The 144,179-nt window shown below is 42.0% G+C and overlaps 1 protein-coding gene across 2 annotated transcripts; it reads left to right on the top strand.

The window, feature by feature from the left end:
* Nucleotides 1-9,655: 9,655 nt before the first annotated feature.
* On the top strand, nt 9,656-108,831 carry LOC126281779 (uncharacterized). 2 transcript variants are annotated; one of them, XM_049980983.1, is made up of 5 exons: nt 9,656-9,827; nt 27,136-27,290; nt 62,141-62,325; nt 96,885-96,992; nt 108,518-108,831. In XM_049980983.1, the coding sequence occupies exons 2-5, from the start codon at nt 27,168-27,170 to the stop codon at nt 108,687-108,689; spliced, it is 588 nt and encodes a 195-aa protein (XP_049836940.1). In that variant the 5' UTR covers nt 9,656-9,827; nt 27,136-27,167; the 3' UTR covers nt 108,690-108,831. The 2 variants fall into 2 exon arrangements, with proteins under 2 accessions (XP_049836940.1, XP_049836942.1); XM_049980985.1 differs by lacking the exon at nt 96,885-96,992.
* Nucleotides 108,832-144,179: the final 35,348 nt, after the last annotated feature.

Below are 144,179 nucleotides of genomic sequence, written 5' to 3' on the forward strand. Positions count from 1 at the left end.
GGCGCTCCTGTCTGTGACGCAGCGTCAAGGGTAACCGCAGCTACGGTCTCCGAGCTGATCGTCAGTCCATGCTAGTGCAAACGTCGTCGAACTGTTCGTGCAGATGGTTGTTGTCTTGCAAACGTCCCCATCTGTTGACTCAGGGATCGAGACGTGGCTGCACGATGCGTTACAGCCATGCGGATAAGATGCCTGTCATCTCGACTGTTAGTGATACGAGGCCGATGGAATCCAGCACGACGTTCCGTATTACCCTCTCGAAACCCACGGATTCCCTATTCTGCTAACAGTCATTGGATGTCAACCAACGCGAGCAGCAATGTCGCGATACGATAAACCGCAATCGCGATAGGCTACAATCCGACATTTAACACACGATGCATCACAACAACGTTTCACCAGGCAACGCCGGTCAACTGCTCTTTGTGAATGAGAAATCGGTTGGAAACTTTCCTCATGTCAGCGCGTTGTAGGTGTCGCCACCGGCGCCAACCTTGTGTGAATGTTCTCAAAAGCTGATCACATGCATACTACAGCATCGTCTTCCTGTCGGTTTAATTTGGCGTCTGTAGAACGTCATCTTCGTGGTGTAGTAATTTTAATGGCCAGTAGTGTATTTATCGACGGAAAGGTAAACACTTATCTCGCCCTCCTCCTCGGACATGTAAGGTTTTTTGAAATTATAATTTGTTCTGGCGGTGTATTCGGGCATTCTTCAGACTGAGAAGTACTATGATATGACATTCAATTGAATATGCGTCCCTGCACATATTTTGTTTTTTCCACCCTTTGCATTTTGGTAGTTTAAATCTTGAGATGGGTGTGTCTGGCATGAAACTGAAATGTGTAAAAAAGAAATTATTTTTGTATAAAGAGTTTTAATTGGACCGTAATTGGTTATAAGCAGAAAACTGAAGTAAATATAGGTTACATATCGTTGCAGTACGTTCCCACATTGGGAAAAAGTTGACTCGAATAAACAAAAATTCATAATAAAATCATTGAATTCAAGTTTTCAACACTATAGGCCTAACTCAAAATATTAGTTTAGTTTTTGGTGATACAAGTTTCACACATGTAATACAGACTGTTCAGCTCTGTGTGAACACAGCTCTCATGGCGCTAACCCTCGCAAATGCGGTACTGAATCCAATGTTCTTCGAAGATTCAATTTTCGTACAATATTGCTTCCCGTTCATCACTGAACGATCGCTGAAAAAACTTATTTCCTAATGCAGGTTTCATGGCCTCTTCACTGGTTGTCCGTAAAGATTTAAGTCCGTCCGTAACGTACTTACTGAAATTGAATATTTCCCATTCGTTTCTCCGATTGTCATTTCAAGAACACTGACATTTTCTACGTCTTCAATCATGTTATTTCATCCCATTTATGTTGTGACTTCTCCATCTTTGGATGTTAAAGAAAAAACACGCATTTCGGATAACAGCTACGGAAAATAAGGTTCGTCACGAAATATACAGAAGGGTCCAAAAAAATGTATGCGCTGTTTAAGAGTCCACAAATGGTAAACTAATTGACGGATTTGTCTCATCTTTGGTAGTGCAACAGTTTGTAGTTCCGGCAATCGCCACACAAGAGTTGTATTGCGTTGTTTTGTTTTGTCAGTTGACAGTCGCCAGATAGTCAATGTTTTGTTCTTAGTTGCACCTTGTTACTCGAGTAAACATGGGTGACGATAGGCTTACATTCGATGAAAGGAAGTCAGTTTTAATGTCGTATTTTAAGTACGAAAACATTAATGAGGTTCATCGGCAATGGCGAAATGAGTATCAAACAGAGCCACCGACACGTTTAACGATTCGTCTCATTCGAGACAAATTTGAAGCCGAAGCTTCCGTTAAAGATGTACACAAACAACGATCTGGACGACCTGTAACAGCAACAAGTTCAGCTAAGTCCCGTCGTGTGTTACAACAATTCACTCGCTCATCACAGAAGTCTGTGAGACAGTGTGCACGTGAAACTAGAGTGAGTCGCTCAAGTGTTCGGCGAATTTTGAAGACAACAAAGTGGAAGTGCTACATCCCACTATTGCTACACGCAGTGAACGAGGACGACCCAGATCGTAGAATAGAGTAATGCGAGTGGTTAACTAACATGAAGCGCAAGGATGAAGAGTTTGCAGAGATGATTGTGTGGTCTGATGAGGCACATTTCAAACTCAGTGGTACAGTAAATCGCCACAATTGCATCTGCTGGGCCGCCGAAAATCCGAACGTCCATTTAGACAAAGCCGTGAATTTGCCAGGAGTAAATGTGTGGTGTGGGTTGTCTTACCGGGGCTTGATGGGGCCAGTCTTCTTTGACCGCACAGTTACCAGTGAGGTGTGCCTTCAGAAGCTTCAGACATCCATTTTACCTGCCATCCGAGACCTGTATGGAAACGGAACAGTTTACTTGCAACAAGATGGTGCCCCAGCCCACTACCAAAATCGTGGGGGGGCGTATCTCGACGAAAATTTATCAGGAAGATAGATAGGCCGTAGAGGTGCTGTGGAGTCTCCATCACGTTCCCCAGATCTAACTCCTCTGGACTTTTACCAGTGGGGAACACTAAAGGACTTCGTTTATCGACAAAAGCCACGCACATTGGATGTACTTCGAGAACCCATCGTACATTCATGTGCAAGTATCCAACTGAACACGTTGCAATAAGTAGTTCGTGCTGCAGTTCGGCGGCATCGTTTGTGTGTGGATGTTAATGGTGACCATTTCGAACACCTTCAGTGATATCTTCAAGTTGGACTTTAAGCTACACTTTCACCAAAAATGAGACAACTCCGTCAATTAGTGTGCTAGTTATGGACTTTTAAACAGTGGATACTTTTTTTTGGACCCCTCTGTATATTCTTTCAGGGAGTAATGCTTCTATTTTGTACTTCCCGAAGGTGCAAATGTGATAAGTAGTTGTAAACGATGGTTGAGAATCGACTCTGTGAATTGGGTACAAATGTGGCGTCGAAATTGCGCAAGTATCTACTCCAGGTCTGCCCTAGATACCGGGGCAGTGCCTGCACTTGTAGGGTACCAGTTTGAGCCGGGAAACGACTGTGTGACTGGCGCCAATTTGCATACGGTGGAACACGAGCTCCGTTAAGTGGGTGTAAATTTTCTCGGTATACGAGCACCGCCACGCGCGGGTATATTCGGAAGCTGCTGCGAGGGCAGGCATTCGCCAGAAAGGACACCTCGGTCTGCGTGCCTTTATCTTCCAGTACGGAGCTAACGCCGCGGACAAACAGAGCAACCGTTACACATCCGTCTGAAACGCGCGAGCGCAGGACATCGCGTGCATCACAGTATAACTTACAATCCTTCAATGTGCTACATATACGAGACTGCACTGTAAGGCAAGCAGTCCCTAAATCACATAATCCTCCTCATCATCATCATCGTTATTATTACTACCAATTATAGATTCACAGTATTCGATTTCAGGTCAAGAGAATTTAATTACCATTAAAATATTAAATCATTCAGATGAAAAGGTAAATGAAAAACACAGAGAAACTATGCTTGCCAGAGGTTCTAACACTATTTTTACCTTTCCGTTTTGTTAATGGTTCAAATGGCTCTGAGCACTATGGGACTTAACATCTGAGGTCATCAGTCCCCTAGAACTTAGAACTACTTCAACCTAACTAACCTAAGGACATCGCACACATCCATGCCCTAGGCAGGATTCGAACCTGCGACCGTAGCGGTAGGGTGGTTCCAGACTGAAGCGCCTAGAACTTCCCGGCCACATCGGCCGGCTCCGTTTTGTAAATAAAAATTTTGTTTAAAATATAGAACTGAAATGAAATCAGAGCGAATACGATCAATGTTGGTGCTCTGCCGCAAGTTGCAGACCATTCAACAGGAGCTGGGACGTACAGAGTTCCGGGCTGCAATGTTTTTCTTTGTCTGGAAGGATTTTAGTGCTAATTCAAGTGTTTCAGATGATGAATTTGAGAGCTATATACCTTCTATTCATTATTTATCCATTATGATCACTTCGCTTATGTCCGCATTTTTCTCCCACCTAAGCTATATACCTTCAATTCACTATTTATCCACAATGACCAGTTCGCATGTATCTGCATTTTTCTCCAACACCAATTGTGAAACCTTATAGCACAGTACAAGCAAGAAATATGGTATCTGATGTACTGTATTCGGTTGTCCTCCATGTGAAGAATGTCCAAATATTATTGTTGTTGCTGCTACTGTTTTTGTACTTCTCGACCCGAAGACTGCTTTGGAGCAGTTCTCCGCGCTGGTCAACCCTGTACAAGTCTTTTCATCTCTGAGTAATTGTTGGAACGAAGATCAATTTGAATCAGCTTACTGTAGAACAGCCGTGGTCTTGCTTTATAATTATTTACCCACACTCACCCTCCTCCAGCACTTCCTACTTTTCTCAGATCGTATCCGCTCTAATTTCATTTCAGTTGTATATTTTAAACAAAAGTTAGTCCACGAACCCACGCGAATTGTAAATGGTTGCGAAAACACACTTGACCTCTTGGCCACAAACAATCCAGAGCTGATAGAGAGCATCATGACTGATACAGGGATTAGTGATCACAAGGTCATTGTAGCTAGGCTCAATACCATTTCTTCCAAACCCATCAGAAACAAACGCAAAATAATTTTATTTAAAAAAGCGGATAAAGTGCCACTAGAAGCCTTCCTAAAAGACAATTTCCATTCCTTCCGAACTGACTATACGAATGTAGACGAGATGTGGCTCAAATTCAAAGATATAGTAGCAACAGCAATTGAGAGATTCATACCTCATAAATTGGTAAGAGATGGAACGGATCCCCCGTGGTACACAAAAAAAGGTCCGAACGCTGTTGCAGAGGCAACGGAAAAAGCATGCGAAGTTCAGAAGAACGCGAAATCCCGAAGATGGGCTAAAATTTACAGACGCGCGAAATTTGGCACGTACTTCGATGCGAGATGCCTTTAATAGGTTCCACAACGAAACATTGTCTCGAAATTTGGTAGAAAATCCGAAGAAATTCTGGTCGTATGTAAATTACACAAGCGGCAAGACGCAGTCAATACCTTCGCTGCGCAGTGCCGATGGTACTGTTATCGACGACTGTGCCGCTAAAGCGGAATTATTGAACGCAGTTTTCCGAAATTCCTTCACCAGGGAAGACGAATGGAATATTCCAGAATTTGAAACACGAACATCTGGTAGCATGAGTTTCTTAGAAGTGGATACCTTAGGGGTTGCAAAGCAACTCAAATCGCTTGATACGGGCAAGTCTTCAGGTCCAGATTGTATACCGATTAGGTTCCTTTCAGATTACGCTGATACTATAGCTCCCTACTTAACACTCATATACAACCGCTCGCTCACCGATAGATCTGTACCTACAGATTGGAAAATTGCGCAGGTCGCACCAGTGTTCAAGAAGGGTAGTAGGAGTAATCCATTTAACTACAGGCCTATATCATTGACGTCGGTTTGCAGTAGGGTTTTGGAGCATATACTGTATTCAAACATTATGAACCACCTCGAAGGGAACGATCTATTGACACGTAATCAGCATGGCTTCAGAAAACATCGCTCTTGTGCAACGCAGCTAGCTCTTTATTCGCACGAAGTAATGGCCGCTATCGACAGGGGAACTCAAGTTGATTCCGTATTTCTAGATTTCCGGAAAGCTTTTGACACCGTTCCTCACAAGCGACTTCTAATCAAGCTGCGGAGCTATCGGGTATCGTCTCAGTTGTGCGACTGGATTCGTGATTTCCTGTCAGGAAGGTCGCAGTTCGTAGTAATAGACGGCAAATCATCGAGTAAAACTGAAGTGATATCAGGTGTTCCCCAGGGAAGCGTCCTGGGACCTCTACTGTTCCTGATCTATATAAATGACCTGGGTGACAATCTGAGCAGTTCTCTTAGACTGTTAGCAGATGATGCTGTAATTTACCGTCTAGTAAGGTCATACGAAGACCAGTATCAGCTGCAAAGCGATTTAGAAAAGATTGCTGTATGGTGTGTCAGGTGGCAGTTGACGCTAAATAACGAAAAGTGTGAGATGATCCACATGAGTTCCAAAAGAAATCCGTTGGAATTCGATTACTCGATAAATAGTACAATTCTCAAGGCTGTCAATTCAACTAAGTACCTGGGTGTTAAAATTACGAACAACTTCAGTTGGAAGGACCACATAGATAATATTGTCGGGAAGGCGAGCCAAAGGTTGCGTTTCATTGGCAGGACACTTAGCAGATGCAACAAGTCCACTAAAGAGACAGCTTACACTACACTCGTTCGTCCTCTGTTAGAATATTGCTGCGCGGTGTGGGATCCTTACCAGGTGGGATTGACGGAGGACATCGAAAGGGTGCAAAAAAGGGCAGCTCGTTTTGTATTATCGCGTTATAGGGGAGAGAGTGTGGCAGATATGATACACGAGTTGGGATGGAAGTCGTTACAGCATAGACGTTTTTCGTCGCGGCGAGACCTTTTTACGAAATTTCAGTCACCAACTTTCTCTTCCGAATGCGAAAATATTTTGTTGAGCCCAATCTACATAGGTAGGAATGATCATCAAAATAAAATAAGAGAAATCAGAGCTCGAACAGAAAGGTTTAAGTGTTCGTTTTTCCCGCTCGCTCTTCTGGAGTGGAATAGTAGAGAGATAGTATGATTGTGGTTCGATGAACCCTCTGCCAAGCACTTAAATGTGAATTGCAGAGTAGTCATGTAGATGTAGATGTAGAAGATTCCCTGTCAACCGATCCCTTCTCTTAGGCCAGGTGTGCCTTTTTTTTTTCCTCCTCGGTTCAATTCTGGGCCTTATCTAAGTGATACAATCAATCCATCTAGTCTTCAGCAATCTTCTGTAAACATTTCTAGTCTCTTCTCGTGTGAACTGTTTGTCGTCCACGTTTCACTTCCGTACAGGCACCTGGATTTAAATCAGACGATGCTGAGGGAATCACGCTGGGAAATTAGACACCTAAAGCCGTTGAACAGCTTTGCTATTTATACAGTAAGTCATCTGACAACTACGTAGGTAGAGAGGATAGAAAATGCAAACTGACTATAGCAAGGAAAGCGGTTCTGAAGAACAGGAACATATTAGCGTTTAATATAAACTGAAGTGTTATAAAAAAAATTGCTGGAAGTATTTGACTGAAGTGTAGCGTCGTACGGAACTTAAACGTTAACGATAAACATTTCGGACAAGAAAGCAATAAAAGGTTTTGAAATATGGTCCTACATAAGAATGCTGAAGATTAAATGGGTAGATCAGAAAACTAATGAAGAGGTACTGAATCAAATTTAAGAGAAAGAACTTGACAATATGAATAGCCGATTGAAAAGAAGAAAACTTCAGTCATCACGGAGTAGGCAATTTAATTATGGAATTAAAAGTGCGGATGTGTGTGACGGGGGGAGGGAGACCAAAATTTGACTACAGTAGGAGGTTCAAAGTGATGTAGGTTGCAGAACTGAAGGGGCTTGGATAGGACGGGCTAGAATGGACAGCGTATCAGACTAGTCTTCGAAGAAAAATCTGGAAAAGAACCAAAAGAAAGTCTTCTACACAGTCCAGTGATGTGCAAAATAATCGCTTCTAAAGGAAACTACAGCGAGTGGCAACTATATAAAGAGAAAATGACCCTCCAACTAAACCTCTGGTTATTAAAATGTCAATGGCAGGAAATATAGCAAATAATTAAATTTTACCTTTTGTGCTTACAACATAGTAGGAAGAACTTATGCTTAAATTTATAGGTTATTTGGGGTACCTAGGACGTGAACTTCCCACGCAGAGCTGTACGTCGTTCAGCAACACCGTCTAATCTTCCCCTCCCACACATCACAAGTTTTAAAAGCTCCGTGAGACGTAAGATACACAAAAGAAAAACTATTTACTTCATTTTCGCTTGTTTTTGGCTGCAGTTATTGCGCCTAGGGGTACATTCTTGCTGAAGAAATTTTGATTCAACGTTGTTGGTACCTGATGACTAAATAACTAATGAAGATTCGCCTGTATATTTCTTGAATTTTATTCTTTGTCACATTTTTCAATATCACATCGTTTTTACAATTTCCACTTAATATTCCAAATTACATCATTAGTGACGACTATAAAAATAGTACGTCTGTCTCCATCAGAGGCATACCCACTACTACTTACATTCTGCAGTACTTACACTGTTGCAAAGAGTTTAAAAAGCCAAAGAGTTTGCAAACTTTCTTGACAAAAGAAGAATCATCACATCACCAAGATATAACATTATTTTATAAATAAATCCAGAAATAAATTTAATAATTGGCGCTAGATTGTGCAATTAATAATATGAATTTTAAGTTAGTCAGATATTTCGTAATTTCCAATATTTCTACAAGAAGAATTATTTTAGCTGTTCCGATTGTAACACCTTAATTTCTTTTTATACATTTTAGCCTGAAATATAATACATCGTATACAAAATCAAATGAAATTCTTTCAGTAAAACAGCCGGGACTGTACACTTACACCAGATTTGTGATTAATCCTGGTATCGGCTAAGTCTAAAAAGAAGGTAATGTTAGAAAAGGGTGTTCCATTACAACCGACTATACTCTAGCTGGGCACCTAGTAGAGCTGAAATTTAATTACAGATAGTCTACCAGTATATCATTTCAGGCTAGTTTAACTGTATTGGAGTTCGCCAGTTGTAGTAGCTGGTTAGTGCTGGCATGCCAGTCTCACGGCAATCCATGTCCAGATGTTTTCGGTGGGTAAGAAGTCTTGAGAACGTGCTGAACAGGGCAATAGTCGAAAGCTTTCTACACTGAGGTAGCTCAGGACTGCACGAAAATATAAGGTCTTGCGTTATCTTGTTGAAAGATAACGACATGGAGATCTCGAAGATGGGACACAGCCACCGGCCTTATGACGTCAGAAATGTAACGACTGCCGCCATGGATGAACCAGCGTCGCCACAGGTCTCTCTCCCCCTCCCCCCCCCCTCTCTCTCTCTCTCTCTCTGCTGCCGCGTCGAAGACAGCGCCAACAATGATCGTGAAGTTGATGGTCACTGGTTTTACTGTCCATGCTGGTACCTGTCTTCCGTGAACAAGCCAGTTCCCTGACTCTGCGTATGTGATGTGACTGTACGATGCTACAAGGACGAGCGGACAAGGTGGCTGTCCTCTGTGGAAATACAGTCGCATGTGGCTGTTGAGGTCCCGCCTGGCACTCAGTATGGCCCTCCCGAATCCCATCCACTGTGTATTAGCTTCACAGTTGTGGAATAACTACCAACGCGAACTGCAGTACAGCGGAATGATAAATTACACTTTCGATAGGTCACGATCCTGCCACTGTCGAATTACGACACCTGCTAATAGACGTTCGTCATTCTTACACGAGGCATAACACGATCGTCTGATAAAACAACCAACATTCAAATACTGTTTCTGAATCAGTTCCCGAAACATCTCCGTAACACCTGCGTGTTGTGCGAACCTGCAGGTAACAAACTCAATTTTAACACCCTGCAGCGCCTCACACGTGGCGAATGGTGACACTAGTGGACGCACGCTTCGGGACCGCCGCGCGCCAGCGCCTCCGGCCCGCAGGTAACGGTCTGAGGCGGACCAAACCAGTATACTGAGCGCTCCTCAGTCGTTCCGTGGTGCGCGGACAGCAATGCAGCTCTAGGTGACACTTCGCTGCAGTGCGTTTGCTACAGATTTCAGTGGAGTTTGTGCGATCGGCTGAGTAGAGTGATGCCTCACCGTTAACGCGACCGGCCTGAACTCTTGGAGCACAAAGAAGACATTGTCGCGGTATAACAGGTGCCACATCTCACTGTAGTTTCCTGATAATGTCATAATCTGATTTTAGTTTGTCCTCCCTTAACAATCGTAAAAACGTTAAATAAACTTGAAATGAACAATTGATTTTAGTCGATTCCCAAATGGGGATCATGGGTGCCAATCTCTGTTTACATTTTCTTATATTTTTGTGCCAAACAACGTATTCTATATGGAGTCCCACGTTGCACATAGAGTACTACTTTCTTGTATTTTTCTTGCAAATTCCACTTTTTTTTATGCCCAAAGTGTCATGCGTTCAATCACGTGTCCAGTAATGTTGTCGTTGTAGTTCTTGTTGTTGTGGTCTTCAGTCCTGAGACTCGTTTGATGCGGCCCTCCATGCTGCTCTATCCTGTGCAAGCTGCTTCATCTCCCAGTACTTACTGCAACCTACATCCTTCTGAATCTGCTTAGTGTATTCATCTCTTGGTCTCCCTCTACGCTTTATACCTTCCACACTACACTACAATGCTAAATTTGTGATCCCTTGATGCCTCAGAACATTTCCTACTTACCTGTCCCTTCTTTTTGTCAAGTTGTGCCACAAACTCCTCCCCAATTCTGTTCAGTACTTCATCATTAGTTATTTGATCTACCCATCTAATCTTCAGCATTTGTCTGTAGCACCACATTTCGAAAGCTTCTGTTCTCTTCTTGTCCAAACTATTTATCATCCATCTTCCATTTCCATACATGGCTACACTCCATACAAATACTTTCAGAAACGACTTCCTGACACTTAAATCTATACTCGATGTTAACAAATTTCTCTTCTTCAGAAACGCTTTCCTAGCCATTGCCACTCTACATTTTATATCTTCTCTACTTCGACCATCATCAGTTATTTTGCTCCCCAAATAGCAAAACTCCTTTACTACTTTTCGTGTCTCATTTCCTAATCTAATTCCCTCAGCATCACCCGACTTAATTCGACTACATTCCATTATCCTCGTTTTGCTTTTGTTGATGTTCATCTTATACCCTCCTTTCAAGACACTGTCCATTCCGTTCAACTGCTCTTCCAAGTCCTTTGCTGTCTCTGACAGAATTACAATGTAATCGGCGAACCTCAAAGTTTTTATTTCTTCTCCATGGATTTTAATACCTACTCCGAAATTTTCTTTTGTTTCCTTTACTGCTTGCTCAATATACAGATTGAATAACGTCGGGGAGAGGCTACAACCTTGTCTCAGTCCCTTCCCAACCACTGCTTCCCTTTCATGTCCCTCGACATAACTGCCATCTGGTTTCTGTACAAATTGTAAATAGCCTTTCGCTCCTGTATTTTACCCCTGCCACATTTAGAATTTGAAAGGGAGTATTCCAGTCAACATTGTCAAAAGCTTTCTCCAAGTCTACAAATGCTAGAAACGGCGGTTTGCCTTTCCTTAATCTTTCTTCTAAGATAAGTCGTAAGGTCAGTTCTAGAAATTCTTTATTCGGATGCTGCACGTGAAATGGATGCTTTCGAATATGATGCATGTCCTGCCCTTTTTGGATCAGAAGCAGCGGATGATTGAGCAAGATACACCATTGCCACCATATTTCTAAATAGGAGCAGTGGTATATTTTCATTTGTGAAGCAATAGATATGAGAACAACAGATGGCCCATTGAATTCAAATCTCACTGCTTTCCCGCGAAAGAATTCTTCCTGTTCAAGAGTGGCGCCATAGGCCAGGCACTACGTGATACTTTCGACTGTAATTCACTAGTTGCCTTTACAATTCAGCAGTCGTCGACAGAATGAGGGTGTCATCTGAATCCAGAAGTATTTGGTTTTCAAAACATAACCAGATCTAAATGCCTTACACAAGCTATGTGAACCTAACATCTCAAATGATTTGTCAAGGTTTACTCCTACATGATCAGCACATGTCATCTTTGTCAAGCTGCCGTGCTGTCTAAACACTTGTGAATTTGCAGCTTTAGTGCGTCCATCTACTGCTGCATATCTGTAGAAATTATCCAAAACCAGCAAGTTTGCAAAACATAATTTTGTTGCAGTTGTGTCGTGGTCTTCAAATTAAGACTGGTTTGATGCTAATCCGGCCTATGCCAGCATCTCTGCATAACCACCTCAACCCCATCCACTTGAACCTACTTATTATAATCAATTCTTGGTCTCCTTCGGGAATTTTTACCTACCAAATAAAAATTCCTTAATGGCTCAAGAACTGTCCCGTCAAATTATCGCTTATTTTAATCATTCTAATAAAGACATGCCAGAAATCTTTAATTCAACAACCCTTTATTATCACATCCGTCCATCTAACCATGAGCATCTTTTCGTAGCACCACATTTTAAAAGCTTCTATTCTCTTCTTTATATGAACTGCTTATTGTCATCTTTTCAGAGTCGTACAAGGCTAATCTCTACACAAACGCTTTCACCGAAGGTTTTCTAATACTTAAATTTAAATTTGTTGTTAACAAATTTCTCTTCTTCAGAAAAGCTATCCCATACATTGCCACTCGGCATTTTATCTCCTCTGTACTTCACTCACCGTCAATTATCTTACTGCCTGAATAGTAAAACTCGTCTATTAGTTTTGCCATCTCATTTCCTAGTCTACTTCCTTCAATATCGCCTAATCTAATTCAATTAGATTCAATTACTCTAGCTTTTCTTTTGTTAATATCCATCTTACAACCTCTTTCCAAAGCACTATCAGTCTCAATTTCTGTGTAATCGGCAAACCTTAAACATTTAATTCCTTCTCCATGAGCTTTAATATCTCCTCCAAATTTCACCTAGTTTATTTTACTGCATGATCAATGTACAGATTGAATAAGGTAGGGGATAGACAATAGCCCCGTCTTACATTCTTCTCAACTAATGCTTCCCTTTCGTATCCGCCAACTCTTGCAACTGCAATCTGTATCTCCAAATCTACATATGCTAATAAATATAGGTTTGTCTATCTTGTAAATAGTGAAATTAATACAGTCGTGCTTGACTTGACAAAGATCTGTTGCCTTTCCCTCAGAAAGCGTCAAACAGCACTGCGACTGAATAGATCCTGAAATTAGTGTTGACGGCAATATGAAGAAGTGGTAGAAAACTGCGGCAGCAACTATACTGCTGTCGGCTGCGTGTTCCTCCTAGTGATATAAAGCAAACAGGACGCGAAATTTTGAGCTCTGTTTGATTCTGCAGTGCTCAGTTTCCCAATCGTTTGATGTTATTTTACACGCACTATCCTCAGTAGTATGTGTTACATGCCATAATCCTTGTAATTTCCACAACGTTTGTAAGTCGGCTGTTTAGGTTTTTATGTTGGTAACGCCACGTAGCGCTCTATATGAAAATCACTGACTGTGCTGTGTGAAGTCTGTGGCTGGTTTGCATTGTTGGAATATTTGCTATTGTATGAGTTGGATGTGAACAGCGCGTACCGTTGAACAGTTGGAGGTGAACCGCCAGCAGTGGTGGATGTGGCGAGAGAAATGGCAGAATTCTGAGAGCGGACGATCTGTACGTGAGTCCATCAGAAAGAGTAAATTTGTAATATTGGATATCATGAAATTATATATATATATATATATATATATATATATATATATATATATATATATATATATAATGTCTTTTGAACACTGTTAAGGTACATTGTTTGTTCTCTATCAAAATCTTTCATTTGCTAACTATGGCTACCAGTAGTCAGTGCCTTCAGTAGTTAGAATCCTTTATTCAGCTGGCAATATTGGCGTTCGCTGTATTGGAGTAGTTTGAGTAACGAAGATTTTTGTGAGGTAAGTGATTCATGAAAGGTATAGGTTATTGTTAGTCAGGACCATTCTCTTGTAGGGATTATTGAAAGTCAGACTGCGTTGAAGTGTGTCAATTTAGTGATGATCAGAATAAGTAAAGAGAGAAATGTCTGAGTACGTTCAGTTTTGCTCAGCTGTTTGAAAATCAAATAAAGTAGAGGTTTTCCAGCACTCTCATTTTTAAAATTTTCTAAGGGGATGTTTCACGTTTCATCTCTGCTTCTCCCTTCACAACCGTATTACTTAGCTCCCGAACTCATATCAGTCATATAAATATGTTTTGTGCCGTGAGAAAACGTAAAGTGTCTTCTTTTCAAGCACACTTGTTTCAGTGAGGTTTCACCATCGTCAGTAAAGAGTGAGACAGTTTGTGCTCCTCAACCCAATTTCACAGGGTCATGGCAACATGGAAACAACAAAAACTGCTGATGTCAAAATGAATAAAAATATCAGTTATACAGCATAAAATAGATCGTTACATGGACATTAGTATTTTTTTTTTTGAATCAACAGTCTTTCGACTGGTTTGATGTTGCCTACCACGAATTCCACTCTGTCATCCATATCCCAAAGTACCCTTGCATCCTACACCCTCAATTATTTCCTGGATGCATTCCAAATTCTGTCTTCCCCTAGAGATCTCTTAAATATCATAGATGCTATTTGCAGATGTCTTAACACATGCCTATCATCTGGTCTCTTCTTCTTATCACTGTTCTTCGTACGTCCTTTCCTTACCGATTCTGCGGAGAACTTTTTCATTTTATATCGTCCCATTCCACCTTATTGTCAAAATCTTTTTCTAGCACACCATCTCAGAAACTGTGCAGTTTTCCCATAGTCCATGATTCACTGCCATACAATGCTGTGATCCAAACGTACATTCTCGGAAATTTCTTCCTCGAATTAATTGTTATTAGTAGACTTCGCTTGGCCAGTAATGTTCCCTTTGCCCCTCTAGTCTGTTTTTAGTGACCTCCTTCCGTCGTCCGTTATATGGTTCCAAGGTAGCGGAACTCCTTAACTTTGACTACTTCGTGATCACCAACTTTGAAAAGTTTATCACTAATCTCATTTCTGCAACTCCTCACAGCTTTCGCTTCCCTCACGTTAGTCTCAATCCATATTCCGTACTCATAAGACTGTTCATTTCATTCAGCAGATCCCGCAATTCTCTACACTTTCATTGAAAGACAGAAATGTCATCAGTGAATTTTATCACTGATACTAACTCACCTTGAACTTTAATCCCACTCTCAAAACTTTCCTTTATGTCGTTCACTGCTTCTTCGATGTACAGACTAAGTAGTAGAGGCGAAAGACTACAATACTGCCTCAACATATTTATGGAATCCGAGCATTTCCTTCCATGGTTGTTTTGCTGTCTGGCGTATTGTATATATCGTCTATTACTCGTCTTTCCTTATGTCTTGTACTTATTTTCCTGAGCATTTCGAACATGTTGCAACTTTTTACGTTGTCCAGCGCTGTTCCTAGATCGACAAACCCTTTAAAGGTGTCTTGATTTATCTTAAATCTTGCTTCCCCTCTGCTGCCTTTACTTCTTTGAAAGCCAAACTGATTTTTCATACAAAATAACCTCAATTTTCTTTTCCATTATTCTGTATTTCTTGTCCTCTCCTTGGATGCATGACTTGTTTGGCTGATTGTGCGTTTAGTTGCCCTTGATATCTTTGAGATGTGTAGGTGATATTTTTGCAAATATTTCATGGTATGTCACCGGTCTTACAGATTCTACACACCAACTTGAATACCCATTTGGCTCTCAATACCCCAATGTTTTTAGAAATTCCGAAGTAATATTATAGATTCCTTCTGCCTTATGTGATCATAAGTCTTCCAAATCACGGTTGAATACTGCCTCTAATATTGGATCTCCTGTGACTTCCGTTTCTTTTCCTACCACTTCATCAGAATAAAACCCCGCCTCATGAAAGGCCTCCCATGTGCTCTCTCCACATATTCGCTCATAATCTGCATTGAACAGTGGAATTTGGATTGCACTCTTAATGTTGGCATTCCTGCTTTTAACTTCATCGAATGTTGTTTTTACTTTTCTGTAAGCTGAAGCCTTTCTTCCAGTGACCATTTGCTTTTCTATATCTGCACATTTTCCTTGTAGGTATTTAGGCTTAAATTCTTTGCGCTTCCTGAAAATGGTTCAAATGGCTCTGAGCACTATGGGACTTAATATCGGAGGTCATCAGTCCCCTAGACTTAAAACTACTTAAACCAAACTAACCTAAGGACATCACACATACCCATGCCCGAGGCAGGATTCGAACCTGCGACCGTTGCAGCAGTGCGGTTCCAGACCGGAGCGCGTAGAGCCGCTCGGTCACAGCGGCCGACTTGCTGTTACCTGTGGTTTGTCCTCAGTTACCTTCCTTGTATCTATATTTCTTTCACTTCCGTGATTGCGCCTTTAGTGATGTTCACTCCTGTTCAACTGATCTGCCTACTTTATCGCAGAATCTACAACCTTGAAGAAATTCAATCTCATCTCAGAATCTAAAACCTTAAAGAAATTCAAACTCATCACTCCTCGCCGCTACAGTTTCCGATTTGTTTCAATACGATTCTGTTTAAATTTCAATCTAGTCTTCATCATTACTGAATTGTGGCCCGAATCTGTAGATGCTCCCGGGTACTCCTCACAATAAAATATCTGATTTCATAGTCTCTGTCTGACCATGCTGTAATCTTCCCGTGTCTCCTGGCCTTTTAAATTTATACCTCCTCATCTAGCAATTCTTTAAGATTTTGGAATTTCTTGGATCTCAATCAGTCGCTCTCCTCGCTCATCGCTACTATCGGCCTATAGTCCCCATTAGCTTTGCTTTTATTCGTATCAGCTTCGTTCGCTGTTGATTCCAGTTTGTCTTAAAAACGCGTCATGTGAAAATGCGTCAGATCCGCAACGTTGATACCCACTGATGTAGTCTCAGAATATTAAGAAAATAAAACGAAGTCGTTGACGATGATGGAACTTCACCAAAACAGGTATGCATGCAAGGGCAGTAAACTGTATTTATTGGAGGCAAATTCCGTTTGTAAAACGTATCTACTTGAAAGAAAGCAAGTACAAAAAGTGAACTTTAACCTCAAGACTTAATAGATAAAGCACCGATGTCTGTATTTTGCAAGAAAATGACTGATTTACATCTCCCGGACCTATTTTGCACAGTGATTAATGACAACAGGCGAAACTCTATTTGGAAGAGGTGTCGTCGAGACTTAGAATATCCGTAGTTTCCCGTAATAATTTAAGCGACTGCTGAGAATAGTCATACTGAAAAGCTTGCAGCTCATTTTCTACTCCATCTTCGCCAGCTCCTTGATTCTAATTCGTCTCTGATGACTCCTTCCTTTGTTTGTATCTTTGTTCTGCTTATAGTCTATCATTGCTACTTTTCGGAATTTATTCATCCACTTCAGTTGTAACATCCTTTTATAGTACTACGATTCAACATCAGTATTTAATATAGTTAATGTCTTAATTTTTTAATTTTACCTGCTTTAAATTATGTTTGTTTCCCGTAACTGATTGCAAAAGTGCATTACGTAAAAATAACAAGGATGTGCAACGTGGATATGTATTATTCTTCACTGAGAATAATTAGGCGACAATTTGCGCAGATGATAATATTAATAAACAATGGAGTCGTTAAAATATTTTAACGATCCGTAGGTCAGATACATTTTCGCATATTGTCCGGCAGTATGTGAATAAGGATATCTACCTATTGCAAATTCTCCTGTAGTCTGCTAAGTCTTAAGAGTGACGGTATGAATTGATAGGAAGAAGGTTCAGAAGTGCGATCACAGTTGAGAGTGACATGTTGTCAATGATAAGATCCGCTGATGACGTTGCTATCCACTGTGGTAGTAAGGAAGAATTACGTGACCTGTTGATACGATTGTGCATTCTAATTAGCTCGGTATATGGCCTGACGAGAAACCAAAGAATTTGGAAAGTAAAGAGGTGTAGCAGGAATGAGATTTGTCGCAATCTTAGTAACAATATTTAGGACGACGTAGCACACGAAGTGTAACTTGAAAGTAATACAACGCATGAAGGAAGAAGAAAGGAGGAAATGAAAACCAGGCTAGCATACTAAAGACGCATTTTTCGCTGAGAAAAGTCTATTAGTATTGAGCATAGATTTTAATTCGACAAATAAATTCAAAAAGAGAGTGAGGCAGCATGGGCTTTCGCGAGGAGGGGGGGGGGGGGGGGGGGCGAGAAGTACGGAGGGCATGATAAGACATGTGCTATGACGTCAGGGAATAACTTCCATGGTGTTGGAGTGAGCTGTGGATGGGAAAACGGAACGAGAGAGATTGGTATACATAGAACAAATAGCCTAGGACATTGGCTGTAAGTGCTACTCTGAGATTAAGATACTGGCACGGGACAACAAGTTATGGCCGGTAACACTAAACAAATCAGAAAATTGACGTCTCCGAAAAAAAAAGGATCGTTGTGCCGAAAGCTCAAGCCGATTGTGGGCGTTCGTAAATCCTTTGGTGCTGAAAACAAGTTTACATGATTCGTAACAGATTCGTGTCCAGCATATAAGGAATACATACATATTCAAATACATAGTACATATGAAAATACAACTTCCAGTTTTAGCGGGTGATAAGCAACTAACCTTTATCTGAGCATTTTGCAGTTTTCGCATTGTGTCCATGCAGTAAATTTTCTCGGGTTATTAACTTCGTCTATTCGTAGAGTGCTCGCTTTGCCAAAAGATGGGAGGAGACACCGTACAAATCGTTAGTTAGTTGCTTATTCAGTCACACAACTTTTTACAGAGATTTTAGACGTCAAGTTCATACAACAATAATGCGAAATCAAAAGTTATCGCACAAGTAGGCATAAAATTACCACGGTTCTAGTGAATTACATTCTAATACAAAGAAACTGACACACCACGAAGGATTTATCCGAATGGGACAGAAACTGGTAGATGCGATGTACATGTGCAGACAAACAAACGCTTGATTTATTCAAGACCAAGAGATTCACGAACTGGTCCACCTCTGGCTCTTTGGTATTGATTGACAAGTTGTTCGTCGTTCTGCTAAGGGATATCGTGCCAAATCCTATCCAATTGGCGCGTTACATCTTTAAAATCCAGAGCTGGTTTCAGGGCCCTGCTGATAATGCTCCAAAATTTGTTAATTGAGGAGACATCGTGTTCCGGAGCAACGAAAAACGCCGGTACGAAGAGTGAGATCGTAACAGCAGAGAAGGCTGTGAGGAGACGTCAGCCAATAGTACGACGACTAGGATGCACCACAACAGGAGCGGCCTCTAGAAGAAGAGAATATAAGCGCCGCTCCTGCTACCCTCGGCCGGATACCAACCCCCACATCCGGTTCTCCCGTGGTCAGACACAGCAAAATACCTTGGCATCAAGCTAGATAAGAGGATGACATTTCGAGACCACGTCACAGACAACTGCAACAAGGCTACAGGAACGATTACCCTAAATTTTTCTTAATCCAACATCGAGGTCGCAAACTGCTTTGTCGATATGAGCTCTCAAAAACAATTAGGCAGACTCTACCCCATTATTAAATGCAATAGAATAAACATGCAAGCCAAAAAGAAGATCTTTAAAACCACCATCGATCCAGCCATCACCTAAAGTTCTGAAATCTGGTCAATGGCCGCAGACACCAATATAGCAAAACCACAGAAAGTCAAAAACAAATACTTCAGAATTACTGCATATGCTTGCCAACACCAGTCAAACAGAGACATCTATATAAATCATGCCATACCAAAAATTTCGAAAATCATCCAAAAGAAATCCATAAAATTTTTTCACCAAACTTCCGACTCCAACCACCAGCTCATCAGGAATGTGGGTCAAAATCCACCCAACCCCAGAACTATATTCCGCATCGTGACCAATACCTGGAACTTTAACATACCATTATAAATATCGCACCTTAAATGCAAACACCATAACAGTCACACTCCAACACTAAATATACATGCGCAATCACGACATTCTCATCCCAATATTTCGATACCATGATCATCAGACAGAAGGCAGGGATCCAATCAGATCAGATCCTTTGATCACAGGGGTTCAATACCCATCAGACCATCTCCCACCCTCGCCGGACAGTAAAAGACGCGCTCTAGCAGAGACACCAATAGACCTGGACTAGAAGTGAGCACAAGATGAGCCGTCATCGTAACTGTTATACTGAGACTTTTACCTTGTACGTACATTGTATACAGCAAAGAACATTGCTTATTTGCGTGTCGCCATTTGACTGCGACCCAAAGTTTTGTCAGTCTACATTATTGTAATAAAAACCACTAATGTGGTTTGCTTGTGTGTTGTTTAGCTATCCGAGAACAGCTTTCTAGGCACCCTACAAAAGACGGGTGGGCAGGACCCCACATATCGGCCGACCTTGCCGGTCAAGATAGGGTTTACAAGCAGGAAGACAAGCAGCAGAAAAACTCACCATAAACGGGATCCTGCTATGAAATAAAATGGGAACCCAGACCATCATTGATGGTTGTTTGGCAGTCAGGTTGGTATCCCACCATCGCCGGTGGCGACTCCAGACATGACATAGGGATTCAGTTCGAAATGGGTCTCACTGCTGAAGAAGAATGTTCCCGCTATCATGGCAAACGGGCTTCTTAATGTACGGAGGTCAATGATAGTCGGCGCAAGGTCGTGCCATGAGCTCAGCCCCATTTCAGTGAGCCGCCTGGTAATGGTCCTTATAGTCACTGAAGTACCAGTTGCACGTCGGATCGATGACAGTGATGGATCCGGGGCTGTGAGCCCCTCTCTGACTACTGCTCGGTCCTCGCGTTCAGTAGCCTCTCTAGGTCGAACACTTCCTTCTTGACGATGTGTGCGACCATGTTTCTCCGGGTGCTGCCAACATCGTCGAATAGTGGTATCACTCCTATACAAATGTCGAGAGATTTGCCGATTATTCCACACAACATCACCGAGCATTACCACACGTTCTGTTTAAAATAGCCGGCCGATGTGGCCGAGTGGTTCTAGGCGCTTCAGCCTGGAACCGCGCGACCGCTACGGTCGCAGGTTCGAATCCTGCCTCGGCCAAGGATGTGTGTGTTGTCCTTAAGTTCTACATCTACTTCTACATCTACATGACTACTCTGCAATTCACATTTAAGTGCTTGGCAGAGGGTTCATCGAACCACAATCATACTATCTCTCTACTATTCCACTCCCGAACAGCGCGCGGGAAAAACGAACACCTAAACCTTTCTGTTCGAGCTCTGATTTCTCTTATTTTATTTTGATGATCATTCCTACCTATTTAGGTTGGGCTCAACAAAATATTTTCGCATTCGGAAGAGAAAGTTGGTGACTGAAATTTCGTAAAAAGGTCTCGCCGCGACGAAAAAAGTCTTTGCTGTAATGACTTCCATCCCAGCTCGCCTATCATATCTGCCACACTCTCTCCCCTATTACGTGATAGTACAGAACGAGCTGCCCTTTTTGGCACCCTTTCGATGTCCTCCGTCAATCCCACCTGGTAAGGATCCCACGCCGCGCAGCAATATTCTAACAGAGGACGAACGAGTGTAGTGTAAGCTGTCTCTTTAGTGGACTTGTTGCATCTTCTAAGTGTCCTGCCAATGAAACGCAACCTTTGGCTCGCCTTCCCGACAATATTATCTATGTGGTCCTTCCAACTGAAGTTGTTCGTAATTTTAACACCCAGGTACTTAGTTGAATTGACAGCCTTGAGAATTGTACTATTTATCGAGTAATCGAATTCCAACGGATTTCTTTTGGAACTCATGTGGATCACCTCACACTTATCGTTATTTAGCGTCAACCGCCACCTGCCACGTCATACAGCAATCTTTTCTAAATCGCTTTGCAACTGATAGTGGTCTTCTTATGATCTTACTAGACGGTAAATTACAGCATCATCTTCGAACAACCTAAGAGAACTGCTCAGATTGTCACCCAGGTCATTTATATACATCAGGAACAGCAGAGGTCCCAGGGCGCTTCCCTGGGGAACACCTGATATCACTTCAGTTTTACTCGATGATTTGCCGTCTATTACTACGAACTGCGACCTTCCTGACAGGAAATCACGAATCCAGTCGCACAACTGAGACGATACCCCATAGGTCCGCAGCTTGATTAGAAGCCGCTTGTGAGGAACGGTGTCAAAAGCTTTCCGGAAATCTAGAAATAAGGAATCAACTTGAGATCCCCTGTCGATAGCGGCCATTACTTCGTGCGAATAAAGAGCTAGTTAGGTTTAAGTAGTTCTAAGTTCTAGGGGACTGATGACCTCAGATGTTAAGTCCCATAGTGCTCAGAGCCATTTGAACCATTTGTCTAAAATGCTGACGTCTGCTTATATTGTTTACGCACCAGTCTGCGAGGCGTAGTTATTCACCGACTGAGAACACCGAATGAAATTCGTAAAGGCTTTTTATCCTAGTATCGAATGTCCCCTGTGCCAGCTGCGTGGTGAAACTGCTCTGCAACTTCACGCATTTATCCATCGGCCGCCGAAGTTTACAGTCCTGTATTCTCCGTCGACAACTGTATGAACAAAAATTTCTGACCAATTTGCATAACTCCTTCGTGGTGTCATTTTTTTTCTTAGTGTGTACAAAAGAAGCGCTACACTATTTACACACATCCCATCATGAGACACTACATATATTGCACTCAGTGCACAAGCTAAAGGTTGCAGACACATTGACGCGGTTGGTAACTCGATGTTTTAATGCCTGTACTTCCTTAGACAACTTAATATGTTCATAGATGAAACAATAACTCGCAATTTATACGAAACATTCACAATTTCTAGCCACAACATAGGCAAATTGTGTGTCAGTCTGTGCCTTCACAACCAACCCAGCAGCTTTTAAGAATTATCCGTATGTTTTTCAACTTCACAACACCTTGTGTATATACTAACGTTAATTTGAAGTGTGTTTTCATAATTTCATAATACATTATTTTTTCTTTAGATACTGGCTAAATACTGTCCGATAGCAATCGGAAAAGCTGGTGTGCCGTAAGCTTAGCGTCAGTGTTCGGATTCTTCACTGCCCATCTTCTTTTAAACATATTCAAGTTAGTATGGCTGGGGCCGACGGTTACCAGAACACCTTAAGAAATAAAAATTATCTGTAAGCAGCTTTCGAAGTTACTTTTGAATCCCTAACGCCGTTTGTTAATGAACTGGATGAAAGGTTCAATACACAACAATTTATTCCGTCACAGAGCCTACTTCAGGCTGAGTCGTGCGTTTGTGGTGGTTGTTGGGATGTTTAAGGGGGACTAAACAGCTAAGGTCATCAGTCCCCCATGTGCGTTTGTGTAAGGACTTGAACAATTTTCTTGCATTCCATTTATTTAAATGGCCTATATTTTCCCATATAAATAAATAGATGCTTCCTAAATCATTTCTATATTTAGTTGTCAAAAAAATTTATTTGCATTTTCGCATAATTATTTTTCTTTTGGTGCAAAATAATGCCGAGCAAAGAAAAAAAATAGTTTTTACAGTGCTTTAGTGTAAATTACGCATTCTGGTCCTTTAAGTACCAACAGAAACAAGGGAAAATACTGAGAAAAGACAAATCAGGTACATGTAGTTTTACTTCATTACTTGATGTGATAGTAAGGATAACGATCTTTTTTATTAAGCAGAGAATCACATTGCAAAATGAAGACTTAGAATGAGATTTTGAATGTATTTTTCATTTTGAACCCATTTCATACCGCCCGGTCTTTTACAGGCAAAAGATTTTGCTTCCTTCCTTTAGACACAGAAAAGCCATTCTTCCTTCTCGCCTTTAGTTTCTCCGGCGTGGTGCTGACCGCTGGACGTGGTCGTTACAGAGCTAGAGCTCTATAGAACACTGAAGTATGAGACTTGCACGCCAAAGATGAAACGCTCACAGCACAAACATGGGGCTTTCTTCCTTCAGCCACAGTCTAACATAACGGTCGAGATACTTCGTCTCGCTTTTGTTCCCTCCAGCGACAGTAGCGTCCCAATCGGCCAGCAAACGAAACTTGTCAATACGATATCGGATGAGTGCAAGTACTAACATTTATATTGATCTATATCATAATTCTTCTAGTATGGAGTGTAATTAGTGTCAAACAATCGATAATAACAAAGAAATTACACCACATTTGTCATTATTTAGTGTTCTCAGGACCGTGGGAGATACGAAACCGTGCGTTACAGGACAGTTTATTTACGTTTCTCTTGTAACGTACAACCATTTACTGAGTACTGTCGTTCTGCTTTAATAACAAAAAAAATTGTTAACAAACACCAGAAGACCTGACATTTTACGGCAAGACGTCGTATCTCTACCCCACAGAGCAGAATTTTGTTCTTTATAGTCAAATCAGTAAATACGGAATGTAGGAAACTTATATGCAACGTTATACCAAAATGATTTAACGTATCAAATAAGCCACAACAATTGTAGCTTAAACGAAAACCACGCAGACGTGATAGTTCATCGTCAAAAGTAATAAAATTGTTTCACAGACGAAACCAGTTTCACAATAGGTGCTAAATACTGGCCAAAAATGACAATAATCTGTAACACAAGAAAAATCAAAAATAATTACATTTACAAAATATACGTGCACTAGAGAGTCGAGTGAAGTGTAAGTAAGGGCGAATGATTGGACTACATTCAAAAATTTTTAAGTATCAAGGGAAGTGCTTATGTTAGTAACAACAGAAATATATGCTTCTCATGCACGAAATTTGTTTATATTATCCCGGCTTTTTACGGAATAAGCTGCAAACATGTACACATTCGAAAGTATTTCTTCATGAATGAGTTGTAGTTTATGTTATTGATTTAGTGTCATTTGGCTGGTTTTACAAGTATTTCGCGATAATTCAAGTCTCTCGGTAACCCGCTAACGCATGGAACACAAAAATATAACATCTATTCTGTTAATTAAGTAGAAAATAATTAAAAACAAACATCATCTTCGCAAGTGACCTTCTGCTTTCTCGCCGCTTGAAGCGCTAGTGTCGCTCCAGCTGTCAAGCGGTAGCAAATTTCGCACCAGAGAGTGTCGTGACTATTTTCATTTGACAGTAGTTCTACCGCCATTTCTTATCTTCTGTTGGAACTACAATCTTCGCTTATTTGTGAGCACCGTCAGGATAAGTGGTGTCACTCAGTATATTAAAATTTATGGCGGCGGTACTTAAAAGTACCGTCAGTATCAAAATATTAAAGCTCTCTCTTAGTGGCCTATGACTGTTACCTTAGGAGTACATGAAGTGTATCCAGTCGATCCAAAATCCATTTGGTAAATTAAACACATTTTAATCCCCAAATTAATTGCAAGGGAAGTAAATGTAACGTCGTCGATTTTCTTATTATCTTACTGTACGCAATGATCCTGTAATGAATTCTGGGCATTCCGCGATGTTTCTTAGGAAATGGGAGGCACACGAGGTGTCTATTTGTGATCCAGTGTTCAGCTGAGGCACTTAGGTACCGTGACCTGTTGCTGAATTTCAGCAGAAATAAGTAGTATGTTGGCACCCGATTGACAACTCTTCTATCGTTTCTTTCATGCCAGTACTGGGACAGTATTATTGTGAATAAAAACTTCTTATAGCTGTACAGGGGAACCGTTAGGTATTTCACTCTTTAGCACAAGTCTGAAAAGAAGTAACAGTCCCACTGAAACATTACCAAGACATCAATGTAGGATTACCGAGGGGTTTTCCATTTCTTATCTTCATTGTGACCATCAGCCATGTGTCACACACCACTTGATAAAGATCTCCTCTGTATTCTTCAAGCCGGCCGCGGTGGTCTCGCGGTTCTAGGCGCGCAGTCCGGAACCGTGCGACTGCTACGGTCGCAGGTTCGAATCCTGCCTCGGGTATGGATGTGTGTGATGTCCTTAGGTTAGTTAGGTTTAAGTAGTTCTAAGTTCTCGGGGACTGATGACCACAGCAGTTGAGTCCCATAGTGCTCAGTGCCATTTGAACCATTTTTTTTTTGTATTCTTCAAAGCAATACTATCTCCATTGATAATCATACACATTTCTTCTGCACGTTCTCTTTTCATTCCGACGTCGTCTCGTTCCTTTCATATCTCTGTTACTAAAGAGCTAAGACGATCATCCGATTCCAGATGCAGTCTGATCCCATCAACAACAAAAATTTGATTTTCAGTATTTCATATAATTATCCACAGAATTCATAAATTTTTAAATACTACCATTGCATTGTAACGTATTGTATATTAACCGGGGACCTAGAAACGACAGAGAGGCTCTGTCCCCGCCGCAGCCGCAGTGGTCCACAACCCCACGACGACTACCGAGGTTCTAGGCGCTACAGTCTGGAACCGCGTGACCGCTACGGTCGCAGGTTCGATACCTGCCTCGGGCATGGATGTGGGATGTGTGTGATGCCCTTAGGTTAGTTAGGTTTCAGTAGTTCTTAGTTCTAGGGGACTGATGACCTTAGAAGTTAAGTCCCATAGTGCCATTTGAACGACTACCGAAGTCCACCCCTCCGCCGCATCACACCGAACCCAGGGTTACTGTGCAGTTCGAACCCCGGTGGACCCCCCCCCCCCCCCCCCCAGGAAACGTCTCACACCAGACGAGTGTAGCCCCTATGCTTTTGTGGGAGAGTAATGGTGGTGTACGCGTACGTGGAGAACTTGTTTGCGCAGCAATCGCCGACATAGTGTAACTGAGGAGGAATAAGGGGAGCCAGCCCGCATTCGCCGAGGCAGACGGAAAACCGCCTAAAAACCATCCACAGACTGGCCGGTTCACCGGAGCTCGACACAAATCCGCCGGGCAGATTCGTGCCGGGCACCAGGCGCCCCTTCACGCTTGCATCACCCCAGTTCCCAGAACTTCTGAAGATAGACGTTGTCTGTGGATATTGTATCAGAGACACAGTCCTTTTGACTGTTCAGAGATGTCACTAAACGCGCCCAATGATGTAAACAACCATGCATGAGCAGCGCTTATTAGACGGAGGGTGCCCGACAGACGATCTGTTCGTCATTCCACCAGGAAGGAGGTACACGGCTCGAGTTGTCTGTAGTTCAACCGTGCTAGACGGTCAATACCGCGGTACGATCGCGTTCGCATTGTTACTTTATTCCGTCTTCATCTGTCCTCGCAATAGTAATAGACGCATTAACCCCACCACCCTCTGTTCTTTAACTTTGCCAGTTCCATTTCTTTTACTTTTTCTACTACCCAATTGTGCTACCTAACACAATGATAAACGTTTCTAACGTTGTTTCTTTATTTTTGTTGAAGGCAGCATAGAAACGTAGTACACCATTTTTTTCCTGATTACGAGTCAACTTGTTGGAATGTTTTCAAATTTGGAGTGCCTCACCATTTGTGCAGAAGAAAAGAAGTGGCAAATAGCACAGATTTGCCAAAATTTTGCTTGTTTACAGGAGGAGTAAGGACGACACGACTGCAGGGCGGGATGAGGCGGGGCTGCTGCGTCGCCCTGCTGCTGGTTCTGCTGGCGTTCCAGCCGCAGAGCTGGGCGCGCCGGGGGCGGCTGCGCAGACACCTCGTGTGGCCAGACGCTGGACCAGTGCTGGAGGTGAGCCGCTGGTGCCGCACTGCAGCGGCGTGCAGGTGTGTGTGTGTGTGTGTGTGTGTGTGTGTGTGTGTGTGTGTGTGTGGCGACTCTGATGAAGTGCACTCAGTAGCACTATCCACATTTTCTTCCCAGCTCACAGCATGACAGCAGTAACATTCATTCTCTGATATAAGACCTTTCCCTGCGTAACACGTAACTAGCGAATAGGTGACACAGTCTTCTGGGGTACCTACACGGTCCAACATAGAATGAAACGTCCCCTTAGAAAAATTATACAAGACTGTGCTTAAATTGTCACACAATAGTTTTTAGCGCAACGCAATCTGACTTCCAAAAATCCCTACGAAAGAATGGCCCTGACCAACATTAACCTATACGTTTCACAAATCACGTACCTCACAAAAATCTTCGTTACTCAAGCTACTGCAATACAGCGAGCGCCACTACTGCCAGCTAAATAAAAGATTGAGTATTACAACAATGCCAACCAGCCACTGACTACCAGTGATTTTTCATACAGAGCGCTGTGTGGCGTTACCAATAAAAAAAACCTGAGCAGCCTACTTACAAGAGTATGCGAAACAACTTGTTCCTCAGAGGTCGCTGGTTCGTCGCTGGAGGAACAAACTGTTCGAAGCAATAACAAACCGCGCAAGTCGTTCCTGTTATTCAAGAAAGGCCGCTGAACATACACTACTGGCCATTAAAATTGTTACACCAACAAGAAATGCAGATGATAAACAGGTATTCATTGGACAAATATATTATACTAGAACTGACATGTGATTTCATTTTCACGCAATTTTGGGTGCACAGATCCTGAAAAACCAGTGCCCAGAACAACCATCTCTGGCCGTAATAACGGCCTTGATACGCCAGGGCACTGAGTCGCACACAGCTTGGCTGGCGTGTACAGGTACACCTGGCCATGCAGCTTCAACACGATAACACAGTTCATCAAGAGTAGTGACTGGCGTATTGTGCCGAGCCAGTTGCTCGGCCATCATCGACTAGATGTTTTCACTTGGTGAAAGATCTGGAGAATGTCCTGGCCAGGGCAGCAGTCGAACATTTTCTGTATCCAGAAAAGCCTGTACAGGACCTACAACATGCGGCCGGGCATCGTCCTGCTGAAATGTAGGGTTTCGCAGGGATCGAATGAAGGGTAGAGCTGCCGGTCGTAACACATCTGAAATGTAACGTCCACAGTTCAAAGTGCCGCCAATACGAACAAGAGGTGATAGAGACGTGTAACCAATGGCACCCCATACCATCAAGCCGGGTGATACGCCAGTATGGGGATGGCGAATACACGCTTCCAATGTGCGTTCACCGCGGTGTCACCAAACACGGTTGCGACCATCCTGATGATGTAAACAGAACCTGGATTCATCCGAAAAAATGACGTTTTGCCATCCGTGCACCCAGGTTCGTCGTTGAGTACACCATCGCAGGCGCTTCTGTCTGTGATGCAGCCTCCAGGGTATCCGCAGCCATGGCTCCGACCTGATAGTCCATGCTGCTGCAAACGTCGAGGAACTGTTCGTGCAGATGGTTCTTGTCTTGCAAACGTCTCCATCTGTGGACACAGGGATCAAGACGTGGCTGCACGGTCCGTTACAGCCATGCCGATAAGATGCCTGTCATTTCGACTGCTGGTGATACGAGGTCGGTGGGATCCAGCACGGCGTTCTGTATTACCCTCCTGAACCCACCGACTCGATATTCTGCTAACAGTCATTCTATCTCGACCAACGCGAGCAGCAATGTCGCGATACGATAAACCGAAATCACGATAGGCTACAATCCGTCCTTTATCAAAGTCGGAAATGTGATGGTATCCATTTCTCTTTCTTACACGAGACATCACAACAACGTTTCACCAGGCAACGCCGGTCAACTGCTGTTTATGTATGAGAAACCGGTTGGAAACTTTCCTCATGTCAGCACGTTGTACGTGTCGCCACCGGCGCCAGCCTTGTGTGAATGCTCTGAAAAGCTAATGATTTCCATATCACAGAATCTTCTTCCTGTCGGTCAAATTTCGCGTCTGTAGCACGTCATCTTCGTGATGTACCAATTTTAATGGCTAGTAGTGTATGTATACAGCTTTACATCTGTACTGCTGATGTGAAGCTGTTGTAGAGCTTTGGAACACTTGCTACACTCGCAGAGAACTTTGTAGAGACTAAAATATCTCCTCTGTAGCAATCGACATGGATTACGCAACAATCATTGGAATCCTAACTCTGTTCTTGAGTGTCACCCAAAGGCAGGAAGATACATACGGATGCCCAGGTTATTGCCTTTTCCTTTACTTTCGGAAAGTGTGCGCAACAGCTCCGCACTGACGGCAGACGAACAAAATACGAACGTACAGAAAATCAACTAACGTTTTGATTGGATAGACATTCCAAGCCAATAAAACAGTCATTCGTAATGAAAAGCCTCCCGCGTAATCGTTCTCTCGCACGTACCCTCTCAAAATAAATAAATAAATAAATACTTACGAGAAAAACTCACAACAAAAAATAATTAATGATGAGTAATGAAATTTCGGGAATACATCTATCTAGGTAAAATACTTAAATGATTAACACTGCAAGATCACAAGTCAACGTAACTGGGAAATAAGCCGTTGCCATGGTACATTAACAACCGGTGTAACTTCAAGGATGTTGAATGCAAGCATACAAACGTGAATGCATTGTGTTGTACAGGTGCCGGATGTCAGTTTGTGTGATGGAATTCCACGCCTGTTGCATTTGGTCGGCCAATATACGACGTTAATGCTGTTTGTGGATGATGCTGGAGTTGTCATCCGGTGATGTCCAATATGTGCTCGACTGCAGACACATTTGGTGATAGAGTAGGCCAAAGAACTCTTGTGGAGCATAATGGATTATAATAGCGGTATGCGGGCGAGTCTTGTCGGGAGACACACCGTGGAAAGCTGTTCACGAATGGCACGATAACTGGTCGAATCACGACACTGACTTTCAATTTTGCAATCATGGTTAGTGGAATCACCACAAGAGAGCTCCTGCTGCCACATGAAACCGCTCCGCCGACCATGACTCCAGGTGTAGGTCCAGTGTGTCTAGCGTGCAGACAGGTTTCCTGCAGGCCCTCAACAGATCTCATTCTAACCAACACGTGGCCATCATTGGCACCGAGGCAGAACCAACTTTTATCAGAAATCACAGCAAACCTCCACCCTGCCCTCCAATAAGCTGTTGTCTGATACCGAATGGCGGTGGTATGGAGTCAGTGCAATGTACGCTACAGGGCGTCTGGCTCGGAGCTATCCTTGAAGTAGCAGATTTGTAACACTTCGATGTGCCACTGTGGTGCCAACTGCTGCTCAAATTGCTGCTGCAGATGCTGTACGACGCGACGGAACCATACGCTAAATACGATGGTCTTCCCACTAGGAATTGCCTCGGGGACGTCCAGAGTGGTTCAAGTGGCTCTGAGCACTATGGGACTCAACTTCAGTGGTCATCAGTCCCCTAGAACTTAGAACTAACCTAAGGACATCGCACACATCCATGCCCGATGCAGGATTCGAACCTGCGACCGTAGCAGTCCCAAGGGGGCCGTCCAGAGCCCAGTCTTCTTACGACAGTACGTTCTCGTGACCACCGCTGCCACCAATCATGTACAGTGGCTACATTGCTGCCAAGTATTTCTGGAGTATCGCAGAAGGAACTTCCAGCTTCTCGTAGTCCTATTACACGACGTCGTTAAAACTCAGCGAGGCGTTGATAATGGCGTCTTTGTCACCTTAAAGTACACTCCTGGAAATGCAAAAAAGAACACATTGACACCGGTGTATCAGACCCACCTTACTTGCTCCGGACACTGCGAGAGGGCTGTACAAGCAATGATCACACGCACGGCACAGCGGACACACCAGGAACCGCGGTGTTGGCCGTCGAATGGCGCTAGCTGCGCAGCATTTGTGCACCGCCGCCGTCAGTGTCAGCCAGTTTGCCGTGGCATACGGAGCTCCATCGCAGTCTTTAACACTGGTAGCATGCCGCGACAGCGTGGACGTGAACCGTATGTGCAGTTGACGGACTTTGAGCGAGGGCGTATAGTGGGCATGCGGGAGGCCGGGTGGACGTACCGCCGAATTGCTCAACACGTGGGCGTGAGGTCTCCACAGTACATCTATGTTGTCGCCAGTGGTCGGCGGAAGGTGCACGTGCTCGTCGACCTGGGACCGGACCGCAGCGACGCACGGATGCACGCCAAGACCGTAGGATCCTACGCAGTGCCGTAGGGGACCGCACCGCCACTTCCCAGCAAATTAGGGACACTGTTGCTCCTGGGGTATCGGCGAGGACCATTCGCAACCGTCTCCATGAAGCTGGGCTACGGTCCCGCACACCGTTAGGCCGTCTTCCGCTCACACCCCAACATCGTGCAGCCCGCCTCCAGTGGCGTCGCGACAGGCGTGAATGGAGGGACGAATGGAGACGTGTCGTCTTCAGAGATGAGAGTCGCTTCTGCATTGGTGCCAATGATGGTCGTATGCGTGTTTGGCGCCGTGCAGGTGAGCGCCACAATCAGGACTGCATACGACAGAGGCACACAGGGCCAACACCCGGCATCATGGTGTGGGGAGCGATCTCCTACACTGGCCGTACACCTCTGGTGATCGTCGAGGGGACACTGAATAGTGCACGGTACATCCAAACCGTCATCGAACCCATCGTTCTACCATTCCTATACCGGCAAGGGAACTTGCTGTTCCAACAGGACAATGCACGTCCGCATGTATTCCGTGCCACCCAACGTGCTCTAGAAGGTGTAAGTCAACTACCCTGGCCAGCAAGATCTCCGGATGTGTCCCCCATTGAGCATGTTTGGGACTGGATGAAGCGTCGTCTCACGCGGTCTGCACGTCCAGCACGAACGCTGGTCCAACTGAGGCGCCAGGTGGAAATGGCATGGCAAGCCGTTCCACAGGACTACATCCAGCATCTCTACGATCGTCACCATGGGAGAATAGCAGCCTGCATTGCTGCGAAAGGTGGATATACACTGTACTAGTGCCGACATTGTGCATACTCTGTTGCCTGTGTCTATGTGCCTGTGGTTCTGTCAGTGTGATCATGTGATGTATCTGACCCCAGGAATGTGTCAATAAAGTTTCCCCTTCCTGGGACAATGAATTCACTGTGTTCTTATTTCAATTTCCAGGAGTGTATGTTTTTACTAACAGTGAGCCGTGCGTGGCTCGCGGCCATGCCGTTTATTGCTTGTCATCTTGTTTTTATGGTTCTGTCACCTCTTTCTTATTCAATTTTTCTGGCGTCACTAAGTTGCTACTTTGCTTGCCCGTGAGTGACAGCAACAGCGCTTATCGATAAGTGCACTGTCTTACTATCTCTGGAGCGACCGTTAGTATTTCTGGGTCGTCGTCTGTCGGGAGTCAGTCGGCGCTCGTCGCCAGTAAGGCGCGGACAGCAAGTACTTGCCGACCGCTTTCCACACACATGAACTGTCCGAAGGAAGGAGATTGGAGCGGGAACGACCGTCGGTCGGTCGTTCGCTTGGTCGTCTCATTGGGCGGCGTCTATTTGGTCTTTTGACAGTTTCTGGGCCTCGTCAGTTGGTCAGCTTGGCAGATGTGGGTCAGTTCCTTTCTCGCGCAGAGATGTCGTCACCAATGGGCAAGAGTTACCTCTGCATGGGTGGGTCTGAGCCAGTGTGCCCGGGTCGCCGTGTCTCCGAGCTCTGAACAGACATCGAGTTGAGTGAGGATGGAGCTCCAGTGAGGTCTGCACAGCCAGGACTCACCCGACCGCTGGCGACACGCGTGCACTGTCCAATGGAAGGCGACTTCAGCAGGGACCACCGTTGGCTGGTCGTTTGGTCGGTCGTCTCATCGGGCGTCGTGTATTTGGTCTTCTGGTCCCTTCAATCGGTCATCTTACAGGACTTTGGTAGGTTCCTTCCTTGTGCAGAAATGCTGGGTGACCGAGAGGCCGTTGTTCCTTCTGCATGGTTGGGTCCAAGCCAGTGTCACTGGGATGTCATCCACCTGAAGCGAATGAGGACAGAGCAGCAGTGAGGTCTGGACAGCCATGACTCACCCGACTGTTGCCGAGACACATGACTTCAGTGGCGACGACCTTGGTTAGTCGTTCGGTCGGTCGTCTCATCGGCCGACGTGTATATGGTCACTACCTCTTATGGAAACACTCTGTGTGTATGAGGCAGTTGGTTGTGATGGAGCAGCGAGGAAGTCTCCACAGCGAGAGGTCAGGCTGGGGCCGCTGGTGGTGTGCACGCGCGGTCGGAGTTGTGTAGTACTAGCTGCGAGAACTGCAAAGTTCGTCGCCCACTGAACCTGCACCCAGGAGTTGAGTAATCAGTGAACCTGTTATGAAACTTCAATTGCTGTGACATCTCTCCGTTCACTGCTAGTTGTCGCTTCCTCGGCTGTTCCCGCAAGCAGTATCGTCATGGTGTGCTGGAGTCGGCAAAATTTTGCAGCCGGCTTCCTATGTTGTGTTTACTTTTATGAGTGAAGTACACCATCGGTATCTTCTGCCTTCGGTCTTAACGTTCCAGTAATCTGCCCTCGTCGTTAGCGTAGTTTTCCAGCAATATGTGTTCCTCGTCGTGTTGATGCTGTCTGGCAAGGCGTGTAGTTCGACAGCTTGATGTTGTTCCCCCTTTTTCTTTGAGTGGTTATTTTGCCTTGACTGTGTTTAGACGCCAATTATTAAGACTTAGTCCTGATGTGATCCTTGTCCTCGCTGATATTTTTGGTTGTCGTGCCATTGGTGGGTGGAAGGGAATTGTTTAGGTTGCTGGTTGGTTATTCAGCCGTCCCTAGGTCGTGCTGCCGCCCGATTATTTAATGTTATGCTTGGCTACCTGCCTCACCTAAACTGTTGTTAGAGTCCCCCCCCCCCAACCCCACACCCCAGACCGACCCTTGGAACACCACTGTTCTGTTCTTTGTGATTATGATTTTCTTTGTCACGAGTACTGTGCCAGTCCTTTAGCTGTGTATTAATTTTGTCCGTTCTATGTTCAGTATATGGCCTTCAGCCGAACCTTATGTGAAGTATTTAAGATTATGCCTTCAGCTGTGTTGTATTTAAAATTCTTGTTTGCTCCGTATTTAGGCCTTCACCACGTTTGTTTTAAAAACTGTGGCTTTCAGCAGTAACACGTAAATTCCTGTCTGTAAGGTTTGTCTCTTATTATCTTGAATTCTTAAAATGGTCTTCAGCCATACCGTGTAAATGCTTATCTTAAGGTTTGTCTTTAACTATTTTGAATAATTGTTCAGGCCTTCGGCTATCAAGATATTTCAAGTTTTCTTAAGAGGTTTTTCTGTTGCACTGAGTAAATGCTTGTCTTTAAAGGTTGCCTTTTACTCTACTGGCCATTAAAATTGCTACACCAAGAAGAAATGCAGATGATAAACGGGTATTCATTGGACAAATATATTATACTGTACCTGACATGCGATTAAATTTTCACGCAATTTGCGTGCATAGATCCTGAGAAATCAGTACCCAGAACAACCACCTCTGGCCGCAATAACGGATTTGATACGCCTGGGCATTGAGTCAAACAGAGCTTGGATGGCGTGTACAGGTACAGCTGCCCATGCAGCTTCAACACAATACTATAGTTCATCAAGAGTACTGACTGGCGTATTGTGACGAGCCAGTTGCTCGGCCACCATCGAGCAGACGTTTTCAGTTGGTGAGAGATCTGGATAATGTGCTGGCCAGGGCAGCAGCCGAACATTTTCTGTATCCGTAAAGGCCCGTACAGAACCTGCAACATGCGATCGTGCATTATCCTGCTGAAATTTATGGTTTCGCAGGGATAGAATGAAGGGTAGAGCCACTGTTCGTAACATATCTGGAATGTAACGTCCACCTAGAGACATAACTGAATTGCGAGTTGTGATGCACGGCCGCTAGTAGAGCTATTTCATTAGCTTCTCCTGTAACACGGTTGCTTCGCTCCCTTTCGCCGGTTTCTACGCTGCGATCAGTCAGTCCCAATATTGTAAAAGAACGAACGAAAGCGAGCTTTCTCTGGAAGACTCTTGGCGTACAAGACAACAGATGCCTCAACATTTCTCCAACATTAGCCGTAAATCAGGATCGTTTCAATTTTTTCTTCCGTGGTTGCAACATTCATCGTCCACTTGCACGCCTATTCTCCAAGTGATAGGTAGGTGTGCAGCCGGTAAGCACTGCGCAAGTATGGTTATGGTTAAAGCCACTATGTGTTCTATGACTGTACGATACGTGAGCTCCGGTCGCAGTGTACTACCTGTTACGATACGTCGTAGCTCGCTCCTCGGTCTCGGTGCCGCGTCGAGTGGTTCGATATGTCTGAGGAATACAACGTTGCGAATGGGATTTCCAATTAGAAGTTATGAAATACTGACTTGTCCTACTCTCGTGGCATGGATGCGGGGTCCCATGTGCCACTGAATATTCAATGACCATTGAGCAGTATGTCGTAAATTACGATTGTGGATATATTTTTATTTCTCCGTTTAGAATGCCATTTGTGGCGAAACGAAGAAAATGCTTCAGAAGAAATGGATGCAGATTTCTATAGAATCGTGATCTGAAAAAAAAAAAAGATTTCAATATTGCCCTCCGCCATCCACGCACAGGGTGGCATGGCGGTTCGAGTGTGATATCGTTGGATGTTCCCCTCCGATACAAACAAATTGAAATCATAACTTTTTTTGAACCCATGTGTAGTTTTCGACATTTCAATGACTGCATTTAAAATGAACAATATACACATACATATATATGAGACCACTGAAGTGGCAGACACACTGGAAAGTGAATATATCGAACGTATGGACTAGTTTGCATACTCTCCTGACCTAAATCCTACACAGCATCTCTGGAACGCTCTTCTAAGTCGTGTTTCTCAGCGAGCACCACTTCCCCGAGTCGTGCAAAAATTAAAAACCGCCCTGAGAGAGGAGTGGGACAATATCCCCCAATGACTGCTCACCAGTTTGGTAGCCAGCATGAACAACATGTGCTTACCCTGATTTCCCATGTGGTGAAATCTGTGCCGTTTTTCGTTATTAATATACCACTTCACCTTTATTACGTGTGTACTATGTTTCATGTCGTCCATAACTGCATGTAATTATTCCTGTCGAGCAGTGTCTCTGTTCCTCAGAAATTGTCAAAGACTGTATGAGTATTTTGACCAAATTACAGTTAGTGCCTAAGGGAAGCTTCCCCTGTATCAAAACTACATCACTTCTCTCCACACCCAGCATCACGACTTCACTATTGTCCACTGCGTATCATACTTTCTCATAGTTCCTGATTTGGGCTTGCTGTACAGTACAGTGTAGTCAAAACATGTAGAAAAGGGAGCTGCATGGTTTTTGAATCCTGAAGGGCAAGGGTAAAAGCAATGATGCAATGCGTCATGTGTACAATTTGTTGTAACCCGAATCAGAAAGTTAATTATGAGACACACCCTAAAGACCGAAGCTAAATTACTATACGCAAACGGATTAATTGAAGCAATTATATGTTAAGGTCCGAGCTGTGGCTTCTAAAGGGGGGAATTGCGTAATACCAAAAATTAAAATATTTGAGGTGTTCAACAAAACCAAGATCTGAATGTACACATTAATTTATTCAAAAAAAGAAAGACCTGTCTGACAATAAACATAGATAAAAATACGTAAATGTACCATGAGCTTCAAAAAAAGCGATTCCTCCTCTTGGCAAAGTTACTTCCAAAGTTTGAAATGGTGTTTATAAGCGCAACTGATGTTCTGAAATAACGATTTTCCTACTAATCGACTACAGCAACTGCTTGGTAGAATGTTTCTTTTAAAAAAAAGCAACACACGAATTTACCAGTGCACTGACGGACGTGTAGCAGTTAACTGCAGCGCTCAGACTGAATTCTGAATTCTGATCAGGCACTGTATCAACGTGCCGCTGCTGCTTCTACCGCTCACCAAGAATGATCAGCACAGGACGAGCGGAGGCGTGTCCTCCCTCTCTGGCTTCCTGAAGTACGACGGTAGCATTGCACTTCTGCAGACTCAAATTTAGAACGACTCGAACTTAAAACCACAGTCGGCTTCTTCAATGAAGATCGTCCACCATGCATTCGATTCTCTAATTAAAACAGGAAGTCACCAAGAAGTCAGCACGAACAGTCACTGCACTCATGCTCTTAGGAGCTACTGTTGTTAGATCCAGCACATTCATTCTCCAGTAGCTGAGTTAATTACCATATTGAATGAAATGAGGCAAGCCGAATGACCTGTTGCTTTTCAAACAAACGCACGTTTGAGGTAGGAGATTAAATAGGTAAGGGAACGAACTGTACACTGTGACGACTTGCCAGTTACTAGACAATCTGTCCTGTCACGGTCGCAGCTCTATAATAGAACAAAATAATTGAATAGATGATAATGAAATGTTGAAGTGCATGGCTTTTTAAAATGTATTGAATTAATGAGATTAATTTTTCGGCATGAATGACAAGCACAATAAGCTGAGCTATGCCTGGAAATAAGTTCGTATTAGTTCATATTATTTTGCAGGGCGAAGTAGTTTCTTTCTCCGCTGTAGATTTGTGCTTACCACTTTTTATAATGCTGCGTTTGGTCGCCGTGTTCACCTTTGAAGTCTTGACCGTGTTCCCATTGAGCTTATCGGATCTTAGTAATTTTCCAAAGTACACAGGTGGTCTTTAGTTCTTGTAATTATCGTATTATTTGAAATAACAACTCACACGACCTTCTGTTAATAAAACAATACTGTGTTTTTCTAAACGGTGGACATATTAAATACATATTCCTCACTTATTCATACCGCCCCTAAAATGGCGGTCTACAATTACTCGCTTAAAATGGCGTGCTTCTAACTCGTTCACTTGCTGAACGCGAATCCTCACTTCCTCATACTGGTACAAGAAAATCTCCAGGGTTTTTTAACAACTGAAAATCAAAAATACCTGACGGTAGGCATAGGCTCTATGATGGGCTACCGCTTCATATTTTCTCTTTGCCTTTAAAGAAGACGTAAACATAAAAGAAATGCAAAAGGTTTATCACAACACTTAACTTACTGTTATTGTAAACGATGAGTTAAACCTCTGCGCTGCTAAGGAACACGTGTGCTCAACAAATTAATAATTTAAATGGCCTGAGAAAATATTTAATAACAATAAACATGTTTTTTTAGTTGTCTAGGTCATAAACAATATACTTCCTCCAAAGATATGGAAAACAAACAGCTTCCAGAATAAGACGAATAAGTACACATGGCTCTTAAGGTATGCGTTTAGATCCCATATTTACTAGATATTTTTTTCTTCGAACGACCGTCCCTGTCGTATCACTGAATATTGAACATTCGTCCTAGGACACCCCGCATGTTGCATTTCACTAACATTGTCCAACAGACCTGAGGTGAAATACGGTAATAATGGATACGGGGTCTTAAAGGGATGTTATTGGATGTTTTGTTAAAATGAATAATTTTCAACTTCAGAAAACAACGTCCAGATTATATTATAACAAAACAATGCGAGTTTACCCAGTAATTTTACTTCATTATTCCTACGATATTACGTACACGCTCACTGTGGATTTAGGTAACTGGAGTGCGGTGCTTTGAGGAGAGCAGTGCGGGTCTTTTCAGTGTACACCCGCTGTCGGAAATGGAAGGGCGTTTCTCCCGCCTCGTCTGCACTTTTTGGCGAAACAACAGGAACCGAGAACGGCGACAGGAAGCAAGCACCAGCCAGAAGTTGAAGCGAAATAGTGAGACGTCGGGCGTCTTTTTGTATTTCAGAATTCTGTATCTTAGTTCCTTTTGTTTTGTGAGGAAGTATTTTTCTTTTATTATTTTTGTATTGTTCTGTGTAAAAGAGAAACAAAAAAGCTTCTCCGTTACATCACAATTATACGAGGGACGTTCAATAAGTATTGTGGCATATTTTTTTCTCGGCCAATTTCGTTCAAAATATGTTCAAATGTGTGTGTAATTTTATGGGACTTAACTGCTAAGGTCATCAGTCCCTAAGATTACACACTACTTAACCTAAATTATCCTAAGGACAAAGATATACACACACACACACACATGCCCGAGGGACGGTTCAAACCTCCGCCGGGACCAGCCGCACAGTCCATGACTGCAAGGCCCTAGACCGCTCGACTAATCCAGCGCAGCCAATTTCGTTCGAAAAGATGTGGAATTTGTCATGTCCATTATAATTTCCGGGCTCTTGTGCCGTGGTCGGTTGCTGAATTCTGTGTCAATTCCCAGCGTTTTGTCCCCGTCTGCGGGGGACATCTTCAAGGGGGTCTGTATCTCGATGGAAGGTCCAACACACCCACTGGCAGGGAGGAACTAAGCCGGTTCCACGAACATCTGAATAGTATACTCGAGAATTCAGTTTACAGTGTAGGAGGAGATAGACGGCAATTTACATTTCCTCGGTGTGCTTGTTTTTAGAAACGAAAATGGTAGTTTTGGCTGCTAAGTACACCGCAAACCCACGCACACGGACCGTTATTTGCACCGGAATTCGAACCACGACCCACAACAACAAAAAATGGCTCTGAGCACTATGGGACTTAACTTCTGAGGTCATCAGTCCCCTAGAACTTAGAACTAATTAAGCCTTACTAACCTAAGGACTTCACACACATCCAAGCCCGAGGCAGCATTCGAACCTGGGACCGTAGCGGTCGCGCGGTTACAGACTGTAGCGCCACCCACAACAGAAACGGGGTGTTATCAAGACGTTAGCGGACAGAAGTAGAAGTATTTGTGAACCTGAGTTGCTCGACGCTGAGATGGAAGATCTCCACAACGCACTAAATGAAGAACGGATATTCCTTCTCCGAAATAAAACGTGCGTTGAGTCATCCATGCAGAAACCACAGTGACGTACAGGCTACTGCAAAATCTAAGGGTTTCCTGCCGTTTGTTAAAAATGTAACGGGAAGAATAGGGAGGATCTTGGCGAAGCGGAATATTACCGTAATTTACAAGCCCACCAGGAAGATACAGGAATAACTTGAGCCTGCCAAGGACGCTCGCAAACAATTGGAAAAAGCTGGAGTGTATTGGATCCCATGCAGCTGTGTAGATGTTTATGTGGGTACCACTAAAAGAACTGGTTCAAAACGTTTGGAAGAGCACAAGGGCAATTGTAGAAGAGGAGAAAAGGAACGATCAGCTGTTGCAGAGCATGCTTTCCAGCTAGGATACCACCATATTCGTTTCGAGGAGACGCAAGTACTAGCGGCCACAAGCGGATATTACGAAAGGCTATACAGGGAGGCAATCGAAATCGCCAAACACCATAACAATTTCAGTCGAAAGGAGGAGTGCGTGAAATTAAACGGTATGTGGATGCCGGTGTTGAAGAAGATGTGTACCACTCGTCCACCACTCGGCAACGGCGAGCGACGGCAGAGGACAGTGGCCCATTGCACTGACGTTTTCAAAACTCGTGACGTCACGCCGCGGCGCGGGAGCGCGCGGACACGGAATTTGGCGGCAGTCAGTAGCGAGCCAGTGGGTGTGTTGGACCTTCCATGTAGCCACTGACCCCCTTGAAGATGTCCCCCGCAGACGCGGATGAAACGTTGAGAATTGACACAGAATTAATCAACCTACCACGGCATAACAGCCCGGATAATTATAATGGACATGACGACATTTCCGGCATTGAAAGTCTACATTTTAGTTGCGGAATTTGTTGTGGAACATTGCGGAATATTCCCACTTCGGCCCCTACGCTTTGTTAAATTTCCGACTGGTGGCAGCGCGAAACGTAGCCTTCAAAATGTTGTGTACAATGGAGATGCGTCCCAAAAGAGAGTTGTCATTGAATTTCTTTTGGCGGAAAACCAGATCATCGCGGATTATCGTAGGAGCTTGCAGAATAGCTACAGAGACCTGGTAATGATCAAAAGCACAGTGAGTCGATGGACGAGGTTGGGTAAACCCGCGTGCCTGCCAGCAGCACGTACCTGTCTCTCCTGCAGTGTTGGAACGTACGGGCGCTCGCATTCGAGGTTATCGGCGGAACACAGTCAAACACCTCACTGTTCACTTGGACGTCTCCGTTGGTAGTGTTGACACACTCGTCCACCATTTCAGGTAATTAAAGGTGTATGCCCGCTGGTTTTCTCGCCGCGTAACAGAAGACCACAACCAGCAACGAAACACCGTCTGTGAGGAATTGCTTGAACGTTACGAGACTGATCGTAACAATTTTTTTTTTTGTTTCCGAATTCGTATCGGAAGAAAGCGGTAATCCATGGAGTGGCACCACGCCATCTCTCCTCCGAAGAAAAAGTTCAGTGCCGTATCCTCAACTTGTAAGGCAGTGGCGACGGTCTTCCGGGACTCTTAGGGGGCTATTCTGTTCGATATTCTCCGAGATCGACTCTGAAGTGTATTGTGCTATCCTCAGAAAACTGAAGAAACGACTTCAGCGTTTTCGTGGCCACAAAAATGCAAACAAACTTCCCCTTCAGCATGACAACGCAGGGTCTCACAAAAGTCTGCACACCAGAGAGGAGCTCACAAGACTTAATTCAACTGTCCTTCCCCAGCCATCCTACTGCCTGGATCTCGCGGCTTCCATCTGTTCGTCCCAACGAAGAAGGCACTCCCCGCTAGCAGTACGTGGATGATGGGGAGATTATTGATGCAACAAGACGTTGGCTCCAACGTTGACCAGTAGAGTGGTACCTACATCTACATCTACATCTACATCTACATTGATAATCCGCAAGCCACCCAACGGCGTGTAGCGGAGGGCACTTTACGTGCCACTGTCATTACCTCCCTTTCCTTTCCCAGTCGCGTATGGTTCGCAGGAAGAACGACTGCCGAAAAGCCTCGGTGCGCGCTCGAATCTCTCTAATTTTACATTCGTGATGTCCTCGGCAGGTATAAGTAGGGGGAAGCAATATATTCGATACCTCATCCAGAAATGCACCCTCTCGAAACCTGGACAGCACGCTACACCGCGATGCAGAGTGCCTCTCTTGCAGAGTCTGCAGAGTTTGCTAAACATCTCCGTAACGCTATCACGCTTACCAAATAACCCTATCACGAAACGCGCCGCTCTTCTTTGGATCTTCTCTATCTCCTCCGTCAACCCGATCTGGTACGGATCCCACACTGATGAGCAATACTCAAGTATAGGTCGAACGAGTGTTTTGTAAGCCACCTCCTTTGTTGATGGACTACATTTTCTAAGGACTCTCCCAATGAATCTCAACCTGGTACCCGCCTTACCAGCAATTAATTTTATATGATCATTCCACTTCAAATCGTTCCGCACGCATACTCCCAGATATTTTACAGAAGTAACTGCTACCAGTGTTTGTTCCGCTGTCATATAATCACACAATAAAAGATCCTTCTTTCTATGTATTCGTAATACAATTGTCTATGTTAAGGGTCAGTTGCCACTCCCTGCACCAAGTGCCTATCCGCCGCAGATCTTCCTGCATTTCGCTGCAATTTTCTAATGCTGCAACTTCTCTGTATACTACAGCATCATCAGCGAAAAGGCGCATGGAACTTCCGACACTATCTACTAGGTCATTTATATATATTGTGAAAAGCAATGGTCCCGTAACACTCCCCTGTGGCACGCCAGAGGCTACTTTAACGTCTGTAGACGTCTCTCCATTGAGAACAACATGCTGTGTTCTGTTTCCTAAAAACTCTTCAATCCAGCCACACAGCTGGTCTGATATTCCGTAGGCTCTTACTTTGTTTATCAGGCGACAGTGCGGAACTATATCGAACGCCTTCCGGAAGCCAAGGAAAATGGCATCTACCTGGGAGCCTGTATCTAATATTTTCTGGGTCTCATGAACAAATAAAGCGAGTTGGGTTTCACACGATCGCTGTTTCCGAAATCCGTGTTGATTCCTACAGAGTAAATTCTGGGTTTCCAGAAATACCAGGATACGCGAGCAAAAAACATTTTCAAAAATTCTACAACAGATCAATGTCAGAGATATAGGCCTATAGTTTTGCGCATCTGCTCGACTACCCTTCTTGGAAACTGCCACTACCTGTGCTCTTTTCCAGTCATTTGGAACCTTCCGTTCCTCTAGAGACTTGCGGTACACGCCTGTTAGAAGGGGGGCAAGTTCTTTCGCTTACTCTGTGTAGAATCGGTATTCCGTCAGGTCCAATGGGCTTTCCTCTGTTGAGTGATTTAAGTTGCTCTTCTGTTCCTTGGACACTTATTTCGGTGTCAGCCACTTTTTCGCTCGTGCGAGGATTTAGAGAAGGAACTGCAGTGCGGTCTTCCTCTGTGAAACAGCTTTGGAAAAAAGTGTTTAGTATTTCAGCTTTATGCGTGTCATCCTCCGCTTCAATGCCATCATCATCCCTGAGTGTCTGGATATGCTGTTTCGATCCCCTTACTGATTTAACGTATGACCAGAACTTCCTAGGATTTTCTGTCAAGTCGGAACATAGAATTTTTACTTTCGAGTTCACTGAACGCTTTACGCATAGCCCTCCTTACGCTAACTTTGATATCGTTTAGCTTCTGTTTGTCTGAGAGATTTTGGGTGCGTTTAAATTTGCAGTGAAGCTCTCTTTGCTTTCGCAGTAGTTTCCTACCTTTTTGTGAAACCACGGTGCGTTTTTCCCGTCCCTCACAGTTTTACTCAGCACGTACCTGCGGATATGTAGACCCTCACAGTAAGGTGGCGTAAGGCCGTCACCTTCAATGGAGATGATGTTGAAAACAGTGTTTTGTAGCCAAAAGAGTGGGGAATGATAATGTGTAGAATCTTGAATAAAACCAACCTACTTTCAGATAAAAATGCGTAGCATTTCATATTGAACACCCATCGTGTCATGATCACGAACTCGATGTACTCTATGACGTTTGGGGTGTGCAGCCGGTCATCGTTCACTTCCATACACGATGTTTCAGTTGGGCACCTGCTAGACATGATCAGAGTTCGGACACAGAAGACTGTCTTGGACGTCTCACCTGAAGAAGCCTGGTATGTGCTCAGTTGAAACGTCGTGCTTGTTGGCAAACTGTTGCCATATTATGGGTAACAGCCTACAATGAAATGTAATGAGCAGTTACAAATGCGGTCAGATATGTATTTTGTATTGCGTTCGTATAGTGACCGCATTTTATGCTTCTGGCAGATGTGACGCCATACTGTGGGAGCAGGAAGGGGGCTCTGAGAACTAGGAGAGTGCACTCTGATTTTTGTGATCAAGAGAGCTACATCTTTCGGATGTACAGGGTGTTACAAAAAGGTACGACCAAACGTTCAGGAAACATTCCTCACACACAAATAAAGAAAAGATGTTATGTGGACATCTGTCCGGAAACTCTTAATTTCCATGTTAGAGCTCATTTTAATTTCGTCAGTGTGTACTGTACTTCCTCGATTCACCGCCAGTTGGCCCAATTGAAGGAAGGTAATGTTGACTTCGGTGCTTGTGCTGACATGCGACTCATTGCTCTACAGTACTAGCATCAAGCACATCAGTACGTAGCATCAACAGGTTGGTGTTCATCACGAACGTGGTTTTCCAGTCAGTGCAATGTTTACAAATGTGGAGTTGGCAGATGCCCGTTTGATGTATGCATTAGCACTAGGCAATAGCCGTGGCGCGGTAAGTTTGTATCGAGACAGATTTCCGGAACGAAGATGTCTCGACAGGAAGACGTTCGAAGCAATTGATCGGTGTCTTAGGGAGCACGGAACATTCCAGCCTATGACTCGTGAATGGGGAATACCTAGTACGACGAGGACACCTGCAATGGACGAGGCAATTCTTCGTGCAGTTGCAGCGTCAGAGAAGTTGCTGCTGTACAAGGTAACGTTGAAAACGTCACTGTATGTAGAGTGCTACGGGAAACCAGTTGTTTCCGTACCACGTACAGCGTGTGCAGGCACTATCAGCAGCTGATTGGCCTCCACGGGTACACTTCTGCGAATGGTTCATCCAACAAGGTGTCAATCCTCATTTCAGTGCAAATGTTCTCTTTACGGATGAGGCTTCATTCCAACGTGATCAAATTGTAAATTTTCACAATCAACATGTGTGGGCTGACGAGAATCCGCACGCAATTGTGCAATCACATCATCAATACAGATTTCTGTGAAAGTTTGGGCACACATTGTTGGTGATGTCTTGATTGGGCCCCATGTTCTTCCACCTGTGCTCAATGGAGCACGTTATCATGATTTAATACGGGATACTCTACCTGTGCTGCTAGAACATGTGCCTTTACAAGTACGACACAACATCACAACATGTGGTTCATGCACGATGGAGCTCCTGCACATTTCAGTCGAAGTGTTCGTACGCTTTTCAACAACAAATTCGGTGACCGATGTATTGGTAGAGGCGGACCAATTACATGGCCTCCACGCTCTCCTGGCCTCATCCCTGTTGACTTTCATTTATGGGAGCATTGGAAAGCTCTTGTCTATGCAACCCCGGTAGCAAATGTAGAGACTCTTCGTGCTCGTATTGTGGACGGCTGTCTTACAATACGCCATTCTCCAAGGCTGCATCAGCGCATCAGGGATTCCATGCGACGGAGGGTGGATGCGTGTATCCTCGCTAACGGAGGACATTTTGAACATTTCCTGTATCAAAGTGTTTGAAGTCACGCTGGTATGATCTGTTGCTGTGTGTTTCCATACCATGATTAATATGACTTGAAGAGAAGTAAAAAAATGAGCTCTAACATGGAAAGTAAGCGTTTCCGGACACATGTCCACATAACATATTTTCTTTCTTCGTGTGTGAGAAATGTTTCCTGAAAGTTTGGCCGTAACTTTTTGTAACATCCTGTAATAGTAAACTACGACTTCAATATTATTATTTTAAAACTCAGAACTTGATACGATAGCTGACTGAACTCCTGATATATCATCGAGTATTCAGGACGCCAGAAAATTTTCAAGATTCACACTAGGTCAAAATAGTAATATACATTGTCTATTTGTGGTTCTTTTATGTATTTTTAATACTGGAATTTAGATTATCATTAAGTTACCTTCACTGTTGTTATGCAAAGAGCCACGAAGATTACATTCACATACGTCTGCACATCTCTTTATATTAACTGTGTTATCTGTCAGCCTCCGACTGGTCATTCGCCTTCCCCTTTTAAGAATAGTGTTGAGACAGGCACAGCAGTTCAGTTTACACAACGTGTTCACCTATAGCTACAGCTACATCTACATCCACATCTACATGCACACTCCGCAAATCACACTTAAGTGCATGGCAGAGGATTCATCGAACCACCTTCACACTCTCTATTGTTCCACTCTTGAAAGCTCTGTTTAGCCTTGTTTTGTTATGATGATCGTTTCTTCCTATCTAGGTCGGCGTGAACAAAATATTCTCGAATTCGGAGTAGAGAACTGATGATTGAAATTTCGTGAGAAGATCCCGCCGTAACGAGAAACGCCACCCCAAATCCTGTATCAAGGTGACACTCTTTCTTCTGTTTCTCGATAATACAAAACGAGCTAACGGTGTACTCCGTTAATACTATCTGGTAACGATACTAGACCGCGAAACAGTACTCCAAAAGAGGACGGTGTAGCCAGTCTCTTTAGTAGATCTCTTCCATCTCCTAACTGTTCTGCAAATAAATCGCAGTCTTTGATTCACCTTCCCCACAACATTTTCCAATTTAAGTGGTTCGTCATTCTAACTACTAGGTATTTAGTTGAATTTACAGCCTTTAGGTTTGATTGATTTGTCGTGTAACCGAAGTATAACGGATTCCTTTTAGCACGTACGTGGATGACTTCACACTTTTCATTATTTACCGTCAATGGCCAATTTTCGCGCCATAGCGATATCTTTTATAAAACGTTTTGCACTTTGTTTTGGTCAACTGATTATTTTACTAGACGATAAACGACAGCATCATCCTCAAGCAATCTAAGATGGCAGCTCAGATTGTCTCCTAAATGGTTCATATAGAAAAAGAAGAGCATAAAACCTATAATAGTACTTTGGGGAACGCCACAAATCACTTCTGTTTTACTCGATGACTTCCCGTCAATTATTATGAACTGTGACCTCTCTGACAGGAAATCTCTAACCCAGTTGCATAGCTGAGCTGATAATCCATAAGCACGAAATTTGGTTTCTTTCAAGCTGCTTGTGAGTTACCGTGTCAAAAGCCTCCCGGAAATTTATAAGTACAGAATTAATTTGAAACTCCTTGTCAACATTACTCAACACTTAGTGTGAGCAAAGAGCTAGTTGTGTTCCACAGGAACGATGTGTTTTAAAACCGTTTTGACTGTGTGTCAATAGATCGTTCTCTTCGAAGTAATTATTAATTTTCGAACACAACATATGTAACAAAATCATACTGCATATCGACGCTAATGATATAGACCTGTAATTTAGTAGATTATGCTTATTGCCTTTTTTGAATATTGGTATGACCTGTGCAATTTTCCAGTCTTTGTCGGTCAAGCGGTTGTACAGGATTTTTAAGTATGCTGCTACTGCATCACAATATTCTGGAAGGAAACTAGCTGGTATACGGTCTGGACAGGAAGACTTGACTAAGATGTGTTACTGCTTTAATAAGGCTAAGTATGTTTTCCCTTTTTTTCTCTCTTGTTTAGTTCAAGTTATTTTTCATAATGGCGACATTGTTTGATTAGTTCTGAAAACCTTTCTAGTAATTTAACCTGGGAATTCATAAGAGAATATGACTCTAGTTTTATGCCCTGAAATGTTAGTGCTTTTGTAAGTAAGCTGTTTAGGTTTTTATGTGCTGGGTGCAGTCTGTGGCTGGTTTGCATTGTTGTTCGCTATTGTAGTGTTGGGCTGTTGGCTGTTAACAGCGCGTAGCGTTGCGCAGTTGGAGGTGAGCCACCAGCAGTGGTGGATGTGGGGAGAGAGATGGCAGTTTTGAGAGCGGATGATCTGGACGGGTGTCCGTCAGAGAGAGTAAATTTGTAAGCCTGGATGTCATGAACTGATATATATATATATATATACACATATATATATATATATATATATATATATATATATATATATATATATATATATTATGACTTTTGAACACTATTAAGGTAAATACATTGTTTGTTCTCTATCAAAATGTTTTATTTGCTAACTATACCTATCAGTAGTTAGTGCCTTCAGTAGTTAGAATCTTTTATGCAGCTGGCATTGGCGCACGCTGTGTTGCAGTAGTTTGAGTGACGAAGATTTTTGTGAGGCAAGTGATTCATGAAAGGTATAGGTTATTGTTAGTCAGGGCCATTCTTTTGAAGGGATTTTTGAAAGTCAGATTGCGTTGCGCTAAAAATATTGTGTGTCAGTCTAAGCACAGTCATTTACAATTTTTCTAAGGGGACGTTTCACTTTATATGATACCAGACCTGCATACGAATAAAATCAGTCTCATTTAATTTATTTAAGTTTCGGAATGCAAGGTCTTTTACAATGTGCAACGGAATAGTAAAATGAAAGGAGAGTTTGCCAGAATTAGTGAAGACAATACTGAAATTAGATTCCTCACTGGAAAATGGCTCTGAGCACTATGGGACTTAGCATCTATGGTCATCAGTCCCCTAGAACTTAGAACTACACAACACCCATTCATCACGAGGCCGGCATGCTCATCACCTATTAACACAGGTTTGTATCTAAGAAGTGGCACTTAAATCAGCGTAATTTCATTATTTATTACATGCCCCAGAGAACTCGGAGCTGGCCCTGGTGGCCGAGCGGTTCTAGGCGCTTCAGTCCGGAACCGCGCGACAGCCACGATCGCAGGTTCTAATCCTGCCTCGGTCATGGATGTGTGTGATGTCCTTAGGTTAGTTAGGTTTAAGTAGTTCTAAGTTCTAGGGGACTGATGACCTCAGATATTAAGTCCCATAGCTCTCAGAGCCATTTGAGCCATTTTTTGAGAACTCGGATGATAATTGTTGGCTTCCCGACAGGTATGGGAGTAATGGGAAAGATGACACACCAAAGGGCAATCGATTGAGGAGTATAATAAATTGTTCTCTATCATTGCTGGAGAAATTACAAATCCATATATCACGGCATGCAGAATACAGAGTGCGGTGAATGGGAACTGAGATTATGAATCTTCAAAGCGCATTAGAATACCTACAGATTTAGAAATCGACTGTGGACGTATTCCCGACCATATCTACAGATTTAGAAATCGACTGTGGACATATTCCCGACCACATCTACAGATTTAGAAATCAACTGTGGATGAATTTCTCTACAAAGAGAATCACTCTTATACATATAGTGGCAACGTATTTGTGAAGCTCAGGATGTTATCATTTTATAATTATCAGGTCTCTATAATCAAACTCCTCACGGATAATTCCATTCATGAACACTCATTGGCATTCAAGGCACACAGGGAAGGTTAACAAACAAAAATTGCAGCATCTCACGAAAATTAAGAAATATGAAAAATTTAACAGGCATACAAGCATTTATTCTATTTACCGTATGGGCGTGAGAGGGGAGGGGGGGGGGGGCACATGATGGACTGAAGTTCAAATTCTCCTTAACTCCGGAAAAATCCAAAAGTGGACATTTAGTGGAGTCATCTGACTTTACCTTCTGAAAAAAGCTAGCACATTGGGACCACGTGACAGGCAGAAGAATTTACATTAACTAGGAAAAAATCTGAAAGTAGACAAATGAGGGACTTACTGCCCCTTGTCAGTGTTCGTCTGAATCTATAAACAGTGGTTCAAATGTCTCTGAGCACTATGGGACTCAACTGCTGTGGTCATTAGTCCCCTAGAACTTAGAACGACTTAAACCTAACTAACCTAAGGACTTCACACACATCCATGCCCGAGGCAGGATTCGAACCTGCGACCGTAGCAGTCGCACGGTTCCCGACTGCGCGCCTGGAACCGCGAGACCACCGCGGCCGGCCTATAAACAGTGATCTACCTTTCTCACAGCACAGTTAAGCTCTAATATCTCATCACGGCACGGCTTGAAATTAAATTGCGTGGTTATGGAATATCGTGTCAGTTATGCGACTGGGTTCCTGGTTTCCTGTCAGAGATGTCTCCTTTCGTAGTAACTGAGGGGAAGTCATAGAGTAAAACAGAAGTGATTTCTGGCCATTCCCAAGGTAGTGTTATAGCATATTTCCTGTTCCTGAAATATATAAACGCCTTAGAAGAGAATATGAGCAGCCTTAAAAGGTTTTTTCCAGATGATGCTGTCATTCATCGTCTAGTAAAATCATCAGAAGATCAAAGCTAATTGCGAACTGATTTAAGTAAGATACCTGTGACATTGAACCCTAAAAGGGCAAGTCTGAGGTCATCCACATGAATGCTAGAAGGAATCCGTTAAACTTTGGTTACATGATAAATCAATCAAATCCAACGGCCGTAAATTCAACTAAATACCTAGGAATTACATCTACAAACACATTAAGAATGTTGTGGAGAAGGCGAACCAAAGACTGTGTTTTGTTGGCAGAACACTTAGACGGTGCAACACTACGCTTGTTCGTCCTCTTTTAGAGTACTGTTGCGCGGTGTGGTATCCTTACCAGGTAGGATTAACAGAGTACAGAGTACAAAAGTCCAAAGAAGGTCAGCACGTTTTGTATTATCGAGAAATAGGGGAGAGTGTCTAAGACATCTCACAGGATTTGGGGTGGAAATCATTAAAACAAAGGCATTTGTTATTGTATTGGGATCTTCTTACGAAATTTCAATCACTAACTTTCTCCTCCTAATGTGAAAATGTTTGTTTTGATGCCGACCTACATAGCCAGAAACGATCATCGTAATAAAATAATGGAAATCAGAGGTAGCACGGAAATACAAAGTGTTCAGTTTTTCTCTGCGCTGTTTGAGAGTGGAATAATAGAGAATTGGAGTGAAGGTGGTTCGATTAATTATATTTCAGGTACTTAAGTGTGATTTGCAGAGTAGCCATGTAGATGTAGAGGTAGACGATATGGGTCCCCAAACACACAAGCAAATGCATAATGTTTTCCACATTAGACATGACTCCAAAATGAATCACGGCAATAAATTTAATACTACATACTCTGAGAAGCCACGTAATGTGCAGTCCCGTATGTGCTGTGCAGATGAGCAAAGCCAGCAATTATCTCACCATCATTCAGAATGAAGTTGGATGCATATGTCCATTTCCATACAAGTCTATATTTATAGCCAGGTCGGTACGTCATCATCACCGCAGCAGGAAGAAGAGAGTGTCTCTGTAAGCTGGCCAAGAGGGCCACGCCAAAACGAACTCTCCCGCGTACTTTCCTTAGTGGCTGGTTTGCGTCAAAGATAACACGAGCTGTCAAGACAAAACGTGCAGTTTCCACACGGAGATGTACTACCTATGAATAGCTAAAATCAGTGCGGTACAATTGGCGTTACGTTGAAATCAGTCGATTTGGTTGTGGTTAACAGATTGATTTGTAATGTAGCACGAGGCCTACGTTAGGAGAAGCCAACGAACGTGAGTGCCTGATAATGGCTGATGTTATGGATCGACCTGTAGTGTAGCTTATGTTTACACTTGCACGCTATTTAACCACTCTATTTCCGCCGGATGATGGTTCTACCAGGGGAGACTGGGGCTGGTTGTTACACGGGATGACTTGTTACACTCGAACTTTGAATTAACTGCTGGTAGTAGCGCTCTTTCTTATGGTAGCACCTGATAGTACAGTTCTCCTGCCGAACTCGGGTGCGCGGGCTGTCATTATTAGAAAGACTGCAAGAGAAAACATTTTCTCTACGTTTATTTGTAATTTTTTTCTTACATGAACATTTTTTAACACTTTGAAGATCGGCTACTTGCATGCATATTTGATCAAGAGGACCGGCCATTTAATGTCAATACTTGTAACAATGTACACAGGACACAATTGTAGAATTAGAACAGGGAACTCTGAATACTTCGAAATAAGACAAAGACTTAAGCAAGGAAGTATTCTATCTCCTGCACTTTTTAATGTTATGATGGAGGGAATGAATAGGGCAGTTTAAGATATAGTAAAAAAGACAATAAGACGATTTTTGCAGATGATACAGTAATATGGGGTGATAAAGAGGTAGCTGTACCGTTACAACTTGATGCATGGAAGGAAATAATGAAAAGGTATCCATCAAAAATAAATAAAGATAAGAGTGCAGTAATGGTATTCGGAAGAGAGATAGGGGTCAACGGAAATATTAACTTGAATGGAGAAACCCTCAAAATGGTAGAAAGCTTCACTTATATAGGGAGTGAAATATCTAAGGATGGAAGAATAACCAACGAAATTAATAGGAGGTTGCAGAAGGGAGGAAATTTCTACCAAACAATAAAACACCTGATTTAGAATAAGGAAGTTTCAGAAAAAGCAAAACTCCTTATGTATAAGAATTATTACTTCCCTATTGTCACCTATGGTGGGGAAACATGTACAATGACAGAAAGGGACTGGAGCAGACTGCAAGCAGGGGAAATGAAATTTCTCAGAGCAGTTAAGAGAAAAACAAGAATGGACAGAGTAAGGAATGCAGAGATTAGAAAGGACCTTAAACAAGAAAGTATGAGAGAAGAAATTGAAAAAAAAAGAGATTGAGACGGTATGGGCATGTTAAGAGGATGCATGGGCAGAGACTCTCCAAAATTATGGAAGAACTAAAGATGGATGGAAAAAGGCCTAGAGGGCCCCCAAGAAAACTGTGGAAAACGAGAGTGGAAAGGAGAGGTGTAACGTGGCAGCAAGTGGAGGAACAAAAGTGGTGTGAGGACCGAGCGAAATGGAGAGAACTCGTTAACACCAAGACCCGGCATTCGCTGGAGCGGAAACCGGATATAAATAGAGAGAGAATTATAACGTTACTGACACATGTGTAATTGATATATCTTCAAGAATAATACGTACTAAAAACGGATCAAACTTCAAGATTTATTTTTCATACTCACTCTAGTTCTTAGATAGGTTACAACGTTTAGAATAACGATTGCAGGAATAATAATTATCCACCAAAAAGAAAGCATGAGGCGATTTATTAAGGAGATTGTTCCTGTTAGGGGTCCAAAATTTCTTGCTCACTCAACAAACGTGATGCATTTGTAGCAAAATTACGGCGGACTGAGAGACGTAACAGAAACAATGTCAATGTGATCGCATTTAGGCTCAACCATCATGACAGCAGCTCTTACATTCGCTAACATTTCTTTCGAAATTATTCTAGAAACTGACAACAGAAGGCAGTACCTGACAAGGGACAGTTAACGAGACGTCCGTACATTGTTCTCAAATAATGAGTCCAGGTTTCGAGCAATAGGTGGCTCGAACATTGAGGACATCACAGCTCGAGGTACACTCGGGCGCTGTGTTTTCAACATAGCGATGTGGCCCAGTCTATGCCTGGGCTCGATCTCCAAAGTGTCAGTTACAATGAAGCCTTTTGTATACTAGTGCAAGTGCTGTCACGTAAAAGTCTTAACTTCATTTGAAAATGTTTAAAAATTTTCTACAGTTGAAAATGATGCTTATCTGTTACCTAGTATAAAATGGCAGTCTATCGGGAAATTTATAGTAATTTCGTCGGGGATGGTTCTTAAGTTGTAACAATCTGCCCTGTGTCACAAGCAGTTCCTAATTACGTTTTTTTCTTGTAAAAGCAACATGAGAAATTACAAAAAAGACGAACAGAGACATAATGTCGAAAGGTACACGTAGCAAAGTGGCAAAAAAGTAATGACTGCTTCCCCACCTAGAACGTCACTAATAAACATGGAATAAGTTTCATGATACTACAGCAAAAATACAGCTATTTCTCATTGTAAGGAAGAAAACGAGCCCAAAGACAAAAGGCATAAGATAAATGTGTGACGAGACAGAGAAAAAGACTGACTCCGTATTGAGTGCACTGAGCCCTATTACGAATCAGTGCAACCAACAAAACAACATCAGTGTATTACATGTGGAGAACGGGCTCATGATTGTTGTGCAAACTTTGATAAATATAACATTTGCACTATTAAAGCTCTGATAATGAAACAGAAGTTAGTTTATCAGAATAGGCCTCCTTGAAAATGTCAGATTACTAGTAATTTGTAAAAACAGAACAGACCTTATAATAATATTGATACCATATTGCACCTAAGACAAAGACGACAATAAATGATACATAAGTACCCATTTTTGATCAGTTGCTTAGTAGGCTACAACATTTGTAACAACCTACTACTGTAACAACATGCCCCATTGTGTGTTAACTTGTTGCAATGCGTATAACCAAAAATAACGTCAAGTCAGTGAGAGTCCAATAGCTGACCATGAGGAACATATTAAAATGATGCCACATTCTAAGATATTTCGCAATAAAATACCTTCTTGCTCAAATTATGGAAAAAAAATTATAATTACTAGCCTCGGTCTCCTACTCATTTTAGTGTACTAACCCAGCAGACATGTAGGTGGCTACATGTCTTTGAGGCGGAAGGTGCCCATCGCCTTGTCTATGGATGTCATCGTTTTGCTTTCGAGTGCACGACAACAAATCTCAGTATTTCTCATTGGTCACTGGGACTGCTCTCAAACTTGCAGCAGCCTACCATGTACGGATGACACGAGCAGATCGGTTCTTAGTTAGCATCCTTTTGCAATTAATCTTAGTTATGTGTAATGAATCATTTTACTTTCACATCGCTCATTCATATATGAATATTAGAACTCGCAGAACATTTACGCGGTTGTCTTTGAATACCGAAGTGTTAATATTTCGTATCCACTACGTTTCACAAATAAGAAAAATAGAAATTCTGCTGCGGAATGGATGGAGTTCTCAAAAAAAAAGTTTTCAGTTTTTTTCATATTTATATTTTCTGTCTGATCCAAAAATTTGGTAACAGCATTTACACCCATCTTTGTGCTAAGGATAACTTAATGTGGAGTAATAAACGTAATTTTTTTCTTCTCACATTGCAATGATATACATCATTGTTCCTTTTGAATTTCGATACATAGTTTATAACAAACTTCATGAGGGTATTGATGGACTACGAGGCAGCAGTCGAAGTGCATAGCTCTTTCAACAGATGTCTACAAGATGATAGTGGGCGAGCACCACATATTATTCTAACAATACGTTTTTGAGCAATGAAGACTTACTTTCTTAAAGATTAGCTACCCTAGAGCTTTATTCCACATGACAGTCGATGAAAATACGCTAAACAGATTATCCTACTGATTTGTTTCCGCACAAGACCGCCAACGATTCGAAGTGCAAATGCTGCTGAACTAAATTGTTTTAGGATTTCCTAAATGTGTATCTTTCCAGTTCAAATTTTCATCAATACAGATATCTAAATTTTATGAAACTTCTGCTAATTATTATTTTCTTACCATGTGTTACACCTGTAAACCTCGTTGTTTGTGTAACATAAGATGTGTGTATGTATCAGTGCCTAATGTGGTCTTCACAATGGAATTCTCACACATACAGATGATTAAGATGACCCTGACATTGACAATCTACACCTAAGAATTTCCCCAAATGATGTATCACATTGTTGTTTAACTGCACTTCATTTCAGCACATCAAATCAAAGATTCCTATCGGGATGCTACTAGAATGACTTACGATGTGGATACTGTACATTATTTATCCTCATGTAGAATGTAGGGACATGTAGAATGCAGAAAAGTATAATATATATGAACTATACAATATCGGATTTTGTCCTACATGAAATTTTCCTTAGACCGCATGCTGTCCCCCCCACTCCCACCCCCACCGAAATCCCCCACCCCCCTCATTTAACACGGACATAAAAGTTGGCTGAGTTGATACTGATTAGCGGTGAGGCCTTCACCCTGGATGGTACTTTCAGAAAACGGTCAGTGGACAAGGAAACGAAACTAAACCTATTTTCTGTTAGTGTTTCCCTACCCGCCAAACCGGTATGTGCAAATCACCTATTAAAGTAAGGACAGCATTAGTACTGCAAAAATGGTTCAAATGGCTCTGAGCACTATGGGACTTAACTTCTGAGGTCATTACACACATACATGCCCGAGGCAGAATTCGAACCTGCCACCGTAGCGGTCGCGAAGTTCCAGACTGTAACGTCTAGAACCGCTCGTCCACACAGGCCGGCATTAGTACTGCACCGATGGTATGCTGACTGGGGCGTGTGCTGCTTTGCAGATGACGTACGTGGCGTAACTGTAATTCTGTGGCTGCCCAGTAGACGCAATATGCCTTACGCATACTGCTAGGGCTGAAGTTACCTCAGTACAAGGCAGAGCACGACTCACTATTTCTGTTTGCTCACTAGGCAGAAATAGGAATTCGACCTAGGTATTCTTCCGTGAAGCAACACTTCACAGTCGTCAGTCGAATAAATACACTACTGGCCATTAGAATTGCTACACCAAGAAGAAATGCAGATGCTAGACAGGTATTCATTGGACGAATATATTATACTAGAACTGACATGTGGTTACATTTTCACGCAATTTGGGTTCATAAACCCTGAGAAATCAGTACCCAAAATAACCACCTCTGGCCGTAATAACGGCTTTCAAACGCCTGGGCATTGAGTCAAACAGAGCTTGGATGGTATGTACAGGTACACCTGCCCATGCAGCTTCAACAAGATACCACAGTTCATCAAGAGTAGTGACTGGCGTATTGTGACGAGCCAGTTGCTCGGTCACCATTGACCAGACGTGTCCAACTGGTGAGAGATTTGGAGAATGTGCTGGTCAGGGCAGCAGTCGAACATTTTCTGTATCAACAAAAGCCTGTACAGGACCTGCAACATGCGGTCGTGCATAATCCTGCTGAAATGTAGGGTTTTGCAGGGATCGAATGAAGGGTAGAGCCACGGGTCGTAACACTTCTGAAATGTAACGTCCACTGTTCAAAGTGCCGTCAATGCGAACAAGGAGTGACCGAGACGTGTAACCAATGGCAGTCCATTCCACACGTCGGGTTATACGCCAGTATGGCGATGACGAATACACGCTTCCAATTTGCGTTCACCGCGATGTCGCCAAACACGGATGTGACCATCATGATGATGTAAACAGAACCTGGATTCATCCGCAAAAATGACGTTTTGCCATTCGTGCACCCAGGTTCGTCGTTGAATACACCATCGCAGGCGTTCCTGTCTGTGATGCAGCGTCAAGGGTAACTGCAGCCATGGTCTTCGAGGTGATAGTCCATGCTGCTGCAAACGTCGTGGAACTGTTCGTGCAGATGGTTGTTGTCTTGCAAACGCCCCCATCTTTTGACTCATGGATCGAGCCGTGGCTGCACGATCCGTTACAGCCATGCGGATAAGATGCCTGTCATCTCGACTCCTAGTGATACGAGGCCGTTGGGATCCAGCACGGCGTTCCGTATTAGCCTCCTGAACCCACCGATTCCATATTCTGCTAACAGTCATTGGATCTCGACCAACGCGAGCAGCATTGTTGCGATACGATAAACCCAATCGCGATAGGCTACAATCCGACCTTTATCAAGGTCGGAAAAGGGATGGTACACATTTCTCCTCCTTGCATGAGGCATCACAACAACGTTTCACCATGCAACGCAAGTCACCTGCTGCTTGTGTATGAGAAATCGATGGGAAACTTATGTCAGCATGACATGTGGGTGTCGCTACCGGCGCACACCTTATGTGAATTCTCTGAAAAGCTAATCATTTGCATATCACAGCATCTTCTTCCTGTCTGTTAAATTTCGCGTCTGTAGCACATCATCTTCATGGCAATTTTAATGGCCAATAGAGTACAACAAAAACTCTGTCACGGAGAAACGACTTCACGTGCTCACTATGCCGAGAGCAAAACTTCTTGAAATGTAATCGCCAGATTCTCCACTGTGGCTCTCGTCAGTGAAGTACCTAGCTCGATCCCAAGAGAGAGAAAACTGTCTTCAGCATTTGACGATGCCACTATGGTTCCAGTATATTAGGACATGTTTTTATAAAACAGGTATGCCTCTTCATATTTAAAGCGCACAAATGCACATTCATGTTATTAATACTTTACATCAGGGTCTATTTTATTGTTTTAAGCAGTAGACAATCTGCTAGCGTGATTCTGTTTTTCCCATATTGTGCTGCACATCTGAAGATGGTCATTATAGACCGAAACCGGTAGAATGATGACAAAAAATGGTGACCATACACGTGAAGTAAAGGAAATTTATTCTGTATTCGGATTACTGTTCAGTTCGCGACCATGTGGCAGCTTGTGAAATTGTCTTCGATTGATCGAGGCAGGGACGTGCTCTTGATCGATCCCCAGAGGAGAGTCGCCCTCACGCTGTAGTCCGCTCTCTCCTGGGCACGCAGCGTCTATGGTACGTTTTGCGATCCGGTGACGAATCACGGCGATAGAGACTTCTGAGGAATACGTGTCCCTTTCTATCAGTGCTCAGCCCTAATTAACTCTCAGACATGCAGTACTACAGAAATTGTCAGCATGTGGTGGTAGTCAGTGTCAGCCAATGAAATGGTTAATAATCCGACAGTGAACCGTAGACAGTGATTTAACATAAGTCTACGAATATTCATTGTATGATGGCAAAAGGTTGCGCCTTACACATTTTTCGTTTATTGTAATACCTCTAGCTGTACAGAACTAAACATGTAGTGTCTTTTTGAAACTGTGAGCGAGATCATTCACAAAAAAAAAGAATATTACTTTTAAGAACATTATTTACAATTTCTTCTGTTGCTCTATGTATATTGAGATTGATCACAATACTTGTTTCATCCACAAAAAAAAAATCTGTTGTTGTTGTTGTTGTGGTCTCCAGTCCTGAGACTGGTTTAATGCAGCTCTCCATGCAACTCTATCCTGTAGAGGACTGGCTCTCCCAAGGCTGTCAGTAATTCTAATGGAATGTCGTCTACTTCCGGGGCCTTGTTTCGACTTACGTCTTTCAGTGCTCTGTCAAACTCTTCACGAAGTATCACATCTCCCATTTCATCTTCATCTACAACCTCTTCGATTTCCATAATATTGTCTTCAAGTACATCGCCCTTGTATAAACCTTCTATATACTCCTTCCACCTTTCTGCTTTCCCTTCTTTCCTTAGAACTGGGTTTCCATCTCAGCTCTTGATAGTCATACAAGTGGTTCTCTTTTCTCCAAAGGTCTCTTTAATTTTCCTGTAGGCAGTATATACAGGGTGTTTCAAAAATGACCGGTATATTTGAAACGGCAATACGAACTAAACGAGCAGCGATAGAAATACACCGTTTGTTGCAACATGCTTGGGACAACAGTACATTTTCAGGCAGACAAACTTTCGAAATTACAGTAGTTACAATTGTCAACAACAGATGGCGCTACGGTCTGGGAAACTCTATAGTACGATATTTTCCACATATCCACCATGCGTAGCAATAATATGGCGTAGTCTCTGAATGAAATTACCCGAAATCTTTGACAACGTGTCTGGCGGAATGGCTTCACATGCAGATGAGATGTACTGCTTCAGCTGTTCAATTGTTTCTGGATTCTAGAGGTACATCTGGTCTTTCAAGTGTCCCCACAGAAAGAAGTCACAGGGGCTCATGTCTGGCGAATAGGGAGGCCAATCCACGCCGCCTCCTGTATGTTTCGGATAGCCCAAAGCAATCACACGATCATCGGAATATTCATTCAGGAGATTAAAGACGTCGTCCGTGCGATGTGGCCGGGCACCATCTTGCATAAACCACGAGGTGTTCGCAGTGTCGTCTAAGGCAGTTTGTACCGCCACAAATTTACGAAGAATGTCCAGATAGCGTGATGCAGTAATCGTTTCGGATCTGAAAAATGGGCCATTGATTCCTTTGGAAGAAATGGCGGCCCAGACCAGTACTTTTTGAGGATGCAGGGACGATGGGACTGCAACATGGGGCTTTTCGGTTCCCCATATGGGCCAGTTCTGTTTATTGACGAAGCCGTTCAGGTAAAAATAAGCTTCGTCAGTAAACCAAATGGCTTTTCGGTTCCCCATATGGGCCAGTTCTGTTTATTGACAAAGCCGTTCAGGTAAAAATAAGCTTCGTCAGTAAACCAAATGCTGCCCACATGCATATCGCCGTCATCAATCCTGTGCACTATATCGTTAGCGAATGTCTCTCGTCCAGCAATGGTAGCGGCGCTGAAGGGTTGACGCGTTTGAATTTTGTATGGGTAGAGGTGTAAACTCCGGCACATGAGACGATACGTGGACGTTGGCGTCATATGGACCGCAGCTGCAACACGGCGAACGGAAACCTGAGGCCACTGTTGGATCACCTGCTGCACTAGCTGCGCGTTGCCCTCTGTAGTTGCATACACGGTCGCCCTACCTTTCCAGCACGTTCATCCGTCACGTTCCCAGTCCGTTGAAATTTTTCAAACAGATCCTTTATTGTATCGCTTTTCGGTCCTTTGGTTACATTAAACCTCCGTTGAAAACTTCGTCTTGTTGCAACAACACTGTGTTCTAGGCGGTGGAATTCCAACACCAGAAAAATCCTCTGTTCTAAGGAATAAACCATGTTGTCCACAGCACACTTGCACGTTGTGAACAGCACACGCTTACAGCAGAAAGACGACGTACAGAATGGCGCATCCACAGACTGCGTTGTCTTCTATATCTTTCACAACACTTGCAGCGCCATCTGTTGTTGAAAATTGTAACTACTGTAATTTCGAAAGTTTGACCGCCTGAAAATGTACTGTTGTCCCAAGCATATTGCAACAAACGGTGTATTTCTATCGCTGCTCGTTTAGTTTTTATTGCCGTTTCAAATATACCGGTCATTTTTGAAACACCCTGTATCTTACCCCTAGTGAGATAAGCCTCTACATCCTTACATTTGTCCTCTAGCCATCCCTGTTTAGTCATTTTTCACTTCCTGTCGATCTCATTTTTGAGACGTTTGTTTTCCTTTTTGCATGCTTAATTTATTGCATTTTTATATTTGCTCCGTTCATCAATTAAATTCAGTATTTCTTCTGTTACCTAAGGATTTCTACTAGCCCTCGTCTTTTTACCTACTTGATCGTCTGCTGCCTTCACTATTTCGTCTCTCAAAGCTACCCATTCTTCTTCTACTGTATTTCTTTCCCCCATTCTTGGCAATCATTCCCTAATGCTCTCCATGAAACTCTGTACAACCTCTGGTTCTGTCAGTTTATACAGTTCCCATCTCCTTAAATTCCCACCTTTTTGCAGTTTCTTTAGTTTTAATCTACCGTTGATAACCAATAGTTTGTGGTCAGAGTCCACATCTGCCCCTGGACATGTCTTACAATTTAAAACCTGGCTTCTAAATCTCTGTCTTACCATTATATAATCTGTCTGAAACCTGTCAGTTTCATCCGCGAAAAGAATCTATTTCTGCTTTTTGTATACTAGATGGAAGATTGTATCGTATATGACAAACAATAGAGGACCTAAGAGTCAACCTTTTGAAACTCCATAGGTGATTCCCCCCCCCCCCCCCCCCCCTCTCTCTTCCACCCGGCCATAAGAACCTCATCTGCTGAGACCACTCGCTTTGCGTTTGCCAGCTTTGTTCAGCATTATTGTAATAATATACTGGACTTTTTCGTAAATTTCTGTGTTTCATCGAGACATTTTTTTCTCAATTCGTGTGAAACAGGGCCCAATAGTACATGTGTCTCTCCAACCTTCCATTTAAGGCGTCTTGTCGAGCAGTAATTAGATGCTGATCTTGTTTAGATTAGAACGTATCAGAGGCCTCTGTTTCTGTGGCAGTAGCTGATCCTCGGCTTGGCCCTGCCGGCCAACGTGCAGGGCCAGGACTACACGGTGGGAGCGACCATGAAGATCGACTACGACCTGCCCAGCAACGCGACACAGCTGCTCGGTCAGGCGGCGGAGCGGGCCCTGGGCAGGCTCACGCGGTGGCAGCTGTACGCCACCGCCGAGGCTGCTCTGTCCAGGTGAGGAGAGAGTCTCGTCCAGCTCCACCAGCTCTGCTACCTCTATTATACTACGTTTATACTGTCTCGTGTCTTGGACGTTCGCTTAGTTTTTTTCTAATCAGGCGTAGTGTACAGTGCCAGACAAAAAAAAAAAAAAAAAAAGAGAAGCACGCAGAAGACATGCTCTGGTGTCTTCGTACAAGTACGCACCTCCAGTGGGGGTCTATATGATTAGAGTTTCAATTTTCTGTGAGAGGTAGAATGGCCACCGAGTATATTAGGTCGTTAGGGTTTAGTGTTGTTACCAGAGCAGGAAGGCTGTTAACAATGTCAGACATTGAGTAATCACTGTGAAGGACATGAAGATCACACATACTCGCGTGAGACAGCGTTATCAGCAACTGACAAACTTTCAAACGGATCTCCTTCTAGATCCCCATTTGGCCAAATGGTCGAATTGGAGAACATCCAGATTCGTGGGACATTTGGATGTGACAGTGGCCCGATGATCAGGGGACGTGGAGCAGGCGTACTCGCTCTCAAGGTCGACCACGTCTGACCTCCACAACGGAGGACAGCCGTATTGTGCACCAGGATTATTGTAACCCTTTCACACCTGCACGTGCCAAAGGAGAACAAGTAATGGATTCCCTGCACCATTCTGTGTTGTCCCACACCACTGGTCAGAAATGGAGCAGCAGGACTAGAGAATTATCGTCCCATGCATAGGCTGCGTTTTGAGTGGTGCCATAGCCGGGCAGCATGGATTGCTGACGGATAACGTCGCATTGCGTTCAGCGATGAGTTGTGGTTCTACGCTATCTCGGATGACCATCTGCAGCGCGTATAGTGCACACCTCACCCATTTATGGGGACGCTACAGTACTCAAATTGCAGTCTAGCTTCTCGCGGAACCATCGAAGTCTCTGGTTTAGTCTTTCCACTCGACTCAGAACCTCAGGGTCACGATCATTTCTGGAGCCATTGCTGCAAATTACGAGGTTCGTTAAAACACCATGTGTAAGGCTGATCTTCTCTGACAGTCGCTGGCATGACACAAGTGTGACCTGGGGCTCCATACAATAGGCATCATTTGTTCCAACGCGCGCCACAATCTGCTGCTAGTTGCACCCTGTTCCCTCAATGGCTGCCGGAATAGCCGCTTCACAGTCAGAGCGCACCTGATGTCCTTTCCTGTCCCTTGCTGCCTTTTCTCTAAGGGTACCATCATTCGCTTTACGTTCGAATTGCCGACAACTAATAGATCCCTACCCTTCTTCGTTTGCCCCTCTTGACACGGCCAAAACAAGTATCCCCAGAACACTTGAAGTGAGTCCCATTGGCACAGTTTCAGTGAAAGACGGCACCTCACACTTGTCGATTAGGAGGATCGATACAACAATCTGAGTCGTTCCTGGTCCACGTCCATCTTGCACAGGACGCCTAGCTCTGCCACCGACACGCCACCCGCAGTCAAGTGGAAGAGTAATGACAGATCCTGTACTTTCTGCAGAGGAAACATGATCCACAGCAGCAGATAGTACTTCAGTTACCTTTGGTACCGGTAACATAAGTGCCCCAATTTCTGGAGCTCTTCCAGCACAACAACTCGCAGCAACCGCCAATCGTTTGGCACTAGTCAGGGCGATTTCAGGCAGCTTACGAATTCAACAAACTCATTCTGTGTTCAAGAACAGCATTCACAGGGTGGGGGCTACATTTTAGCTGGTGCTATTACAGGACAGTGACCCAATAAATAACTTTAAATTAAGCCCGCTGGTTATCTTTTAATCTCTTGAGCTACTAAGTTGCTAATCCTCAATAAGAATTGAAGCAAAAACACAAAATATTTCTATTAAGGGAACAGAAAAAGCTGTGGTAAAAATTACTTATTTCCTGAAAGTTTTTGAGTTAAATTATAGTTAGTAGCAAATTAGAAAACAGAGTTAATTTACGGTAAATGTATGTTATATGTACTCCACTTTAAGGAAAAACTAGACGTAACACAATTTGTTAGTTGGAATATGTGCTACAGTAACTAAATTACAAAAGCCAACTTACTACAAAATTAGATTATGCACAGAAAAAATATCAGCTTCCGAAAATTCTCAAAACTGCACCTTTATTTGCATTTATATACTTCGATTGTGATCTGCTCTTTGGCGGTAACTGTGAACCACAAACCCTGATTTTCTACAGATTAAATTACGTATCCAAAACACTCGTGCCGATATCTTACGAAAATATGTTTTTGCAAGCGTCCAAAAATTTTCAAAAATAACTTATTTCTCACGTAATAGTACAATGAAATTAGAGAACGATTGTTTTGGACGAGGATAGGCCTACTATTCTCAAAAATTTTAAAAGAGCGCAAAGACGTTTAAGCTTGAAATTAACGAGAACAGTACGAATTTATCACGGCATTCGCGAATCTTCGAAAGTTCACAATATATCACAATAAAACGGGTATCGACACAGTCAACGAAAGATTATGCAGCAGCAACGGGAACAGTAAAATATGCGAATATGACTTCGTTTTGCCCTCGATATGTTGGCAAAAATACGTCTAAATCCGGAGGCATCATCAAAAATAATCCGAAATTGGGCTAAAGGCATTCTCTAAAAATTATTTCGAGCATTTACTTCATGAACCCATTTTTACAGTTAACGGCTGTGTAAACATACTTGACTTCTTAGCAATAAATAATCCTTAGCTAATAACGAGCATCAAAACGAATACAGGGATTGGAGAACACAAGGCTGTCGTGGCGAGAGCCAATACCGTAACTCCCAAATCCACCAAAAATGAACGAAAAATATATGTGTTCAAAAAAGCAGATGAAAATTCGTTTGCTGCCATCTTGAAAGACAATTTCCACTCCTTTCAAATTAACAATGTACGTACAGAACAGGTGTGGCCTGAAGTCAAAGAAACACGGGGTGTTCCAAAAGTGTCTGCGCAGTGTCGTATGATTGTTAGCCGTGCCAACCTGGGTTACTTCCCTGCAAGTGGACTCTCCCAACATTTCGTTTGTCTCAGCCAGCGTCAGTAGTATCGTTGGTGTGTGTCATTAGGTGTTGAGTTGAACGTTTTAATTCCTCTGTTCGTTTGTTTCGTTCTTGTCACTGTTAAAATGGTTCAAATGACTCTGAGGACTATGGTACTCAACATCTGTGGTCATCACTAGCCTAGAACTTACAACTACTTTAACCTAACTGACCTAAGGACATCACACACACCCATGCCCTAGCCAGGATTCGAACCTGCGACCGTAGCGGTCTCGCGGTTCCAAACTGAAGCGCCTAGAACCGCTCACCCACACCGGCCGGCACTGTTAAAATGCTAACCATTGAAGAACGTGTGTTTTTAGTCGAACAAGTGCTCAAAGCTGGCGGTAAATACACAGTTTCAGTTCGTCAAACATTTAATTCAGTTTTCCCCGAGACAACCCTTCCACGTCGATATACTGTGCGAGATTTGATTAACAAGTCTCAAAGTACGGGTTCAGTGACAGATGCACCGAGAAGTGGTCGTCCTAGCGTTTTGTCTGAGGATAAACTACTCGATATTCCTGATAAATTGTCCATGAGTCCGAACAAGTCAGTAAGAAAACTCGTCCATGAAATCGATGTTAGTGTCGGACCGGCCCACACAACTGTAAGGAAAGAATTACAACTTTTCCCATACCAACTGACAGTGGTGCAGGAACTGATCATGGCAAGAGACTGCATTATTGTCAATGGCTCAAAAATTTCGTTCAACAAAAAAGGTATATTATTAATGAAACGTTTTTCACTGATGAGGCGTCGTTTCATTTCTCCGGGTGCATGAACACGCAAATCCTCTTTGTGTTGAGTACTGCAAATCCATTGTGTATTCACGAGGAACCTCTTCTTTCTGTGAAAATAGGAGTTTGGATTGCAATTTCTAGTCGTCGAATTGTGGGTCCCATATTTTACAACGAAACAATAAACGCACAACGATACTGCACTGATATTGTGTGTCCATTCATAGGAGAACTTGTGTTAAGTGAAATACTGAACGGCTATTTTCAACAAGATGGTACAACCGCGCATACAGGTCGCGTTTCAATGTCACTGCTTGCTGATGTTTTTGGTGATCGCATAATTTCACGGGGACTTTGGCCTCCACGATCGCCTGACCTAACACCACCCTACTTCTCCTTCTGGGGTGCAGCGAAAGTAACTGTCCATAAAAACCGTCCAAAATCCATCGATGAATTGAAAACTGCAGTATCCACTTTCAGTGCTTCTGTTACAGAAGAAACGTTACAGCTTGTGTTTGGAAACATGATTAGACGAATTGAACTGTGTATTCAACATCAGGGAGGGGGGCACTTTTAACATTTAATGTGAAAATTTGTGAGTAAAAATTAATATTCTATAAATTAATCACTTGTATTTCACCGAGTTTTATTTCGGTACATTCACTGCGGCATACGACATGCGTGGCTAACAGTCATACGGATCAGCGAAAATACTTTTTGAACACCCTATAGTATCGACAGCAATTGAGAGATTTGCACCAGACAAATTAACAAAAGTCCGAGGTGATCCCCCACGGTAGGCAGAATAAGGACAGCACATTGTTTCAGAAACAACGATAAAAGCGTGACAAAATTCAACTAAAGCAAAATTCCAAAGACTGGCGATTTCTTACAGATGCTCGAAGTTTAGCGTGTACTTCAGTGCGAGGTGCTTATAATAGTTTCCACAACGACACTTTGTCTCGAAAGCTGGCAGAAAATACCAAGAGGTTCTGATCGTCTGTGAAGTATGCTAGCGACGTGAGACAATCAACACCTTCTGTGCGATATAGAAATGGAAATACTATCGATGACAGTGCTGCTAAAGCAGAGTTCCTAACACAGCCTTGCGAAATTAATTCACCAAAGAAGACGAATTAAGAACAGCTGCCAACATGAATAACTTAGAAGTAGATATCTTCGAAGTAGTGAATTAACTTAAATCACTTAATAAAAGCATGTGTTCCGGTCCAAATTGTATACCAACTAGGTTCCTTTCAGAGTATACTGATGCAATAGCTCCATACTTAACAATCATAATATAACCGCTCGCTCGACGAAAGAACCGTACCGCAAGACTGGAAAGTTGCGCAGCTTACACCAATATTCAAGAAAGGAAATAGGAGTTAACCACTAAATTACAGACCCAAATCATTAATGTCAATATGCAGCAGGAGTCTGGGACATATATTATTTTCGAACATTATGAATTACCTCGAAGAGAACGATCTATTGACACATAATTAAAACGGTTTTAGAAAATATCGTTCTTGTGAGACACAACTAGCTCTTTACTCACACGAAGTATTGAATGCTATCGACAAAGGATTTCCAGAACGCTTTCGACACCGTACGTCTCAAGCAGCTTGAAATCAAATTGCGTGCTTATGGATTCGTGATTTCCTATCAGAGAGGTCACAGTTGGTAGTAACTGACGGAAAGTTATCGAGTAAAACAGAAGTAATATCTTGCGTTCCAGAAGTAAGTGTTATAGGCCCTCTGCTGTTCTTTATCTACATAAACGATTTAGGTGATAATCTGAGGAGCCGTCTTAGGTTGTGTCCAGATGGTGCTGTCGTTTATCATCTAGTAAAGTCATCAAAAGATCAAAATTAATTGCAAAACGATTTAGATGAGATATCTGTATGGTGCGCAAACTGGGAATTGGCCTTAAGTAATGAAAAGCGTGAGGCCATCTGCATGAATACCGACAGCAATCAGTTAAATTCAGTTTCACGATAAATCAATCAAATCCGAAGGCCGCAAATTCAACTAATTATCTTGGAATTACAGTTACGAACAATTTAAATTGTAAAGAGCACACAAAAAACGTTGTCCGGATGGCGAAACAAAGACTGCGTTTTATTGACAGAACACTTAGAAGGTGCAACGGATCTGCTAAAGAAACTGCCTGTACTAGGCTTGCCTGTCCTCTTTTGGAGTACCATTGCGCGGTGTGGTATCCCTATCAGATAGCATTAACGTAGTACATCGAGAAACGTCAAACAAGAGCAGCACTTTTTGTATTATCGACAAATAGGGGAGAGATTATCACGGTCATTAAAACAAAGGCGCTTCTCGTTGCGTTGGGATCTTCTCACGAAATTCCAGTGACCAATTTTCTCCTCTGGATGCGAAAACATTTTATTGACTCCGACCTTCATAGGGAGAAGCGATCATCATAATGAAGTAATCGAAACCAGAGCTCGCTCGGAAATATATAGGTGTTCCTTTTACCCGCTCGCTGTTCGAAGATGGACTAACAGAGAATTAGAGTGAAGTTGGTTTGATGAAACCTCTGCCAGGCATTTAAGTGTGATTTGCAGAGTAGCCAGGTAGATGTAGATGTAGATTTTTCTTAAAGGTCTTTACGTTTTCTTCTTATTGTCATCACAGCAGTCTTTAGTGTGTAAGAATGCTGATTGATGCAGAAAGATACTGGGGTTCTCTAGTGTTGAGTATCAATACTAAAAATGAAAGTACAGGTGAATTATATATTCGAGACAAATTCGCAGATGTTCATACACACTGTTTGCACGTTTATTGCATATTTCCAGATGATCATCCCTCCAATACACAATTACAGACACAATTCAACGTGTGTGTAATACAGAATCAGTTCACAGGTCTCACTTCCCCTCCATCGTGCCAGTTGCAACTAGTACGCAAGAAGTACAAAGATGACACGATCAGGGTGTATACGCTCCGGGACATCCCAGAAAGCCGGGGAAAACCGGGGAATTTTTTCATCCGGGAGAAAACCAGAAAAAGCTCGGGAATTTTTTAGAATTCAGAGAATTTTTCCGTTTTAGACTTAAGTAAAACTTTTAATTTTGACTGGTAAGAACTGATAAACAGCAAAATGTGTCAGCGTCTTTAGGACCAAGGCTATGGAATACTTCATAACAATAAACAGCTGCCGACGAGCCTGACGTCACAACTGTTTACATTAAGTTCGTGTGAGTTGTTGCCCGCTGGCTCACGCGCTTGCGCGGTTGAGTTGCGTATGAGCTAGCAGTAGCAACAAGCAAGCGGATGCTACCAGGAAAAACTTTTCTCGAGCGCCCAAGCTGGCAGATAGCCGCATGTGCAGAGCAGTCTGGGTTGCAGTGGCTAGGGCGTTAGTCTCCACGTAAGCCGTGTTTACGCGTAGAGGTTTTGCTCATTCCTCTTCGTTTACACTTCTCACATCAAATGAAAACAAAATGGATTTCTGTGGTTGGGAGCTATCAAGTGATAATTCACGTTAACATAACTACGCAAGGCTAACAGAGGGTTTATACAGGGGCGATGCACTTGAGGACAATATTATGGAAACGGAAGAGGATGTAGATGAAGACGAAATGGGAGATAAGATACTGCGTGAAGAGTTTGACAGAGCACTGAAAGACCTGAGTCGAAACAAGGCCCCGGGAGTAGACGACATTCCATCAGAACTACTGATGGCCTTGGGAGAGCCAGTCCTGACAAAACCATCTAGTGAGCAAGATGTATGAGACAGGCAAAATACCCTCAGACTTCCCAAAGAAAGCTGGTGTTGACAGATGTCAAAATTACCGAACTATCAGTTTAATAAGTCACAGCTGCAAAATACTAACGCGAATTCATTACAGACGAATGGAAAAACTGGTAGATGCGGACCTCGGGGAGGATCAGTTTGAATTCCGTAGAAATGTTGGAACAACATTAAGAAAAGGCAAATCTACATTTCTAGCATTTGTAGAATTGGAGAAAGCTTTTGACAATGTTGACTGGAATACTCTCTTTCAAATGCTGAAGGTGGCAGGGGTAAAATACAGGGAGCGAAAGGCTATTTACAATTTGTACAGAAACCTAATGACAGTTATAAGAGTCGAGGGGCATGAAAGGGAAGCAGTGGTTCGGAAAGGAGTGAGACAGGGTTGTAGCCTTTCCCCGATGTTATTCAATCTGTATATTGAGCAAGCAGTAAAGAAAACAAAAGAAAAATTCGGAGTAGGTATTAAAATCCATGGAGAAGAAGTAAAAAATTTGAGGTTCGCCGATGACCTTGTAATTCTGTCAGAGACAGCAAAGGACCTGGAAGAGCAGTTGAACGGAATGGACAGTGTCTTGAAAGGAGGATATAAGATGAACATCAACAAAAGTAAAACGAGGATAATGGAATGTAGTCGAATTAAATCGGGTGATGCTGAGGGAATTGGATTAGGAAATGAGACACTTAAAGTAGTAAAGGAGTTTTGCTATTTAGGAAGTAAAATAACTGATGATGGTCGAAGTAGAGAGGATATAAAATGTAGACTGGCAATCGCAAGAAAAGCGTTTATGAAGAAGAGAAATTTGTTAACATCGAGTATAGATTTATGTATCAAGAAGTCGTTTCTGAAAGTATTTGTATGGAGTGTAGCCACGTATGGAAGTGAAACATGGACGATAACTAGTTTGGAAAAGAAGAGAATAGAAGCTTCCGAAATGTGGTGCTACAGAAGAATGCTGAAGTTAGATGGGTAAATCATGTAACTAATTAGGAGGTATTGAATAAAATTGGGGAGGAGTTTGTGGCACAACTTGGCTAGAACAAGGGATCGGTTGGTAGTACATGTTCTGAGGCATCAAGGGATCACCAATTTAGTACGGGAAGGCAGCGTGGAGGATAAAAATCGCAGAGGGAGACCAAGAAATGAGTACACTAAGCAGATTCAGAAGGATGTAGATTGCAGTAGGTACTAGGAGATGAAGCAGCTTGCACAGGATAGAGTAGCATGGAGAGCTGCATCAAACCAGTCTCAGGACTGAAGACCACAACAACAACAACAAGTTGTTATTAGTTTCGGTTTTCTGATTTTATTTTATATCCACGCTTTTGGCAGTCAGCCGCCTTGCGGAACAATGCAGTTATTTTTGTCGGTTTGCTAAATAAATCTGGCTTTTATTATTCTTTTTCCCAGGGGCAGTCAATTTATTAGAAACGAAGTGTTTCATTTCGCACTATTGGCTAGTATCAACTGTTCTCTGAATTTCAAGTGCACATTTTCATCTTATGGCATTATGCTATAATAAAAAAGCAAACATGATTTTGTATCCCGCCAGGAAGGTGACGCGTGGGTAGGAGCAGGAAAAGGTGAAAATCTCTCGGTACTGCAATAGGAATTAAAATCACCTCTACTTTAGCAACAGGAGTAATACACAACTTTGCCCTGATGTATGAAGCTGAAGCAAAGTGTCGCGGCCCTCTGTTCTTGATCAAGTATCTACCGTGGTGCTCGTAGAGCTGAACAGCGCCTGCTAGTGGGCGCTGCCGTCGTTGTCTGTCGTAGTGCCAACGTAACTGGCAGCTACGCCGTGGCATCCTAGCTATCGATACCACACATGAGATAATACAGTATGGGTACTCAAGAGAATTTGCTTTCCGAAAACCGCATTGAAATCTTAATATCAGATTGGGGGCTACTTCATTGTGAATCTGGACACATGAATGCGCACTTTAAGCCGAATTATGCATTTTAGTTGTTGTTGTTGTGGTCTTCAGTCCTGAGACTGGTTTGATGCAGCTCTCCATGCTACTCTATCCTGTGCAAGCTTCTTCATCTCCCAGTACCTACTGCAACCTACATCCTTCTGAATCTGCTTAGTGTACTCATCTCTCGGTCTCCCTCTACGATTTTTACCCTCCACACTGCCCTCCAATGCTAAATTTGTGATCCCTTGATGCCTCAAAACATGTCCTACCAACCGATCCCTTCTTCTAGTCAAGTTGTGCCACAAACTTCTCTTCTCCCCAATCCTATTCAATACCTCCTCATTAGTTACGTGATCTATCCACCTTATCTTCAGTATTCTTCTGTAGCACCACATTTCGAAAGCTTCTATTCTCTTCTTCTCCAACCTAGTTATCGTCCATGTTTCACTTCCATACATGGCTACACTCCAAACAAATATTTTCAGAAATGACTTCCTGGCACTTAAATCTATATTCGATGTTAACAAATTTCTCTTCTTCAGAAACGCTTTCCTTGCCATTGCCAGTCTACATTTTATATCCTCTCTACTTCGGCCATCATCAGTTATTTTGCTCCCCAAATAGCAAAACTCCTTTACTACTTTAAGTGTCTCATTTTCTAATCTAATTCCCTCAGCATCACCCGATTTAATTTGACTACATTCCATTATCCTCGTTTTGCTTTTGTTAATGTTCATCTTATATCCTCCTTTCAAGACACTGTCCATTCCGTTCAACTGCTCTTCCAAGTCCTTTGCCGTCTCTGACAGAATTACAATGTCATCGGCGAACCTCAAAGTTTTTACTTCGTCTCCATGAATTTTAATACCTACTCCAAATTTTTCTTTTGTTTCCTTTACTGCTTGCTCAATATACAGATTGAATAACATCGGGGAGAGGCTACAACCCTGTCTCACTCCTTTCCCAACCACTGCTTCCCTTTCATGCCCCTCGACTCTTATTACTGCCATCTGGTTTCTGTACAAATTGTAAATAGCCTTTCGCTCCCTGTATTTTACCCCTGCCACCTTTAGAATTTGAAAAAGAGTATTCCAGTCAACATTGTCAAAAGCTTTCTCTAAGTCTACAAATGCTAGAAACGTAGGTTTGCCTTTTCTTAATCTTTCTTCTAAGATAAGTCGTAAGGTCAGTATTGCCTCACGTGTTCCAACATTTCGACGGAATCCAAACTGATCCTCCCCGAGGTCCGCATCTATCAGTTTTTCCATTCGTCTGTAAAGAATTCGCGTTAGTATTTTGCAGCTGTGACTTATTAAACTGATAGTTCGGTAATTTTCACATCTGTCAGCACCTGCTTTCTTTGGGATTGGAATTATTATATTCTTCTTGAAGTCTGAGGGTATTTGGCCTGTCTCATACATCTTGCTCACCAGCTGGTAGAGTTTTGTCATGACTGGCTCTCCCAAGGCCATCAGTAGTTCTAATGGAATGTTGTCTACTCCGGGGGCCTTGTTCCGACTCAGGTCTTTCAGTGCTCTGTCAAACTCTTCACGCAATATCGTTTCACCCATTTCGTCTTCATCTACATCCTCTTCCATTTCCATAATATTGTCCTCAAGTACATCACCCTTGTATAAACCTTCTATATACTCCTTCCACCTTTCTGCCTTCCCTTCTTTGCTTAGAACTGGGTTGCCATCTGAGCTCTTGATATTCATACACGTGGTTCTCTTCTCTCCAAAGGTCTCTTTAATTTTCCTGTAGGCAGTATCTATCTTACCCCTAGTGAGATAAGCCTCTACATCCTTACATTTATCCTCTAGCCATCCCTGTTTAGCCATTTTGCACTTCCTCTCGATCTCATTTTTGAGACGTTTGTATTCCTTTTTGCCTGCTTCATTTACTGCATTTTTATATTTTCTCCTTTCATCAATTAAATTCAATATTTCTTCTGTTACCCAAGGATTTCTAGCAGCCCTCGTCTTTTTACCTACTTTATCCTCTGCTGCCTTCACTACTTCATCCCTCAGAGTTACCCATTCTTCTTCTACTGTATTTCTTTCCCCTATTCCTGTCAATTGTTCCCTTATGCTCTCCCTGAAACTTTGTACAACCTCTGGTTCTTTCAGTTTATCCAGGTCCCATCTCCTTAATTTCCCACATTTTTGCAGTTTCTTCAGTTTTAATCTACAGGTCATAACCAATAGATTGTGGTCAGAGTCCACATCTGCCCCTGGAAATGTCTTACAATTTAAAACCTGGTTTCTAAATCTCTGTCTTACCATTATATAATCTATCTGATACCTTTTAGTATCTCCAGGGTTCTTCCACGTATACAACCTTCTTTCATGATTCTTAAACCAAGTGTTACCTATGACTAAGTTGTGCTCTGTACAAAATTCTACTAGGCGGCTTCCTCTTTCATTTCTTAGCCCCAATCCATATTCACCTACTATGTTTCCTTCTCTCCCTTTTCCTACACTCGAATTCCAGTCACCCATTACTATTAAATTTTCGTCTCCCTTCACTACCTGAATAATTTCTTTTATTTCATCGTACATTTCTTCAATTTCTTCGTCATCTGCAGAGCTAGTTGGCATATAAACTTGTACTACTGTAGTAGGTGTGGGCTTCGTATCTATCTTGGCCACAATAATGCGTTCACTATGCTGTTTGTAGTAGCTTACCCGCATTCCTATTTTCCTATTCATTATTAAACCTACTCCTGCATTACCCCTATTTGATTTTGTGTTTATAACCCTGTAATCACCTGACCAGAAGTCTTGTTCCTCCTGCCACCGAACTTCACTAATTCCCACTATATCTAACTTTAACCTATCCATTTCCCTTTTTAAATTTTCTAACCTACCTGCCCGATTAAGGGATCTGACATTCCACGCTCCGATCCGTAGAACGCCAGTTTTCTTTCTCCTGATAACGACATCCTCCTGAGTAGTCCCCGCCCGGAGATCCGAATGGGGGACTATTTTACCTCCGGAATATTTTACCCAAGAGGATGCCATCATCATTTAATCATACAGTAAAGCTGCATGTCCTCGGGAAAAATTACGGCTGTAGTTTCCCCTTGCTTTCAGCCGTTCGCAGTACCAGCACAGCAACGCCGTTTTGGTTAATGTTGCAAGGCCAGATCAGTCAATCATCCAGACTGTTGCCCCTGCAACTACTGAAAAGGCTGCTGCCCCTCTTCAGGAACCACACGTTTGTCTGGCCTCTCAACAGATACCCCTCCGTTGTGGTTGCACCTACGGTACGGCCATCTGTATCGCTGAGGCACGCAAGCCTCCCCACCAACGGCAAGGTCCATGGTTCATGGGGGGAAGCATTTTAGTATGGTGTACGAAATTACACTGCTCTTGGACTACCTTATTTCTTTTATAACGTCATGTAAGACCTCTTAATACTATGTATCTACGAACATATGGTCTTACTATGTCATCGTAGCTGCCCAGGCGCAGTAACGCCTGTTTTCTGGCGCTTCTGGCATCTGCTGAAGCGAAGCCATTTCTAACAGGTCGCGGGAACATACTGCGAATGGTGCTATGAAAAGCGTTTGTTTCAAAGTAAATTTCCTTTTACGCAAGATGAAATATGTTACTTATGCGAATGCGCAATGACTTTCTTAAATTACCGTTTGTTTGACTCTCATTTAAAGCTTCTCTAGCCGCTTAGAAGAACTTTGAACCCAGAAGACCAGACATTAATGTCAATTTTTTAAACTTTACTGGCACATTCGTGTGGTGTATCTTAAAGTGTAGCACACGCAGAAAAGACCAATATCACATGTGAATGCTTAGCTTTTCGAGTAGCTTATTAATCTTCAAGACCAATGTTATATCTGAGAGCTTAACTTTTCTTGTAGCTGCTCCATGTACATTAATTTAAACTTTATCTCTTTGTGTGTTCACACTAATTAACACTACGTCACGCATCCTATGCTCTGAATACCTGCTGTCATTGTCTGGCGAGATCACGTGACATAAACTGTGACGCTTACACAAGCTCTTTTCAATCTCCAGATATCTTTCCTCACTGCAAAATCAGAAGATTTACTAAAACGACTGAATCAGTTCGAGATCTCTGCACACATCATTTTTGAAGAACCATTTATGAAATAGAAATTTTTCATTTTACTAAAATATTTAAATTTGTAGCAGTGTAGTCTGTGGCTCTTTCAGTTTATTACACACGGTAACATAAACTTTGACCTTTGTTGTCTCATTGAACTTACGTAAGATAAAGCAGTGCTTTGAAACGAATCAGTTGGTGAAAGGATTGTAAGTACATCTCACATAAAGTTTTTCTCAATCAGAAAACAATTACTTATTACCCATGAAATGAAAAGAATTAAATGTAAAATACAGATCTCAACATCTATATATACACTTGTAATATTTTAACGTACATAGGGTTTTGTTTTCTTCGCAAATCACAAGTAAAAAGAAAGAAAGCTAATCTCCTTTAAAAAAATCATATGAAACAACTAATTATCTTCCATTATTACAGTTGACAAATGACGTTCAGCGTCCAGTCAGAAAATAAAACTAATGTGCAGCCCAGCAGGATTATTCGATATCTTCCAATTCTCATAGGACGATAGGACACGTGTTAAGACATCCAGATGGAACTCCCATGGTACTGCTGGGAGCTGTAGAGGTTAAAAGTAGTGGGGGAAGACCAGAGATTGAACTACACACAATAAATAATAAAGCACATTTAGTGCAAGTGGTACGCTGATATGAAGATGCTTGTACACGAGAGGAATTGACCGCGTCCAACGAGTGACAAGAACGGTGACCCCAGTTCGGCCACTACTGCCGGATCGTGGCTTCAATATGGTCGGCTTACATCATTCTTCTTCCATCAGAAAAGTGTGAAACAGTATAGGTCTGGTTTTCATTGCTTCGTGCCAGTGACACCGTCTGAGGCTGACTCACTTCGATAGTGGCTTTCACATACACCAAGGTTCAAAGCGCCAAAATCATCGGTACTTCACCTGTCCTGCAACAGTAGCGTCTATTCGAAAATTAATAGTATTTTTGCCTTAGAAAAATATCAGCCTGTATGCTTAGACAATTTAAAATTATTTAACAGTTGAGATACAGTTTCATAACAATATTCACAACATTTCTTTTATAGAAAAAAATTTCTATTCAAATGCTATTAATGCAACAGGGACATGCATAATATCCTATAGACAGTCGTATGGAAAAATTTTACAGAGTATATTGCTTGTAAGGATAGAATACATCACTGTATAAGTGTATGTGCTGTTGTTACCTTGAAAGTATGAGTCCTGGCTGACAAGTGAACGCACTGAAAACACAGGGAAGCAACGCTGCACTTCGAGCGCTACCAGGGAGAGACCACAACAGAATTCAAGCTGCGTACGTTCCTCCTATAGTGCTGTACATACAAGTATACATCACTGTGAACCTTAGCAACGTTCTTGCTCTTAGCTGTATTCTTATTTTGAAAGCGAACTTGTTGTGGCTCCCAATCCGTTACCCCCTTAAAACAATAAAAAAAGAGTTGTGTAAAATTTCTGCTCAATTCCACAACTATCAGGCGGTCACCAAACGCCTTGAAGTTGAAAAATACCAAACCCCTTTATGTATTGGTTAATTTCATTAGAACCAGACACAGTCTTTCAAATTTTCTTTCTTATTCTCGTCAAAAAACATTTTGAGCATAATTTTCCATTAATAATATCCAAAAAATTCCTGAAAAAATGTGAAAAACTTTTTATAAAAATTACATTTTCGTTAATAATGAATACAACTTGTATTAGAAAAATGTATTTAATGTACAATTTCTATAGAAGCAAAATATGATGTATGCGAACAGCAATCGGGAATTTTGTACGCTGGCCGACGAAGAACCGCAAAGCAAATTGTTTAATCATTTGTGAGAGTGTATTTTATACTTCATTAGCTTATACATTTTTCTGAAAACACCTGTCATCCTACTTTTTTCAGTTTTGCTTTTGAAACCAGGATCATCCTTTGCACCTATGTAGACAGACTTTCAGGAGTATTAACAGACCAAATTCTTGAGCCGTTTAGCTTTTCTCACCTGATAGCGGGGCTAGGTGGACCGCGGAAATATTGTGGGCAGATGACAGTTTCATCCGGCTGAAGATATTACAATAATTTAGTGAAGATTATTCTTTTATGTTACTGAATCTTTGTTACTGACAGAAAATCTGTAGAAAGTTACACCAAGCGCTACAAAAGACACACCTTGATGTTAACAAGGGAAAGAGAATCAATTTGGGCACAGACTGTACCTTTGGCCATGTTTTTCTTCCCTTCCGGGTTTTCGTCATCTTTTTCTGCTTACTCGATACCCTGTGTGATAGTTTTCAATACTTGTGAGTGCTGGAAGTAGGTTACCGTGGTAATTCGACACTAATTTTCGGCAGTCGTTAAGATTAATTTTATATCTTATATATATTTGCCTCGTTTCCCTAACATTTTTCTTGAGAGAATTCATGATATATGAAACACCCCCGTTTAAGTTCTTTATTGGGTTTTGTGTAATTTGTCGAAGCCGCCAAACAGTGAATTATTATGATTATATGACCGTGCGCTTAATGGATTAAAGGCTATCGGTTTTTCTGCTGTGCTTTGTGGGTATTTCAACCGAGTGCGGCTGTTCTGATATTGAACAGTGGAATGATTGAAAGCTTGTCTATTATTAAGGACCACGAAGGTTGCGATGTACAAACTGTATTGTATTTTCTATAATAACACACAAATTCTGAGGCAGTTGCTACCTTCGCCTTACACATCTAATCACAGTTATATCTTTTATTGGTTGATGATTTTAATTTCTTCGTTACACGCAATGATGATGGTTAACATTCACAACAATCCTCACTGCAATCCATGGTTGTTGCTGGCCGACGCGGTTGACGCGAAACACGTAATTCGGCACTTGTCACTTTCTGTTTCATATCACTCGCGAATCGGTATTAGTGAGGGTCAACCCCACGACGACCAGGGGGACGTGCTCACTCGTCATACTCCGGTGAATTTCACTAGACCACCATTCTTGCCCGCCTTTTCCTCACACTGTTCGCTAGACACTCTCTAGTACTACTCTATTCGACACTCGTCTCACTGCCTCCTGCAGCACTTGACAATCGACCCCTCTCCACTATCGACCTGGAGGTCGGATACTAGCATCTATGCTTGTGGGATCGCGGATCCATTACATATAGCATGCGTTAAGGTGTCAGGGAGTAATTTCCTTGCTGCTAGACAGAACTCTAGAGAATAACACCGTAGGAGAAGGCAAGGATTGGACACATTGAACAAATAATTGAAGACGAACGGTGTAAGTGCTTCTCCGAGATGAAGAAGCTGTCACAAGACCAATTATCAGCTGCTATTGTAATCATTCCAGTTGTTGATACATTTCGTTCTTTTAGTTTTCAGGAACCGAATGAAAGTTTTCCTTATGGATAACATATTCTATACAATACTGTTGGCACTCTGCGTGTTCCTTTCTCCGTGTTCTGATGAAAACTGCCCTTCCTTACACTTAGCAGGGAGCGTAATGGAACATATACTGCACACATTCGCTTGTTTTATTGTTACAAGGCTTTATCACACCACTTTTTGGATAACTGCAAATGGTTTCCTTGCACACTGTCCTTTCTTAGTTTCAAAACAGTATGTTATTCCTGGATTTCGAAACTGGTCTGTGGAAGTTCACACTTTGCAGTTAATGCCGTGTCGTTCTCTTTTATGTGTATTCCTTTGTTTTGGGAGTAGTGCCAATAACAGTGTTCTTAAGAAAAACATTTTATATGTCTTCAATGATCGAAATACATGTTTCCTACTGTTATTGTTTACGGTATAACCACCTAAGATTCCCCCCCAAAAAAAATGAACCAGATCTGGTGAATGAGCTTTCCAGTTTACACTGTGCTTAAGACATAAGAACAAAAATAATTGCGAGACTTATTGATTAATGATGTTTAGTTTGCAGTCAGGGCATGGGTATACCATCGACAACTGAGCCTCTAATACCAGTTACAAAAATTGGAATAAAGCTCAGTCACTCATACATTCAGTATTCTGGCCTCTGATGGCAACCTGTGATCACTTCTGCACCCACTCCAGAAACACTTTGGGCGTGGAAACGTTTTCTTCCGCCCACTAGTATAATATAGACTTGGTAACAGTGCAGTGATAACTGTGATCATCTAGCTACTTCCTGGATGTCACAACTATCCTACAAAATTCGTCTGATAATTTCTTGTCATTTCCATTGAATGATCTAAGCTATTTTCACCTAACTTGAGACATCGGGTATGGTTTTGGGTGCGGGAAAACCATTGCACACACAAACTACAATTAGTTTCATCATTTACGTTGTATCTGCATTAGTCACTACTGGGACAATGAGAGAGAGAGATAAATGATGCAAATTCTTTGCTAGCTACGTGTTCGCACCATACAGTTAAGATATGGGGATCACTCCAAAAGAAATGCACACAATTTCTTTTTTAAATCACTACTTTATTCTACATGTTTGAAAGTTTTACAGTGTGTACATATATCCTTTAGGAACAATATTTTCATTTCTCCACATAATTTCCATCCGTCAACTGCTTACGCCATGTTGGAACCAGCGCCTGTATACCTGACAGTAAAATTCTTGACCAACCTGTTGCCGCCACTGTTTGGAAGCGTGCACAAGGGAGTCATCATCTTCAAAACTTGTTCCAAGAAGAGTCTTTCAGTTTCCGAAAGAGACGATAGTCACATGGAGCCAGGTCAGGACTGTAAGGCGGGTGTTTCAGTGTTGTCTATCCGCGTTTTGTGATCGCTTCCATGGTTTTTTGACTGACATGTGGCCGTGCATTTCCAGGCAACAGCAAAACATCCTGCTTTTGACGATGTGGTCGAACACGACTGAGTCGAGCTTGAAATTTCTTCAGAGTCGTCACATATGCATCAGAGTTTGTGGTGGTTCCACTTGGCATGATGTCAACAAGCAAGAGTCCTTCGGAATCGAAAAACACTGTAGCCTTTTCAGCAGAAGGTGTGGTTTTGAATTTTTTTTTCTTGGGTGAATTTGCATGAAGCCACTCCATTGATGTCTCTTCGTCTCTGGTGAAAAATGATGGAGCCATGTTTCATCACTTGTCACAGTTCTCCCAAGAAATTCATCTCCACCATTCTCGTACTGTTCCAAAAGTTCGCTCCATATCGTTTTTCTTGTTTCTTTGTGAGCCACTGTCAACATCCTGGGAACCCACCTGGCACAAACCTTTTTTAACGAAAACACGCTCAGTATTCTGCAAATACTTCCTTCCCCTATCCCAGCGTAGCGTGACAATTCGTTCACTGTGATGCGTCTGTCAGCAGTCACCAATTCGTTAACTCTCTGCATATTGTCTGAAGTGTGTGCAGTACGAGGCCTGCCGCTGCGAGGACAATTCTCAGAATTGCCGTGCCCGCTTTCATCACGTAACCTGCTTGCCCACCGACTAACTGTACTGCGATCCACAGCAGCATCTCCATACACCTTTTTCAACCTCTGGTGGATGTTTCCCAATGTCTCATTTTCACAGCACAGGAATTATATGACAGTACGTTGCTTTTGACGAACGCAACGTGTAGCAGCCATCTTGAAGACATGCTGTGACGGCGCAACTCACGGGAACAGGTTGAACTAAGTTTGAAAACAAGCAGGAAGGATGTATCTACACACTATAAAACGTTCACACATGCAGAATGAAAACCTTATTTTTACAAAAATAGTGTGCATTTCTTTTGGAGTGACCCTCGTACCAACAGCTCCCTCTTCCAATCTTGATGGAGCTGAGCTTTTTCCGGTTTCTACGCAGAGCTGTATGCAGCAAGATCGAAAATTAATAAGGAAAAACTTCAGAAAATTCTCCACCGTGAGTCTTCCCGCTATTTTCAGCATGGCGTATGTGTGGCTGAAAAACGTACGGTATTGCATGCTTCTTAATGGCTGTAGTTTTCGCTCCTGCAAGGATAATTTATGGATAGACAGTTATGGCACAATAATTTGTGTTGCTATATATCCATTCTATCTGAGTCTGATTCAGAACAGCACCTAGATACAGAGTGGTTTCTATGTTCAAAGTGCAGAATGTCTTATTAATTTGTGACGATTTAGGCACTTCCCTCTTAGTTTATTATGCTACTTTGCTACTCGTATGTATCAGTGAAATGTTTGATTTACACTGTTTTTCCAATAGTTTATTCTGTTCTAGGCGCTCAGTCCGGAACCACGCGACTGCTACGGTCGCCGGTTCGAATCTTGTCTCGGGCATGGATGTGTGTGATGTCCTTAGGTTAGTTAGGTTGAAGTAGTTCTAAGTTCTAGGGTACTTATGAGCACATATGTTAAGTCCCTTAGTGCTCAGAACCATTTGAACCAATAGTTTATTGAACACAAAAATGAACACAAGAGAGAAATTAATCGTAAAAACAATATTTTACTCACATTTTTTTAAAGAGCCCCTCAATGGTCAGGTATATTATACTGTCCACACTCGTAGAAAGCTATTGATTCTGTGGTATCACGTATCGACACCACCCTGTCAGTATATCACAGTTGGTAACAAAATTACAAGGTTCTGTCGATTGCCTATAGCAGTCGTGTAGGATCTGGCGGACCCAATGGTGCACTCCCACTGAGCCACGCGTCCAGCAGCTCCGGACTTCGAGTGCCCTCTCTTGCGATAATACAAGACGACCCGCGGAAGCGACTCAGTCGATTCCTGCTTGTAGGCTCTTCCTGTTGATAACAGGACTCTATATCTTGTTACATCATTTCTAATGAGTATTCGTACATTTGGAGAATACAAGTTAAGTAAATCTTCTGTCTGCTGTGTTACTTTTCCTCTGATAATTTCTGCTTCTATCCAGCTTTCCTACTACGACAGTTGCTGCATTAATGTGTAGCCCGTAATTTACCTTGGAGTACAAAGTAGTACACACCAGATTCGGAGTGAACACTGTCATATTCACAGTGACTCTTCGTCTCGAAATCTTTCTGCTTGACAGGTTCTTTTGTGAAATCAGCTGATTGCAGACAGGCGTTAACGCGCAGTAGAAACACTCAATGCACTGTTCTTGGTCCTTTCTCTTACACTGCCATTGAAAGGTGTCTCAGTCACTGGCAGTAACAGACAGCTTCAAGGACACACCCCTGGGGAGCAGTTCATAATGCACAACAACTATTCAGTCACGAGATCCAAAACATTTTGTTAGAGTTTAGCCATTAATTTATTCTTGAGAGGTTAACATTGTAGTATATTACCCACTCGTCTAATATACGTTGCCTAGGAAGCTGTTTTCTTGGATAGCTAGACAACAATTCAAGCACATCACATTAACGGAGTTTATTACAGTAAGTTAAATTCATAATACACTATTCGCCATTAAAATTGCTACACCACAAAGATGACGTTCTACAGACGCGAAATTTAACCGACAGCTGGAAGATGCTGCAACATGCAAATGATTAGTTTTTCAGAGCATTCACACAAGGTTGGCACCAGTGGCGACACCTACAAGGTGCTGACATGAGGAAAGTTTCCAACCGATTTCTCATACACAAACAGCAGTTCACGGACGGTGCCTGGTGAAACGTTGTTGTGATGCCTTGTGTAAGGAGGAGAAATGCGTACCATCACGTTTCAGACTCTGATAAAGGTCGGATTGCGGTTTATCGTATCGCGACATTGCTGCTCGCGTTGGTCGAGATCCAATGACTTTTAGCAGAATATGGAATCGGTGGGTTCAGGAGCATAACACGAAACGCCGTGCTGGATCCCAACGGCCTCTTATCACTAGCTGTCGAGATGTGAGGCAGCTTATCCGCATGGCTGTAACGCATCGTGCAGCCACGTCACGATTCCTGAGTCAACACATGGGGACGTTTTCAAGACAACAACCATCTGCACGAACAGTTCGACGACGTCTGCAGCAGCATGGACTATCAGCTCGGAGACCACAGCTGCGGTTACCCTTGAGGCTGCATCACAGACAAAAGCGCCTGTGATAGTGTACTCAACGACGAACCTGGGTGCACGAATGGCAAAACATAATTTTTTCGGATGAATCCAGATTCTGTTTACAGCATGATGATGGTCGCATCCGTGTTTGGCGACATCGCGGTGAACGCACATTGGAAGAGTGTATTCGTCATCGCCATACTGGCGTATCACCGGGCGTAATTGTATGGGGTGTCATCGGTTACACGTCTCGGTCACCTCTTGTTCGCACTGCGGCACTTTGAACAGTGGACGTTATATTTCAGATGTGTTGCGACCCGTGGCTCTACCCTTCATTCTTCTCTACATTTCAGCAGGATAATGCACGACTGCATTTTGCAGGTCCTGTACGGTCCTTTCCGGGTACAGAAAATGTTCGACTGCTGCCCTGGCTAGCACATTCTCCAGATCTCTCACCAATTGAAAACGTCTGGTCAATGGTGGCTGAGCAACTGGCTCGTCACAATACTCCAGTCACTAATCTTGATGAACTGTGGATCGTGCTGAAGCTGCATGGGCAGCTGTACCTGTACACGCCATCCAAGCTCTGACTCAAGGGCCAGGCGTATCAAGGCTGTTATTACGGCCAGAGGTGGCTGTTCTGGATACTGATTTTCAGGATCTATGCACCCAAATTGCGTGAAAATGTAATCACATGTTAGTTCTAGTAAAATATATTTGTCCAATGAATACCCATTTATCATCTGCATTTCTTCGTGCTGTAGCAATTGTAACGGCCGGTAGTGTACTTAAATTTGTGTATTCACAAATGTGTGTCGCAAGCAAATGGCGACATGCAAGTAATCAATGTCATTCGGTATACGCAATTTCAATGCAAACAAAATTAAACAGTTCATAGGTCACTGCTGTAGCGTTTGTATGACGGCTAGGCTTCCACTACTGCCGCGGCTAGGACGTGCGGCTCATCGTATAGATGTCACTCCAGTCGTGGTGCCGGGTTCGTCAGCGTACTGTTGGCTGACGTCAGCTCACAGCTCTTCCGTTCTTCATCGTCGTGCCCGGCACTTGCCGTTACGCTGTAACAAACACAAAGGCATTAACAATATTGCACAGGAACTGTGGGGCGGCGAAGAAGTTGTCGAATGAGTTGTTTGAATGTTCATTTCACGTAACAGACTATTGCCGATGCAACATATGTGGGACGGCGAAGAAGTCGTTGTTTAATGTTGAATGAAAGTTGAACATTGCCACCTTAAATCACGCGAGCCTGGCAACTAATTTGGTGGCCAGTCAGAAAGCGAAGGGAAACTTACTGACCTTAGTTCCCAGTCTGCACGGCCACATTCCTGTACAGCCCAGCTAAACGAAAAATATCCATAGTTCTTCACGGGATTAGGGCTGCTTCAATAAAATTTAAAGTTCCAAACAAGATTTTATTATCTTAAAGGCTCACACAAATTACTCGAAACTTCTGAAAATGCTAAAGACATTAAATATTGTTAATTCAGCCAACCGTTTAATAGTTCAGAGGCGACTTCTACAGCAAGTTCCTCCCGAATAGTTCATTACTCTAACTAACGGTGCTCTATTAATAGTTCGCAATAATGTTAAAAAAAAAAGATTAATGCTCGCCTTAAAAGTGGAGTTAGTCACCACTTGCCACGCGGAATTATACTTCACACGGACGGCACAATAACAGTTTGTTACCGAAGTCTAAACGATCCAGGACGGTGTACAGTCCTCGCGATTTTCAATGTCCGTTTACATTGCTAAGTACGCGCATGTCACAGCCCGCTATGACGTCACCCGAGGCGAGGCGCGATCGGACGTTAAGCTCGCGTGGACTAGGCGTTGGTCTAATGCGGAGTGAGCTTACTACTGCCTCTGCCGCTCTTTTTATATAGCTCCGGCGCGTACCGCCAAGAGAGCATCTGTTCTTTTCGTTCTTATGCAGATGCCTGCAGCCTTCAAATGATCGCTATCTCAGGCACATAATCTTAAATATCACATTTAATAATAGCTTTACAAACTTCTCAATTTTTGTATACATACATCTGAGCAGTACAGAAGCACGTAGAAAATCTCAGCCCGCTAAAATTAAAACTTTACTCTCTAGAATTTTTACAATGGAACTAACGGTAGATTGTTACCTCTGAACCATAGCTTTATCAAGACTTGTATCAGCTGTTAATTATGCTACAAGACTAAAACTTGGTGTAGCTTTGTTAATTGTCCTATCTGATCATTGGTCTTAAAGAATTTGTTTTATCATTAAAATTTAAAGTACTTAATCTATAATGCTTATGTACATTTTACTCACAAAAGTAGTTTTTACTAAATTACTAAAAAACTAGAAGAGGTAACTGATTGTGGTATTTCCATTATTATTATTAGGGTGAACTGAAGCATCCTACCAATTTTCAATATTGTAGCTCTATTATTTCGCGCCTCTGATTTTTCCGAAAAACGCGGATTCTGGAGTCAATTTTAGTTTTATGGTTTTGGAAACCAGCACCACTCATTAATGACTTCTTACTGCACCTTCTCACCAAATTTTGGCTTCCTAGCGTCATTATTTAGCGCCTCCTATTTTTCTTTCAAAACGTGAATTTTACGTAAACTACTAATTTTATAACATTAAGATTTGTTACCTGAAACATAATTACATAGAACTATACTTTAACAAAGTTTTACACACAAATCTTAATTTTTACTTTTATGTTAAATGTGATGCAATACTATATGCAGGCGCGTTACGATGACGTGACGCTACTAGCAGTGAACTAGGGTAAGTCCCGTGCACTCGCTCGCCTCTGTATCTTATACATGATACAGCGCTTGCTTTGCTTCATCACCCCCTTTTTAATTTTCGTGAAAATCTATTTTTGAACAAAATTAAATTTCTAAAAGAACAAACAAGCGATGGATTACTTTAGTATACCTCTTTCAACTTAAGTTGCTTCTTCTTAGGAAATTCCTTATTACTACATACACAAAATAACCATACTCATATACACATAGAAAACCTAGTACAGAAGACATTCACAAATTATTTACATACATTTACATGGAAATATAAATTTTTCAATGGTTACAAAATAGTTATTTTTTTTTTTAAATCAGTCTCTTCCTGAAAAAGAAAATACACACGACTTTTATCACTGCAACGCACTCACATTTTTCTTTTACTATAATACTCGGCACTGTGGTGGGTGTCCTATTGTAACACTCATTTAATTTCACTGATTGACAAAATTGTGGGAGGAAATTGTATTCACTGTGGTTTGCGTCTCTACTTCCAATCTCCCTACCGCTTGTTGTCAGTCATTCATGCAGCCTGCATGTCCCTGAGAAACAGACAATACAGTCTAAGTTTCTGTTTTCAACTTATATCTAAGGTAGGACAAAGTACATTTTATAGTTTATATTCTGGCACTATTTTACTAATTGTGAAGTTGTCAGAAAGACATTTAGCACTAAGTCGTATCTGATACAATAGCTCCTACTTTCTTCTTTCATAAATAATCTTTTAGGTTCCTAAATAGTGAAAATTCTTTTAGCAAATTAATATATTAAGATCTTGCTTCAACTTAGAAAATTGAGTAACCTTTTAGTTTTAATGTACTCTGGCTTAATTATCGTATGGATTAGTTCATCAAAGAAGTCATTTGCTGACCAGCACTTTGCTTTATTGTATGAATTACTAAAGAAATTAGTTATTTTCAGTATACCGATTCCAAATTTCTGCATTTTCCAATATTTGTGTGTTTCTGTTGTCTGTGTAACTATTTATTTGCCTCAAGCAAGATTTAGCGTTTTTCACCATTTCACGAGACGTGAGGGAATTATTCTTTAATCCTACATCATTTACTTCAATTTACTTACTTCACTTCTTCACCTTATTCATTTTCTCCCTTTTCTTCCAGATTCAAAAATACTTCATTCCTCCACTTCTTTCTCCCTTTTCCTTTTGTCAGCCTATTGACGTCCTGTTTCTATATATTTGGTGCGATCCTCACACCACTTCCACACATCTCCATTTATTTAATTCTAAAACGCCATTGCTTGCCTCTATGAGCATTACCTTCTTACGCTGTTTTCCTTCAGACAACCTTATTTCTAGCAACATACTACCTTCTGCATAATCTCATGGATTATTCATATTCATACCGTACTTCGTATACTGCAAAGTGTCTCTCTTAGTTGTAGTTTCTAACCCTTTACAATTACATGAAATATTTTAATTTATTTATTTTAGCCATGTTTGCCTCTTATTGGTACTCAGACTTATGTTTTGCCATTCACTAGGTAGATCCTTACTAAGAATACTTAAAACCTAATAGCATATATACAACATGAAGACATATGTGATTCTTACCTGTTATGATAGACCAGAAGAAGGGAATGAAACTTGAAAAGGAAATAAAGTTTCACCCAGCTGGGACTGCACGGTACGCCAAACCGTGTATCCGCCAAAGAGTGGCAGACTCCCTACAGTAATTAATTACTGTTAATTTTAAATTCCTTTAGATCCACAATATTTCTTAGACCTAGTTCTCTCTTACTCTTTGGATATTCCAAACGATAGGCATTTGCATGAGGTTTACTTACTATTCTAAATAGTCCATGATATACATGCATAAACTTTTTAGTTTCTGCAGAAATTTTCTTTGATTTTTCTTTTGTTTTGACCAGCACTAGCTCATTCTCACTGAAAACCAAATTTTCCTGCAAGTATCCTTTATTCTTTATTACTCTAATAGGCAGTTCCCAAGTTTCATTATTACCGCCTATATGACTTCCTATAAAAGACTCTCTTATCACTTTAGAGTCAGGTAAAGTTAAAATTAAGTTGTTCTGATCAAAATTGATCTTTCCCTGGTACTTTGATAAGAAATCAGTACCAATCAACATATCAACACTTAAGACTAGCACAATCAAACAAGGATGATCTATTACTACGTCATTTATACCAATGGGTATCAAAGCTTCGTGTTGAACTGGTCTAGAGACTTTTCCAGTAGCACCTATAATCTTTAAGCCACTTACTTTCATAACTGTTAACTTCTCTTTATTGGGTATGGTGTCAAAAAATGTTTGTGATAAAGCACTTGCTTCACTGCCACTGTCAAGCAGACAACGCACAGTGACTCCTGATATGTTTACTTTGATAACAGGGTGAGTTATTTTACATTGAACAGGTTGCTCACACACCTCGTCTAATAAATCTCGTTCTATGTTCTTCCAGCTAAAGTAATTCTGATCAGTTGCAATTACATTTACATTTACATCCTGGGGCTCATCATGCTCTATAATCTTAGCTGCTTTCTCTAATCTGTCCACTAACTTTAAATCGAAGCATCTGACGACTTTTTCTACTTTTGTTTGCTGCACATTAGCCAAACTATCCTCTACCTCTGAGCAACTGCGTCCCTGCGCAATATTGCTGTTCATAAGAATGTCATCACCTTCAACCATTTGTGGCACGTTTACACAGCTACTAGATTCTTTCACCTCGTTACTATTTCTACCCCCTTCATTCATCATTTCCTCCTCTCTAAAGTTTTGCAGTACTGATTCTACTTCTGCTACTTCTACTTCAGCTTTTAGATTGCCATTTTCATCGAAGATGTAAGCTTTTACTTCATCATTATTCCCATCAGACTCAAACCCATTATCTATTTCTTCCCCATTATCTACCTTGAGTTCCTGTTCTTCCTTGACCCATTTTTCTAGTGTATCCAAAATACTATCCACTATTTTGTGAAAGTGGCTTAACACATCACTGGTATTATCTGTATTTATTTCGTCATCCATGTTGTCTGTCTGTGTTTCCGTTACTGGCTGTGTTACTGTTACCGCCTGGTGAGCGCCAGTTTCCTCATAGACGGGATTTAGTTTCCCACACGCGGCCTGTTGTGTTCATCTGTGACACCACTAGATATAGTAGCATCATGACTCCCTTCTTGTCTTAATGGCATAGTATTTACTTCTCCACTTTCGTCATAGTAGTTGTTACGAAAGCGTGGTGAGTATCTACCCCCTCTTCCTCTGCCACGGCTTTGGTTTCGATAGTTTGTTTTGGTGTGCCTAACTTCCATATTTCTAACGTTCACGTTTCCATTATTTTGTACGTGATTGTTAGAAGATTTGTTATTCTGCTGCACCTGCTCCTCAGCAGCAGCTACTCTTTCCACTCTTTCCAGATATTCAATAAATTTGTCTATATTATCTCTAGGGGCGGAAATGATCCTCTTCTGCCAGTACCACGGCAGCTTACCTTCTAAACCCATAATGATCATATCTGGCTTCATCTTTTCTGTCAAATGTGACAGTCTTGAAACCCACTTCCTAGCGAAATCCTTTACTGATTCACGCCCTGGGAAAAACTTCTTACCACTCCAGAATTCCCTTAACACATCATTTTGTTTGTTATGTGACCAGTATTCGTTAAGAAATGCAGACTGAAATTCAGATAAAGTTTTACATTTGATCATTACATCCGCTGACCATCGCAAAGCATCACCTGACAAATGACTTCTTATAAATGAAATTTTTTCTCTTTCTGACCAAGTGTTGGGGAGAACATCCTCAAAGTCATTCCAAAATTCAAGAGGGTGAATGTACTTATCAGGATCAAAGCGCAAAAACTGTCGACACCCTATAAAAGCGGCGTCAACTGAAGTCACATGCTGTACAGTAGAATGACTAGAATTAACAGAGGTTACTCTATTTTCTAGGTTAGCAATGTTAGTATTTAATTCCTCTACTTGTGACTCTACTGCTTCTATCCTGGCAGAACATCTTTGTTCCACTGCACCACGAATTTCGGTACAGGTTTCTTTTACTTTCTCAATGTTTTTCTGACAAGTATCTACTTTAATTTGTACCTCTTTAACTTTGTCAGAGCAAAGTTTGGACTCGTTGCTCAATCTTTCGGACAACCTCACTTCCAAAAGTTCATCTGCCTCTTGATAATTTTTTTTAATTTGATCTATTTCACATTTGAAAGTACTATGCATTTTAGTTAACTGTTGCCCTACTTTTACTTGAGTGTCATGATGAATAGCATCTATCTTATAATTCAAACTATTCCATTTTGATTGCAGTTCTTCTTTTAGTTCTTTATTACTAACCTCAATTTTATTCTCCAACTTTTTATTACTATTTTCAATTTTAGCCTCAATTTTATTTTGGTTTGATTCGAGTTTGGCAAACAGTATTTGCATCCAATCCGGAGCTTCTACCTTGATACTTTGTATCTCTTGACTTGACTGAGCTGGAGATATATTGAGCTCAGTTTCACTACCTGACAAAGTTAGCAACTCTACTGGCTCCCTTTTGACTTCTATTTCACTTATTGATTGCATCCCTGCACTCTCATTTAAATTAAAGTCATAATTTACTGGTGACAAATTACGTTCTAGTTCAATATTTGAGGGATTAATGGAACCATCCTCATTAAACTCAATTCCTGATCCTGAGGATTCTTGGTCAGAGACCGGTTCCCTTCTGAAATGTACACTACTTTCCATATCTTTTAGTTTGTTAGCAGCAGTTAATAAATATTTTAAAAGTCTTTGACTTAACTTAAATGCTTGATTTCGACGAATGATGTCGTCGCGGTGTACCAGCAATCGTGACGCGACGCGTCGCGACGTATTGAAGGCAGCAGCAGCAGCTGTAGCGTCGAGTACCGCCACAGGAATCACCTACTGCAATAGCTCCAGGGGGGGGGGGGGGGGGGGGGGGGGCAGCAAGGCACCGTTGACCGCTCGGCGCAGCCGGCAGCTGTCTCGCAGATCAGCGCAGCTCCGCGATGACGCACCGTCTTCCTTTAGTCTCAGCGCCGTCGGCAGCCGCGATCCAGCATCGTCGCCTTCCTCACCATCGTCACTAACCAACGTACAGCGGTAGACACTTATTGTTTATACACTACACCCGCCTTTACTGGTAACACTGTTCCCACACTAGTTCAATTCAGTGTCCTGTTATTGCCTATCGAGTTCGTTAATTTATACCAATCGCTTTCACACATCGAGCACTTTTATTTGCTTTTAATTCAGTTTTCCCGGCCGATAAGCACCATATGTGGGGCGGCGAAGAAGTTGTCGAATGAGTTGTTTGAATGTTCATTTCACGTAACAGACTATTGCCGATGCAACATATGTGGGACGGCGAAGAAGTCGTTGTTTAATGTTGAATGAAAGTTGAACATTGCCACCTTAAATCACGCGAGCCTGGCAACTAATTTGGTGGCCAGTCAGAAAGCGAAGGGAAACTTACTGACCTTAGTTCCCAGTCTGCACGGCCACATTCCTGTACAGCCCAACTAAACGAAAAATATCCATAGTTCTTCACGGGATTAGGGCTGCTTCAATAAAATTTAAAGTTCCAAACAAGATTTTATTATCTTAAAGGCTCACACAAATTACTCGAAACTTCTGAAAATGCTAAAGACATTAAATATTGTTAATTCAGCCAACCGTTTAATAGTTCAGAGGCGACTTCTACAGCAAGTTCCTCCCGAATAGTTCATTACTCTAACTAACGGTGCTCTATTAATAGTTCGCAATAATGTTAAAAAAAAAAGATTAATGCTCGCCTTAAAAGTGGAGTTAGTCACCACTTGCCACGCGGAATTATACTTCACACGGACGGCACAATAACAGTTTGTTACCGAAGTCTAAACGATCCAGGACGGTGTACAGTCCTCGCGATTTTCAATGTCCGTTTACATTGCTAAGTACGCGCATGTCACAGCCCGCTATGACGTCACCCGAGGCGAGGCGCGATCGGACGTTAAGCTCGCGTGGACTAGGCGTTGGTCTAATGCGGAGTGAGCTTACTACTGCCTCTGCCGCTCTTTTTATATAGCTCCGGCGCGTACCGCCAAGAGAGCATCTGTTCTTTTCGTTCTTATGCAGATGCCTGCAGCCTTCAAATGATCGCTATCTCAGGCACATAATCTTAAATATCACATTTAATAATAGCTTTACAAACTTCTCAATTTTTGTATACATACATCTGAGCAGTACAGAAGCACGTAGAAAATCTCAGCCCGCTAAAATTAAAACTTTACTCTCTAGAATTTTTACAATGGAACTAACGGTAGATTGTTACCTCTGAACCATAGCTTTATCAAGACTTGTATCAGCTGTTAATTATGCTACAAGACTAAAACTTGGTGTAGCTTTGTTAATTGTCCTATCTGATCATTGGTCTTAAAGAATTTGTTTTATCATTAAAATTTAAAGTACTTAATCTATAATGCTTATGTACATTTTACTCACAAAAGTAGTTTTTACTAAATTACTAAAAAACTAGAAGAGGTAACTGATTGTGGTATTTCCATTATTATTATTAGGGTGAACTGAAGCATCCTACCAATTTTCAATATTGTAGCTCTATTATTTCGCGCCTCTGATTTTTCCGAGAAACGCGGATTCTGGAGTCAATTTTAGTTTTATGGTTTTGGAAACCAGCACCACTCATTAATGACTTCTTACTGCACCTTCTCACCAAATTTTGGCTTCCTAGCATCATTATTTAGCGCCTCCTATTTTTCTTTCAAAACGTGAATTTTACGTAAACTACTAATTTTATAACATTAAGATTTGTTGCCTGAAACATTATTACATAGAACTATACTTTAACAAAGTTTTACACACAAATCTTAATTTTTACTTTTATGTTAAATGTGGTGCAATACTATATGCAGGCGCGTTACGATGACGTGACGCTACTAGCAGTGAACTAGTGTAAGTCCCGTGCACTCGCTCGCCTCTGTATCTTATACATGATACAGCGCTTGCTTTGCTTCAGAACACCCGATGTGCGAACTGAGTACAGTAATGCAAAATTGAAGATATAGTCATCCATTTGAACTTTTCTGCTTTGAATTATGGCTCGCAGTACTCCTACGCATTGCGCATTGAATGCAAACGTCGCACGAATGATGGTATGACTTCATCACATTTTCTAATTTTTGGGAGTTCTTTAATATCTAGAATAACTCATGTCATCTCTTGAATCGGAAAAAACCATTTTATGACGATTTCTCTGATAAAACTCCATCTAACCATGGCACAAATATTTCTAACGGCCTACGCTGCATTCACGCCTCTACTAAACGCAAAGCGGACGACGTGTCGCAAATGTTAGACTTTCTTCCACTTGTGACTAGTTTGTAACACTTAAACCATTAAATATGCAAAATTCAAGACATAACGGCAAGCTAAATCTTGAATGTAAAGTACAAAGCGATAATTATTAAATACACTTATACTAATCTTCTCGCCATTAAGCCTAACATAAACGTTTAGAATTTACATGGAAGAGCAGTTGAATGGAATGGATAGTGTCTTGAAAAGGGCATATAAGATGAACATCAACAAAAGCAAGACGAGGATAATGGAATGTAGTCGAATTAAGTCGGGCGATGCTGAGGGAATTAGATTAGGAAATGAGACACTTGAAGTAGTAAAGGAGCATTGCTAATTGGGGAGCAAAATAACTGATGATGGTCCAAGTAGAGAGGATATAAAATGTAGACTGGCAATGGTTTCGAAATGTGGTGCTACAGAATAATGCTGAAGATTAGATGGGTAGATCACATAACTAATGAGGTATTGACTAGAAACGGGGAGAAGACAAATTTGTGGCACAACTTTACTAGAAGAAGGGATCGGTTGGTAGGACATGGCCTGAGGCATCAAGGGATCACCAATTTAGTATTTGAGGGCAGCGTGGAGGGTAAAAATCGTAGAGGGAGACCAAGAGATGAATACACTAAACAGATTCGGAAGGATGTAGGTTGCACTAGGTACTGGGAGATGAAGAAGCTTGCACAGGATAGAGTAGCATCAAACCAGTCTCTGGACTGAAGACCACAACAACAACACCATTCATCTTGTAGCTGTGATGGTAATTCGCACATTTCATTATTCCTCACGATATCTGCTGCAAAAGTAATGGCCACACCATTATTGTTACTGCATTGTGTCCAGTAGGTTTATTGAAGCTATTTCACGTGGAATATAAAATTACGACTCTAAACAATTTTGTGCTTGACAACATAAGAGCAGTAACGAGCCCAGTGAGTGCCGCACCAACATTACTTGATCGGATGGCGGCTGGCGTCAGGCGCCCCGTGTCTTGAACCGGTCACCAGTGGCCACAGCGTGCACCCGAGCAGAAATTGTTCTGATCTTGATACGGCCAGGAATTCTGTGGAAATCTTCCTCGAAGGTTCAGTATAACTGATAGGCTGAAAAGTGAACCAAATAGCCTTTGAATTTGGCCATCTGAGTGATACTTATAGCAAACTAACAATTCTGGGTTTAAAAAATTAATGCTAGTAGGTGACTCGAACTCGTGACTTCGCGTCTGTAGTGTACGAATTGCTGTCACTACGCCACATGTAGGTACAGTACTACATCAACATTGGAAAACAACACTCCCTCCAGAAACTTCTACAGCCTACAATATTGCCAGACTGTATAAATGGCTAGACTTCTGAAGAATCCTCAGGGACGGCCAGTTTTATTGGCACATTAAGTGAGCGACTCAGCTCTACTAACTGCAGTAACCAGCCGGCAGCCAAGATTTGTGTCATAAAGCTGTACCACCTCCTTTCAGTCAAAGCGACTTTAACAAATTTTGTACATACGGGGTGTTCAAAAAATCTCTCCGCAGTGGCGTATGATTGTTAGCCACGCGTGCCGTATGCTGCAGTGAATATATCGAAATGAAACTCAGTGAAATACAAGTTATTAATTTATTCACATTGAAAGTGTCCCCCTGTTGTTGAACACACAATTCAATTCGTCTAGTCATGTTTCCAAACACAAGGTGTAATTTCTTCTGTAACAGAAGCACTGAAAGTTGATACTGCAGTTTTTAATTCATCGATGGATTTTGGACGGTTTTTATAGACAGTTGCTTTCGCGGCACCCCAGAAGGGAAAGCCAGGTGGTGTTAGGTCAGGCGATCGTGGAGGCCAAAGTCCCTGTGAAATTATGCGATCACAAAAAACATCACCAAGCAGTGACATTGATACTTGAGCTGTATGAGCGGTTGCACCATCTTGTTGAAAATAACCGTTCAGTATTTCAATAATGTTCAAATGTGTGTGAAATCTTATGGGACTTAACTGATAAGGTCATCAGTCCCTAAGCTTATACACTACTTAACCTAAATTATCCTAAGGACAAACACGCACATACACACATGCCGGAGGGAGGACTCGAACCTCCGCCGGGACCAGCCGCACAGTCCATGACTGCAGCGCCCCAGACCGCTCGGATAATCCCGCGTGGCAGTATTTCACTTAACACAACTTCTTCTATGAGTGGATACAGAATATCACTGCAGTATCGTTGTGCGTTTATTGTTTCGTTGAAAAATATGGGACCCACAATCCGACGTCTAGAAATTGTAATCCAAACTCCTATTTTCACAGAAAGAAGTGGTTGCTCATGAATACACAATGGATTTGCAGTGTTCCCCATACGAGAATTTTGCGAGTTCATGTACTCGGATAAATGAAACGACGTCTCATCAGTGAAAAACGTTTCATTAAGAATATCCTTTCCATGTTGTTGAACGAAATTTTTGAACCATTGGCAATAATGCAGTCTCTTGCCATGATCGGTATTTTTCAGTTCTTGCACGACTGTATTTGAAAAGTTCTAATTTTTTCCTTCCACTTGAAGGGAAGTAACGCAGGCAGGCGAACAATCATACTGCACTACGGAGAGACTTTTTGAACATCCCGTAAAAATGGATTTTACATTGATTATTTAAGGAACCTGTATGACATGGTCACTTTAGTGCCCTATTTCAAGGGAAATATCATGTGTGATGTGGCTGCCTAAACGTGATTTTCGTCCCACATACTGCTACTGAATAACCGTTCTTATTCGTTTTCATCTAATTGTTGCTACCGCAGCTTCAATGGCTACCTCTCTGCTGTCCTGATTATCTTTGCAGGTTAGCTCCCGCATTCGATAAATGATGACTATTGTGATTTTTGTGACTTTACCGACCTGCTCGTTTACAGCATGGGAGTGGACGGACGAGCGTGTGTGCTGCGCGCCATATGTGAGGCCGCCGAGACGCCACTCCGCCAGGACTCGCTGCTCGCCGAGCTCAGCCACCTGCTGCTCACGTGAGTCCCTCCTCGTCCTGCTGAAATCGCTACACTGTCACGACATTGATGTTTCACATTAGACGTAATTACTCTTCTACTTGTATTTTACAACATTCAAATCAGAAACTAAAATTTGTAGCACAGTACCGTATAAGCGAAGACAACAAAACTGCACATGAAATATTCCGTTCTACTGCGAAAGCTCGCAAATATCTCTTCCTGACATCCTGTCAAATATATCTCAGTGTCAGCAAGAGCTTCGAAAGCACTTCCAACAACATTCCTGTAAATACCTAACTTTGCACGTATCCCTCCCTGTCAACCAGTATGTCCTGGTTTCACCTTTTCCGTCCTGCCACAAATGTGACTCAGTTCCCATTCCACCACTTCAACAATTGAAAAATGCCATCTTTGTGTCCCTCGGCCGTTCATCTACATTTATACTCCGTAAGCCACCTAACGGTGTGTGGCGGAGGGCATTTTACGTGCCACTGTCATTACCTCTCTTTCCTGTTCCAGTCGCGTATGGTTCGCGGGAAGAACGACTGCCGGAAAGAATCTGAGCGCGCTCGAATCTCTCTAATTTTACATTCGTGATCTCCTCAGAAGGTATAAGTAGGGGGAAACAATATATTCGATACCTCATCCAGAAACGCACCCTCTCGAAACCTGGACAGCAAGCTACACCTCGATGCAGAGCGCCTCTCTTGCAGAGTCTGCCACTTGAGTTTGCTAAACATCTCCGTAACACTATCACGCTTATCAAATAACCCTGTGACGAAACGCGCCGCTCTTATTTGGATCTTCTCTATCTCCTCCGTCAACCCGACCTGGTACGGATCCCACACTGATGAGCAATACTCAAGTATAGGTCGAACGAATGTTTTGTAAGCCACCTCCTTTGTTGATGGACTACATTTTCTAAGAACTCTCCCAATGAAACTCAACCTGGCACCCGCCTTACCAACAATTAATTTTATACGATCATTCCACTTCAAATCGTTCCGTACGCATACTCCCAGATATTTTTCAGAAGTAACTGCTACCAGTGTTTGTTCCGCTATCATATAATCATACAATAAAGGATCCTTCTTTCTATGTACTCGCAATACATTACATTTGTGTATGTTAAGGGTTAGTTGCCACTCCCTGCACCAAGTGCCTATCCGCTGCAGATCTTCCTGCATTTCGCTGCAATTTTCTAATGCTGCAACTTCTGTGTATACTACAGCATCATCAGCGAAAAGGCGCATGGAACTTCCGACACTATCTACTAGGTCATTTATATATATTGTGAAAAGCAATGGCCCCGTAACATTCCCCTGTGGCACGCCAGAGGCTACTTAAACGTCTGTAGACGTCTCTCCATTGAGAACAACATGCTGTGTTCTGTTTGCTAAAAACTCTTCAATCCAGCCACACAGCTGGTCTGATGTTCCATAGGATCTTACTTTGTTTATCAGGTGACAGTGCTGAGCTGTATCGAATGCCTTCCGGAAGTCAAGGAAAATGGCATCTACCTGGGAGCCTGTATCTAATATTTTCTGGGTCTCATGAACAAATAAAGCGAGTTGGGTCTCACACGATCGATGTTTCCGGAATCCATGTTGACTCCTACAGAGTGGATTCTGGGTTTCCAGAAATGACATGACACGCGAGCAAAAAACATGTTCTAAAATTCTGCAACAGATCTATCAGAGATATAGGCCTATAGTTTTTCGCATCTGCTCGACGACCCTTCTTGAAACCTGCAACTACTTGTGCTTTTTTCCAATCATTTGGAGCCTTCCGTTCCTCTAGAGACTTCCCGTACACGGCTCTTAGAAGGGGGGCAAGTTCTTTCGCGTACTCTGTGTAGAGTCGAATTGGTATCCCATCAGGTCCAGTGGACTTTCCTCTGTTGACTGATTTCAGTTGGTTTTCTATTCCTTCGACACTTATTTCGATGTCAGGCATTTTTTCGTTCGTGCGAGGATTTAGAGAAGGAACTGCAGTACGGTCTTCCTCTGTGAAACAGCTTTGGAAAAAGGTATTTAGTATTTCAGCTTTACGCATGTCATTCTCTGATTCAATTCCATTATCATCCCAGAGTGTCTGGATATGCTGTTTCGATCCACATACTGATTTAACGTAAGAACAGAATTTCCTAGGATTTTCTGTCAAGTCATTGAAGAGTATATGACTGTGTGTAACACTCCGATCTCCTTTTCAAATTATAGACTTCTAATGAAAAATCTTTACCTCAATGGATCCTTTATATCACCCGTCCATACCATATAACCATAAACCATCAGCTCCCGCATCTTACACCACACTGCAGGTGTAGAAATAGGCCCTGTCTTTTCTTTACTTCTGCACGCATCTTCTAGAGGAAGAAAGCATGAAGTGCTTGTATCAATAGAACTCACCCCGGAATTGCAAATGGTTGAAACCAAAGACAATATTGAAGAAGATGGGGAAGATTAAAGCAGCAATGTTGAAAATAGCTGACTAGGTGCTAGGGAAAAGTAAAGTATCAAACTGGAGTAGGGGTCTGAATAAAAGGGAATACAGAAATAGTTGATAATATTAAAGAAAAACAAAATGTTTAGAACACTTATTCACACGCACGAACAAATGAAACCTGGGAAAAATACAAACAGATAATAAATAAAACAAAGAATTTTAAAGAAAAGATACCATAGTGAATCCTAGGAAAGTTTCATTGCTAACATTGAACAGGACATTTGTAGAAGACATAATATAGTGTCTAAACGAAGCACAGAAATAAAATGGAAAAAGATGCAGCAAATACTAACATAACAGAAAATCAATGAACACATTGTTACAAAAATTTATGTTATGATGAAGATAGTGAAGAAAATTATTCCATAAAAATTAACAATAACTCTGTAGATCAAATATACAACAGAATTTAAAGCAACCTTAAATTAACAAAGAAATAGGAAAGCTACTGGCCTAGATGGCTTTAACGCTGAATTAACCAAATATATTTTAGAATTTTACTTCCTCCATATTTTAAATATGTGTTGGAAGAAATGTTCTGTACCAGAAGAATGGAATTCAGGTTGATAAGGTAACAAGACCTCTTTTGCGAAAAATATTTGAAATAAAAGGTTTTTCCATAAAGACTCTATATCTAAATACAAAAATAGTTATGAGTTCACATTAGAAAATATCAGATGAAATATTAATAAATCCCAATGTTCCACATGGCGCAGTCTCTAACCTATTTTATTTAATTAATATATTGACGACCTAGTTATGAAGTGGAAGGATGAAGTACATTTAGGAATTAAAATAGTATTTAGTATACCACTAAATACTCTGTTAGATGGTGCTGACCAGATAATTATTCAGGAAACAGAAGATTATTTACAAAGAGCAGTATACAGATTGAGCCAAAACGCAGTATATTACAACTTAACTATATCTGCATATAAAAGAAAGATAATGACTTTCAAAGGAAAGAATCCACCCATAGCGAAAAAAAAACAATAAATGAGAAAATCTTAGAACAAATATTCCGCTTCAATTATCTAGGATGTAATATTAGTTTTAACTATGACGGAGACACTGAGAAAAAGATTAATAAATATCAGGATATCTTCAGATCAGTTGGAATAAATTTGGAAAGAAAAACAAAAAAACACAAACGAAATTATATAAGGTTATTGTTGTACCTATTCTTGTGTATAGTTCCAAGTCATGCACAGTAACAAAAAACAAAATATCACGTGTGCGAGCAGCAGAGATGAAGCTCATGAGATATTTAATAAGCTGTAATGAAGTTGATAAAACAAGGAATGAAACAATAAGATCAGATTTAAAAATGACAAGATAGACGAGAACAGAGTGAAATGGAAGGATGATGTTGACAGAATGAAAGAAAACAGTGTACCTAAAACGATAATGAATTAGCAGCCGAATGAAAAAAAGAGAGCTAGGTAGATCTCATGAGAGATGGATGGATGGATGACAGATCGGGAAAGATGATTACAGCGCCTAATCCTTGGAAGAAATTGATGATGATTCATGGCAAAAAGTAATATAGCGACATAAGTTACTTAGGAATGAAATAAACAGGAAGCGCAGGGGAGATATGGAGGAAATATCTATAGGAAAACTGCGAAGAAATCGAAAAAAACGGTCGTCAGCAGTACTCATTCAAGAAACAGAGACGTCGAGCAAACCTTCGGTGAAATTAAAAGAAAGGGCGTCAACATTCTACTGCTAAACGCAATGAAGAAAGCGGATAGGCGGAGAAAGTGTACTAAAATTTTTACGGGGCCCTGAAATACCGAATATCATAAAAGGCCGAAGGCATAGGTAACACACCTTCGAAATTTCTAAAATCTATTCGGGCAAATGGCAACCAAACCAAGTTAGTTTGTAGTACATCTGAGTCTGGAGACTTTCGGAATAATACCGTCAACAACATTCTAAAAATAGCACGGAGAGATAAGTGCGAGAACTGTGGCACGATCAGATTAATATCTCATGGGTGCAAGTTGCTGACAGAATAATGTAAGGAGTAACGAATCTCCACTAGCTTTAGTATGAAATATGCAACTAATTATAACAAATGTATTTTAAATATAAACTGTTCGGTGAAGACCCAACAGTTGATGACAGTTGTATTACTAATTTACTATTGCAGAACCCAGTTTCAGTTGCAGGTGGCCCACATGACGGCTTCCAGGAATCACAAAAATTTGATTATCAATATTTCGCCGAATTATTGACCGACTTTAAAAACTTAAAGTGCTGTCATAACCTATTTACTGAGAGATGTAATCTTACGTTAAAAGTTTAACACAAGTATTACAGTGAAAAATGAAACGATCGAATGGCATTGATGGCCGGAGTCTCCAGCTCAGGAAGTTCGGCCGCCGAGTTGCAAGTCTTTGCCGCCACGTTGAACTACTTGCATATATAATACGATGAAATCATGGTGAGGCCAATACAACATTCACTCCCAGCTCGGAGAAAATCTGCAGCCCCACCGAGTATCGAACCCGTGCCCGCTGCATGACACTCAGGTAAAGGAGCCGATAGTATTTCACTAAGAAGTTGTATTCTAGTCTTAAGGGAGTGTAACTAACGCCACGCGGAGACGCGGATTTTATACATCCATTGTTTGAGAATAAGAGCTTATAGGGAATTCCAATAAACTTTTATACATCATATCAAACCGTTACCAAGTTTTTTCCTCGCTGACATCCCTCACGAAATGAAGAAAGTAGAGAACTATGTCGCTTTTTTTTTGTATATTTGGTCGTAACGTACATCACATGACATACGTAGAAGTTAGTTGTTGATCCTTTCACTTAGTTTTTTATTACACAGGCCAGACAGCTCTCTGATTGAACAAGCTGTTACCGTGCCGGCATCGCTTAATCCCTATCTGCTGCTCACGCAGTCAATCTTCGGCACCAGACATGAAGTTCTAACTTATTACTTCATTCCTAGCGACTCTGTTCGCAACACATGTTTCCAACAGTATCCACATATAGCAGTGAATGTACTTGCAAAATTAAAGCATTTCACGACAGACAATTCAGGCGATATGGTGTCATAAACATTGAGTTGAGCGAGAGACTAGCTTTTACGTAAAATGGAACGCCAATTACACAATCTGTATTCATCCAGTGTCTCGCAATTAGAGAACTTAGCGATTTCAAACAAACTTTAAGCACAATTTTACACATTTGCTAAACTGTTGTTGTTTACGTGCGTAAGGTTTGAATATTTAACGCTTCAACCACACAATTGGCCATAAAAACTGCTACACCAAGAAGAAATGCAGATGATAAACGGGTATTCATTGGACAAATATACTATACTAGAACTGATATATGATTACATTTTCACACAATTTGGCTGCATAGATCCTGAGAAATCAGTACCCAGAACAAGTACCTCTGGTCTTAATAACGGCCTTGATACGCCTGAGCATTGAGTCAAACAGAGCTTGGATGGCGTGTACAGGTACAGCTGCCCATGCAGCTTCAAAACGATACCACAGTTCATCAAGAGTAGTGACTGACGTATTGTGACGAGCCAGTTGCTCGGCCACCATTGACCAGACGTTTTAAATTGGTGAGAGATATGCAGATTGTGCTGGTCAGGGCAGCAGTCGAACATTTTCTGTATCCAGAAAGGACCGTACAGGACCTGCAACATGCGACCGTGCATAACCTGCTGAAATTTAGGGTTTCGCAGGGATCGAATGAAGGGTAGAGCCACGGGTCGTAACATCTGAAATATAAGGCCCACTGTTCAAAGTGCCTTTAATGCGAACAAGAGGTGACCGAGACGTGTAACCAATGGCACCCCATACCATCAGGCCGGGAGAATAGCCAGTATAGCGATGACGAATACACGCTTCCAAAGTGCGTTCACCGCGATGTCGCCAAACACGGATGCGACCATCCTGATGCTGTTAACAGGACCTAGTTGCATCCGAAAATGACGTTTTGTCATTCGTGCACCCAGGTTCGTCGTTGAGTACATCATCGCAGGCGCTCCTATCCGATGCAGCGTCAAGGGTAATCGCAGCCATGGTCTCCGAGCTGATAGTCCATTCTGCTGCAAACGTCGTCGAACTGTTCGTGCAGATGGTTGGTGTCTTGCAAACGTCCCCATCTGTTGATTTAGGGATCGACACGTGGCTTCTCGACCCGTTACAGCCATGCGGATAAGGTACCTCTCATCTCGACTCCAAGTGATACGAGGCCGTTGGGATATATCACGGCGTTCCGTATTACTCTCCTGAACCCACCGATTCCATATTCTGCTAACAGTCATTGGATCTCGACCAACGCGAGTAGCAATGTCACGATACGATAAACCGCAATCGCGATAGTCTACAATCCGTCCTTTATCAGAGTCGGAAACGTGATGGTACGCATTTCTCCTCCTTACACGAGGCATCACAACAACGTTTCACCAAGCAACGCCGGTCAGCTGCTGTTTGTGTATGAGAAATCGGTTGGAAACTTTCCTCATGTCAGCACGTTGTAAGTGTCGCCACCGGCGCCAAAGTTGTGTGAATGCTCTGAAAAGCTAATTATTCGCATAGCGCAGTATCTTCTCCCTGTCAAATTTCGCGTCTGTAGCAAGTCATCTCCGTGGTGTAGCAATTTTAATGGCCAGTAGCGTAATTTGTAAAGAAATCAGTCGTTTCAAGTTGTTTTACACATGAGCATTTGATTATTTAAAGGATTGAGGCCGTGTTGGTGTCTATTAAAATAACAGTTATATACGGATTTTGTTATACGCGCTCTCCTTACCCTGTCATAATTAAGTTCTTTCACGACCTACATCTTTATTTTCAAAGTCTTTAGTTGGTGCAGTTTACCTAAATTTATCTCTTTCGGAACCCGCTATGTCACGTTTCTACATCTGTAGATACATTTTTATGTATTATTATTATTTCTTTCTTATCTCGGCCGTTATGTCTGGTCAAAAGTAGAAAGTGACGCCGTCCTTGATCAAGCCTGACTTCCTTTTAACTTTACGGTATGTGTTATATTGCATTTAGGAACTTTCGGGTAATTGAACATGTATCAATAATTACGGATTTCTGTAGTTGTATATATAAGTTTGGATGTAGCTGCATTGCATTGATGTACTGGTGGATAGTGTGTGGTATGACTCCTGCAGTTGATAGTATAATTGGTATGATGTCAACTTTATCCTGATGCCACATATCCTTGACTTACTCAGTCAGTTGGATGTATTTTTCAATTTTTTCTCCTATTTACTTTTGTCTATTTGTTGTATTGGGTATGGATATTTCGATTAGTTGTGTGAATTTCTTCTGTTTATTGGTGATTATGATGTCAGGTTTGTTATGTGGTGTTGCTTTATCTGTTATAATGGTTCTGTTCCAGTATAATTTGTATTCATCATTCTCCAGTACATTTTATGGTGCATACTTGTATGTGGGAACGTGTTGTTTTATAAGTTTATATTGCAAGGCAAGCTGTTGATGTATTATTTTTGCTACATTGTCATGTCTTCTGGGGTGTTCTGTATTTACTAGTATTGTACATCCGCTTGTGATGTGATCTACTGTTTCTATTTGTTGTTTGCAAAGTCTGCATTTATCTGTTGTGGTGTTGGGATCTTTAATAATATGCTTGCTGTAATATCTGGTGTTTATTGTTTGATCCTGTATTGCAATCATGAACCCTTTCGTCTCACTGTATATATTGCCTTTTCTTAGCCATGTGTTGGATGCTCCTTGATCGATGTGTGGCTGTGTTAGATGATACGGGTGCTTGCCATGTAGTGTTTTCTTTTTCCAATTACTTTCTTCGTATCTGTTGATGTTATGTGATCTAAAGGGTTGTAGAAGTGGTTATGAAATTGCAGTAGTGTAGCCGATGTATTTATATGAGTGATTGCTTTGTGTATTTTTCTAGTTTCTGCTCGTTCTAGAAATAATTTTCTTAAATTGTCTACCTGTCCATAATGTAGGTTTTTTATGTCGATAAATCCCCTTCCTCCTACCTTTCTGCTTAATGTGAATCTTTCTGTTGCTGAATGTATGTGATGTATTCTATATTTGTGGCATTGTGATCGTGTAAGTGTATTGAGGGCTTCTAGGTCTGTGTTACTCCATTTCACTACTGCAAATGAATAGGTCAATATATGTATAGCATAATTATTTATAGCTTTTGTCTTGTTTCTTGCTGTCAATTCTGTTTTCAGCATTTTTGTTAGTCTTTGTCTATATTTTCCTTTTAGTTCTTCTTTAATATTTGTATTATCTATTCCTATTTTTTGTCTGTATCCTAGATATTTATAGGCATCTGTTTTTTCCATCGCTTCTATGCAGTCACTGTGGTTATCCAATATGTAATCTTCTTGTTTAGTGTGTTTTCCCTTGACTGTGCTATTTTTTTTACATTTGTCTGTTCCAAAAGCCATATTTATATCATTGCTGAATACTTCTGTTACCTTTAGTAATTGGTTGAGTTGTTGATTTGTTGCTGCCAGTAGGTTTAGATCATCCATGTATAGCAAATGTGTGATTTTGTGTGGGTATATTCCAGTAACATTGTATCCATAATTTGTATTATTTAGCATGTTGGATAGTGGGTTCAGAGCAAGGCAGAACCAGAAAGGACTTAATGAGTCCTTGGTATATTCCACGCTTAATCTGTATTGGCTGTGATGTGATATTATTTGAATTTGTTTGGATACTAAGTATGGTTTTTCCAAATTTTCATTACTATGTTTAGGAACTGTATCAATTTAGGATCTACTTTGTATATTTCCAATATTTGTAGCAACCATGAGTGGGGTACACTAACAAAAACTTTTCGGTAATCAATGTATGCGTAGTGTAGCGACCTTTGTTTAGTTTTAGTTTGACATGTTACCTCTGCATCTATTATCAGTTACTCTTTACATCCTCGTGCTCCTTTGCAACAGTCTTTTTGTTCTTCATTTATAATTTTGTTCTGTGTTGTATGTGTCATTAATTTCTGTGTAATGACTGAAGTTAATATTTTGTATATTGTTGGTAGGCATGTTATGGGGCGGTATTTAGCTGGGTTTGCTGTGACTGCTTGATCTTTAGGTTTCATATAAGGTATTCCATGTGTAAGTGTATCAGGGAATGTGTATGGGTCTGCAATGTAACTGTTAAATAATTTAGTTAGATGTGAATGTGTTGAGGTGAACTTCTTTAGCCATAAATTTGCTATTTTATCTTTTACAGGGTCTTTCCAGTTGTGAGTAGAATTAATTGCTTTGGTGACTTCATGCTGCAAAATTATCACTTCAGGCATTTGTGGTATCATCTTGTATGTGTCTGTTTCTGCTTCTATCCACCGTGCATGCCTGATATGTTGTACCGAGTTTGACCATATGTTGTTCCACAAGTGTTCCATGTCTGTTATGTTAGGTGGATTGTCTATTTTAATGTGTGTGTTATCTGTTGTCTGGTAAAATTTCTTTTGGTTTGTGTTGAATGTTTGGTTTTGTTTCCTTCTATTTTCACTTTTTTTGTATCTTCTAAGTCGTTTGGCCAATGCTTGTAATTTCTGCTTCTTTTCATCTAATTGCTCTATCGCTTCTTGTTGTGAGATTTTACCTAACCTTTTTTGTATTTTTGTCTGATATTTCTTTTCTTATAAATTGTGTTAGCTGTCCAATGTCTTTTCTCAGTTTTTCTATTCTGATCTGTAGCCTGTGTTGCCATGCTAGTTTTGTGGGTTTCATCTGTGTGTCGGTTGGTTCTGATCTCTGCCTAGTGTGTATATTTAGTGTAGTGAGTGCTCTTATATAAAACAGTAGTTGTAACTCTTCCATAGTTGTATTTTCATTTATTTTGTTGTGTATGATTGTGTTGATAGTTGTTATTGTTGTTTCGACTTGTGGGTTATTTGGTGGTCTATGCAAAATGGTCTAATGTCTGTATTTGTGTCTTTGTATTCTATATATGTCAGGTGAAATTTTTCTTCTATATCTAACATGTGTGTCACTTCGTGTTCTATTTGTACTTGTTCTGGTGGCAGTCTTAAGATTTCGTTTTCCTCTGATTGTTTAACTGATGCATGTTGTTCTTTGTTTGTTTACTCTGGGATGTGTGAGTCCATTACTGTATTTTCTTCTTCTTCTGATTGCACATTAGTTTGTTCCAGTATTTGTTGTACTTGTTGTTTGATGTTTTCTAATTTTGTCTGGGGTATCCTGTTATTTTTGATTATTACATGGATCTGATCAGCTAGTCGTTGTTCTGTTAAAAATTTTAATTCTGGGTATCTGGTAATAAATGTTGTGTATACTTGTGATCTGTATCCAGTTGTGTTGGTTCCTAGGGTTGTTGCTTGGTAATAACAGAACATGAGGTGTCGATTAACTTCATCTGACCATCTCATCCTCTGTCTTTGTTTTCCTACGAGGGTGGTTGCAGGAAGCATATCCTGCAAAACACCTCTATTTGGATTTAAATCATTTTCCAGTTGGCTAGCAGTGTCGTTACCATTGTGGACGGGCATAGGGTTCAAGCGTCGTCACCGACCATGTTGTGTCCTGAACCAACTAATCGAACTAAAAGGGGGGTTTGCCCTATTACTGGTTTGTTCTTTTCGTCGCCTTTTACGACTGGCAGAACATACCGGAGGCCTATTCTTTTCCCGGGCCTCCAAGGGGATTATTATTATTAACATCAGTTGTAGTAGCAATACCGCTAGTATTAACGTTATTGCTTCTTACGCCAGTACTGTAATTCACATATACACATTCAAATCATTTATAATTCTACAAATATCATTGTATTACTATTATTAAATTTATCGTCATTCCTCAAATAACTGATGTAAAAAGTTCTGTACTTTATCCAATGTAAGAGAGTGCATAAAGGACAAAATCTGATAAAGTTAAAAAATATATTGTTGTCCTACAAGTCTTATTTCATATATCAGCCTCCTTTCTGCTGCTTAGTAGTGTGTGTCATCATTTAAGTGTCCAGAAGTAGCAAATAAAAGAGCTACAGGGCAGTATTCTTACGCTGTGTGTTTCAGACCGTCGACGACGGATTCGGGCAGCAGTGAGGGGCGGCGCTACCTGGCAGCGGAGCACGCGGGGACGGCTGCCGGGGGTGGGGGTGGAGGTGGAGGCGAAGGCTGCGCCGCTCTGTACAGGGAGTGCGCTGCAAGCCCGCTCCACTACCTCACCGTGCTGACGTCATCGTAGGCGAGTCTCGTGCGCAAGTGCGAAAGGCAGTCAAGCTGAAGCTGCTGGTGCCTCGACTTACACCGTGCCTCATACCAGCCTCCAGTGATACTGTAGCTGTGTAATTGAGAAAACAGATGTAATTAAAACGAACGCAGAGATATCATGTTGCAATTCCTCATTACCTCGTTGATACTGCATGTTTCAATGCCAAGACTACTTAACCAAAACAATAAATAACATTGTAGGTATTACTACGGTTTGATAATGTTTAAAAAATACTATCGAGATGTCTGCATAAATTAACTTATTCTATGTGCAGATGAATTGAAAGAAAGCAGTGTGGTAAACAAGTGTGTTTAACTTTCTACGGAACACAGCACTCAAAATTCCGTAAGTACCATATAAGCACATGAGAAAAAAAAATTTCCACCCCCAGAAGACATCGCTACTGTCACGTAAAAATTCCATAGCCTTGAGAATGAACTCAGTTCGGCAAGGAAGAGAATTCACGACTTTCCTCAAGTAGGCAACATCCAGTTGAAGCCACCTCCTGGTCAACAGATCCAGTACGGCTACCAAATTATAGGAATGTTGAATGCTACGTTTTACCCACTGTTCCACATGGTTCCAAATAATTTCAGTCGTATTCAGACCGAATGATTTAGTGGACCAGCCAACATGATTCCAGAGTGATCGTGAAACGAAGAACGTACGAGTAACTATAGCTCATTCTTCATGACGACGTAGAAGAAAGAGCAACACTTGATCATCGAGAACGTTAAACTAAACAAAGTTGTTGAGGCTTTCGTGGTCAATTGTTGAAGTTTTAAAATATTGCTATGTAAGACATCAATAGTGCAAATGTTGCGCAAAATAATAATTTCAGATACTCGTCGTGTCCAGATCCCTTCTGCGAGTCACTTGAAACATCACATATAATAATTTTACATATTGAATGTATAAACTTTAGAGCACTAAGGCTGGAAAGAATATCTGGCGTAGTTAAATATAATTTTGATGTCTGATGTTTAGGTTAGATTAGTGATTAGGTTAGTGTTTTTTAGCGTCCCGTCGACAACGAGGTCATTAGAGACGGAGCACAAGCTCGGGTTAGGGAAGGATGGGGAAGGAAATCGGCCGTGCCCTTTCAAAGGAACCATCCCGGCATTTGCCTGAAACGATTTAGGCAAATCACGGAAAACCTAAATCAGATGGCTGGACACGGGATTGAACCGACGTCCTCCCGAATGCGAGTCCAATGTGATGTTTAGCAAAGGTGCTATTGCAATTTTACTTCAATAAACTTTACACCAAGCACTCTGTGCAATCGAGGTGTGGTTCCTATATTGCTTGACCATGAACCAACAAATTTCAGATTCTGTTGCCGCTGAATTGCAACAGAGCGTTTCCTTACACTAAATTATTCAATGCAGATTAAATTAAATGATTAAATCGAATGTCATTTCACAATATTCTTGATAGTGCGACGCACAGCACATTTAAGCATGAGCATAAAGTGCTCTTAAACACCTGCGGTCTGAGATTATGCAGGGTGTTTCAAAATATACGGGTTTTAAGGCTTTGTAGCACATATTACATTCACCTTAAAATTATAAATAATACACTAAATGAAAGAGAAACACAGATTTTCTTACAATTATTCAGTGTGGACACCGGTTGCACATCGAGTGGATAGGCGAGTTGTTCCGAAACCTTGATAAACGTGTCAGGAGTAGCTGTTCCAATAACACTGTTTCTAAAGTAGGATAGATCAACTGGTATCGGAGGCAAATACACATGATCGCGTCAGACCGTGTGTGAACGTGGAGGTGATGCATAAAATTCTGTGTCACCCGGTCCCTTGCGCCTAGTCCACCCGTCGGATACAACGTCGTCTAACCAGTCGCACCATATTGCTTCCAAATAAAGGTGTGTAGTTCAGCTTCTTGCAACTGAGGCACGGGCCACAGCTGTAGCACTTCAAGACAAGAAACATCGGTTACAGGTGATTCAGCGAAAAGGAAAGGCCCATAAACTTTCCGCGGCGATATTTCTTGGGGCTAAGCGTGGAAGACTCGCACTCTTTCAACACGTATTTCAGTCACTCCGTCATTCCATACTCTACCCTTTGCGCACAGGTATACAAACAAAACTGTCTGTGTTGTTCTTTCATTTGGTGTATTACTTACAATTTTAAGTTAAACGTAAAAAATGCTACAACGCCTTAAAACCGGTATGTACCTTTTGAAACACACTCTTCTCTCCTTGCTACCCACAATGACGGTTCGCTTCAGCGCATGAATCCAGGATCCGCTTATCCTGAGGCTCGCATATTTCTTCAAATTATTGTCATGTTCCAGAATTTCTGTGACTTCTCTGAACAAGATGGCATGATAGCTCTTCTACACAACGCGCACCTACCTGTCGACCATTTTCATTATGCGGTCTATCTGACAAAGCGTGTGCCCACCACGATCGATTTCTCCATCTGTCCCAACCTGCAATACCGCTTGTGTTTGGTGATCCTGGTATTCATGGATCATCCAGTTAGTTTCATGTTCCACGGATGATTTCTATCACAAATCCTCATAATGTGAAACTAGTGCCGGTCGCGGTGGCCGAGCGGTTCTAGGCGCTTCAGTCCAGAACCGCACGACTGCTACGGTCGCAGGTTCGAATCCTGCCTCGGGCATGGATGTGTGTGATGTCCTTAGGTTAGTTAGGTTTAAGTAGTTCTAAGTTCTAGGCGACTGATGACCTCAGAAGTCAAGTCCCATAGTGCACAGAGCCATTTTTTTTTAAACTTATCTTTTGCATTCATAATGCTCATTCATATTCCTACCCACCGCCTAGTACATACTACAAAAATAAAAAATTTTGCTACAGTATAGAAGTTGGCAAGGAGTATTTTTCCCAAATCTTGCTTAGCTTCCTGTCAGTCATTTTGTAGGTGACCAAAAATTTTGGTGGCACCATCGTATACTCCTTTTTTCGCTAAATAAAGCCTTCATATGGGAGAATGAATCTCATTTTCCCTTCTGGTATTGTAATTAAGCACATCGTTATCGCTTTCGAATTGCAGACAACTGTCTACAACAGACTTCATGAGATAGAATGAATATACTGTGTAAATATACTACACTCCTGGAAATGGAAAAAAGAACACATTGACACCGGTGTGTCAGACCCACCATACTTGCTCCGGACACCGCGAGAAGGCTGTACAAGCAATGATCACACGCACGGCACAGCGGACACACCAGGAACCGCGGTGTTGGCCGTCGAATGGCGCTAGCTGCGCAGCATTTGTGCACCGCCGCCGTCAGTGTCAGCCAGTTTGCCGTGGCATACGGAGCTCCATCGCAGTCTTTAACACTGGTAGCATGCCGCGACAGCGTGGAATTGAACCGTATGTGCAGTTGACGGACTTTGAGCGAGGGCGTATAGTGGGCATGCGGGAGGCCGGGTGGACGTACCGCCGAATTGCTCAACACGTGGGGCGTGAGGTCTCCACAGTACATCGATGTTGTCGCCAGTGGTCGGCGGAAGGTGCACGTGCCCGTCGACCTGGGACCGGACCGCAGCGACGCACGGATGCACGCCAAGACCGTAGGATCCTACACAGTGCTGTAGGAGACCGCACCGCCACTTCCCAGCAAATTAGGGACACCGTTGCTCCTGGGGTATCGGCGAGGACCATTCGCAACCGTCTCCATGAAGCTGGGCTACGGTCCCGCACACCGTTAGGCCGTCTTCCGCTCACGCCCCAACATCGTGCAGCCCGCCTCCAGTGGTGTAGCGACAGGCGTGAATGGAGGGACGAATGGAGACGTGTCGTCTTCAGCGATGAGAGTCGCTTCTGCCTTGGTGCCAATGATGGTCGTATGCGTGTTTGGTGCCGTGCAGGTGAGCGCCACAATCAGGACTGCATACGACCGAAGCACACAGGGCCAACACCCGGCATCATGGTGTGGGGGGCGATCTCCTACACTGGCCGTACACCTCTGGTGATCGTTGAGGGGACACTGAATAGTGCACGGTACATCCAAACCCTTCATCGAACCCATCGTTCTACCATTCCTAGACTGGCAAGGGAACTTACTGTTCCAACAGGACAATGCACGTCCGCAGGTATCCCGTGCCAGCCAACGTGCTCTAGAAGGTGTAAGTCAACTACCCTGGCCAGCAAGATCTCCGGATCTGTCCCCCATTGAGCATGTTTGGGACTGGATAAAGCGTCGTCTCACGCGGTCTGCACGTCCAGTACGAACGCTGGTCCAACTGAGGCGCCAGGTGGAAATGGCATGGCAAGCCGTTCCACAGGATTACATCCAGCATCTCTACGATCGTCTCCATGGGAGAATAGCAGCCTGCATTGCTGCGAAAGGTGGATATACTCTGTACTAGTGCCGACATTGTGCATGCTCTGTTGCCTGTGTCTATGTGCCTGTGGTTCTGTCAGTGTGATCATGTGATGTATCTGACCCTAGGAATGTGTCAATAAAGTTTCCCCTTCCTGGGACAATGAATTCACGGTGTTCTTATTTCAATTTCCAGGAGTGTAATTACTTGAACAGATATCTACAAGACGATCGTGGGTAAGTATCACATATTATTCTTCGAGCACTTTTGTTGACCAATGAAGACTATTTCTTAAATAGCAGTTACCCTAAAAGTTTTTTCCATGTGACACTGTTCAATGAAAAACGCACTAAAAGGCAACTCACTGCTTTGTCTGTACCAAGGTTTACGAAGATTCTAAGGGCAAATGTGGCTATATTGTGTTGTTTTAAGAGTTCCAAAGTATGTTTTCTTCTCGGTTTAAATTCTCGTCAACATGGACACACAAACATTTCGACGTGTCCCCCATAGTTATTAATTCCTCACTGTGTATTATTTATCATTTGCATATTACACCTAGAAGTTTTGAAGTAAATATGCTGTGTCTTTTTTGAAATTGAGAGTGAGACAGAGGCAAACCACTCAATAATAGTTCCTGTAATTTCTTTACGTATGTTTGGATTGGTTACACTGCTACTGTCACTGCAAAGGGAATTCTGTTTGGTTATACAAACACAGAACATAATTTTCTCAATTTCAGAAGAATTTATTAAATATATTTGCTGTCTGTGAACGAGTCATTTAAATCAGTAGTGATATTATCCTGTTCTGTGGCCCGTTGTCCTGTCTCATGTTTCATTACATTCGATATAAAATTAAGTCCGTTATCGGAATTACTGATTTCTGATGTAATGCACATGTTCCTTGATTATTTTATCAGTTTTCTTAGAAAATCTGTGCAATTATTGTTGCGTAGAAATACTGTAGGATCTTGAATTGATCTTTCCAACAGATACATTTCCCTTTTCTTTCATGAGATGCTGTATTCCAGGTAGTAATCCCTGGAGTTTTGCGTGAGTATTTAATGTCCTTTCTGATTAGCTTATGTAGGAAGAAATTTTCAAATACTGACTTGAATTTAGTATGGAATAGATTAAATTGTATGCCAGCGTTTGGTTCCTTATAAATTTCACCCCTGCTCATCTACTGTAAATCATTCTTGAAAACATTTGTCTTGGAGTCGTTAATTATTCTAATTTCCACTGGAGATTATCTACACTGTAAGGCACCGCCTTATTTATACTAAATGTGCGTCATGATCAGAGAGAGTATTTATTACTGGATATAAAGTTTTTTCTTGCTTTGAACTTCATCAAAGAAAACATTATGAGTAACACTTCTATAGCATTTACTCGCCCATGATGGAAATTCAATTTCTGAGATCAAGTGATAGGATCCAAATAAAGCTTGCAGTTCTTTTTCCTCTCAGAACATTTAGAAAGTCTGCATTGCAATCACCACAGACTATTAACTGCTTGCTGTTGTCTGACAGAAGGCATTTTAAGGATTCTATACGCTTCACAAAAATTTCAAAATTCCTAGTGCAGCTCTATATACTGTTAAAATTAAAAGTGTACGATTTTTAAGTATTAATTCACTAACACATACACATGCTGCGTATTTATTACTACCAAATCTATCTGCTTCATTGTTTTTGAACTTGTGTTCCATGTAATATGCAGGGTAAACCACCTACAACTCTCACCGCAAATATTGCGGAAATGGAAAGTGATATCGATGTGTAGGTTCCACAGAATGTATTGGTAGTCAAGGGTTCGTATTGTTAGTCAATAAACAGGTAAATAAAAGCAAACGTCGTGTGACTAGGGCCTCCCGTCGAAGTAGACATGCTCATGGTGTATGAAAAGTATAGAAAGAATGCAGTTCGTTCTTGTACGGTGTATGCGGTCAGATATCCCTACAGACATCAAACATACGGGCAGTTATTTATCAGTCTAAACGAACAGTAGCATGAAAGAGGTATTGTAACATCTAGACAACGTAACAGAAAGAAACAAGTGATGACAAGAGACGGAAATTAATGTTCCTGCAGTTGATCTTTACGTTAGTCTGTTGACATGCAATCGCATGAGGAAGCGCCATGAGTCAGGCAAGTGTCCAACGAATTCTCCATTGACAGATTCCATCCCTATTACATCTCTCTCCATAAAATGATGCGTCGAAATGATTATGAGAATCATGTTAACTTCTGTACATGGTTCTTCAGGCAGGCTGCTCCAGATGTATCATGTTTAGTGATGAAGCCACATTTAAACCACTGAAACATGCGCTATTAGTCTGTTGGCAACCCCTCGGCTTCGTAGTGTGGAACGTCAGCGTCCATGGAATGTAAATGTCTGATGTTGGAGAGCGAACCATCAACTCATCGGCCTATTTCTCATAGACGGAGCACTGATCGCGCACAAGTATCGCAAGCTTCTAACAGACTGTCTTCCACAGATTCTAGAAGACGTTTGTCTGTAGAGTGGGAGGAACCTTTTGTACCAACATGATGGCTGTCCAGCCACTAGCACGAAGCATGTAAGGTGTCAAGACATGGGCACTTCAACGTTAGCTTACCATCATTAGTACTAATAATAAAGGGACTGGCAAGGACATCAGATCATGACTATTGAATTATGGTAAGTATCTCGAGCAGTATTCCCTGCATGTCTGCATGATTAAGTCACTAACTTCAAACGTTGGTGAAAACTGGCGAAAGTTGAGAATTGTGGAACATAAAAGTCTGCAACTGGCCGTAGCTGGCCGGGCCACCGTGGGCGGCAGGTAGCGGTCACCGGAAACGCGGGACAATACGGCGCTTTTGGGGATAGCCCGGCATCCGGAGCAACCTGTGCTGGGCAACACGTGGCCTTATGACCTACTCGATCATTGGGTAGATCTCAGAAATGCCGTTGGAGGGATTTCGGTGATAATAGAGCGTTCGACATTGGCCGAAACTGAGTATTCTTCGGCCGCGTTTTCGTACGTGTGGGAGACGGGAGAAATGTGGAGATAGAGGACTTCGCCTTCAGCCATCGAGAGGTACGAACTTGCAGACGGCGTCTTGGCTATCGTCTTCGAAGGGAGATACACGGTCTATATCGCAGCATTGCATCAACACGAGTTCCCTGCAGAGTTCTGAGGCTAGAGGTCTGTGTGCTCAAAATGGTTCTGAGCACTATGCGACTTAATTTCTGAGGTCATCAGTCGCCTAGAACTTAGAACTACTTGAACCTAACTAACCTAAGAACATCACACACATCCATACCCGAGGCAGGATTCGAACCTGCGACCGTAGCGGTCGCTCGGTTCCAGACTGTAGCGCCTAGAAACGCACGGCCATTCCGGCCGGCTTGTGTGCTCAGAAGCGAGATTTTGACCAACGCGTAACGACTTCCAACAACTTACCTGATATTCTCGATCTAGAAGTTATCCTTGCGAGGTGCCGAGTATTTATCAACGTAGCTGCTGGTAATAGGGGCATGTAATTGCATATTGTTAATGTACCATTCTCAGGAGTGTGTGGGTGGACGAAGAAATTCACATTTTTTTGTAAATTTTGTCTGTTGTGGGGGACATCAAATTAAAATGCGAGTATTACAGTCGAATTATCGACCTCATTGTAGCTAGCATTTACCCTTTCCCAGTAAGCTTTACATGTACTCTAGTCACTGCACAGCTTGCCCAGACGGGAAGGATAGAAGGTTTGCGGTGTTATATGTCAGCGACGGACAAATAAGCTTACAAGTATTACAGCATGTCTTTAATAATTGTTTCAAATCGGTGGATTGGACGCAGAGGACCATTCTCCAGTTTTGACGCCTGTATACTTTTGTCTGTGGGGAAGCTGAAAGACGCTGTCTACAAGGACATACACCCGATGATATGCAGCGACGTATTACTGCACACTGTTCGGACATCTCCGCTGAAATGCCAGCACGTGTGCAGCAGTTGTTCTTTACAAGACTCGAAGCTTATATTGAAGCTGCTAGGGGTTATTTTGGACACAACCCATGATGGTCAACTGTCTCGTTGCTGTTCTGAATCCACATAACTAGCATATGCACTGGTGTTGTTCTTTAGTCTTTGCTACGACAGGTGTTGTACAAGTGTCGGTGTGGGAACTTGGGTAAAATACGATATCTCGTAAACGACTCGCGATAGAATCCTGTAATAAGCACCACTGACATTCTAATTTACCCCACTTTCAGTCTGTTAGTGTCAATAGGCATTGCTCGATTTAAAAAATGTATGTCTGCAAAAAATGTAGACTTTCTATGTACTATCACAATTTGTTTATTGGTTAACAATACGAACCCCTGACTACTAATCTATTTTTTGAAAACAGCAGATCAATAGCATTTTACATTTCCACATTATTTGCGGTTCAGTGTTTAGGTCATTCACCCTTCCTTTTCACATATTTCTTCTACTCGTGTATTGTCGGCGTGTGTATCGTCAACGCCGCCACCGCATGCCCGTCTACAAACACATTATTAGCCTTGAAAATAAAGTTGGAGGAAATGGGACTGCTCAATCTGTAATATTGAATGGACCTATAACAGCTGTAAACTTGTTATGTTGTGCACCGGTAGGAGAGCGAAGCGATTGTCAACGTTGTTGTCCGATGGCAGCTGACCGATCGACCAACAAAAGTTTTACGTAAAAAATATACTCAAGAGCCTGAAAGAAACGATCGGAAAATCGATCACAGCAACGGTGCACAAATAACGAAAAAAACGTAATGTCTTCAGTCGGCACATCACCGAACAACTCGCCACAAATACAGCATTAGGTACAAATTATCTTTATCACCATGGCAATCAATCAACTATTACTGAACGAATCCAGCAAAAATACTTATTAGGATACGCTCTACTTAAGCTAAAGTGAGATGACATAGAAACATACGTTTCGCTACAAGAGCAGAACGAGAAAAGGCGCCAAATTTCGGTGAGAAAAAGGGAAGCACAATTTTTCATGTGTCTTTAACAAAAAGCTACTCAGAGTTCTTTTTACTTCTATAAGCTAGACCTATAAGCAGAACTCTTCGGCCTCAAAGCTATACTTTGCTTTTAATAACATTAAGTGTTTCACAAATAAAGCAGATCATAAACTCGCATAGTACAGCAATAATTACAAAGTTTCGTCAGTACACATTTAGTTTATTTTTATGTGTTTTCGTAGTTTTATTCGTGATGCATAAGAGTATAGCTAACATATATAACGCTATAAACTCCAATCCACTATCTTCACAATCTGCTTCTCGACTATCGTACGGCAACAATTACATTTATCACACATCGCAACGCAGATCAAACTCTTAAAAATATAGATAAGTCAATCAACACACTTAACACTACATGAATTTTCGTTATTTACGACCCATAACATTTAGGCCTACAAGTAGTGCTTCCAGTGTAGAATTAAAGTAAAAAGTTAATTATTTCTGGTTAAAACACGAACACAGCACTCACTTAACTGCAATAAGTGTTAATTAACTTATTCACAAAAAAATTTATTTTTAATGACTACTTATAACGAATAGTATTTCGTATTAGACAATGTTTACTACTGGTAAAATACGGCCTACTACACGTGATACGACTTTACATGGTAATTTAAATACAGAACCTCGTTTCATGAAATCTTCGATTGCCCAGACGAAGCTGATACAAAGGAATAATTTACGTAGAAAATATGCTTCATACAGACAATCTTCCCTATGAAAGTTGCCAGAACTATAAGCACCAGACCAAAGATGGTATACGGTGCAAATATCAATACACACTGCTGCTGCCACACGTGGAAAAAGGAAGAACCATGGCATAACCACAATAACTTTGGGAAGCCAAACGCATAGTAACAGCCAAGTTTTAAAGCAACGCGTAAGCCGGGGTCAGCACCGCTCAAATACGAATTAATTCCAAATGTCAGTAATATGCTTCATATCGGCTATATGAAGAAAAGTATGTTGAAATGACTGGACAATCCATCAGTACCAGAATCAGCGAACGTAAACGATATTGTAGGTCAGGACATATGGAGAAATCGGCTATGGCGGAGCAGCACACAGAGGATCTCGCTGTGGAGAAGATCTACCACATCAGGTTGTTCAAACAAGCCATAGAAATTCGCTAACATGACAACAGTTTCAACAATTAAGAAGAAAGCCTCAATTTTAATGGATACTGAATTCCCATCCTGTTGTGAACGACCATTATATGTATCAAGAGTAAGGCTCTCAGACATTGGCGGGACAGGCATATGTAATCTCTGGCCTGGGGCCCGACTGTAGTGTGCAGATGGTCGACACTGTGCAGGAAGAACATATCCGCCGTCACGAAGACCAGATGTCCACCTGTGTGTTAGCCAGGGCAGGAGGAGACACCTTAGAACCCATCACTGAGGAAGAGATCGCCTGGTACCAGTTCGACAGTATCTACAGCGCTCCAGCGCGACCGGGATGTTCTTTTTGCTTTTTTTGGGGGGGAGGGGGGGGTGATCAATATCTTTATCAGTGAGTTTATTTTTACAAACAGAAATGTCACAGGGTCTTCATTAAGCTATCATTAACTGAAAACACAGTGTTTAGTTCAAAGACAACATCACACCTAAAATGTCGTACCCCGGATGTTTTTACCACCCCCAGATCTTCTCTAACAAGTGAACACTTTCCGTCTTATTCTTGCTTTGAGCCTCACCACTATAATAGGCGGCTACGATAATTGTGCACGCTGACTTTTATTGAATCTTGCTGGACTAGGGAAACAGCACCTTACGAAATATATAGGCTTGTGTCACCTGTATATACACGTACAACTGGAAATGTCCTGACTGACTCTCACCATCGTACAGGCCAAAACACAAAGGGTAGAAATTTGAAATTTAGAGAGGATGTTCATTGTACTCTGCAGGCACCGCTTAAGAAGGGGTGTTTGAAATTTCACCCATAAGGGGTGAAATAGATAGGAGAAGAAAAGTTTTTTTGAAAATATGTCGTTATTAAACCAATTTTGAAGTTATAGCTACAAAAACTGATATTTGGTTTCTTGTTTATAAGTACGTGTTTCAGCATTTTTGGAAATTTAATCTCTATTGGGGTGTAAATAGCGCTTGAAAGTGTTTTTTCAGTAAATCATTGTTAAAGAACTACTACAGCATTTTCAAGCTAAATCTGTCACAATTGGTATTTGACTTCTCCGTTAGAAATTAAAAAAAAATACGTGTTTCAAAGCTTTCGAAAGTACAACCCCTAAAAGAGCGAAATAGTGTATGAACCGTTTTCTAAAACTACTTCATTATAGAAGCATTTGTGAAGCTGAATCTACTGAAAAGTTGAATTTGGCTTCTCGGTTGGAAATAAAAAATTCCGTGTTCAAGTGGTTTTGGAAATTCAATCCCTATGAGGGTGAAATAGGACCTGACTGATTCACCGCCACATCATGACCCAGTCCAGACCGCTACGGACAGAAACTTGAAATTTGAAAGGATGTTGATCTTACACAGTAGGCATTGTTTAGTGAGGGATTGTTCGAAATTCCACCCGTAAAGGGGTGATAAAAAGTTTTTAAAAAATGTGTCGCTTTCAAGGCAGTTTTGAAGCTAGAGGTACGAAAACTGGTATTTGGTTTCTCGGTTCAAAAATAAGTAAAAAAACGCGCTTCAGTACTTCTGCAAATTCATCCAATAAGGGAGTAAAGTTTTTTCGAAAATAAATCATTATCGAATTACTGCTAAAGCATTTTAAAGGTACATTCACGAAAATTGATATTTGCCTTCTCGGTTAGAGGTAAAGAAGAAAATGTTTCAGTGTTTTTGGACATTCAAGCCCAAAGAGGGCGAGAGAGTAAACGAAATTTTTTATCCAACATTTTATATGTTGGCATTTTCAAAGGTAAATTTAAGAAAATTTGGTATCTCTATTAAAAATAAAAGAATATCTGTTTCATTGTTTTTGGAAACTCATCCTCTAAGGTGGTAAAATAAGGAATGAAAGTTTTGTGAAAATATTTCATAACAAAAGCGTTTTTGAAACTAAATCTCCAAAAGTTTGTATTTATGTTTACTGTTATAAATAAAAACGATACTTACTTCATTGTATCTCTTTTTTTTAATTCAGCTCTTAGGGAGGTAAACTAGGCGATGAAAATTTTTATGAAAATATTTCGTTCGATTAAAACCTTTTTAAATCCAAATCTATGAAAACTGGTATTAGTTTTCTGAAGAAATATTGGTTAGGGGATCAAAGTTGCTATGCAAATGTCACCACAAGATCATAAAATGGAGGATTAATAACTCCGACTCCAGCTACCTGAATTGCCTTTTTGGTCAGAAGTACATTCGGAAAAGACCATGTTTCTATATTTATAATAAGCGTGAAGAGTGTAGAAGGTACTTGCGGTTTGTGAACAACATAAAAATCCAATTAAAGACAAACAAAAAAGTCTTTGTAAATCGTCCAGGCTACGCGAGCGAAGCAGCAGACACTAAGCTAGTTCTTTGATATAGCTGACCCTTTAGTAATCTTAACAAAGATCTCATTGAAAGTTACCAAAATTAATAAGAGGGCACACTAAGATATCTGATTTTGATCAAGTGTAGGATGCAAAAAAATACTGTTTAAGGTGTGTCATACGTCGGTTTGTTCGTCCTAATTGATAAGTGAAGAGGAAGCGTTAGGAAAGACACGCAGTCCAGTCACAAAAACCTAATAAAAACTTTTCGCAGCGCGGACGTGCAGGAAGAGGGACAATAAGGATCTGGAAGGTACCGACAGCTATGTGGACTCCAGTGCCGAGCTCAGCTGTGCTGGGTGTCATGATTGTGGATCCATGGCGAGAACAGCGCCATCGAGGTGGCCCCACAGATTCTAAACTGGTTTAATTGGGGAATGGGGGGTTGGTGGTGAGGGGAGCACGGTAAACTCACCCTGGTGCTCTTCCAACCACGCACCTACATTGCGACCCGTGTGACATGTTGCATTGTCCTGCTGGTAGCCGTCAAGCGGCATTTATGGGTGGACGTAGCCTCCAAGGACAGATGCATACTTGTGTTGATCCATTGTGCCTTACACGTTGACGAGATCGACGAGAGAATGCCACGAAAACCATCCCCAAACAATAACGTTCCCTCCTCTGGCGTGGACGCTTTCAGTGATTGTTGGAGGGCTGCACACGACAATGGCCATCTGTCCAAGGGAGCATGAACCATGATTCATTTGGAACCTCCACCCGTCGCCATTCAGTGACCGTCCATTTGTCGTATTGGCGCTGAACGATCATTGCATTGGTTCATCTAGTTGGTTAGTTGCTCAACAGTTGCACGTCCATTCTAATGTACACATCTCTGCAGCCGTCGTTCAAGCTCCACCACAGCTGTCTCGGCGCAGGTTTTGGATAGTGCCAAACTACCATTAATGATATACAATAGCTGCACGTGAACAGTTTACAAGTTTAGTCTTTTCGGGAATGCTTCCATCCTAGGGTCGTGTGCACTGCCCTCCCCCTCCCCCCCCCCCCCCCCCCCCAAAACACGCTTTATACACCCACCACTGCTACTGCCACCACTTGCGTCTGTAAGTGGTTGTTGCAGGTTGACCTCGAACACGGGAGTTGCTCACATTAATGTGACTGGACCGTGTATAATAGCCTCAAGTGAGCTGCTAATAGACTGCAAATTTTGTACAAAAACAAAACACACGTGCAGGCTGCCGCGAATTGCGCAGCTAAACGGAGTATCATAAATCGCAAGAGGTGCCTCATGACAATGAAACTGTTTCTCAATACGAGGCGTGCGGAAACTATACTAAGTAATTTTATCTTAAAAGTTAAACTTGTTGGATTAGCAGAGCGGTCTAAGGCGCTGCAGTCATGGACTGTGCGGCTGGTTCCGGGGGATGTTCGATTTCTGCCTCGGGCATGGGTGTGTGTGTTTGTCCTTAGGATCATTTAGGATAAGTAGTGTGTAAGCTGAGGGAGTGATGACCTTAGCAGTTAAGTCCCATAAGATTTCACGCACCCCTGAACATTTTTAAAACTTGTTTTTCCTGTTCTCCGGTTTGGCAAAAATTTCACAGTGGGTCAAATAAGGTAGGAAATATTGTTGAGATCCGTTACGGCGATGAGACAAATACTCACCCACACTTTCAGCAAGCAGTAAAGGAAACAAAAGAAAAGTTCGGAGTATGTATTAGAATCCATGGAGAAGAAATAAAAACTTTGAGGTTCGCCGATGACATTGTAATTCTATCAGAAACAGCAAAGAACTTGGAAGAGCAGTTGAATGGAATGGACAGTGTCTTGAAAGGAGGGTATAAGATGAACATCAACAAAAACACAACAAGGATAATGGAATGTAGTCTAATTAAGTCGGGTGATGCTGAGGGAATTAGATTAGGAAATTAGACACTTAAAGTAGGAAAGGAGTTTTGCTATTTGGGGAGCAAAATAACTGACGCTGGTCAAAGTAGAGAGGATATAAAATGTAGACTGGCAATGGCAAGGAAAGCGTTTCTGAAGAACAGAAATTTGTTAACATCGAGTATAGATTTAAGCGTCAGGAAGTCGTTTCTGAAAGTATTTGTATGGAGTGTAGCCACGTAGGGAAGTGAAACATGGACGATAACTAGTTAGGACAAGAAGAGAATAGAAGCTTCCGAAATGTGGTGCTACAGAAGAATGCTGAAGATTAGATGGGTAAATCATGTAACTAATGAGGAGGTATTGAACAGAATTGGGGAGGAGTTTGTGGCACAACTTGGCTAGAAGGAGGGATCGGGTGGTAGTACATGTTCTGAGGCATCAAGGGATCACCAATTTAGTACGGAAAGGCAGCGTGGAGGGTAAAAATCGCAGAGGGAGACCAAGAGATGTGTACACTAAGCAGATTGAGAAGGATGTAGGCTGCAGTAGGTACTGGGAGATGAAGCAGCTTGCACAGGATAGAGTAGCAGGGAGAGCTGCATCAAACCAGTCTCAGGACTGAAGACCCCAACAACAATAACTTTCACCCTTTACTTGCGACACATATCAAAGTTACGTATTGCAATTGTCCATTGTAATAAAATCCATTAATACGAGTTGTTTGTCTAGCGAACCGAGTATGCAGGATTCCTAGATGCAACAGTTTCTCCATGGTGTTGTAGTGTCGTTCCATAGCAAATTTGCAATACCCGTCGATTTGTGAGGGCGTAATAGATATTGGTTATTCTTATCGTCTATCATTCCCATTCATTGTTTAAAGGCTTGTGGCTAAAGGTTACTAGATAGCCTCTTTCTCTGCAAATAGCCTGGACTGTTTTCTCTCTCCGGTTTCTCTGCAGCAGTTAAAATTTTCAGAGAGGTGATACAGTTGAATTAATTTAATTAAATGGCATGAATGTAGTTTGTGTCGACAATGTTTGCCACGAGAGGACACCACTTCCTTTGCTGGTGATTATCGTATGAGGCACACTCTTCGGGAAAAAAGTGCATGTTCAGTATAGAGTGCTGATGAGAATATTAATCCTTTTTTATCACTATCGATTAAAATAGTACAGTGGGGCCTGTGTCTGATTGGTACTGAAGGTCGACAATGTCATTAATTGGAGGCCAATGACCGAGTAATTCTCGGCACAGATTATACGAAAATTAATGAAAACTACTTTAAATGACCGGTGATGTATCTCAAAGCCGCATTTTATTTTCTTCACAGGCAAATTAATGACTGAACACTGTACGTGATTGGTCATTTCGTCTCCCAAGAATCTGTTGCCGACTTCGCTGTTCCGGCCATTGAATATTCTGAATAACAGAGAACAAATACATACACACGTCTAAATTAGAGAGAAGGAAATTATTCTATACATAATAAAAATAGTGTAAATTGCATACTCAAGGTTAATCCCACTTCAAAACAACCTAGAGTGTGTACACGAACAGACACTTAAAGAATAAGTCAACTCTGCAGCGCAGAAAATAGAAGACAAGACAGGAGCGAGCCATCATTCAAAAAACAATTGAAATGTATATATTTTCTTGTTTTAGGAAACGAATTCTGTGTATCTTTGAACATCTGGAAAGCTCTGATTTGAAATGCAGATCGTTGGTTTCTTTCGTAGCATATCTGCGTTTTATAATATAAACTCAAACGAAATTCATATTCACGTAACTAAGAAGGAAAGTGCACATATGCACTAGAGCTAGGTTCTTTTTTTAATATTACCAAAAAAACTGTATTTTCGAAAGAAACATCTCCTTGCCCGCATGAAGACTTGAAGATATTCTACAAGGCAAATATGCTTCAAGGCTTCGCTCACACTTGGTAATATTCTGTTACTTAGAAGTCTATTATTTTATTATCTTGGACCTAACATCAAAATGAAAACCATGTTAGATATTTACATTTGAATGGTGCTCAAGCAATGACTACAAAAAAGAAAACGTCTTCTATAAGGTTCTATGCAGTGGAGTTAAATAACGTATCCTATAATTACGCTGACTTTCTATTACTGAAACAAATTTCAGTTAATTCTTATGTAACAAAGAACCAGACAAGTTAGATTAGTGGATCCATTTTTTAATAATGATATGCACAAGGTATCATGTCATTTTTATTTCAAACTGATTGATTATGACATGAAGTTTGTTATCAGTGGTACAACCTGATTTTTCTACATAAGTTTTCTATGACCGACTTCCTTTTTTTACTGTGAGGTGGATTGAAGATACTCTTGTAGCTGATTGATGGTGGATTAAAGTTTTGACTTAACACAATACTGTGTAGACACGATTATTCATGTAATGGATGATTGGTAAGTGGACTGTAAAATCTTGACTCGATACAGTGCTATGTAGGCTAGATTTGTACATGGTACTGGACCAATGGATTCCATGCATGCTATTTTCCCCTGGTTTAGTTGCGAGAATTGAGTGCAATGGTATTTCGCTAGATACGTTTGTAGGTTTTGCCTTCTGACAGATGAGGCAAGTTTGTAATACATGATGTACACTACTGTGAAGGTTAGGGAGAGACAGTGAGATGAAATCATTCGTTTGCACTTCACCACCCCAAAGAGTCCCACAACATGTGTGTGTACAATATCAGGTGGTCTTGATAGGCATTTAGTATGCATACACACCACAGTTCGGACTCGGTTTATTCTGATGGAACAGAACCTGTAAAATTTCGCTAGCCTTTGAGATGCATGTTGTAGCAAGATCTGCTTCACCTTCCAACCGTTAGGATCAACATTCTGCAATGCTTGCATATTTTCGCACATCTCAAGATAGTAACAATGATGTGCAGGAGCCTTCATCAACAACACTTTATAATCAGTCACCTGATCAACAAGTTCAGTGAACTCAGGTAACCCTTGTAGCAACCTGAAAAGTACACCCGCTACAATGTTTTCACTGCCCTTGAGAAATACAATTTCTAAATCTTCCTGTAGGATTAAACACCAAGTGGCTAATCATGGATGTGGTAATCTGCAAGTTAGCAGAAAACTTAGAGCTTTGTGGTCTGAAAACGCTGATATGTCGCCCATAAATGTAGTAATTAAATTATTTGATCGACCAGACTTCAGCGACAGTTTCTAACTCTGCTGCCAAGTACAACGTTTCACATTCATATAAAACTCTGCAAGTAACACTGACAATATGGGTTTTGGTCTTACCGTCCTTCTCTATTGCTTGAAACATTCAGGTATCAAGCCCAGAGAAGACTGCATCTGATGCGATAAAAAATCTTTCTCCTTGAACACACTAAGGCTTCCTTAATTTTATTGAATGCTTCCTGGCACTGGGCTCTCCAAATCCAGGCAGTGTTTCTCTCTAACAAATTAAATAACTCTTGACATACAAGAGCCAATTTGGAACCAATTTCCTAAAAAATGAGGCTACCCCCAGAGGAGGGAACTTTCCAGTGTATTTTACCATGTCTGGATTGGAGACAATCCCTGTCAGAAATATGAGCTGAACCAAGAATTTTATGTGAGCTTTAGCAAATTAGTACTGAAGTTGGTGGAGACTATTAAATCTAAAAATTTATGTAATGCTCTCTCCAGTGACCTAACGTGCTCCCTCCATGTAGACATAGCAATTAGCAACTCGTCTACGTGTACAGGGTCTTTGTCCAGCAAGTCTGGCCTGAGAAAGGTGTCAGGGGTAGTCACAAACAAACATCAGCTGATATTTATTCCGAAGTGCAGAACTTTAAAATCGGTATAATCTTTCTAAAGAAATGAACACAGTGTACCTCCTGGAATCTTTTCATAACGCCACTTGCCAAAAAGACGATCAGAAATTGATTGACTTTAGAAACTTTGCTTTGTGGAAATTTTTAATTTGCCCTTTAATCACTTCTGGTTGAGTTCTAACAAGTACAATTATCATGTTAATTGAATGGACATCCAAAATCAAATGTGGTGACAGAATACTGATACTCATATACTTCAACTACTCTGAGCTTGCCAGAGAATACTTAACAGTATGACAACAACAGGTTGCAGTTTAGCTTATGGTCTTCGTCAAGGCACTCAGATCTCTGAGTCTTCGAGTGAATTTTGCTCGAATCAGTTTGTTGCTTTTAGTCATTGAAACAGTTGTTTGATCGTGGTTTCCAGAGTAACTTCCCACAGTACCTTACTACCTACCGATTCCAGTTGAAGATTCTGGCAGAATCCGCCATGACGTCTCTTAGTGCAAATTAAATTTAAAATTATTACATTTCCTCCTACCTCTAAGCAATTTCTTCATCTTTGGAGGTCAACCTTCACATTCCTCCGTTGCTGGCACGCCACAGACAACCCTTTCACTACGAGAAACGTGCATTTTATTGCTCCATTTTCGAATTCTATCACATCCTGTGCCTGCTTCTCAGCTCTTTGTGCACAGGCACAAACAGCTCCCTACAATACGCATTTCTGTACAATCTTAGTCTTTTCACCAGTCCTTTTTAAGAACTTGCTAGCCAAGTAACTCGTTTAGCCCCTGTGTCAATCACTATGGGAGTCACCATTCCTCCGACAATACAATGGACTGCGACCTGAACTTGTCCTTACACCGTTCCATGTACGATACAGCATCACCACAACGTTCTTCTTGTACGTCTATATTGTTGTTATAATGTAGCACGTTCATTGATGCATTATAACACGGGTTACCATCCCATCCAGCAGTCGCTATCAGGGAGCTTCAGTATGTCGTCTGATTTGTGGTCGAAGGTCGCTCTTTGGCAACTTCGACAATCCTTAATGGTTCTTACTGGGGCTGAGACCAACCGGGCAGTGGTCCCAGATTTGTCACCCACCGATTTCGTTTATCGTTCACGCTTTGTTCTGGAGCTGGCCAATGAAAACTACAACGCCGCTGATTACTGTTTTAAGGAGGCGACCAGCGTCCTGTATGTGACCCACTTTTAATCATATGGTAACCAGCGTTCTATCGGCTATGATTATTTTCACTTCATCTTGTAAAACCTACAGCGTTTTGCATCTGCTTATTTCTGTTCACCTAGAGCCATTACCACAACCGAAGTCATTCCAGCCATTATCGTAATGGCTTGCAGAATAGAGTGTCGCTGCGCCACCATTGCGACAATGTTTGGCAACATCCTGAATTAAATCTGACAAATCCACCACCGACAAAAGAAATTTCTGTGTTGTCCTCTGGTGCAGGTATCATATGAAGGGCTTATTCCAATAGTGGTACAAGTCCACTTTTGTTCATTCTGAGACACAGAGTCCTAAAGTTAAATGAGCGCTGAAAAATCTGCAGTTGAAATACCAGAAATATTTAAGCAAATGACTTCTTGCTAGGGATGAACCTTTCTTTCTCTTTGTTTGGGCCATTAATGTCAGAAGCATTATAGACAGAAAAATGGAGGTAATGGACTTGTACCACTATTGAAACAAGCCCTTCATATTTTCCCGAAATACTGTGAAACGCCCGCTAAACCCGCTGGGCAGAACAGGTGCTTACGATTGTGGACGGCTGGTCCCGGAGGAGGTGCGAGTCCTCCCTCGGGCATGGGTGAGTGTGTTTGTACTTAGAATAAATTAGATTAAGTAGTGTATAAGCTTAGGGACTGATGACCTTAGCAGTTACGTCCCATAAGATTTCACGCACATTTGCATTTTTTTTAGGATTGTGGAAAGGGCCAAATAAGTTGGGGTCAGTCTCACCTTAAAATTGTAATTTATTGTAATTTAATGACACATTTACAACCAAAGCGGCACATAGCCGAACCTTTACAGCTACGAATTTCAAAATGCAATTCTTTCACGGCCGAAGGCCTCCAAACAAGAAATCTTAATAATCAACAAGATAAAAAAATGTAGTTAAAATAGCAAATAAAATAATTAATATATATATATGGTATCACAGCTAGGGTGGAAGCCTCACGGCAAGGGTGGATAGACAGACACAAACAAGATGCACCACAAACGGCTGAAAGCCCATAATAAAATTTTCAAGATTTTAAAATAAATTACTATAACCTTTCAAAGGCAGAAGGCCTCAACGTTTAAGCTTGAAAAGTAATTTTTTAACAATAAGGTTCCAAGGCTGAAGGCCCACAATTAATTTTCCAAAATTTAAAAAAATATAACCACAGTCCTTAAGTTTTAAGTAGCTAAAACCAGACTAAAAGAAAAGACAACACAACGGCAGTAACATATCAGCAAATATCCACTTGCCGAAATTCAAACTTACTTACATAAAGCAGAGTAAAAACAAGATTTTTTTAATCCTTGGCTATGATACATTATAAACCGACAATTAAACACCGGTGAGAAAGCCAGTAAAGACAACAGCACCCAGAAGTCTCCAGGGGGTCGGTCTGCCTTCGTTCACTTAGGTGAGAAAGGTGGTGAGCCCAACTACACTTAATCCATCGGAACCCAACCAACGGACAGCCACGGACCGGCTGATAAACGACTTGCTTGCCTCCATTCGGTACATGAGAATTCAAACACAAAATGTTACGGGCGTGATTATCCATAATCAATATATATATGTATTAAGCTTTCAAAACTACACACCGTGTTGGACGTCGACAACAGATGTGGAAAGGACACTGCCTGAAATTACGTTAGTGGCCAGGGCAGGTAACCGGAACACTAATGGCCACAAGGCAGAAAATTCCGCTGGTGCACTTGAATTTTAGTCAACCAGTATAGTTAATTCCACCACATGGCGGCTAAAGTCCAGCAATAGAAACACTCGGTGTTGCTCACAGGAAAACCTCCAAGAGCGAACCACCGAAACGAACCACACAACACGAATGGACTTGGCTTGGGTATTTGAAACCACTACTTAACTTGACGTCCTGGGTCGGTAAACCACGAAGCTCGTAGCGATCGGACAGTTCCATACACGCATAATCGCAGCAAGGGCGGGAAACCAAACACAGACAGACAGCCAAGTTCACGAAAACGCATAGTTGGGAATGAGCACAGCTGATACTGATCGGTAATTTACTTTTCAACATTCCGATAACGTCCTCGTGCGCAATCAGGTCGTCTCTATAACGGCTTTTCCCGAGGCATCTCCCGAAATCCTTCCTGAGATTGCCTTTCTTTGGATTGCAAGTCTCAAGACTTGCCTTAGGTGAGATTGCTCAAGCGCCGACCAATATTTTGCAAGAAATGCCTCTTCCAACCAACCATAGGTTGAACTAGTTTCAGACGTTTCCGCAGACCACAGCGCGGATTCAGCTGCATTTAAGCTACTGCAAATTGAATATTTTGGAGTTCATTCCAAGTTAGTGAAATTTCCTCTAAAACTCCGCATGAATACCGTCGGCTGGAGATATTTCTCTTCAGGCACAAAAACCTGAAACTGCTGATGCTTACCTAAACTTTCTCTCGAAAGCACCACTGTTAATGTTGATGTCGTCCACACCGATTCGTATGGGCATTCTGCAAATTGGTTGTGTCGGCTATGTATGGAGAGAAATACTTTTTCGTACGATGCACAGTCGACAAAATAAGTTTGCAGAAAGTTACACAGACTTACTGTTGCTTAATTTTCGTTCGTGCACGCCGGCAGAGGTTAAATCTCTTGCAGCGAACATCTGATCATTTCTGCTTCTCGGTTCAGGCTAGTGAACCATCCAGGGACGTTAATCAAGCAAGTCATGCGTTAGTGTTTCTCTAAACTGACGAAACTCATTGCAAATGGTTTTCCCGGTTCAGATAACTTCCGCGCTAACGGACTGCACCGCTGGACATATCTCATTTTGTGCTTTCTCTATGATATCGGTATTCTTTTCCGAAATACTATTGTGGAATGTTTTTGTAAATTGTTCCCCTTGGGCAGTGAGATTTGTTTATCTTCTGCTGCTCATATGTCAGGTCAAAAACTTTCTGTGTTAATTTTCACATGTTGTTCTCAATCATAGTCTGAACATTTTTAGCGCCTGAACATCACAGACAGTTTTTCACTGTACCCGTTATTTCGCAGTAAGCCTCCATAAAACTTGATGTTTCTGATTTGATTGCATCTAGATTTCTAGTTATTTGATCAGTAACGTCCTTTTCACTTTATTCAATTTTTTTATCTATTCTAATGGATAACTTGTGAAACAAGGAATGCTGTGAATTTTGCAAAAACGTAAGTGAAGACTTACGCATTTAATTTGTACAGAGGATGTGCTTTTTCATAATCTACTGACCTTATTTTTCCACAAAACTTTTCTGGTTTGATTGCATTTAGATTTGTGATTATTTGATCATTACCGTCCTTAAACACTTTGTGAAACTTTTTATCCATTCTAATGGATCGTTCTTTCACGATAATAGCCAAGTTTTCCTTCATGTCAGCAGCATGTTTCTCTGCAGTACATTTCTGTCCAATTTACTGGTTAACTCAGTATCGCGAGCAGCTATCATTATGGCTAATCTTTCATATAAATCACTGAACGATGTTACCCGTTTACTGTTCTGCGTAATCTTCGCACTGACATTCTGTTGTACGTCAATCTTCTCAAATAAATCGCTAATGTTTGTAATCTCGGTTTCCAATACACCGGTATCAGAGTCCTCATTCACCACTGTCGGATCGGCAATGTTGCCGCTGTCGACATTGGCCTGATTTTCCATTTCGGGTATGGAACTCATGTTTGCGGTTTCCCAAATTTTGTCACCTCTCAGTGCGTAAAAATGTTACTACAGTCAAAGAAAAGGGAAATGATTTACAAAAATGGCTCTGAGCACTATGCGACTTTACTTCTGAGGTCATCAGTCGCCTAGAACTTAGAACTAATTAAACCTAACTAACCTAAGGACATCACACACAGCCATGCCCGAGGCAAGATTCGAACCTGCGACCGTAGCGGTCACTCGGTTCCAGACTGCAGCGCCTAGAACCGCACGGCCACGCCGGCCGGCAATGATTTACAGAGTGACACGCAAATACATTTTATAATCATGTGCTGCAGTAATTATTAAACAAGGAAATGACACAAGATGGATACTAATGTAACAAAACATAATAATGTTAACCTAAACCATTTTTCCAACAGAATTAATGCGCGATTAAAAATTACTATCAAAAATCAAAATGAGTTATGGGTCATTCTTTCAGTGTTTACAAAATTGTCGAACATGTAAAACAGGCAAAGAATTATCGTATTCCTTACCTTTTTAACGTGTCTGTGAGGGTGCTTTTTCTGGTATATCCGTGCTGCCTCTCGACCGTTTCCATCCGCTTGCCGTACACAAACACGATCTCAGCTTCTTCCCGACGTAAATACCGGGCCATTCTATTGCTTATAGTACGTTGCGTCATTCACACAGCTTGCAACACACGAGGAACACAACGGCAAGCGGTCAGAGTAACATTCATTCGTCAGCGCCATCCACCGTGGCAACAACTTCGGACACATGTTCATAGGACCTTTTTCCCTCCATTTCCAGTGTGGAATCCGTCCTTGCAGTTTGTCGGGTTTGTTATTGTTCATCCTGTATAATACAGTATTATTCATTTTTTTCAAGAAAAACTCGTTACTGCTACCGAGAAAAATGAAAGTTTTTGCATATATTGTCATTTTCGTCCTCACCAACTGCCGCTCTTCGTGGGCCCACATTGCATATCCTGGCCTCTTGACCACAACCTCAGTGCTAGAAGCCTTCTCCGTGAACCAGCAACCCATCCCTTTCCAGCCATTCTGGTCACATTATCGAAACAATGCGTAAGATTGTTCCTCCCGGACATTTCAATTCTGCGCATCGTAGGGATTTAGCTGTCACGCTCAAAACCTTGCCTCTAACAGCAGGATATGGTGGTAAATTACATTTTCTCGTTCTGAGGTAAAAATTGATGACAGATTTAGAATACCTACTTGCTGGTAGTATTCAATATTTGTTCACTAGAAGACCAGTAAATACGGAAGAAAAAAGTTTTAGCTCAGATCGAGTATATGAGCCACTACCTGGCCATTATGCCCCCCAAGACGCCATTCCACAAAAGTTGTTTTTAGTTGACTACGGCACCCGATAAAACAATCGTCGACTTGGTGATTTGTCACTATGTAACCACTCTTTCAACGCAGTTACTTGCGAGACAACGTGATATCCTGGCTTCTTCAAATGACTATGCATAACTGAAGGAGTTTCTAGTGACACCTTTATGCAATTTCCGAACGGTTGCAGCACTGTGCGGAGTCATAGTTTCAAACGACCGTTATGCCACCCTTCCTCTGAGGATTTCCGAATGCTCTTATGACCACAGAGGCCAATTTGAGGGCTGTGAAGTATCCGGACGGATCCTATAACACGCTATCCAAGCCACACAGTCAACATCTATTCGATGTGTTTTGAAAACTATATATATGAAGATAGTAACCTCGAAAGAACAGATAGCATTGACGATCGTGCAGCTTCTCTAGAATAAGTGGTAATTAATTGAAACCCTCAACTGCTGGCAGGTGTTGTTGATACCTCCATGGGGAGAGCTGAAAATGTGTGTCCCGACCGGGACTCCAACCCGGGATCTCCTGCTTTCATTTCAGACGCTTTATCCATCTGAGCCACCCAGGACACACATGAATAAAGCGACTGCAGGGACTTAGCCCTTGCACGCTTCCAGTGAGACCAACATTCCCAATTGCCCACAGTCTACATACGTAATGTACCTGGTAGATATTTGCCCATCCACTCATTACTCGCGCACACTAAGGTGTCGATTCCAGTTAGAGTTCGGGCAACCTGTGCGCATTCGTACAGACGAGGGTCAGTGGCTAGGTAGCCTTTAGCAATATATATGAAGATAGTCTGAAAACGTCTGGCAACGCTACTGCTATCTCCTAAACACATTCGTCCAGGGAGCAGGACTCAAACGAATGGAATGACCTGATGCATCTTCTGTCATAAACCCAATTGAACATTTATGGATCCAGCCGTGACGTCGCAGGAATTCTCTCCACGCACTGGATAACCTCAGGTGGCCACCGCCAAAGAGTGAAGCGGGCAACAAATGTGTGTTACAATGCGTAGGGCGGAACAGCAACAGATTTTGGTTTCACAGATGTACAAAGACGTACCGTTTTCAAAAAATTGCTGTTGTTTTGGTTATACAGATGTTGCTTTCACGGAGCTCACTGACATTGTTTTCAGCGATTGGTTGTTATTTTTATTTCCCACTGTGTTACATTTGTTATGTTTCGTGAGGCATATTCTTTCATATCCTGCTTCCCTTATATCTACGTTAGCAGATACCCCGAGACTGGATTCAAAAAAAATACAGAAACGATAAGATGGTGATTTAAATCCTTTAGGTGTTCTACACAGCTTTCCCCTCTTGAGGACAGTGCACAGAACGTTCATACAACCATATGAAATACTCATCAAAGGCCCTTTTTTGCGATGTTGTTCAACTCGCGCTTCACGTTTGCACGTTCTTCGGACTTGGCTAACCGTCAGGGACCAATTCTGCAATTTGTCGTTTCGTGGTAGGTTAGTATTGATGACCCCTGATGATTTTTTTTCCAGAAAAAAATGTCAGCGTTTTTCGTTTCAGTCAAGTCAGGACAGGCGCCCAAAAATCTTTTTTTGTTTGTGACTCAAGGTGTGCAGGACAAACTGTTCCCACACTTTTCAATTCTGCAGAACATTCTGGTGAGTATGTTGAACGCTTGATTTAGAGATATTCACTTCATTGGTTCACTGAGATTTGTGACACAACAAGGCTGATACATTACGACCGCATACTGTACGCTCTCAAGTGACCGGTCGATGTACAGCTGTTGGTTACTGTTGTTAGTTCAAGCTGCCACGGTATTTTCTGCGCTTACGTTTCTTATACGCCAAGAATAAGATATCTCGAAACTTTTTGGATGGATAACGTATGTGCATGGTGCAAACGTTTTTTCAGCAGTTTATTTGATTTCGTAACTGTGGTGCGTCATAACGTGACACCTTAAAATTGTGTGCTGGAAAGAAATCGAAACACTCCCAATGTGTAGGTTCAAGTACTGGTCCGAAAAATCACAAAGTAAATTTCATAAACAGAATCGAAGATTATAAATACATTTAAGTCAAAGACTGATGAGAATGTTTAATAACTAATTTTTTGCTATTATCTGTATATGAAATTATCATAATCTGGAACAACTGTATAATACCCAGAACTGTATAGACTCATGGCATCACATCAAAATACTTTGAGCATTTTGCTTTATCCAGACAGTGCTACAAACTGTGTGGGGGAGATGATAATGTGAAACGAACACTTTAGTCTTCTTATCTTCGTTAACATTAACCCCGTCTAGTAATGGCCCTTGTTGTATTGAAGATTTGGCAAACTTATTATTATTTAATTTTGCAACCTGATGCTCTTTTTGTCGCCACAGACGTCAATTACGTAAGGGAGGAAAGTCGCGTGCCGCGTCCGACTGCGAATTCGGTAGCCTTTGTTCTGTGCGTCATCCTACTTTAACTGTTTGTGTATCATATTTTCTGAGGCGGAGCTTAGGGACTAGCACAGCATTTGTTTCAACGAAAGAGGAAAATCTAAAAACTGAACTCAGGGTGGCCACTGCACCAGCCACAGTCCTTTATCCACCGCAAGGATTCGACATCAGGTCTGGCTCACTCCCCGTTTCGCAAGCTAGCGCGCTCACTGAATGACGTGATCAGGTGAAACGTGCACGTTCATGCTCGTGGTAAACGATATGCTGCTGAAATCTCTAAAACTAAGACACAAGTGGTGGGTGCCGAGTCGTGGCAGTACCACATCTGTCCACTGGGCACGCTCGTTGCACTCCTCGTCATTAAATTAACAATGAAATGAAATGATCGTATGTCATTTATTGGCCAGGATATCCCCTTTCGAGGTTCGGCCACCTTAACAAAACCCAGCACATAATAAAAACGTATGTATGTTCCCATCTCCTTCTACCCCACTGGATCGACTGCAGCCAAACTTACAGAGCGAGGTGGCGCAATGGTTAGCACACTGGACCCGCATTCGGGAGGACGACGGTTCCATCCCGTCTCCGGCCATCCTGATTTAGGTTTTCAGTGATTTCCCTAAATCATTTCAGGCAAATGCCGGGATGGTTCCTTTGAAAGGGCAAGGCCGATTTCCTTCCGAATCCTTCCCTAACCCGAGCTTGCGCTCCGTCTATAATGACCTCGTTGTCGACGGGACGTTAGACACTAACCACGACCACTGCAGCCAAACTTGATACACGTATCACTCATTGTCTGTAATTGAATCGGTACAAATCTAAAAACCACCGGGTGGGGGTGAAAAGAAACGTAGCACGCGACCCGCGAATACCCACACTCATTCATCCAGTGTTGGAGAATAATAGCACTCAGTAACTTGCAACAAACTTTGCACACAATTTAAAATCTGTATGAAACTTTTTCTCGCTGACAATCCCCACACAGTGATGAAAGGGAACAGTTTATCGCTGACTGCATAGTATTTGCATATACCGCTAAATGCACGAGCAATCACTCTACAACACATAGTTCAGGGAATATGACGTCAAATACAAGATGTACATGAAGTCCAGGAACATTTTCAATTACTTATTGCACAAGAGCCAAACATTCCATAGATATCATAATATGCCATTTTGAAGAGAAACCTTGACAGTTTTTTTCATGTACATCGCCACAGCATAGTTCGGTAATTTGCCGTTAGTCAGCGCTAGTTGCAAACATGGCGGATTCAGGTGCGGAGCGAGCTTTGTATGTGTTGGAGTTCGACAAAAACAAGTGTGCTACAGCTGTTCAACGAATGTTTAGAACCAAGTACGATAAGAAGCCACCAACAAGTAAGGCCATTTACCACTGGCACAACAAATTCATAACAACGGGTTGCTTGTCCCGGCAAAAAGAAGCGGGCGTCCTAGTGTGAGTGAAGTGAATGTGGAGCGAGTACGAGAGACATTCATAAGGAGCCCAAAGAAATCGGTGCGTCGTGCATCCCGTGAACCCGAAAAGCCTCCAATAACAGTGTGGAAAGTCCAGCGACAGAAGCTGTCTACGAAAGCATTCAAATTGGAGCTAGTGCAGAAGCTCAATGACGACAAAAAAGGCAAGGCATTTTGAACCAGTATGTCCGCCTTTTCAGGGGTGCAACAGTTGAATGAGGATGGGGATGGTATTATTGATCGCTTAATTTTTAGCGACGAAGTCACTTTTTACACTAATGGAAAAGTGAACAGGCATAATTGTCGAATGTGGGGTACTAAGCATCCAAACGAATGCACTGAATTTGAGTGTGATTCTCCAAAGGTTATTGTTTTTTGTGCCTTGTCACGTCGAAAACAGTACTAGTCATTCTTCTTCGCCAAAAGCACTGTCATTGGATATTCCTACTTGGACACGTTGCAGCAATGGCTGATGCCTCAAATGCAATCGGACTCTCCGTCCAACTTTCAGCAGGATGGGGCTCCACTCCGTTTTCATCGTGAAGTTCGTGGGTACCTGAACACGGAGATGCAACATCGATGGATCGGCTGTGCTAGAGAAGGAGACAGCTATTCCATGAAATGGGCTCCCCGATGGCCAGTTCTCACTCCATGTGACTTTTTTTTCTGTGGGGACACATTACAGATGTAGTGTATGTACCGCCTCTACCACGTGATGTAGAAGAGCTCCGGGAGATAATACGGGAAGCGACTGCCGCAGTCGACGAAGCCATGCTGAGACGGGTACGGCAAGAATTCGACTACCATATTGACGTCTGCTGGGTCACTCATGGTTCACATATCGAATAATTGAAAAAACTCTATTCGCAACATATTTTGCAGAAAGTTTCCACATATAAAGCTGAATTTACCTGTAGCATTATATCACTGTGCGATGTATAGTTCAGGAGATATGACGTCATAAACACTGAGATGCTTGAAAACGAAACTGCAGGGCGAAATTCGCTTGAGATGGACGTAAACTATGTGTAAAAATATGTGTGAAATACACTCATGCTCATAAATTAAGGATAATGCTGGTACATGGTGAAATAACGCTCTGATTGGCGGTTTGCAGGTTTCAAACCACCTCGGGGTACGACCATGCGGTGCATTTGACCGGCGGTCGTCGCACGGTGACGCTGGCAGCAGTCAACATACGCAGAGGTGTGTTGGTGCATATCAGAGTACGGTGCAGCGAGTAAGTGTGCAGACGTTTCAAGACGTGCTAATGGTAACTGTGTGTTGAAAATGGCTCAAAGAACACATATTGATGACGTTGTGAGGGGTAGAATACTAGGGCGACTAGAGGCTGATCAAACACAGCAGGTCGTAGCACCGGCCCTCCGTGTGTACCTTGAAACAGAAGGTATAAGGCGAATGGAGTGGCCTGCCTGTTCTCCAGACCTAAACCTCATCGAGCACGTCTGGGATGCTCCCGGTCGACGTATCGCTGCTCGTCTTCAAACCCCTACGACACTTCAGGAGCTCCGACAGGCACTGGTGCAAGAATGGGATGCTATATCCCAGCAGCTGCTCGACCACCTGATCCAGAGTATTCCAACCCGTTCTGCAGCCTGTGTACATGGTGATCATATCCCATATTGATGTCAGGGTACATGCGCAGGAAACATTGGCGTTTTGTAGTACATCCGTTTCGAGACGGCTTTCTCATCTCCAATACCGTGGACTTACAGATCTGTGTCGTATGTGTTCCCTGTGTGCCTATGCAATTAGCGCCAGTTTTGTGTAGTGCCGCGTTGTGTGGCACCACATTCTGTAATTTTCCTCAATTTATGGGCATGAGTGCATATTAAATATATATGAAATGTGGATACATGGGCAAGGCCAAAGGTAAAAAGACCTTCCTAAGCCCCTACATCGATTTCTGCCAACCTTGGTACCCATACTGCTTACTATTCGGGAAGAAATAGCGTGGGGATAAGGAGCATTTACCTCTGGGCTAAGGGTGATAACGTGGAGAGAGAATTTGGTAACATGAAATGGAGAGACAGAGAGTGGGAAGAAATACTAACTGAATGTTCCAACAGGAATCAGCTTCGACCGAATCCAGCAAAGACGCACACTCGTTCATTTCATCAGAACAATAAGGAAGCAAACAGGGAATTACAAAAACTTCCCAAACCCAGTTTATCTTGCAGTCACGTTAGATCGAACACTGTCTAACAAGAAACACGTAGAAAAAACTAGAGCGAAAGTCGACGCATGGAACGGTATGATCCCAAAACTTACCAACTCGCATTGGAGAGTAAATCCTGAAATTCTACGTGCATCATCCCGGGTATTGCGGTTTGCTCCAGCTGAACATGTATGCCCCGTATAGAAAGATCGACACATGCCCAAAAGCTAGATGCATCACTGAATGCCCCCCCCCCCCCCCCCCCCACACACACACAGATCAGACGCCCACGTTGGCAATGGCCGAACGAAGCAGACAGTGCGAAGATAGAAGAAATCCCCTGTACGCAATCCGCCAGCGATGTTAAGACTTTCATCCAGGCGAGATTTCATAAAAGAACGCCCACTAAACGCAAGACAATCTACAACCAGAGAATCAATGTGGAAACAGAAATTGGATGAAGACAGCTTGAAAAGTTGGAACATTAAAAAAAACTTCCTGCTAGACCACAACTGGAATGGAGAGTCTGGAAGAGCCTTCAATAGACTTAAGTGTCAAATGGGAAGATCAAAGGATAATCTGTTCAAGTGGGTATACGCCGAAGAAGAGCCCTGCCAATGGAGGGGATGCCGGGCGCAGTGGCCGTGCTGTTCTAGGCGCTTCAGTCCGGAACCGCGGGACTGCTACGGTCGCAGGTTCGAATCCTGCCTCGGGCATGGATGTGTGTGATGTCCTTAGGTTAGTTAGGTTTAAGTAGTTCTAAGTTCTAGGGGACTGATGACCTAAGATGTAAAGTCCCATAGTGCTCGGAGCCATTTTTTGAAGCCAATGGAGGAAAACAAACGATGACACACCGGTTGACCTGTCCATTCTTGCTGCCCCCCATGCACTTTCCAGTGCAGTGAAGTGTGCCGAACACTGGGGAGAGATATGAGCCTTGCTACAGACAATAGTAACGACTTACGGCCCGCATCTCGTGGTCGTGCGGTAGCGTTCTCGCTTCCCACGCCCGTGTTCCCGGTTTCGATTCCCGGCGGGGTCAGGGATTTTCTCTGCCTTGTGATGGCTGGGTGTTGTGTGATGTCCTTAGGTTAGTTAGGTTTAAGTAGTTCTAAGTTCTAGGGGACTGATGACCTAAGATGTAAAGTCCCATAGTGCTCGGAGCCATTTTTTGAAGCCAATGGAGGAAAACAAACGATGACACACCGGTTGACCTGTCCATTCTTGCTGCCCCCCATGCACTTTCCAGTGCAGTGAAGTGTGCCGAACACTGGGGAGAGATATGAGCCTTGCTACAGACAATAGTAACGACTTACGGCCCGCATCTCGTGGTCGTGCGGTAGCGTTCTCGCTTCCCACGCCCGTGTTCCCGGTTTCGATTCCCGGCGGGGTCAGGGATTTTCTCTGCCTTGTGATGGCTGGGTGTTGTGTGATGTCCTTAGGTTAGTTAGGTTTAAGTAGTTCTAAGTTCTAGGGAACTGATGACCTAAGATGTTAAGTCCCATAGTGCTCAGAGCCATTTGAACCATTTTTTTTTTTTTTTTTTTTTTTGACGACTTACGATATGTGAAGATCATGAATGTATACATGAATGCAGAATTACTATTTAGTTGTATTTGTAACTTAGTATATATAGCCTATAAATTGATACTTTCTGGCAGATTGAAACTGTGTGGCGGACCGAGACTCGAACTCGGGACCTTTGACTTTCGCGGGCAAGTACTCTACCAACTGAGCTACCCAAGCACGACTCACGCCCCCTCCTTACGGCTTTACTTCTGCGAGGGGAGCTTCTGTAAAGTTTGGAAAGTAGGAGACGAAGTACTGGCAGAAGTAAAGCTGTGGATTACAACGTGCTGGCAACAGCAGAACAGGTATGAGCGGATGAGTTTAATAGGAGGATGATGTTCTGCTGTACTTCGAAGATGCATAACTGACAGGTACGTCTGCTATTGACTGCATTCGATATAGTTCCGCACTGTAGCTCAATCAACAAAATAAGAGCGTACGGTATATCAGACCAACTGTGTGACTGGACTGAAGACCTTCCAACAAGCAAGACACAGCATGCCAATCTGAAAGTAGAGATTTCTCTTCCTCAGAAACGCTTTCCTTGCCATTGCCAGTCTACATTTTATATCCTCTCTACTTCGACCATCATCAGTTATTTTGCTCCCCAAATAGCAAAACTCCTTTACTACTTTAAGTGTCTCATTTCCTAATCTAATTCCCTCAGCATCTCCCGACTTAATTCGACTACATTCCATTATCCTCGTTTTGCTTTTGTTAATGTTCATCTTATATCCTCCTTTCAGGACACTGTCCATTCCATTCAGCTGCTCTTCCAAGTCCTTTGCTGTCTCTGACAGAATTACAATGTCATCGGCGAACCTCAAAGTTTTGATTTCTTCTCCATGGACTTTGATACCTACTCCGAAATTTTCTTTTGTTTCCTTTACTGCTTGCTTAATATACAGATTGAATAACATCGGGGAGAGACTACAACCCTGTCTCACTCCCGTCCCAACCACTGCCTGCCTTTCATGTCCCTCGACTCTTATAACTGCCATCTGGTTTCTGTACAAATTGTAAATAGCTTTTCGCTCCCTGTATTTTACCCCTGCCACCTTAAGAATTTTAAAGAGAGTATTCCAGTCAACATTGTCAAAAGCTTTCTCTAAGTTTACAAATGCTAGAAACGTCGGTTTGCCTTTCCTTAATCTTTCTTCTAAGATAGGTCGTAAGGTCAGTATTGCCTCACGTGTTCCAGTGTTTCTACGGAATCCAAACTGATCTTCCCCGAGGTCGGCTTCTACTAGTTTTTCCATTCGTCTGTAAAGAATTCGTGTTAATATTTTGCAGCTGTGGCTTATTAAACTGATTGTTCGGTAATTTTCACATCTGTCAACACCTGCTTTCTTTGGGATTGGAATTATTATATTCTTCTTGAAGTCTGAGGGTATTTCACCTGTTTCATACATCTTGCTCATCAGATGGTAGAGTTTTGTCAGTACTGGCTCTCCCAAGGCCGTCAATAGTTCCAATGGAATGTTGTCTACTCCCGGGGCCTTGTTTCGACTCAGATCTTTCAGCGCTCTGTCAAATTCTTCACGCAATATCATATCTCCCATTTCATCTTCATCTACATCCTCTTCCATTTCCATAATATTGTCCTCAAGTACATCGCCCTCGTATAGACCCTCTATATACTCCTTCCGCTTTTCTGCTTTCCCTTCTTTGCTTAGAACTGCGTTTCCGTATGAGCTCTTCATATTCATGCAAGTGGTTCTCTTTTCTCCAAAGGTCTCTTTAATTTTCCTGTAGGCAGTATCTATCTTACCCCTAGTGAGATAAGCCTCTATATCCTTACATTTGTCCTCTAGCCATCCCTGCTTACCCATTTTGCACTTCCTGTCGATCTCATTTTTGGGACGTTTGTATTCCTTTTTGCCTGCTTCATTTACTGCATTTTTATATTTTCTCCTTTCATCAATTAAATTCAATATTTCTTCTGTATTTCTACTAGCCCTCCTGTTTTTACCTACTTGATCATCTGCTGCCTTCACTACTTCATCCCTCAAAGCTACCCATTCTTCTTCTACTGTATTTCTTTCCCCCATTCCTGTCAATTGTTTCCTTATGCTCTCCCTGAAACTCTGTACAACCTCTGGTTCTTTCAGTTTATCCAGGTCCCATCTCCTTAATTTCCCACCTTTTTGCAGTTTCTTCAGTTTTAATCTGCAGGTCATAACCAATAGACTGTGGTCAGAGTCCACATCTGCCCCTGGAAATGTCTTACAATTTAAAACCTAGTTCCTAAATCTCTGTCTTACCATTATATAATCTATCTGGTACCTTTTAGTATCTCCAGGGTTCTTCCATGTATACAACCTTCTTTCATGATTCTTAAACCAAGTGTTAGCTATGATTAAGTTGTGCTCTGTGTAAAATTCAACCAGGCGGCTTCCTCTTTCATTTCTTAGTCCCAGTCCATATTCACCTACTATGTTTCCTTCTCTCCCTTTTTCTACACTCGAATTCCAGTCACCCATGACTATTAAATTTTTGTCTCCTTTCACTATCTGAATAATTTCTTTTATTTCATCATACATTTCTTCAATTTCTTCGTCATCTGCTGAGCCAGTTGGCATATAAACTTGTGCTACTGTAGTAGGTGTGGGCTTCGTATCTATCTTGGCCACAATAATGCGTTCACTTTGCTGTTAGTAGTAGCTTACCCGCATTCCTATTTTTCTATTCATTATTAAACCTACTCCTGCATTACCCCTATTTAATTTTGTGTTTATAACCCTGTAGTCACCTGACCAGAAGTCTTGTTCCTCCTGCCACCGAACTTCACTAACTCCCACTATATCTAACTTTAACCTATCCATTTCCCTTTTTAAATTTTCTAACCTACCTGCCCGATTAAGGGATCTGACATTCCACACTCCGATCCGTAGAACGTCAGTTTTGTTTCTCCTGATAACGACATGCTCTTGAGTAGTCCCCGCCCGGAGATCCGAATGGGGGACTATTTTACCTCCGGAATATTT

The sequence above is a fragment of the Schistocerca gregaria genome, chromosome 7 (assembly GCF_023897955.1).
Source record: "Schistocerca gregaria isolate iqSchGreg1 chromosome 7, iqSchGreg1.2, whole genome shotgun sequence".
Lineage (NCBI taxonomy): Eukaryota > Metazoa > Arthropoda > Insecta > Orthoptera > Acrididae > Schistocerca > Schistocerca gregaria.

Bases quoted from the DNA above. Each gene is read 5' to 3' on its own strand.
- LOC126281779 (XM_049980983.1), top strand. From the start codon at position 27,168: ATGAGGCGGGGCTGCTGCGTCGCCCTGCTGCTGGTTCTGCTGGCGTTC. The intron at 27,291-62,140 runs GTGAGCCGCTGG...CTGTGGCAGTAG, and splicing joins ACGCTGGACCAGTGCTGGAG to CTGATCCTCGGCTTGGCCCT. The intron at 96,993-108,517 runs GTGAGTCCCTCC...TGTGTGTTTCAG, and splicing joins CTCAGCCACCTGCTGCTCAC to ACCGTCGACGACGGATTCGG.